This window comes from Vigna angularis, chromosome 10 (genome assembly GCF_016808095.1).
Source record: "Vigna angularis cultivar LongXiaoDou No.4 chromosome 10, ASM1680809v1, whole genome shotgun sequence".
Taxonomy (NCBI): domain Eukaryota; kingdom Viridiplantae; phylum Streptophyta; class Magnoliopsida; order Fabales; family Fabaceae; genus Vigna; species Vigna angularis.
The window spans coordinates 15437122-15581300 of NC_068979.1; the positions used below are offsets into that span (position 1 = coordinate 15437122).

The following is a 144179-nucleotide window of genomic DNA, read 5'->3' on the forward strand; positions in this document are numbered from 1 at the left end:
TGCTAGACGGCCCTAAGTGAAAGTGCAAGTGACATTTGGAGCCCTTTGACACACTTCCACACTAAGAGAACGAAAATTGGACTATTACAATGTTCAATTGTGAACTTGGAATTGCTTCCAGAGCATTTTTCCAAGTCACTTGGCTCCAAAACAGCAAAGAAAAAAAATACAATTTCAAACAGCAAATTCCGTGATATTTGGTGTAAATAAACTTGAAATGAGGCCTAGAAGTAATGTGAGCTTTGTCTTCTTGCTGCTGTAGAAAGCTACTCAAAATGAAAGTGTGAGTTTCTCTTCTTCCAGGTTTGAAATTCTGCTGTAACAGAGTTTTTTTCAGTTGCTGGACAGTGGTGTTTGGGCTGTTGTTGAGTCTTCCTTCTTGCTCCACTTTCAATGCTCAAACCACTTCCTAGAAGACTACCAAAGTAGGAGTAGGTCTCTGGTGCTGGATGCCCCAAACAGCTTGCACAAACACTCCAAAACTCATTAGAAATCACACCAAACAGATTAAAAATCTGCACCAAAATTCTGCACACTGCACCAGTATAAGTTGCTGTATTGAACACTTTTAGATGCCAAAAATTAGACACAAACAATTGGAACAACACACAAATAAAAGTAGGTACACAAGAGGAACTTATCAAAGGCACTAGAATGGATGAAGAAAGCAAGAAAAATACAAGCACAGTTTAGAAATTATTCCAAATGCAAACTGTTTGATAATTTTCAGAAGTGTTTGATAAAATGCCCCAATGAATTTCAGATTTTGTGTTTTTGATTTTTCAGGGCCTGTAATCTGGATTGGTTGGTTCTAACAGCTTTTTAACACTTGATACTTCTTCTTTTGATCATGTATTTTCATTTTTAAACATTGAACCAGCTTTTTCACAATCCAGCATGAATTTTACACTAAAATTACCAAAACAGTGGCTGGAAAAAAACAGAAACTGCACCAGAAAAATGAACTAAAATGGTGGTTTTGGAACCCAAAATGAGTAGCAGTGTTTCAGCAGCTTGGATGAATGTTCAAACAACTTTTATTCATGATATTAAACATGTTTAAACTCTTAAACAACTGAAATAATGCTTACTACTCAAATTCACTGGTCCACTTCCAATTTTAACTCAAAATTGATGGTTTCAAATGCAAATTTGCATATAAGTCATGTTTTGACCAAATGAACAGTACTAGCAACTTTGAACCATCAATTGAAACTTGCTCAAGCTACAAAACAGCAAGGACATAGCAGATTTTCGAAAATCCATACTGTTGTACCACTTATGCAGTAAATGGCACCAAAATAACCAACCACTTTTAATTTTTCATGGATTCAAAACTGGACAGCAAAGGAAATGACTCTAAGAAGTGTAAAAACACAGATCTAAGCTAGATTTAATGTGCTTAGCATGACCAAACTCAGATTAGACAATTCAAGGAGACTTAGCACGGTGAAAAGCTTAGATTAAAACTGCAACAGTGGAATGCTATTAATTGTGAGCAACCAAGCTATGCAAATTGCATTTCATTGCTTGTAATGATCTGCTACACTTTTAGCATCATTCAATATCATCAACCAAATTTGTATGAAGCACTGGAATTAAAAAAAATCAACTGGAAAACAGATTCATGATTTAAAAACAGAATTGAAATTCTGCAGCAGAGTTCAACACAGATTTGAAATCAAAATGGATTTCTAGTGCCTTAGCTTGTATCACCAAGGCTAGAACAAATTCTCATTGCCTTTATTGGTTGATATATAGTTTATCTAGCACTTGAACTCAAGCAAAACTAATTAAACCAGCAGAAAAGAATACCAAAGCAGTGACAGACTTAAAACTGCAATATTCACTTGCACATGACCAAGACAACACTGAAATTGAAAATTAAAGCTGGAAATGACTCAAACAAATAAAATTCACCGTTTAAAATGAAAGGACAACATCAACACACAAAGGAAACTCAATTTGAACTACTGGAAAAGTAATACACAGCAAAACAGAAATGAAAAACAGCACCTCTGGAAACAAAACAGAACACACTGATTTGGAAAAACTGAAACAGAAAAATGGAAGAGGAACTTAGCTCTGGTTTGCGTGGACAACCTAAGCTCATGATACCACTTGATGGAAGAATGATCCATGCTTGAATGACCAGACCTTACAGATAAAGCTTCAAAACCAGAGAACAGTATTGGTGCAGTGGATGGAAAACAGCAGTGTGGATGCAGCGGAAATTGAGTGAGATTAATTGATGGTTGGTGTATTTGAATGGAATGAGTATGTGTGGGAACCTCACAGCTCAGAAGGCCTTCCTACAATGGAAGGAAGCTAGAGGAAAGGGAAGAGAAAGTAGAGAGAATGAAATGACTCAAGAGCAATAGGGCTGGCAGTGAATTTCAGCAGCAATTTACTAAGCTCAAAAGTAACCCAATACAAAGAAAATGCCCTCTTATTTATAGGTGAAGAGGAGCCTAAATTCTGTTTTTAATTCCCTCCTAAATTCAAAAATATTCAGATTTGGATCAAGCAAAGTCCATGCCTCATTCCAGCTCAGCCAGCAAGGTGTATGCTTCCTTCCAAATCAGCCAAAATTCACGTGGAAAATGCTGGTGCATGCCGTAAGCACCTCCTTTTTGGCTCCTTTGCTTTTTGGCTCTATTGATTTAACTTCTTGGATGGCTCAATCATGGTTTCCAAGATTTATTAGTTCCTACAAAACAAAGTATAAGTATATTAAAGAAAATCCTACTAAGACTTAGAGAAGAAAAATCAAGAAAGAGTCTTTAACAATCCATCTTCACTTCCCTTTCTTAGCCTTAGCTTAAGTTGATACTCCTTTGAATGGAATGCCCTAAATGGGTTTCCATCAATACATATGCATGCACACATGACAACATGCACTTATGAATACATTCACACATGCACACATGCACACATGCATACATGCACACACGCACACATGCGTACATTCTTACATGTATACATGGATAGATGCACACATGCGTAGAAGCACACATGCATACACACATACGTACATATGCACATGCATGAACACATGCACTCATTGACACAAGCACCCATACACAAATGGAGACATCCACACACGGATAAATCTATAAATGCATACATTCACACATGTACACACGCACAAATGCACAAATGCATACATGCACACATGCATACCTTCACATGCATGCCTACAGATGCATACATGCACACACGCACACGCACACACTCATACATGCTCACCTTCACATATGCATAGATGCACACATGCACACACGCACACATGTGCACACGCATACATCCACATGAATACATGCACATGCATACATGCATACATACATATGCATATTCATACACATGCTTGCATACATGAATCCACACAAGCTTACATGCATAGATGCATGGATGCACACGTGCTTACATGCATAAATTGATAGATGCACACATGCATAAATGCATACATGAACCAACACATGCATAAAGGCATAGATGCAAGCATGCATAGATTCACACATGCATACCTGCATACATACATGTGCACATATGAATACATTCACACATGCCCATATGCACACATGCACACATAAATGAATACATGTACACATGCACATATGCACACATGCACACTTGCATAAATGCACATATGCATACATGCATACATGCATACGTGCATACATGCATACGTCAATACAGACATATGCACACATGCATACATACATTTTTATATTCATACCCATGGTTGCACACATGCATACATGAACCCACAAGTGCATACATGCATGGATGCACAGATGCTCATGCATACATGCATAAATGCAAATATGCATAGATTCACACATGCATACCAACATACGTACATATGCACATGCATACATATGCACGCACACATGCAAACATGCACTTATGAATACATTCACACGCACACATGCACAAATGCATACATGCATGATGGACAAATTTATGAGCACCAAAATATGATGTCACAAACTTGTTTTTCAATCGGCAAGTATGACCGAATCGTTCAAGTAATAAACTTGGTAAGACCAAGTATCGTTCTTCCCAAAGGACTCACGGCCTAGTTTAGTTATGTGATTTCTTGATTAGCTAAGACTTAAAGACGAAATATTTGGAGTTTAATATGCAAGAGACGAAAATAAACATGTATGCATGAAGTTTTGATCAATGGCTAAAACAAAAGACACACACTTTCAATGGAATATATTAATGAATATTTTGTTGGGGGTCAATTTCATCTTATCCACTCTCATATATTTTAGGAATTCAACATTCAAATCATCATTGTTAATGCCACTCTCTAAAGTACCTTTCTAGAAGGCTTCTCCCCAATCACGAGTTCATACAATTCCTAGCATTCCTAATGATCAGTTCATAAGTGCAGGAGCTTAACGACAACCAATATCATATTGGGAGAAATTCCCCGGATCTAGACTTCCCCGTACGTTCCCGTATCGACAAAACCAATAATCATGCATCGAATGAGTTAAACAATGCAAGCATTAAGCAAAGAGGAAAAACCCTAACTAATGATGAAAGAAAGCATAAATCTTAGATTAAGATGCAAGCATAAATTCCATATATGAGAGCTTCAAGAGATTACATTGATTCCCCAACAAACATACAAGGTTTAGTTCACCATAGTCATGGTGAACCTAGATGAATTACAATGAAAGTATGAAAGAATAAACCCAATAAAGGTGAAGAGGTAGCCTGAGCATCCAAGATCCTCCTTCAAAGGGGTGGAAGAGAAAGTGTTTGCCTCGTTTCTGCCAAAGATGCCTAACCCTAGGAAACCCTAAAGCTTATATATCATTCGTAAATTACAAAATTTTAGGTCCAAGCCCATTAAAGTGCCGCTCAGCGGTAAACTACCGCTCAGCGGTAAGTGCGTCAGCTCGGTTCTTCCCCTCAGCGGCCATTTTGCCCCTCAGCGGTCCTCCCGTGAGCTTCTGAGTGCCGCTCAGCGGTAAACTGCCGCTGAGCGGCAGTTGCGGCTTCTCTTTTTGCACTCTTTGATTCCTTTTCTGATTCCCTCTCTCTCATTCTTCACTTCTTTCACTAAATTCACCTTAAAATTTGCACAAAAACACTGAAATCAAGCATAAACCTGTCCAGCTCTCTTATTTCTGAAAATATGGATAAAAGTATGATTTCAAGCTAGTTTCTAAGTCTAAAGGTTGCTTTTAGTATCAATTTTAAGCATGAAAATAACAGTTTTTCAATTGTTATCAATGCACACATACATACATGTGTACATGCTTACATGTATACAAGGATAGATGCACACATGCATGCATGCACCCACACACACATGCACAGACGCATACATGCACACCCAAATACGCACATGCATACATGCACTTATGAATACATTCACACATGCACACATGCACAAATGTATACATGCACAAATGCATACATGCACATAAGCGTACATGCGTACATGATTACATGTATACAAGGATAGATGCACACATGCACACACACATGCACACATGCATACATGCACACACAAATACGCACATGCATACATGCACATATCCCTAAATTCATACAGGCATACACGCATATATGCATAGATGCATACATACACACATGCACAAATGAACACTTGCACACATGCTCACAAGAACAAATGCAAACATGGATACATGCATAGACGCACATATGCATAGATGTATACATGCACACATGCATACAATCATAAATACATATGCATATTCATACACATGCTTACACAGATGCATACATGAACCCACACTTGCTTACATGCATACATGCATAGATGTATAAATGCACATATGCATACCTCCGTACATACATTTGCACACTCACACACATGCTTGTACACATGCATACATGAACCAACACCTGCATAAATGCATAGATGTAAACATGCACAGATTCACACATGCATACCTGCATACCTATATTTTCACATGCGTACATATGCATGCAGACATGAAAAATGCACATATGAATACATTCACTCATGGACATGAACAAATGCATACATGCATACATGCACACACACCCATATGCACACATGCACATATACATACATGCATACATTCACGCATGCACATATCCACACATGCACACTTGCACACACGCACATATGCACACTCACACACACCCATGCACACATACATACTTGCACAATCATACATGCACGACCACACATGCATACGTGCAAACACCCACATATGCATACATGGAAACCTGCATAGACGCACACATGAATATAAGGAAACATGTACACATGCACAATTGAACACTTGCAAACAGTACACATGCTTGCACACATGCATACATGAACCAGCACATGCTTACATGCACACAAGCTTACATGCATAGATGTAGTCATGCATAAATGCACACATGCAAACCTACATACGTACATATGCACATGCCAACATATGCATGCGCATATGCATACATGCAAACATGCACATATGCATACATTCATACATGCAACAATGCACAGATGCACACATGAACACATGCACACACGCACCCATGCCCACATGCATACATGCACACACGCATAAATCCAAACATGCATACATGAACACATGCACACACACACAATGCCCACACGCTTACATGCACATGAAAACAGGCACATGCATACCTGCACACATGCATACAACCATACATGCACATATAAATACATGCATACATGCAAACATACATATATGCATATTAATACATATGCTTGCACACATGCATTTATGAACTCACACATGCTTAGATGCATACATGCATATATTCACACATGCTAACACACAGATATGAATACATTCATACATGCACCTATGCATACAAGGACTCATGCACAAATGCCCAAATGCAAAGATGTATACGTGCAGACATGTACACTTCCACACATGCACACATGGACACATGAACACATGAACACATGCACACACTCTCACATCTACACACACATACATGCACATGCATACGGTTATTCATGCACACATTCAAACATGCACACACATGCATACATAAACACATGAAAAACATGCACCAATGAACACTTGCAGTTGTGCAAACATGGCCATATGCACAAATGCCCACATGCAGACATTCACACACGTACACAGGCATTCTTGCATGCATGCACACATGCATAGATGCACACATGCATACATGGATAGATGCACACATGTACACATGCACACATGCACCCAAGCATACATGCACACATGCATACATGCAAACACATATGCATACTTGCGTACATGCAGACACACATGCATACATCTATACATGGATATATGAACACATGCATAGATGCATACATGCATACATGCACACATGCATACATGCATACGTACATATGCAAATGCATGCACAAATGCATACACATGCATGCATACATGCACGTATGCATACATGTGCATACATACACATGCACACATGCACACGTGCACACATTCAATCATCGACACACGCACAAATCTACATTGGCATAAATCCACACATGCCCACATGGACACATGCACCCATGCACACATGCATACATCCACACACGCATAAATCTGCACATGCATTCATCTACACATGCACACATACACACTAGCACACACGCACACATGCACACACGCTTACATGCAAATGCAAACGCAAACGTAGAGATGCAAACAAGCACACAAGCACACATCCACACATGCACACATGGACATAAGAACACATGCACACGCTCACAGGTACACACGCGTACGTGCACATGCATACGTTTCTTCATGCACACATTCAAACATCCATACATGCACACATGCATACATACACGCATGCACATTGGCATACATCTACACACGGACACATGCACACATGCATACAAGCAGACATGCACACATGCATACATGAACGCACGCACACAAGCATGCACGCACACAAGCATGCATGCACTCATGCATACATGCACACATGTCATAGGCACACATGCATACATGCACACATGTCACAGGCACACATGCACACACGCATAAATGAACACACACACAGGCATACATGCATACATGCACACTCTAGTGCAAAAACAACGTATAACATCACGCGTTTAACGTCGAACCACTAAATAGCCAATGTTAAAAATGACTGGTGGCATTTTTTTAAATAAATGCAATTATTAAACGTCATTTACAATTGTAATTCGACATAAAGGATATAAACGTCGAATGTCCTAACGTTAGACGTTAAAAGGTTAGTGAATTCAATAAAAATTTGAGCAAACCAGGAACTTGTTGCAATGTCTCAATCATAGGAACTTTAATCTCCAATTTCTTGAAGATTTCCCTTACGCACTTAAATTTCCTTTCCTTCCTATGATACTTCTTTGGATGACGAAAAGGTTTTTGATATGATTCTCTCTTTTTTCCTCTCGTCCTCTTTCTCTTTTCTCTCACTTTCTTTTTCCTCTTTTTCTTTTCTCTTATTTTTTTCTTCCCTTCTCTTTTTCTACTCAACTTCTTTATTTTCACACACATTCTCTTTTTTGCTTGTCTCTCAACCACTTCTTTTTCTTTCTCTTCATCTTTATCTTTCTCACTCAACCTTTCTGCTTCTTTTTTCTCTATCTTTTCCTCATCTCTCTCTATCTTTTCCTCATCAAAAATCTTGTCACTTTTAGTGACAATGGCTTGACCTTCCTTCCTAGGGTTAACTTAAGTATTAACCTCAACATCTTCCAATCTCTTCATTATGCGACTAATATACATCACTATCCTTTTAAATGATGCACAATGTTTCTCTGAGTAAAGATGGAATTTCGCAAAATCGTTGAAAGGTGTCATCCAAACTTTCTGATAAAGAGCTTTGTTGCTGCCATTGTTGTTGTGGTTGGTTCTCAAATTGTCTGGTAGCTTGCCAAAATTGGCTTTGATCCTTGCTTGAGTGAGGTTCCCACTAGTGGTTGAGATTACTTTGGTAGAATTGAGTGCCCATATAGTTAAATTCTTGTCCGAATTGCATCCTGCAAGCATTAGGCACAAAACCCTAGAAATAATTGTTAGCACAAAAAGATAGAAAAGAGAAGAAATAATCAAAGGATATAATTGAAAAGATAAGAAGATAGGAAATAAAAACAGAAAATGAAAACAGAAAAATAAAAACAGAAAAATAAAAACAGAAAATAAAAAAAGAAAATAAAAATAGAAAAATAAAAACAGAAAATACAAAATTCAAAAATCAAGTCAAAATTTATCAAAAATCACACAAATAGACTAGTTAAACCAGAGTCCTCGGCAGCGGCGCCAAAAACTTGTTTACCTCTCAGCAAGTGTAACCGAATCGTAGCAAGTAATAATCCTAGTAAGACCAAGTATCATTTCCCAAGAGACTCAAGGCCTAGACACGTATGTGATTAATTAATTAATTAAGACTTGAGAACAAAGTGTTATTAGTTTTAAATGCAAAAGACTGAAAAGTAAATATGTATGCATATGATGATCAATGGCAAGAAGAAACAAAAGCATGAATTGAATTATATGGATGAATATGTTGTTGGGGTTTATCAAGTTCATCTTTTCCACTCTCTTGTATTTAGGAATTCATCATTCTCTTCATGAATGTTAATGTCACTTTCTAAATTACTTTAAACCCGATCTCTCGGCGAAGAAACCCTAATCATAACCACTAGTTTACAATCTCTTGTCTCCCTAGCAATTAATCATGCATTATAGTGAACAGAAGCTTAAAGACAACCAACTATCATACTCCTATCTCTAGGTTGGTAATATACTGTTGGGAGAGATTCCCCAGATCTAGACTTCCCCGTACCGACAAAACCAATAATCATGACATCTAATGAGTTAAACTATGCATGCTTTGAGCAAAGAGGAAAAACCCTAACAATTAATGAAAGAAAGCATGTATCATATAAATGATCTTGAAGAACAAATTCCATACAAGAGAGGTTGTAAAGATTTACATTGATTCCCCAACAACAAAATAAGTTTAGTTCACCATATTCATGGTGAAACTAGATGAAATACAATGGAAAAATGAAAGATAGAACCCGAGAAAGTTGAGAAAGGAGCCTTAGCATCCAAAATCCTCCTCCAAGGGGTGAAAGAGAGTGATTGTGCTTCGTCCTAGCCAAAGATACAAACCCTAGAACGTCCTAAAGTTTATATACTATTCTAAAATTTACAGAAAAGTAGGCCCAAGCCCAAAATAATGCCGCTCAGCGGTAAAATACCACTCAACGGTACCAGCGCGTAGTCAATTCTTCCCCTCAGCTGCATTGTTACCCCTCAACGGTGCCAACGCGTGTTCAGAAGTTCGCTCTACGGTAAAATGGCGCTCAGCGGTACTTGTGGCTTCACTTCTTTTGCACTGTTTGTGTCCTTTTCTGATTCCATCTCTATCCCTTTTCACTTCTTTCATTAATTTCATCTAGAAAACCTGCAAAAATAAGAGAATCAAGCATAAAACCTATCCAACTCTATTATTTCCAATAATTCAACAAAATCAAGATTTCAAGCTAATTTCTAGGTCATAAAGGTTGTAATTGAAGTCAATTTTAAGTATAAAAATAACAGTTTTTCAACTATTATCCACATGCACCAATGCACACATGCATACATGCACACACGCATAAATCCACACATGCGTACATGAACACATGCACATACGCTTACATGCACATGCAAACGCACACATGCATACATGCACACATTCACACATGCATACAACCATGTATGCACATATAAATACATGCGTACATGCATACATACATATGCATATTGTAACATCCCAAAATATAGTAATTACCATAATCAGAATTAATTACATTAAACCAGTAAAACATTGCAGTCTTTACATTACTAAACGAGGGTCAACAAGCCGAACGGCTTAAATTACAGAAATAAATGAACGCAACATAAATAGGAGTTCAGGGACGAACGGTCTTACAAAACCTTGACCGAACGTCCATAATAAAACTAAAAGACTAATAAACGAAAAACACGCGAGCGCTCTAAGGCTCGGCTTTAACTTCCACTTCCACCAGATTCGCGTCTTCCAAATTTTCTTCTTCTAGCATCTCTTCAAGTGACGCATTTCCATCTGCTCACATCCACATGGATGATCATTGCAAAGACAGGACAAACGTACATAGACAATAGACAACACAAGGAAAACGAAAGGGTAAGCTTAAGTAATTTAATTCATACATCAACATATACACTAATATTTCAATTCATACAAACACATAACTCAACATATAACATCATCCGAAATATATATATATATATATTCTAGACCGACCGTCCGGACTGTATGAATCTGTGTAGTTACAAGCGTCCTTGCACCCGAGTGATGTAGTAACTGGGATACACCAAACAGCTGCCACTCGAGGTCAGTCCGTTCTTACGTCGCCCATGTTAACTTATGGACTAAGGACCTCCTGCCGTTCCCACACATGACATACTTCCTCTACATGAAGATAGTACTCACGGAACATCAGGATGGACAGCGAGTCTTAACTTATCCACAGTCATACTTTACCAAATTTAATATTCAATATATATAAGAGTCGTTCCTCCCTGGAACGCTCGTTCAAATTCCATAATCGTATAATCATTCAATATAGTGTTCGCACTTCAACATCTTATAATTTATCATCATCTCTATCTTTAGTTTTAAAAGTATAAAATAACGAACGTTCATACTTCTGAAGAACGAAGACGAACGCTAAAGAATAGATTTAGAAGGCTCGTTGTCAAACCGAAGAAGTCAATACGTACTTACATGACGAACGTGACTACTACTAGAATCAGTTGAATGAACCGACTCTTAGAGATATAACATCAATGTTCAGAATAATTTAGGTTCAAAGACTCCAGACCAAATTCAAATGGATAAAGATACAAAAAGACGATTAGTTACTTATAATGAGAACAATTTGTTTAAAAGGATCGACTGTCAGTCAATGACCGAAAGCGAATATTCATTTACTGATAATTTGAGACGAACGCTATTTACGTACGTTCCGAAATCAAAGGTATGGACGAGCGTTCGGTATAAGGCCGAACACTTCTTAGGACGAACGCTAGATATAAGACCAATAATTAATTAGAGCGAACGCTTGGTATAAGACCGAGAGCTCATTAGGACGAACGCTCAGTGTAAGACCGAGCGCTACAACTTTATAGGTATAAGGGATAATACATTATAACTTAATTTAAATTACAAGATTACCACTAGGCTGAGCCGAACGCTCAACATAGTATTTCACGGGACGCTCGTTCTCGATCGGAACTCTTTTCAAATAAAAGAATTCCTTTTTAAGCAATTGACTAGAAACCGAACGGTATAAGACCGTACGATGACGAATGCAGTTTATCATAGTAAGGATTATCATATTCATATTTTTCATCTATTCTAACTCAACATTTCTCATACGATTCATAATCTTATAATTTCAGATTCCTCCTTTAATTTACATACTTTATAGAATTCACATTAACAACTCATACTATACAATAATCATCCATTTTCCAATTCATACGTATCAACCAGCACATACCATATTCATTCATGCATAACAGCGATCGTTCAGGCATACTCAAACAGCATACATCTCATACATTCAATTCCTATCATGCTTGCACACAACATCCAAGTATAAATTAAATTATTAAGCTTCCCTTACCTGGATAGCAGTGTACTCCCAAATGCAAGGTTTTAGTTCGTCCTCTAACAGCGTTCTACCCTCAGGTTCACTCAACAACTTTCACTTAATCTAAAACACCAAAAATCAGAAACAACTCAAACCTATAACCCATGCATGCAACCAAAACTAGGGTTCGCATGAAACCAAATGGACGAACGGTTAGCGACGAGAACTTACCAGTTCCGATCCCAATTCTGTTCGGTCCAGAATGACGTTCACGTCTCCAGGAACGTTTCTACGGTTCTGAAACGTGATCGGAGAAGAAGGTGATGAGTTATAGTAGAGAGAAGGTGAAGGTTTCTAGAGAGAAGGTGGAGAAAATGAAGAGTTGAGTTCTGAGGAAGAAGAAGAGTGCGTGCAGGTGAGAGAGAGTTTTTCAAAAACTCAGTTTTGTTAATTTCCACGCCCAAACGAACGAGCGTCTCCTCTGCTGACACCTGCACTCCCACTTCTGATTTCAGAAGCTTCTAACGTGACACGTGGCGCTCGTGCATGCAGTGCAAAGTGCGTTTTTAATGGCTCTGAACAGTGACGTGGTGTGCAATAGTTGTGATTTGACATATACTTTGCAGTGCTGATTTCCTAGGGTCTTACACATATTAATACACATGCTGGCACACATGCATACATGAACCCACACATGCTTACATGCATTCATACATAGATGAACACATGCTGGTACGCATAGATGCATAGATGTACACATGCATAACTGCATACGTATATATGTACATGCATACACATGCATGCGAACATGCATACATGCACACATGTTGATATGCATACATTCATACATGCATCCATACATACATGAACACATGCCCAAATGGAAAAATACAAAGATGTATACGTGCACACATGTACACATCCACTCATGCACACATGAACACATGAACACATGCACACATGCACTCACGCTCACATGCACACACGCTCACATGCACACACGCTCACATGCTCACACGCTCACATGTACATACATGCATACATGCATAGATGCACATATGCATAAATGTATACATGCACACATGTACACATGCACACATGCACACAACCATAAATACATATGCATATTCATACACATTCTTACACACATACATACATGAACTCGCACAAGCTTACATGCATACATGCATTGATGTATAAATGCACACATGCATACCTCCAAACATACATATGCATACTCATACACATTCTTGTACACATGCATACATGAACCAACACATGCATAAATGCATAGATTTAAACATGCATAGATTGACACCTGCATACCTGCATACGTACATTTTAATATGCATACATATGACTGCAGACATGAAACATGCAAATATGAATACATTCACACATGCACATGCATAAATGCATATGTGCATACATGCACACATTCCCATATGCACACATACATACATGCATACATTCACGCATGCACATATCCACACATGTACACATGCACACACGTACATATACACACTCACATACACCCATGCACACACACATACTCGCACAATCATACATGCACGACCACACATGCATACGTGCATACATGCACATATGCATACATGCAAACCTGCATAGACGCACACATGCATACATGGAAACATGTACACATGCACAAATGAAAACTTGCAAACAATACACATGCTTGAACACATGCATACATGAACCAACATATGCTTACATGCACACAAGCTTACATGCATAGATGTAGTCATGCATAAATGCACACATGCATACCTACATACGTACATATGCACAAGTCAACATATGCATGCGCACATGCATACATGCAAACATGCACATATGCATACATTCATACATGCAAGAATGCACACATATACACGTGAACACATGCACACACGTACCCATGCACACATGCATAAATCCACACATGCATACATGAACACACATGCTTACATGCACATGCAGACGCCCACACACATACAAGCACACATGCATACAGCCATACTTGCACATATAAATACATGCATACATGCATACATACATATGCATATTAATACACATGCTTGCACACATGCATTTATAAACTCACACATGCATACATGCATATATGCACACATGCTAACACGCATAGATGCATGGATCTACACATGCAAAACTGCATACGTACATATGCACATGTATACATGCAGATATGAATACATGCACCCATGCATACATGGACACATGCACAAATGCAAAGATGTATACGTGCACACATGCCCACATGTACACATCCACACATGTACACATCCACACATGCACACATTGACACATGAACATTTGAACACATGCACACACTCTCACATGTACACACGCATACGTGCACATGCATACGCTTATTCATGTACACATTCAAATATGCGCACACATGCATACATAAACACATGAAAAACATGCACAAATGAACACTTGCACCCGTGCTCACATGCCCATATGCACAAATGCCCACATGCACACATTCAAAAACGTACACAGGCATTCATGCATGCACACATGCATACATGCATAGATGCACACATGTACACATGCACACATGCACCCAAGCATACATGCATACATGCAAACACACATGCATACATGCAAACACACATGCATACATCCATCCATGGATATATGAACACATGCATAAATGCATACATGCATGCATGCATACGTACATATGCAAATACATGGGCATATGCATACACATGCATGCATACATGCACGTATGCATACATGTGCATACATGCACATGCACACATTCACCCATGCACAAACGCATACATCCACACATGCATAAATCTACATTGGCATAAATCCACAGATGCCCACATGGACACATGCACCCATGCACACATGCATACATCCACACACCCATAAATCTACACATGCATACATCTACACGTTCGTACATACACACATGCACACACGCACACATGCACACACGCTTACATGAAAATGCAAACGCAAACGTAGAGATGCAAACAAGCACACATGCACACATGCATACATGCACATATGCTTATAGGCATACATGTATACATGCATACATCTATACGTGCATACAGACATATGCACACGCATGCACACATGCATACATACACATGCAAATTCATACACATGCTTGCACCATTGCATACATGAACCCACACATGCATACATGCATAGATGCTCACATGCTTACACACATAGATTCACAAATGCATAAGTACATACGTACATATGCACATGCATCCACATGCATGCACACATGCATACATTCAAACATGCACATATGCATACATTCATACATGCATTAATGCACACATGCTCAAATGCAGACATGTATATGTGCACACATGCACACATCCACACCTGCACACGTGGACATAAGAACGCATGCACGCGCTCACAGGTACACACGCATTCGTGCACATGCATACGTTTCTTCATGCATACATTCAAACATTCATACATGCACACACAGACAAATGTACACATGCATACAAGCATACATGAACGCACGCACTGATGAGTGCATATTTATGCCCGCATTTATGCTTTAAAGTTAAATTTTTGATGAAATTCATGAGCTTGAATAATTGATTTAAAGAGGATTTGTGATGATTGGAATTTTTGGGTTTGGGAATAACAAGAGACTTAAAAAGTGATTTTTAGTTGCATAAATTATTCTTGGATGTTCTAATATTTATTTGTGAAGCTGAAATTGAAACTTTATTGGTCCAAATTGCAAATTAAGGCCAAAATAAGATTTTATTTGAAATCCTAATTGGGGGAGAAAGAGGGTTTCCACGTGGCATGTTCTCATTGGTCGCGCCCTTCCTCAGTCAAAGCTGGTAAAAGTTGGTCAAACAGGGGTTTTGGTATTTTGGAGAATTTTGAAGGGGCTAAAGTGCAAATAGAGGAAATTTCAGGGTATTTGTGCAATTTTGAAAGTCAGAAAATCTAAAAGATAAAATTCAGTTGTTGAATTTAATTTGGGAATATCAACAGAAAATATCTTCCAAATAATTTTATCATTATCTAAATCTTTTAGTTATTTGGAAGATATAGGATATAAGATAATTCAGTTAATATCTATCAAATATTCTTTAAATCTGATTTAATCTAATGAATATTTTAGGGTTAAATATGTTTTTAGTCCCTAAACTATTGGCCGTTTTTGGTTTTTGTCCCTCTTTCAAAATAAGGTACAATTTGGTCCTCATTCTTTTCGAAACTTTGGTTTTAGTCCTCGAAAACTAACACCGTTAAAAATGTGCTGACGTGGCTAACGGGAGACTGACACAATTTTCTTTTTGACAGAGTTTATCATCTTTTCTCCAGTGTCACCTCTCTCTCTTCAACTTCTCTTTCTCTCTCATTCCTCCAAACCCATTCCAATTCTCACTCTCATGGGTTGGAATATTTTATATATCAGGTCCAGATGCAGATGGACCAAGTATCTCTGGTTTAAATGTTTGTATTCCAAATATACTCAATAATTGCCATTACCTTTTATGAAGAACTGTGGGTGATTCTTAGAATATGTTTGTTCATGTGATTTGTGGTCCTAACCAGTCCTAGAAGTTAACACTGAGTTATCAGTTCCAAGAGAGGTTATGTGCCAACGCTTCCAAACACAGATAATAGAAAAAGGTAATAGAAAAGTGAATTAAGCACAAGACACTTGAATAACTTGTATTATTTTACATGCGTAGATAGCCTGCTCTCAAATAAGTCGCAGGAACAAAGACACAGAGATCGTACGATCTTTAAATTCACATTTTGCAATAGATATCAGAAAAAGAGGGTATGGGATATAAGTTCAGTTTTAGGCACATTTAACCAAACTATCCCCAAACCGTAGCTCTCTCATTCCTACTTCACTTGTACTCCAGGATCATGTTGTTCTCGGGAGCTAATCCAACACAAGCCCTCATGATATTTTCCAGCATAGCTCTCTGCTTTGATAATGCGCCAATGGTGGTGATGAGGTAACAACCCATGAGAGTGAGAATTGGAATGGGTTTGGTGGAATGAGAGAGAAAGAGAAGTTGAAGAGAGAGAGGTGACACTGGAGAAAAGCTGATAAACTCTCAAAAAAAAAATTGTGTGAGTCTTCCGTTAGCCACGTCAGCACATTTTTAACGGTGTTAGTTTTCGAGGACTAAAACCAAAGTTTCGAAAAGAATGAGGACCAAATTGTACCTTATTTTGAAAGAGGGACGAAAACCAGAAATGACCAATAGTTTAGGGACTAAAAACATATTTAACCCAATATTTTAAAGATATAATATATCAACAGAAAATATCTTATCAACAAACTATTCAGAGTCCAAGCCCAATCAAGCTTATATAAAGAGACCCAAGGGAGGCAGAAAGGGGGACTTCACTGAATTCATTCATTCTCTCATACTTCTCTCTCTTATTTTCATCTTGTATTCAACTCCATTCATGGAGAGCTAAACATCTAGGGCTATTCTGCTGTAATTCCATTATGGATTTTGAGGTTAGATTGAGTTAATGCAATTGTTTATTTTGATTATTGATTTAAGTTGTTCTCTCTCTATGTCTTTCATCTCTCTATCAAATTAAAAGAAAAGATTTTTGCATCATAATGTATTTGAATCTACATGCATATTGATTATATGAGTTCTAGGGTTTCTAGGTTTAATTGAGAATTTACTTTGATTTAATTTACGAACTTTCATATGATTAAATGGTTTTTACTATCAATTGAGAATGTACTTTGGTTGGTAGTAATAATTTCAACTATAATCAATTGAGAATTTACTTTGATTGATTAACTTTTAACTTGGTTAGGAGATTTAAGAATAGACATAATTAAACACAATAGAATTTGATTGAGAATGTACTTTGGTTGAATTTATTGTGAATAATCTAGAAAGGTTTTGCATTTGATTGAGAATTTACTTTGGTTAAATGCATGATCGCCCTCAAATTAATTAAGAATGTACTTTAATTAATTTGAAACTTAAACAATAATTAATTGAACAATTATTCGTGAATAACTGATGATGAATCTATCTTGGAAAAGCAGTGGAATTAGCCTATTTAATCATAACTGTTTTTAAGTTTCTTATTTATTTTTAAACATTCTTCAACCATTACTTTTATTCATAAGCATTGCATAACATTCATAAGAGTCAGATATTCGAAAGCAATTCCGTGTTCGTAGGGAGACGACTCAGGGTTACTTTAGCCCTATCTACTTTCTTGGATACTACTTGGCAATACTGAAGTTGCCTTGAAAAGTAGTATTAATTTGATAGCTTCAACGACAGCCTATCACGCACACAAGCATTCATGCACCCATGCATACATGCACATATTTTACAGACACACATGCATACATGCATACATGTCACAGGTACACATGCACACACGCATAAATGAATACACGCACACATGCACAGACGCACACATGCATACATACACATGCGCACATATGCACACTCGCAAACACCCATGCACACACGCATACTTACCCAATCATACATGCATAACCACACATGCATACATGCACATATGTATACATACATACATGCAAACCTGCATAGACACAAACATGCATACATGGAAACATGCACACACGAACACTTGCATACAATACACATGCTTGCACAGATGCATACATGAACCCACACATGCTTTCATGCATACATGCACACAAGCATACATGCATAAATGCAGTCATGCACACATTCATACCTACACACGTACATATACACATGCAATCATATGCATGCGCACATGCATACATGCAAACATGCACATATGCATAGATTCAAACATGCATCAATGCACATATGCATATATGCACACATGCACCCATGCACACATGCATACATGCACACACGCATAAATCCACACATGCGTACATGAACAACACATCACACACGTACAATGCACACACGCTTACTTGCACATGCAAACGCACACATGCATACAAGCACACATTCACACATGCATACAACCATACATGCACATATAAATACATGCGTACATGCAGACATACATATGCATATTAATACACACGCTGGCACACATGCATACATGAACCCACACATGCTTACATGTATACATACATAGATGCACACATGCTAGTACACATAGATGCATAGATGTACACATGCATAACTGCATACGTACATATGCACATGCATACACATGCATGCGCACATGCATACTTGCAAACCTGCAGATATGCATACATATTCATACATGCACCCATACATACATGAACACATGCACAAATGAACAAATACAAAGATGTATATGAGCACACATGTACACATCCACACATGCACACATGGACACATGAACACATGCACACACGCTCACATGTACACACACATACGTGCACATGCATACGTTTATTCATGCACACATTCAAACATGCGCACACATTCATACATAAACACATGCAAACATGCACAAATGAACACTTGCACCCGTGCACACATGGCCATATCCACAAATGCCCACATGCACACATCCACACACGTACATAGACATACATGCATGCATACACACCTGCATAGATACACACATGCATACATGCATAGATGCACACATGTACACCTGCACACATGCACCCAAGCATACATGCACACATACATCCATGCAACCACACATGCATACATGCATACATGCAAACACACATGCATACATCCATACATGGATAGATGAACACATGCATAGATGCACACATGCATAGATGCACACATGCATACATGCATACACATGCATGGATACATACAAGTATGCATACATGGACATGCACACATCCACTCATGCATATGGACACGGGCACACGCTTACATGCATATGCAATCGCACACATGCATACAAGCACACATGCACACATGCATACATGCACACATGCACATATGCATAAATGCAAACGTGCATAGAAAGGCCCACATGCACACCTTCACACACGTACACAGGCATTCATGCATGCATGCATACATGCGTAAATGCACAAATGCATACATGCATAGATGCACACAAGCATACATGCACATATACATACACGCATACATGCACATATGCAAACACACATGCTTACATGCATAGATGGAGACACACTTGCATACATCCATACATGGATATATGAACACATGCATAGATGCATACATGCATAGATGCAGACATGCACACATGCATACATGCATACATACATATGCAAATGCATCGAAAAATGCATACACATGCATGCATACATGCACGTATGCATACATGCACCTGCACAAATGCATACATCCACACACGCATAAATGCACCTATGCGCAAATGCACCCATCCACACATGCCCACATGGACACATGCACCCATGCACACATGCATACATCTACACATACACAGTCGCACACACGCACATATGCACACACGCTTACATGCAAATGCAAACGCAGAGATGCAAACAAGCACACATGCACACATGCATACATGCACATATGCATATAGGCATACATGCATACATGTATACATCCATACGTGCATACAGACATATGCACACGCATGCACACATGTATACATAAATATGCATATTCATCCACATGCTTGCACAATTGCATACATGAACGCACGCATGCATACATGCATAGATGCTCACATGCTTACACGCATAGATGCACAAATGCATAAGTACATACATACATATGCACATGCATCCAAATGCATGCACACATGCATCCAAATGCATGCACACATGCATTAATTCAAACGTGCACATATGCATACATTCATACATGCCCTCATGCACACATGCAAAAATGCACAAATGCAAAAATGCATAAATGTATACGTGCACACATGCACACATCCACACATGGACATAAGAACGCATGCACACGCTCACAGGTACACACGCGTAAGTGCGCATGCATACGTTTCTTCATGCACACATTCAAAAATCCATACATGCACACATGCATACATACACGCCTGCACATTTGAATACATGGACACATTGACACATGCACACATGCACACAAGCATACATGCACACATGAACGCACACACACAAGCATACATGCACCCATGCATACTTGCACACATGCATACATGCACATATGTCACAGGCACACATGCACACACACATAAATGAACACACGCACACAGGCATACATGCACACATGCATAGACACACAGATGCACACATGCATACATGCACATGTGCACATATGCACACTCACACACACCCATGCACACACGTATACTTACACAATCATACATGCATAACCATACATGCATACATGCACATATGCCCACATGCATACATGCAAACCTGCATAGACGCACACATGCATACATGGAAATATGTACATAGGCACACATGAACACTTGCATACAATACACATGCTTGCACACATGCATACATGAACCCACACATGCGTACATGCATACATGCACACAAGCTTACATGCATATATGAAGTCATGCATAGATGCACACATGCATACCTACATACGTACATATGCACATGCAATCATATGCATGCGCACATTCATACATGCAACAATGCACACATCCACACATTCAAACATGCATACAACAATATAAGCACATATAAATACATGCGACATGCATACATACATATGCATATTAATACACATGCTGGCACACATGCATACATGAACCCACACATGCTTACATGCATACATACATAGATGAACACATGCTAGTATGCATAGAGGCATAGATGTACGCATGCATAACTGCATACGTACATATGCACATGCATACACATGCATGCGCACATGCAAACATGCAGATATGCATACATTCATACATGCACCCATACATACATGAACACATGCACAAATGCACAAACACAAAGATGTATACGTTAACACATGTACACATCCAGACATGCATACATGGACACATGAACACATGCACACATGCACACACGCTCACATGCACACACGCTCACATCCACACATGCTCACATGTACACACATGCATACATGCATAGATGCACACATGGACACATGCACACATGAACCCAAGCATACATGCACACATGCATAATGGAATCCATGCAAACACACATGCATAAATGCACATATGCATACATGCATACATCCATACATGGATAGATGAACACATGCATAGATGCATAAATGCATCCATACATACACATGCATGCATACATGCACGTATGTGATAATCATTCGTTGAAACTATCAAATTAGTACTACTTTTCAAGGCAACTTCAGTATTGCCAAGTAGTATAAGAAGGTAGATAGGGCTAAAGTAACCCTGAGTCGTCTCCCAACGAACACGGAATTGCTTTTGAATATCTGACTCTTATGTTATTCAATGCTTATGAATAAAAATGATGTTTGGAGAATGTTTAAAGAACAAATAATAAACTTAAAAACAGTTATGATTAAATAGGCTAATTCCACTGCTTTTCCAAGATAGATTCATCATCGGTTATTCACGGATAATTGTTCAATTGATTATTGTTTAAGTTTCAAATTAATTAAAGTACATTCTTAATTAATTTGAAGGCGATCATGCATTTAACCAAAGTAAATTCTCAATCAAATGCAAAACCTTTCTAGATTATTCACAATAAATTCAACCAAAGTACATTCTCAATCAAATTCTATTATGTTTAATCATGTCTATTCTTAAATCTCCTAACCAAATTAAAAGCTAATCAATCAAAGTAAATTCTCAATTGATTATAGTTGAAATTATTACTAATCAATCAAAGTACATTCTCAATTGATAGTAAAAACCATTTAATCATATGAAAGTTCCTAAATTAAATCAAAGTAGATTCTCAATTTAAACCTGGAAACCCTAAAACTCATATAATCAATATGCATGTAGATTGAAACATATTATGATGCAAAAATCTTTGCTTTTAACAAGATAGAGAGATGAAAGACATAGAGAGAGAACAACTTAAATAAATAATCAAAATAAACAATTGCATTAACTTAACGTAACCTCAGAATCCACCAGGGAATTACAGCAGAATAGCCCTAGATGCTTAGCTCTCCATGAATGGAGTTGAATACAAGATGAAAGAAAAGTGAGAGGAGTATGAGAGAATGAATTCCTTCAGTGAAGTCCCCTGGGTCTCTTAATATAGGGCTTGCTTGGGCTTGGACTCTGAATATTCAGTTGAAAGAATCTTTTATCTCATATCTTCCAAATAACTAAAAGATTTAGATAATTATAACATTATTTGGAAGATATTTTCTGTTGATATTCACAAATTAAATTATTTTAACAACTGAATTTTATTTTTTAGTTTTTCTGACTTTTCAAAATTGCGCAAATGCCCTGGAACTTCCTCTATCTGCACTTTTGCCCCTTCAGAATTCCTGAAATTGCAAGAAAACCCCTCAGTTGACCAGTTTTGACCAGAAAGAGCGTGGCCAATGAGGGATCGACACGTGTCAGGCTCCTCCCTACCCAAAATTAGGGTTCAGAATTGGGGAAAGGGCTTCCCCTACATTCCTGCTTTCGCCGCTGTGGAGAAGAACGTCGGCGCTGATGGAGGATTTCTCTGTGCGCGATTTGTGATTGTTGGGTTCTTCTTTGCAGGTCTGGTTTTTATGCAGGTTCGATTGTAGAGCGGGAAGGTGCGGTGGCGTGTGATGGCTTCCATGGAGGTTGGGCAACGGCGAGGAAGCTCGCGAGGTGAGGGAGGTTAGTGGTGGTCGCGACATGGTTGGTGAAGATCGCGAGGTGATGATCCGAGATGAAGGTGCGATTGGGTTCCGAGAATGGAGAAGATGAAGATGGTTGTGCCAAGCTTTCGTCAATGGAGGAGAGGCGCGATGAAGGTTGCGGTGGCTGGTGCGTGTTCGATGATTTGCGTGTGAGAAGAGTGGTGTCGCGGCGGCTAGCGTGGTTGATGGTGGTGGAGAAGAGGACGGTGACTTTGTGCGACGGCGGCGAGATGTTGGTGATGCGAAGACGAACTCGCAGATGGCGGTCGTGGTGGCTTCGAACCCTTGCGCGAAGGAGAAGGAAGGTGGCGGCGGTCTTGGTTGAGGCACCGTGGTGGTCCGTTGATGCGCCAGCGAGAAGGGAAGGAGATGATGTTCTGGCCGTGGCGGTGACTTGCGGCATTGGCGGGAGCGGCGGAAGCGGAACGGCAGTGGCGGCTAGGGTTAGGGTTTCAGTGGGTGGAAGATGATAGGGCTGACGTGGCAAGAGGCATGAGGTGGCATGTTCTGGTTGGTTAGATCTGTGTGGGGAGGATTTGGACATGTGGCATGATTTGGTGGAGTCTAGCTTAGGAGGGGTGTGTATAGGAAACTTAGGGAGGTGTAGTAGAAATGGCTCAGTGTTTGGGCTTGGTCTTTGGCCTGTTTCAGAAATAGGAGTGTATTTAGGGATTTTAGGGGGTGCAAGGGTAAAGTCTGCTTGTTTGGCCCATCTGTATATTATTTTCCAAATAAAATATGATTTTGGGCCTTGAATTGCCAATTGTACCAATAGAATTTATAATCTTAGCTGCACAAATAAACATTAGAACATCCAAGAATAATTTATGCGCTAAAACTCACTTTTTACGTCTCTTTAATTCCCAAACCCAACAATTCCAATCATCACAAATTCATTAAAAATCAACCATTTAAGCATAGTTATGTCATCAAAAATTTGAATTTAAAAGCATAAATGTGGGCATAAATATGCACTCATCAGTATGTATACATGTGCATACATGCACATGCACACGCACACATTCACTCATGCATCTGCACATGCATACACGCTTACATGCATATGCAAACGCACACATGCATACATGCAAACATGCACATAGGCATCAATGCATACGTGCATACAAATGCCCACATGCACACATTCACACACGTACACAGGCATTCATGCATGCATGCACACATGCATAGATGCACACATGTACATATGCATACATGCACACATGCATACATGCATACATGCAAACACACATGCATACATGCATACATGCATACATGCAGACACACATGCATACATGGATAGATGAACACATGCATAGATGCACACATGCATACATGTATACATACATATGCAAATTCATGCAGAAATTCATACACATGCATGCATAAATGCACGTATGCATACATGTGCATACATGCACATGCACACATCCACTCATACATTGCACATGCACACACGGTTACATGCATATGCAAACGCACACATGCATACAAGCACACATGCATACAATCACACACGTACACAAGCATTCATGCTTGCATGCACACATGTACACATGCACACACACCCAAGCATACATGCACACATGCATACATGCAAACAAACATGCATACATGCATACATGCAGACACACATGCATACATCCATACATGGATATATGAACACATGCTCACAAGGCCAAATGCACACATGCCCACATGCACACATGGACACACGCACAAATACACACGCATACTTGCACACATGCATACCTTCACATGCATGCTTGCACATGCATACATGCACACACGCACACGCACACACACATACATGCATACCTTCATATGCATAGATGCACACATGCACACACATGCATAGATTCACACATGCATATACATACGTACATATGCTCTTGCATACATATGCATGCACACATGACAACATGCACTTATATACATTCACACATGCACACATGCACACATGCACACATGCACACATGCATACATGCACACACGCACACATGGATAGATGCACACATGGATACACGCATACGTACATATGCACATGCATGCACACATGCACACATTGACACAAGCACCCATTGATAACAGTTGAAAAATTGTTACTTTTATGCTTAAAATTGATACTAAAAGCAACCTTTACCTCTTAGAAACTAGCTTGAAATCATGCTTTTGTTCATATTTTTAGAAATAAGAGAGTTGGGCAGGTTTATGCTTGATTTTAGTGTTTTATGAAGGTTTGAAGGTGAATTTGATGAAAGAAGTGAAGAAGGATAGAGATGGAATCAGAAAAGAACTCAAAAAGTGCAAAAGAAGAAAAACCGTAAGTATCGCTCAGCGCCAGTTTACCGCTGAGCGGCACTCAGGAACACACGTTGGCTCCGCTGAGGGGTGAAAGTGCAGTTGAGGGGAGATTTGACTTTGCGCTGGTACCGCTGAGCGGTGGTATTTTGGGCTTAGGCCCACTTTTCTGTAATATTGCAAATAGTATATAAGCTTAGTACTTTCTAGGGTTTGTATCTTTGGCTGGACACGAAACAAACACACACCTTTCCACCCCTTGGAGGAAGATCTTGGATGCTAAGGCTACCTACTCATCTTTCTAGGGTTCTATCTTCCATTCTTTCATTATTGTTCATCTAGTTTCACCATGAATATGGTGAACTGAACTCTTCTTGTTAATGGGGAATCAATGTAATTTTGTGAAACTCTCATATATGGAATTTGTGTTTAAACATCTTATTTGAGACACATGCTTTCTTTCATCATTAGTTAGGGTTTTTCCTCTTTGTTCAAAGCATGCATTGTTTAACTTATTTGATGTCATGATTATTGATTTTAGTGATATGGACACATACGGTAAAATCTAGATCCGAGGAATTTCTCCCAAATGTAATATCGCCTAGACATGGGGATATGAGATTGGTTGCCTTTAAGCTTCTGTGCTTCAGAATTAATTATTAGGGATGCTAGGAATTGTATGAACTCGTAATTAAGGATAGGCTTTCTTCGCAAGGTAATTTAGAGAGTGGCATTAACATTGATGAAAAGAATGATGAATTCCTAAAATATATGAGAGTGGATAAGATGAAATTGATTTCCCCAACAACATACTCATCCATTTAATTCATTTCGTGTTTGTTTTCCTCTTTTCCATTGATCAAACTCATAAATACATGTTTAATTATTGTCTTTTGCATTTGAAACCACAAGAATTTGTTCACAAGTCTTAAATAATACACATATCATATAACTAACTAGGTCGTGAGTCCTTTGGGAGAACGATACTTTGTCTTACCGAGTTTATTACTTGATACGATTCGGTCACACTTGCCGAGGGTTAAATAAGTTTTTGGCGCCATTTTTTGGTGTTCATAAATTTGTCATCACCCATCCACAAATGCAGACATCCACACACGGATAAATCTACAAATGGATACTTTCACACATGCACACACGCACAAATGCACACACGCATACATGCACACATGAATACCTTCACATGCATGCCTGCACATGCATACATGCACACACACACACACGCAAACACTCAAACATGCACACCTTCACATATGCATAGATGCACACATGCACACACACATACATCCACATGAATACATGCACATGCGCACATGCATACATGCATACATACATATGCATATTCATACACATGCTTGAATACATGAATGCACACAAGCTTACATGCATACATGCATAGATGCACACGTGCTTACATGCAGAGATTGATAGATGCACACATGCATAGATGCATACATGAACCAACACATGCATATAGGCATAGATGCAACCATGCATAGATTCACACATGCATACCTGCATATATACATGTGCACATATGAATACATTCACACATGCCCATATGCACACATGCACACATAAATGAATACATGCACATATGCACACATGCATACTTGCATAAATGCACATATGCATACATGCATACGTGCATACATGCATACGTCTATACGGACATATGCACACATGCATACATACATTTGCATATTCATACCCATGGTTGCACACATGCATACATGAACCCACAAGTGCATATATGCATAGATGCACAGATGCTCATGCATACATGCATAAATGCAAATATGCATAGATTCATACATGCATACCAACATACGTACATATGCACATGCATACATATGCATGCACACATGCAAAAATGCATTTATTGATACATTCACACATGCACAAATGCATAGATGCACACATGCACACTTGCGTACATGCGTACATGCTTACATGTATACAAGCTTAGATGCACACATGCATGCATGCACACACACACACATGCACACACGCATACATGCAGGCACAAATACGCACATGCATACATGCAGTTATGAATGCATTCACACATGCACACATGCACACATGCACAAATGCATACATGCACACATGCACACATGCGTACATGCGTACATGCTTACATGTATACAAGGATAGATGCACACATGCAATGCACAAACGCATACATGCACACACAAATGCGCACATGCATACATGCACACATCCATTAAATCATACAAGCATACATGCATACATGCATATATGCATAGATGCATACATACACACTTGCACAAATGAACACTTGCACACATGCTTACAAGAACAAATGCAAACATGCGCACATGTACACATGGATACATGCATAGATGCACATATGCATAGATGTATACATGCACACATGCATATAATCATAAATACATATGCATATTCATAAACATGCTTACACACATGCACACATGAACCAACTCATGCTTACATGCATACATGCATAGATGTATAAATGCACACATGCATACCTCCGTACATACATACATTTGCACACTCATACACATGCTTGTACACATGCATAAATCCATAGTTGTAAACATGCACAGATTCACACATGCATACCTGCATACGTACATTTTCACATGCAGACATGAAACATGCACATATGAATACATTCACACATGCACATTACCACTATGAAGTATGAGTTATTAATGTGGAATTCTATAAAGTATGTAAATTGATATTGATATGAAGTTATAAGATATGAATTGATAGGTTAAAATGTGAGTTGAAAAGTAGAGGAAAAATCTGATATATGATATTCTTACTATGAAAATGTATGCTCGTCATCGAACGGTCCTCTACCGTTCGGTTTCCTAGTAAATAGTTTAAACATGGAATTCTTCCATTTGGGAAGGACTCTGGTCGAGAACGAGCGTCCTTTTGGGAGGTGCTAGGTTGAGCGTTCGGTTCAGTCTAGTTAAATTTATATATCTGAAATAAAGCCATAATACATTTATACCCTTATACTTTACAAACTAGTAATGCTCGGTCTTATACCTAGCGTTCGTCATAATTAGCGCTCGGTCATATACCTAGCGTCCGTTCTAGTGAGCTCTCGATCTTACACCTAGCGTTCGTCTTAAGTAGTGTTCGGTCTTATGCCGAACGCTCGTCATTTCATTTGATTAACAAACGAGTGTAAATAGCGTTCGTCCAAATATTTTAGTAAACGGGTATTATCGCGTTCGGTCATTGACTGGCAGTCGATCTCTTTAAATGAATCCTTTCTTTTCTTCATTTTAGTCAATTACTCATCTTTTGTACCTTTATCCATTTGGATTCGGCATAGAGGTTTCGTACTTAACTTATTCTGAATATTGATTTTATCGTTTTAGATTCAGTTCATCTAACTGATTCGAGTAGCAATGACGTTCGTCAAATAATCATGGGTCATCTTATTCTGAGTGTCAATGAGTTTTTCTAAGTCTCGCCTTAACGTTCGTCCTCGTCCTTCAGAGGGCTGAACGTTCGTTATTTTAGGTATTGGAAACTAAAGTTGAAAATGAGAACGAAGTACTAGATTCTAAAGGATGAACATGATATGGAATTGTTATGTGATTATGAATTTTGAACGAGCGTTCCAAGGAGGAACGACTCATATATATGGAATATTGGATTTGGTAAAGTATGACTGTGGCTATGCTAATGCTGGCTGTCCATCCTGATGTTCCGTGAGTACTCATCCTCACGTAGAGGGGGTATGTCATGTGTGGGAACAGCAGGAGGTCCTTAGTCCATAAGTTAACATGGGCGACGTAAGAACGGACTAACCTCGAGTGGCAGCTGTTGAGTGTATCCCAGTTACTACATCACTCGGGTGCAAGGACGCCTGTAGCTACATAGATTCATACAGTCCGGACGGTCTGTCTAGTACTATACGTCGTATGTTGTTATATTTATTGAATTATGAGTTGATGTGTACTGTGAATGTTTATTTTTATACCTTGATGTATGACTTAAATTACTTAAGCTTACCCTTTCGTTTTCCTTGTGTTGTCTGTTGTCTCTGTACGTTCGTCCTGTCATTGCAATGATCCTCCGTGTGGATGTGAGCAGATGGAGGTGCCTCACTTGAAGAAATGTTGGAAGAAGAAAATTTGGAAGACGCTAATCTGGTTGAAGTAGAAGTTAAAGCCGAGCCCTAGAGCGCTCGTTAGGTTTTAGTTGTTAGTCGTTCAGTTTTGATTATGAACGTTCAGTTAAGGTTTTGTAAAACCGTTCTTCCCTGAAGTTTTCGTCACTGCTGTGTGTATACAACTCTGTACTTAAGCCGTTCGGTCTTTTTGGAAATTTTAATTATAGTGTAAGACTGCATTGTTTTACTGTTAAATGTAATTAATTCTAAATTATAGTTATTACTGTATTTTGGGATGTTACATACACTCATGATGAAAACAAATCTATTAGTCAATCTGGACGAAATTGGGTGTTGACAATAAGATAATTGAGGACCTTAACATTTAAAATTAACTGTAGTACATAATGTAAATAAACACAAGTGTACCTTAAAATGCTCAAAGAATGCATCTCTTTGTGTCTGAGGTATTTGTCCCCATGTCACCCATGGCTCATCAAACTGTTGCTTGATGGTGGCTGTGATTGCTTTGGATGTTGTTTTTGTTGGATAAAACCTATACCAAAATAAAAGTCAAATATTAGAATAATACAGTATATGCTTGGAACATTAAATTGATGTTTTCTTACCCTCCTCCAATAGGTGTAATGATTGGACGATTGTTGGAAACATCTTCAAAGTCATTGGCTGCTGAACTTGAATGTGGAGGATTATCCCCTATAGGAGGTGGTGATGGCATATTTGTGGGAGTTGTTGGGTTAGAACCAACATGGGGGGAGGGAGTTGTTGCGTTAGAACCAACATGGGGTGAGGGTGATCTCCATTGATCAACAGCAAATTGTTGTGGACTAGGTGTGACGGCAGGAACTTCCAACGAAGGTGGAATTGATGGTGGAGTAGGTGTCAAACCAGGAACTTGTAATGGTGGTGGAACAAATCTAGCAGTGGAGGTAGAGGTAGGTGTAGATGGCTGACTACTTGAAGCATTTACATTATTGAAACGATTTAACAACTTCACCATATAAGATTTCTTCTTCCCCTTCTCCTTATCTGATTTTGCTAAAGGTGGAATAGGAGGGTCACAACCATCTGATGCCATATTCTTGAACAAAAAACAAAATTGTTGGGTCAATATATTTTTACAATTGAATGGAAAGGAAAAGTTAGAAAAAAACATGATGATGATGTTCTTGTTTGCCAATACTACACATCGAAGCAAAAGATAAGAATGCAAAACTTTAATCTACACAAAACCATTGGAGCAAAAATTATAATTACCAATATAAGTACTCAAACACAAAGGGTATCGAAATAACATGCAAATTGAAATTACATAAATGATTTCATGACTTCTTCTTTCTCCCCTCTAAAAGTATGGGTTTATGATCACCCATGGGTACACCAACACATCGTAACTCTATTCACTGCGAAATGAATCTTCATCCTCATCTTCACTTTGTCCCTCTTCACTGCATTCTTCTTCCGATTCACTTGTTTCTTCATCCATATACCCTTCAACAGATGGTACATTGTTGGGGTCCACTTCTTCAAGACCGGCTTCTATATCTTGCAATCGAATAACTTCTTCAACTTGAATGATGTCATTAACATGTGACATTTCCTCCACTTGGTATGGCACTTCAGCATCTACCTCATTAGAATCTATACGACCTCTAGGTTTGGTCTTTATTGCAACACACCAACCCCGTTTGTCGATGCGCGATGCAGGATATGGTACATAATACACTTGTTCTACATTATGTGCAATTATAAAAGGATCAAACAAGACATATCTTTTATCCATTCGAATATCCACAATGCCATACTTTGAATCCACTCTTGTCCCTATTCTTGATGGATCAAACCAATCACAATAAAATAATACATCCTTCTTTTCAATGGTTGAGGTATTGTACTCGAGCTCATATATGTGCTTAATGACACCATAGAAATCATCTTCACCCCCTTTTGTAAGGCCTTTAACATGAACCCCACTATTTATAGTCCTCTTGCCCTGGCTCCATGCATGGGTATGAAATTTATACCCATTGACAAAGTACGTATGCCATTCCTTTACACATCTTAAAGGACCAAGTGATAAATCTCTAAGATGTTGGTTTCTGACACTTAAAGGATCGTTATGAACCTACAACCACAAAATATATGAACCTATTCAATATAATTAAAAATGAATAAATATGTGAATAACAAATTTATGTGGAAGAATTTGATCAGTTGTACTTGATCCCTGAACCACAATGGGAAATTTGCATGTATATGTGTCGAACTGTTTGACTCTGAAAGTTGATAGGTATGTAAGAATGAGCTGTCCATAGGTATGACAATATTCGGTCAATATCAATTTAATACATAAAAACAAAATCCATAGAGAAAAACAATTTATTTGGAGCCTTACTCAAGATAAGTTTGAACTTCATTGCAATTGATCAAGACATGAACATGAGCTGATCTCAATTCTTCGTCAGTTAGCCAATGAGTTGATTCCCTCCCGGAATGACGACCACCTTCGTTAAACACTGATAATGTTGTCCTTTCAATTTCAATGTCTACTTCATTTCTATTGCTTTGTGGTGTTAACATAAAGTTCTTGAAGTAGTGTGAACAAAAATGATTTGTTTCTTTGTGCAAATATGATGCGCAAATAGATCCTTCAACCCTACCTTTATTCTTAACTGAACGTTTAGCATATCCCATGAACCTATAATTTAAGAAAGTGGTATGTTAGTTTCAATATGTATGACATCTAAATTCAACAGTTGAATGAGATATTGTCACCTTTCAAATGGGTACATCCACCTATATTGGACCGATCCACCAAGTCTTGCCTCATATGAAAGATGTACAGGGAGATGTTCCATACAATCAAAGAATAAGGGGGGGGGGGAATATTCTCTCCATCTTGCAAAGAATGATTGGAATGTTTTCTTCCATCTTTCGAAGGTTGACCTCATTCAATGTTGTACAACATAAATCTCGAAAGAAATGACTTACTTCTATAATGGATTGAGAACATGAGTTGGTAAAGACCTAAACGCTATAGGAAGTAAGCATTCCATAAAGACATGGTAGTCATGGCTTTTCATCCCAATGACCTTTCCCCTATTCACATCAACACACCTTGACAAGTTAGAAGAATATCCGTCAGGCATCCTAAGATCTTTCAACCACTGACAGACCTGTTTTGATTGGTCTACTGAAAGTGTATAATTAGCTTTTGGCTTGTACATCTTTCCATTAGTATGAGTTTTGAGCTCCAAGTCTATTCGTTTACAATACAAGCCTAAATCCATTCGGGCCTTTTCATTGTCTTTTGACTTCCCACTGACATTCATCACGATATTAAAAATGTTGTCAAAGAAATTTTTCTCAATATGCATGAAATCAAGATTATGCCTTAACAAATTATCCTTCCAATATTGTAGATCCCAAAATATGTTTTTTTTCGTCCAATTATGCTACTCACCGTATCCATCTATTCTTGGTGCACCATTTTCAGTTACTTTAGGATAACCATTAACTCTATTCCAAACTTCTGTTCCCATCAAATATGGTGGCGCGTCTTCCATGTCCACTTCCCCCTTTTTGAAAGCATTCTTATTTCTCCTAAAGGCATGTTCATTTGGTAAAAACCTCCGATGGGAGTCAAACCATGAAATTTTTCGCCCATTATATAATCTAAACGCCTTTGAATGCTCCATGCAATGTGGACAAGCCAATTTACCATGGGTGCTCCATCCAGACAGCATACCATAAGCAGGAAAATCATTAATTGTCCACATTAGCATCGCCCTCATGATAATGTTTTGTCGCCTTGAAATATCGTATGTTATGACACCACTCCACAACTTTTTCAAGTCATCTATCAAGGGCTCTAGGTATATATCAATGCGTACTTTTGGATTGAATGGCCCCGGAATGAGACAAGTCAAAAACATGTAGGGTTTAGACATGCACATTTCTGGAGGAAGGTTGTACGGCGTGACAATTACTGGCCAACACGAATATGGTATATTTGACGCCTGCACATATGGATTAAAACCATCGGAGCATAAACCAAGTCGAACATTGCGTGGCTCAATGGAAAAATCACAATGTACTCTATCAAAGATCTTCCACGCCTCTCCATCACATGGATGACGCAAAACACCATTTGACGACCTGTTGTGATGGTGCCATGTCATTTCTGTTGCAGTTTCTTTTGAGGCATACATTCTTTGAAGTCTTGGAATTATTGGCAAATAGAACATGGATTTAACGGGAACTTTTTTTTTAGAACTTGCTCCTGTCTTGTGTTGTTGATACCTTGGCTTCCCACAAAATTTGCATTCAACTAACGCTCCATCATTCTTACCATATTCATTATCATAGAATAGCATGCAACCATCCACACAACAATCAATCCTCTACGACTGTAATCCCAGCTTCGACACTATCTTTTTTGCATCGTAGTAAGTTTTCGGTAAACCACATTTGTGTGGTGTTACATCCAAAAGCATTCTTGCAAAAAAATCTATGCATTGGTTTGGAATATTCCAATTGGACTTGCAAGCTAAAAGCCTCACACACATTGATAATTTGGAGTCTGATGCTCCTTCATACAAAGGCGTATTTGCCTCCAACAAAAGGTTATAAAACCTTTGAGTTTTGTAAAGCCTCGAAAAATTAAACCAGCCTCCACCTGTCAAATCACTTTTTAATACCCAAAACCCCTGTTCAGATTCTTCTTAAGAAACGCACCCAACCCCACACTCTGATCACTATTAAATGCACGCACGCCGCACGTTCAATGCCATTAAAACGCACTCACACCCACTCTGCATGCAACTGCCAAGTGTCATTTTTGGAACATTCGAAATCGTTAGTGGAATACAAGTGGCAGCAGGAGAATGGACGCTCGTCCTACGAGGGAAGGGAATATGATTTTCTGAAAAACTCTCTTCCCACTCTTCTGCATGCTTCTTCATCTTCACCAAATTTCTGATTTTCCTTCTTCTCCATCTTCTCTCTAGAAACCTTCTTCCTTCTCTCTACTGTAACTCATTCTACCTTTCTCCGATTCCATTTCAGAAACCATAGAAGTACTCCCAACGCTGTGAGCTTTAATTTGAACCGATTACATCTAAATTCTGAAACTGGTAAGTCTCTCCCTTTAGACGTTCGTTCTTCTGTTTCCTGCGAAGTCAAATTTTGGTTGCATGAAGGGTTAAGTTCTTAGTATTTCTTGGTTTTTATGGTTAGATTTGGTTGGAAGAATTAAGTGATTCTTTGAGGGTAGAAAACTGCTAGTGGACGAACCCAAAATCTTGAGTTTAGGACGTTCACTACTGATCCAGGTAAGGGAAGCTTATTAATTTAATTCGTATGCTGTTGTATGTATGTTGAAATTGATTGCATGTTACTAAATGAGTGTATGTATGTATCCAGTATATATATATATGAAGCATGATGTTTGATATGCCTGAAGTGTATGAACGTGAAAATGAGTATGTATTTGAAGTATAAATTCTTAATGTGATGACATAAAGTTCTGGAAATTTATATTTGATGTAAAGTATAAAGTATGATCTGGTATTTGGAAAGATTCAAGGTTGAAAATAGTGGAAAATGTGAATTTGAACTTCTTAATATGATTATATACGTTCGTTATCGAATGGTCCTTGACCGTTCGGTATTTTTGTAATTCCCTTGAAAAAACAGAATTCTTTCATTTGGGAAGAATACGTAATTAGGACGAACGCCCTCTTATATTTGTCTTACGTTTGAGCGTTCGGCCAAACGTAGGTGCTCTGAGTGTTATGTGAGAAATTACGAAGCTTGAAAAATATAAATTTCTATACTTAGTCATTTTTAAATACTTCTCTTCCATATTGTTATCTTATAAATTTCTATTTCTATTAATATTTCGCATCAACGATGGGTCTCGACCCAAAGCGTTCGTTATGAGTGGCGCTCGGTCTTATACCGAACGCTCGTCCATACACTTGCTTACCAAACGTACGTGAATAGCGTTCGTCCAAATATTTAATAAATATCTATTACCGCGTTCGGTCATTGACTGGCGGTTACTCTTTTTACTAAATCGTACTCGGTATCAGTATCTAAACGCCTTGCGGTGTCTTTATTCATTTGGATTCGATCTATGGTTATTGAACTTAAATTATTCTAATTATCATTTGAGTCGTTCTAGAATCAGTTCATTTAACTGACTCAAGTGGTCATAACGTCCGTCCTTGGAAAGACGTTCGTTTCCTTCCGTTCAGAAACGAGAACCTCTCTGTATCATGTTAACGTTTGTCCTCATTATGAAGGGGACTGAACGCTCGTCTTTTTATGAAACTAAAATGGAGTATGAAAATGATGTTAAGTTGGAAAGTTATTGATAATGAACAGTATATGAGGTGAATCTATGATTGTGGAATTTGAACGAGCGTTGCAGGGAGGAACGACTCATGTATGGATGAATTTGAATATGGAATTTGGTAAAGTATGACTGTGGGCATGCTAATGCTGGCGGTCCATCCTGATCTTCCGTGAGTACTCATCCTCACTTAGAGGGGGTAAGTCATGTGTGGGAACGGCAGGAGGTCCTTAGTCCATAAGTTAACATGGGCGACGTAAGAACGAACTAACCTCGAGTGGCAGCTGTGGAGTGTAATACAGTTACTACATCACTCGGGTGCAAGGATGCCTGTAGCTACACAGATTCATACAGTCCGGACAGTCCGTCTAGTAATAGTTTTTGGATGATTATTTATGTTGAATTAATCTGGTATGTGTGGATTGATGAAATTTTTATGTTAATGTATGAATTAAATTACATAAGCTTACCCTTCGTTTTTCCTTGTGTTGTCCCTCGTCCTTGTACGTTCGTCTTGTCTTCGCGATGATCATCCGTGTGGATGGGAGCAGATGGAAGTAAGCCACTGGAAGAGGCGCTGGAAGAGGAAAATTTGGAAGACACGGGCCTCGTAGATGTGGAAGTCAAGGCCGAGCCTTAGCGCGCTCATTGGTTTAGTTTATATTACTTTAATCTGAATAGTGGACGTTCGGTTATTTGGTTTTGTAAAACCGTTCGTCCCTGACTCTTCTTATTTCGGCTTGGTATTTTGGTTTCTGTATATTAAGCCGTTCGGCTTTTGAACCCTGTTTAGTATAAGACTGCATTGTTTAACTGTTAATTGTAATTAATTCTAAATTATAGTCATTACTGTATTTTGGGATGTTACATTAGTGGTATCAGAGCAGTTTTGTTCTATTAAAGGACATTGTAGGTTATGAGTACACTGTGTTTTTGCTGTGTGCTTAATGCGTGTTAAATGAGTTATTTTTCTCGTTGAACATGACTAACGTTCGTTTTTCTCTGTGTCCCAGAGAACAAATGGCGCCTCGACTCCCTCCTCCACCCCAGCCTAATGAACCTGATGCGTCCAACAACGCTAGGTTGTTGGAAACGGTGATTGATAGACTACAGCAACAGAATACCACTCTGATGGAAGAGAACGCTACTCTGATGCAGCAAAATCAGAATGCTTTGCAGAGTTTGGAGGCCGCTCGCGCCAACTCTGAAGCAACACAGAGGCAGCTAATGGATATCCTTGCCGCTACCAGAAACACACCGGGAGCGTCCTCTTCTAACGCTACCCAACATGCTGAATGGAGTTTGGAGAGCTTTCTTCAGCATCATCCCGCCAAGTTTAATGGAAAGTGCCTTCCTGATGAGGCAGATCAGTGGCTGCGGGACATGGAAAAGATTTATAATGCAAAGAGGTGCCCTGACGACAACAGATTGGCGTTTACTGAATACCTGCTGACTTGTGAGGCCAGCCACTGGTGGGCGAGCGTGAAGACTATACTGACAGACGCTCACGCTCCTATCACTTGGGAGGTTTTCAGGAATAAATTTTATGAAGAGTATTTCCCAGACAGCGTTCGCTACGCCAAGGAAGTGGAGTTCCTTCAATTGGTGCAAGGGGGAAAATCTGTATCGGAGTACACCAATACTTTCAAGCAGTTGTTGAGGTTCAACACTATGGCCACTAGTGAAGAGTGGCAGTGTAGGAAGTTCGAGAATGGACTAAGGAGCGACCTGAAGGTGTTGATATCAAGTTTATGCATTCGGTCATTTCCTGCCATGGTGGAGAGAGCCAAAGTACTGGAGAAGAATATGGCAGAGGTGGAACGACAAAAGAAGCAGCAACAGGTGGTTAGAGGACCGATCGTATCTAGGGGTAATGCTAATGTGAGAAGTACTCCTTACACTCGTCCAAGTCAATCATCAAATACCAGTGGATCTCGAGCGCTGGTCGCTGCTGGACAGTCTGGGCAGCAAGGAAACGTTACTTGTTTCCAGTGTGGAGGACCACACTATCGCTCGTCCTGCCCTCAGCTGACGGGAGGTAAATTCTGCACTCGTTGTAGAAGAAATGGGCACTTGGAGAGTGAGTCCAACATGGGTGGACGCGCTGTGATGAGGCCACCGAACGCTGGGAGAAATCAACCAAGAGGAGGTGGACGAGCCCAAGCTGTTGGGCGTGTTTATGCTTTGACTGGTGCGGAGGCAGCAAGCTCAGGTAATCTCATATTCGGTGATTGCTTGCTGTTTGGTAAAGATTGCTATGTGCTGTATGATTCGGGGGCGATCCAATCCTTCATCTCGAAGGCGTGTGTTGAAAAGTTGGGTTTAGAAGTGAGAGGATGCAGTTCGACTTGGTGGTGTCAACCCCAGCGGCTGGCAAGGTTAGGACGTCCACTATATGCGTCAGGTGTCCCCTAGAAGTGGAAGGGCGTAGGTTTAAAGTCAATCTCATCTGCTTACCTCTTCAAGGTTTAGAGGTGATTTTAGGAATGGATTGGCTGACTACCAATCGCATTCTCTTAGACTATGGAGATAAGAGATTGGTTTTTCCTGAAGAAGATGAAGTAGATCTGTCTGTGATGCTCGGTCAGTTAAAGGAAGACATAATGGAAGGTGCCAGCTGTTTCTTAATTTTGACGCATGAAGATCAGGAGTTCGGAGGTTTGATGCAAGAACGATCGTCCACTAGTAATAATGATGGACGATCGATTGTGGATGAGTTTCCGGACGTCTTTCCGGAGGACATACCGGGACTGCCTCCTGTTCGCGAGGTTGAGTTCACTATCGATTTGGTGACCACGGCAGCACCCATCTCCGTTCAACCATATCGTATGGCGCCTGCAGAGTTGGTTGAACTTAAGAATCAAATTGAAGAATTGATGGATAGGAAATTTATCAGGCCGAGCGTATCACCATGGGGAGCGCCTGTTCTCTTAGTAAAGAAGAAAGATGGCAGCTCCAGACTTTGCATTGACTACAGGCAGTTAAACAAGCTGACCATCAAGAACAAGTACCCCCTACCACGGATTGATGATTTACTGGATCAGTTGCATGGGGCGAGCGTGTTCTCTAAGATCGACTTGAGATCAGGCTATCATCAGATTCGGGTTAAAGAAGAAGATATTCAGAAGACGGCCTTTAGATCACGTTACGGACACTACGAGTATGTAGTGATGCCGTTTGGTGTGACGAACGCCCCAGCCATATTCATGGATTATATGAACCGCATTTTCAGGCCGTATTTGGACAAGTTCGTGGTAGTGTTCATTGACGACATCCTCATCTACTCCAAGAGATGTGAAGAACATGAAGAGCATTTAAGACTAGTACTTGGAGTTTTGAGAGAGAAAGAGTTGTACGCTAAGTTGTCCAAGTGCGAATTTTGGATGAAGGAGATACAATTCTTGGGACACGTAGTATCCCCTGGTGGAATTTCGGTAGATCCAGCTAAAGTACGAGCGGTACTGGATTGGGAAAGCCCGCGTTCGGTCACGGAAGTTAGGAGTTTTGTGGGGCTCGCGGGCTACTATAGGCGCTTTATTGAAGGATTTTCCAAGATAGTAGCACCTTTGACGCAACTTACGCGCAAAGATCAGCCGTTCGCTTGGACTGATAAGTGTGAAGCGAGCTTCCAAGAGTTGAAAGGAAAATTGACGAGCGCTCCAGTGTTGATCATTCCTGACACAGCCAAACCTTTCGAAGTGTATTGTGATGCGTCTCACCAAGGTCTAGGTTGTGTTCTGATGCAAGAGAGACGAGCAGTGGCGTACGCTTCTCGTCAATTGAAGATTCACGAGAGGAATTACCCAATGCACGACCTGGAGTTGGCAGCGGTCGTCTTTGCTCTGAAGATTTGGAGACACTATTTGTATGGATCAACTTTCCAAGTCTTCAGTGATCACAAGAGCCTCAAGTACCTCTTTGATCAGAAGGAGTTAAACATGAGACAAAGGAGGTGGCTTGAGTTCTTGAAGGACTACGACTTCGAATTACTTTATCATCCCGGCAAAGCGGACGTTGTAGCAGATGCGTTGAGCAGGAAGGTGGTGCATGTCTCGTCTATGATGGTACGCGAATTGAGCTTAGTAGAGAGCTTTAGAGATCTAAGGTTACAATTCGAGTTGGAGCCGAACAGTATCAAGTGTTTTAACCTTAGAATATCCAGCGACGTGTTCGAGCGGATCAGAAAGAAGCAACGAGAGGATGAAGAGTTAGTGAAGATATTGGACGCACTTGGTACGGATCAGGCCAAGGAGTTTAACACTGGAACGGACGACTTCTTACGTTATAAGGGCCGGACGTGCATCCCAAATGATGGAGACCTGAAGAGAATTATTCTGGAGGAAGGTCATCACAGCCGTCTTAGCATGCACCCTGGCATGACTAAGATGTATCAAGACCTCCGGAAATCCTTTTGGTGGCCTGGAATGAAGAGTGATGTAGCTCGTTTCGTGGCATCATGTCTAACCTGTCAACGAGCGAAGGCGGAGCATCAAAGACCTGGCGGCGTACTACAGCAACTGGAAATTCCTGAATGGAAGTGGGACAACATCTCCATGGATTTCGTGACTCACCTACCACGAACGGTCAGAAATCATGACTCCATTTGGGTGATCGTGGATAGGCTAACGAAGAGCGCCCACTTCCTGGCAGTCAACTTCAAGATGTCAATGACCAATCTGGCCAAACAATGCAGTCTTATACTAAACAGGGTTCAAAAGCCGAACGGCTTAATATACAGAAACCAAAATACCAAGCAGAAATAAGAAGAGTCAGGGACGAACGGTTTTACAAAACCAAATAACCGAACGTCCACTATTCAGATTAAAGTAATATAAACTAAACCAATGAGCGCGCTAAGGCTCGGCCTTGACTTCCACATCTACGAGGCCCGCGTCTTCCAAATTTTCCTCTTCCAGCGCCTCTTCCAGTGGCTCACTTCCATCTGCTCCCATCCACACGGATGATCATCGCGAAGACAAGACGGACGTACAAGGACGAGGGACAACACAAGGAAAAACGAAGGGTAAGCTTATGTAATTTAATTCATACATTAACATAAAAATTTCATCAATCCACACATACTAGAATAATTCAACATAAATAATCATCCAAAAACTATTACTAGACGGACCGTCCGGACTGTATGAATCTGTGTAGCTACAGGCGTCCTTGCACCCGAGTGATGTAGTAATTGTATTACACTCCACAGTTGCCACTCGAGGTTAGTTCGTTCTTACGTCGCCCATGTTAACTTATGGACTAAGGACCTCCTACCGTTCCCACACATGACTTACCCCCTCTAAGTGAGGATGAGTACTCACGGAAGATCAGGATGGACCGCCAGCATTAGCATGCCCACAGTCATACTTTACCAAATTCCATATTCAAATTCATCCATACATGAGTCGTTCCTCCCTGCAACGCTCGTTCAAATTCCACAATCATAGATTCACCTCATATACTGTTCATTATCAATAACTTTCCAACTTAACATCATTTTCATACTCCATTTTAGTTTCATAAAAAGACGAGCGTTCAGTCCCCTTCATAATGAGGACGAACGTTAACATGATACAGAGAGGTTCTCGTTTCTGAACGGAAGGAAACGAACGTCTTTCCAAGGACGACGTTATGACCACTTGAGTCAGTTAAATGAACTGATTCTAGAACGACTCAAATGATAATTAGAATAATTTAAGTTCAATAACCATAGATCGAATCCAAATGAATAAAGACACCGCAAGGCGTTTAGATACTGATACCGAGTACGATTTAGTAAAAAGAGTAACCGCCAGTCAATGACCGAACGCGGTAATAGATATTTATTAAATATTTGGACGAACGCTATTCACGTACGTTTGGTAATCAAGTGTATGGACGAGCGTTCGGTATAAGACCGAGCGCCACTCATAACGAACGCTTTGGGTCGAGACCCATCGCTGATGCGAAATATTAATAGAAATAGAAATTTATAAGATAACAATATGGAAGAGAAGTATTTAAGAATGACTAAGTATAGAAATTTATATTTTTCAAGCTTCTTAATTTCTCACATAACACTCAGAGCACCTACGTTTGGCCGAACGCTCAAACGTAAGACGAATACAAGAGGGCGTTCGTCCTAATTACGTATTCTTCCCAAATGAAAGAATTCTGTTTTTTCAAGGGAATTACAAAAATACCGAACGGTCAAGGACCATTCGATAACGAACGTATATAATCATATTAAGAAGTTCAAATTCACATTTTCCACTATTTTCAACCTTGAATCTTTCCAAATACCAGATCATACTTTATACTTTACATCAAATATAAATTTCCAGAACTTTATGTCATCACATTAAGAATTTATACTTCAAATACATACTCATTTTCACGTTCATACACTTCAGGCATATCAAACATCATGGTTCATATATATATATACTGGATACATACATACACTCATTCAGTAACGTGCAATCAATTTCAACATACATACAACAACATACGAATTAAATTAATAAGCTTCCCTTACCTGGATCAGTAGTGAACGTCCTAAACTCAAGATTTTGGGTTCGTCCGCTAGCAGTTTTCTACCCTCAAAGAATCACTTAATTCTTCCAACTAGATCTAACCATAAAATCCAAGAAATACTAAGAACTTAACCCTTCATGAAACCAAAATTTGACTTCGCAGGAAACAGAAGAACGAACGCCTAAAGGGAGAGACTTACCAGTTTCAGAATTCAGATGTAATCGGTTCAAATTAAAGCTCACAGCGTTGGGAGTACTTCTATGGTTTCTGAAATGGAATCGGAGAAAGGTAGAATGAGTTACAATAGAGAGAAGGAAGAAGGTTTCTAGAGAGAAGATGGAGAAGAAGGAAAATCAGAAATTTGGTGAAGATGAAGAAGCATGCAGAAGAGTGGGAAGAGAGTTTTTCAGAAAATCATATTCCCTTCCCTCGTAGGACGAGCGTCCATTCTCCTGCTGCCACTTGTATTTCACTAACGATTTCGAATGTTCCAAAAATGACACTTGGCAGTTGCATGCAGAGTGGGTGTGAGTGCGTTTTAATGGCACTGAACGTGCGGCGTGCGTGCATTTAATAGTGATTAGAGTGTGGGGTTGGGTGCGTTTCTTAAGAAGAATCTGAACAGGGTTTTTGGGTATTAAAAAGTGATTTGACAGGTGGAGGTGATGAACAAATTTATGAACACCAAAATATGATGTCACAAACTTGTTTTACAATCGGCAAGTATGACCGAATCGTTTCAAGTAATAAACTTGGTAAGACCAAGTATCGTTCTCCCAAAGGACTCACGGCCTAGTTTAGTTATGTGATTTGTTGATTAGCTAAGACTTAAGAACGAAATAATTGGATTTTATATGCAAAAGACGAAAATAAACATGTATGCATGAACGTGATCAATGGCTAAAGCAAAATACAAACACTTTCAATGGAATATATGGATGAGTATGTTGTTGGGGGTCAATTTCATCTTATCCACTCTCATATATTTTAGGAATTCTACATTCAAGTCATCATTGTTAATGCCACTCTCTAAATTACCTTTCAAAGAAGGCCTCTCCCTAATTACGAGTTCATACGATTCCTAGCATCCCTAATAATTAGTTTATTTAGCATAGGAGCTTAAGGCAATCAATATACCTATTGGGAGAAATTCCCCAGATCTAGACTTCCCCGTACGTTTCCGTATCGACAAAACCAATAATCATGCATTGAATGAGTTAAACAAAGCAAGCTTTGAGCAAAGAAGGAAAACCCTAACTAATGATGAAAGAAAGCATAAGTCTTATATTAAGATGCAAGCACAAATTCCATATATGAGAGCTTCAAAAGATTACAGTGATTCCCCAACAAACATACAAGGTTTAGTTCACCATATTCATGGTGAACCTAGATGAACAATAATGCAAGAATGAAAGATAAAACCCTAAAAAGGTGAAGAGGTAGCCTGAGCATCCAAGATCCTCCTTCAAAGGGGTGGAAGAGAGAGTTTTTGCTTCGTTCCAGCCAAAGATACTAACCCTAGGAAACCCTAAAGCTTATATATTATTCGTAAATTACATAAAATTAGGCCCAAGCCCAAAAATAGTGCCGCTCAGCGGTAAACTACCGCTCAGCGGTAAGTGCGTAAGCTCGGTTCTTCCCCTCAGCGGCCATTTTGCCCCTCAACGGTCCTCCCGTGAGCTCCTGAGTGCCGCTCAGCGGTAAACTGCCGCTGAGCGGTACTTGCGGCTTCTCCTTTTTGCACTTTTTGGTGTCTTTTCTGATTTCATCTCTCTCCTTCTTCACTTCTTTCACTAAATTCACCCTAAAACCTGCACAAAAACACTAAAATCAAGCATAAACCTGTCCAGCTCTCTTATTTCTGAAAATATGAGTAAAAACATGATTTCAAGCTAGTTTCTAAGTATAAAGGTTGCTTTTAGCATCAATTTTAAGCATGAAAATAACAGTTTTTCAACTGTTATCACAACCCCAAACTTAGAACTTTGCTTGTCCTCAAGCAAACAAGATGTAACTCAATCTTCCACCAATTCATATGATGGTTCACTCATTCAAAAATCTTCTTTTTTAGATAAGTAGCAACTTCAATCAAACTTATGACCAAGAGTTAAATCAAGATGTGCACATGCTTTAGTGTTCACAAAGTCATTTAAATTCCAACAAATGCTATTTTTCATTAATGATCAATCAATTAAGCATGGATGTTCATGTGCTTATGGAATATTTCCTCACTAGGTAAAGTATTTCACTCAACACAAAAGTGTATAGGAGGTAATCACTCATTCACTCTACTATCACAATGTCACATGAATCAACTTTGCCTTTCATTTTACCACAATCAAAAACATTCACAAGCATGCATCATCACAAGGACTTTTTAATGGCTTAAAATGTGGCTGGGCTAACAAGAAAATTGGTTTTTCCGGATCACAAAATCCTTGAGTTAAGAGAATCATAACAACACAATTATTCTTATTTTTCCTAACTTTTATTTGCATTGAGCTTTGCCTTTCTTTTCTTTTCTTTCTCTTTATCTTTTCACATTCTTATTTCTTAGCTTCTTAGCTCAATGCTTTTCCCTTTTTCTTTTTCATGCTTTCCCAACAACCCCAAACTTGAACATTTAACAATACCACACAAGATTTTCTACTTAACTCAAGGTAAAGCTTTTCAAGGGTTTTCAATTTATGTTCAAGGCTAAGGGTTCAAAGGATAGAACACAAAGCGTTCTCTTTTACTGGGCTACTTTATGAATTTGGCCAATAAAAAGGGTTCCAACAAACGGCCTTGATCATATGATGCAAAACAACAATTGATTCAATCATAGAAAACCTGGGCAAAGTCATTCATGCTTTCAAAGCAATAGCATTCAATCAATAACAACTCTGGAGCTCAAAACCTCACATATAAGCTCATTCACATTTGACATACACATCCTGCTTAATATCACAATCACAATCATAATACTTTGCATTTGTTCACAGAGCTTGTGAACCACCTGTTTAAGCATGTAATGTACACATCTATCTCACATCAATCAGTCAATAATCATCATCAAGCATTACTTATCACACAATCATAGTCAATAGCAAACCATCATAACAAACCAGGTTTCCAATAGAGTACATCAAACCCTATTTAAAAACAAAAATATGTACAGAACACTGGGTTGCCTCCCAGTAAGCGCTTGTTTAACGTCACGAGCCTGACCCAAACTTTCAAGGATCAACTAACAGCATCACTGTGGATAATTGTTGCACTTCTCCTCCTAGATAGGGCTTGAGACGTTGACCATTCACTACCCAACTTTTCTGTGGATCAGCAGCAGCTGGATCAGATATTTCAATTGCTCCATGCGGATGCACTTCTTTTATCACAAATGGTCTTGACCATTTTGACTTCAGCTTCCCAGGAAATATCTTCAATCTTGAATTGAACAATAGTACCTGTTGTCCTGGATTGAAAACTCTATTCACCAACTTCCTGTCATGATAAAATTTGATTTTGTCTTTGTAAGCCTTGGATGAATCATATGCATGTAATCGCATTTCTTCAAGTTCCAGAATATGTCTTCTGCGTGTGCATTGAGTTTCATAAGGATCAAAATTCAAGAATTTCAAAGCCCATAATGCTCTATGCTCCAATTCTATTGGCAAATGACATGCTTTCCCATAGACTAATTGAAACGGTGATAATCCCATAGACGTCTTCATTGCTGTCCTATAAGCCCAAAGAGCATCATCCAATTTGAGAGACCAATCCTTTCTTGATGAAGTCATTGTTTTCTCCAGGATCCTTTTTATCTCCCTGTTAGACACCTCAGCTTATCCATTTGTTTGTGGATGATAAGGTGCAGCTACCTTATGTTTTACTCCATAATGTTTGAATACTTTCTCTAGCTGATAATTGCAAAAATGAGATCCTCCATCACTGATCAGCACTCTTGGAGTGCCAAAACGTGAGAATATCTGCCTCTTCAGGAATTTAATTACCGTGCTAGCATCATTTTTAGGACAAGCTAATGCTTCCACCCATTTACTCACATAATACCAGAATATATTCATTGTTGAAAGATGGAGGGAAGGGTCCAACAAAGTCAATACCCCAACAATCAAAAACCTCAACCTCTAAAATACCTTGTAAAGGCATCTCATGACGTTTAGTGATTGTCCCTGCTCTTTGACATTTATCACAATTTCTAGCATGATTATGGGCATCTTTAAATAAAGTTGGCCAATAAAACCCTGATTGAAGGACTTTTGCTGCTGTTCTTTCTCCATTAAAATGTCCTCCATAAGGTGAATCATGACAATGCCAGAGAATTCCTTTTGCTTCTTCATTTGTAACACATCTCCTTAGAAGATTATCTGCTCCAATTTTGAACAAATAAGGATCATCCCAAACAAATTGCTTGGCCTCATGCAGAAATTTCTTTTTTTGTTGCCAAGTTAGATCTTCCGGCATGACCCTTGCAGCTTTGAAATTAGCCATATCAGCAAACCAGGGCCTCTATGCTATTGAAATATTGAGGTCCAACCACATTAGTGTAATCAGCAAGAGTCTGTCTGACATTATTATTCTCCATCTCCTTAGTGCTATGGTAAGAACCTTGTGGTGAAGGTTGTAAAAGGATTTCCGAAGGAGGAAAAAGTTCTCTAGATGTACAAATTCTTCTCCTCCGTGTACTCTTGTCTAAACCTTCAAGAAGAGGTTCCGAGGTTTTCTTGCTTCTAGTTCGAATTGCCTCCTGCATACACAAGAAAACAAGTCCCTAGAAAAATTTGTTAGCACAAAAAGATATAGAAGAAATAATATAAGAGATAAGATAGAATAAAAACAGAAAAGTAAAAACAGAAAAAAGAAAAATAAAAATAAAAACAGAAAAAAAAATAAAAAACAAAAAATAAAATAAAATAAAATAAAAACCGAAAAAACAGAAAATAAAATAAAATAATAACCGAAAAATAAAATAAAATAAAATCAAAACAATAAAATAAAAACAGAAAAATAAAAACAGAAATTCAAATTTCAAAATTCAAAATTTCAAAATTCAAAATTCAAAATTCAAGTCAAAGATAATCAATAATCACACAAATAAACTAGTTAAACCATGAGTCCCGGATCCGGCGCAAAAAACGTGATGACAAATTTATGAACACCGAAAAACGGTGCCAAAAACTTGTTTAATCCCCGGCAAGTGTGACCCAATCGTATCAAGTAATAAACTCGGAAAGACCAAGTATCGTTCTCCCAAAGGACTCACGGCCTAGTTAATTATATGATTTGTTGATTATTTAAGACTTGTGAACAAATTCTTGTGGTTTCAAATGCAAAACACAATAATTAAACATGTATGCATGAGTTTGATCAATGGAAAAAAGGTTCCGAGGTTTTCTTACTTCTAGTTCGAATTGCCTCCTGCATACACAAGAAAACAAGTCCTTAAAAAAATTTGTTAACACAAAAAGATAAAGAAGAAATAATATATGAGATAAGAAGATAGAATCAAAACAGAAAAATAAAAACAGAAAACACAAAAATAAAAACAAAAAAATAAAATAATAACCGAAAAATAAAAATAAAAAATAAAATAAAATAAAAAAAGAAAATAAAAACAGAAATTCAAATTTCAAAATTCAAAATTCAAGTTAAAGATAATCAATAATCACACAAATAAACTAGTTAAACCACGAGTCCTCAACAATGGCGCTAAAAACTTGATGACAAATTTATGAACACCGAAAACGGCGACAAAAACTTGTTTAACCCTCGGCAAGTGTTACCGAATTGTATCAAGTAATAAACTCGGTAAGACCAAGTATCATTCTCCCAAAGGACTCACGACCTAGTTAGTTATATGATTTCTTGATTATTCAAGACTTGTGTACAAATGGTTATAGGTTTCAAATGCAAAAGACAAAAAAATAAACATGGATGCATGTGATGATCAATGGGAAAGAAGAACACAAACACTGAATGAATTATATGGATGAGTATGTTATTGGGAAAATCAATTTCATCTTATCCACTCTCATATATTTTAGGAATTCATCATTCTTTTCATCAACGTTAATGCCGCTCTCTAAATTACCTTAAACCCGATGTCTCGCCGAAGAAAGCCTATCCTTAATTACGAGTTCATACAATTCCTAGCATCCCTAATAATTAATTCTGAAGCACAAAAGCTTAAAGGCAACCAACCTCATATCCCTATGTCTAGGCGATATTACTTTTGGGAGAATTTCCCCGGATCTAGATTTTACCGTATGTGTCCATATCACTAAAATAAATAATCATGACATCGAATGAGTTAAAAAATGCATGCTTTGAGCAAAGAGGAAAAACCCTAACTAATGATGAAAGAAAGCATGTATCAAAGATATGATGTTTAAACACAAAATTCCATATATGAGAGTTTCACAATATTACATTGATTCCCCAACAACAAGAAGAGTTTAGTTCACCATATTCATGGTGAAACTAGATGAAATACAATGAGATAGTGAAAGATAGAACCCTAGAAAGATGAGTAGGTAGCCTTAGCATCCAAGATCTTCCTCCAAGGGGTGGAAAGGTGTGTGTTTGCTTCGTCTCCATCCAAAGATACAAACCCTAGAAAATCCTAAAGCTTATATACTATTCGCAATATTACAAAAAGTGGGCCTAAGCCCAAAATACCACCGCTCAGCGGTACCAGCGCGTAGTCAATTCTCTCCTCAACTGCACTTTCACCTCTTAGTGGAGCCAACGAGTGTTCTTGAGTGCCGCTCAGCGCTAGTTTACCGCTGAGCGGTACTTGCGGCTTCTCTTCTTTTGCACTTTTTGAGTTCTTTTCTGATTCCATTTCTATCCTTCTTCACTACTTTCATCAAATTCATCTTAAAACCTGCATAAAACACTAAAATCAAGCATAAACCTGTCCAACTCTCTTATTTCTAAAAATATGAACAAAAGCATGATTCTAAGCTAGTTTCAATGTGTTAAAGCTTGCTTTTAATATCATTTTTAAGCATAAAAATAACAATTTTTCAACTGTTATCAATGTATGCATGTGTGCATGGGTGCCTGTGTGCATGTCTTCATTGTTGCATGTATGAATGTATGCATATGTCCATGTTTGAATGTATGCATGTGCGCATGCATATGATTGCATGTGTATATGTACGTATGTAGGTATACATGTGTGCATGACTGCATGTATGCATGTATACTTGTGTGCATGTATGCATGTATGCATGAAAGCATGTGTGGCTTCATGTATGCATGTATGCAAGCATGTGTATTGTATGCAAGTGTTCATGTGTGCATGAGTACATGTTTCCAAGTTTGCATGTGTGCGTCTATGCAGGTTTGCATGTATGCATGTATGCATATGTGCATTTATGAATGTGTGGTTGTGTATGTATGATTGTGTAAGTATGCGTGTGTGCATGGGTGTGTGTGAGTGTGCATATGTGCGCATGTGCATGTATGCATGTGTGCGTCTATGCATATGTGCGTGTATGCATGTGTGCGTGTGTGCATGTATGTATGTGTGGATTTATGCGTGTGTGCATGTATGCATATGTGTATGTGTGCATTGTTGCATGTATGAATCTATGCATATGTGCATGTTTGCATGTATGCATGTGCGCATGCATATGATTGCCTGTGTATATGTACGTATGTAGGTATGCATGTGTGCATGACTGCATCTATGCATGTATACTTGTGTGCATGTATGTATGTATGCATGAAAACATGTGTGGGTTCATGTATGCATGTGTGCAAGTATGTATTGTATGCAAGTGTTCATGTGTGCATGTGTACATGTTTCCATGTATGCATGTGTCCTTCTATGCAGGTTTGCATGTATGCATGTATGCATGTGTGGTTGTGCATGTTTGATTGTGTAAGTATGCTTGTGTGCATGGGTGTGTGTGAGTGTGCATATGTGCGCATGTGCAGGTATGCATGTGTGCGTCTATGCATGTGTGTGTCTATGCATCTGTGCGTCTATGCATGTGTGCATGTATGCATGCATGTCTGTGTGCGTTTGTTCATTTATGCGTGTGTGAGTGTGCATATGTTCATTTATGTATGTCTGTGTGCATGTATGCAAATGTGCATGCGTGTATGTATGCATGTGTGCATGTATGGATGTTTGAATGTGTGCATGAAGAAGCGTCTGCATGTGCACATACGTGTGTGTACCTGTGATCGTGTGCATGCGTTCTTATGTTCATGTGTGCATGTGTGGATGTGTGCGTGTCTGCACATGTGCACGTACACAGGTTTGCATTTGTGCATTTTTGCATGTGTGCATCCATGCATGTATGAATGTATGCATATGTGCATGTTTGAATGTATGCATGTGTGGATGCATGTGATGCATGTGCATATGTACGTATATACTGATGCATTTGTGCATCTGTGCGTGTAAGCATCTGAGCATCTATGCATGTATGCATGTGTGGGTTCATGTATGCAATGGTGTGAGCATGTGTATGAATATGCATATGTATGTATGCCTGTGTGCATGCGTGTGCATATGTCTGTACGCACGTATGGATGTATGGATGTATGCATGTATGCCTATAAGCATATGTGCATGTATGCATCTGTACATGTGTGCTTGTTTGCATCTCTGCGTTTGCATTTGCATTTGCATGTAAGCGTGTGTGCATGTGTATGTGTGCATGTGTAGATGTATGCATGTGTAGATTCAGGCGTGTATGGATGTATGCATGTGTGCATGGATGCATGTGTCTATGTAGGCATGTGTGGATTTATGCCAATGTAGATTTATGCATGTGTGGATGTATGCATGTGTATGGGTGCATGTGGGCATGTGCATGTATGCACATGTATGCATACGTGTGTGTATGCATTTGTGCATGCATTTGCCTATGTACGTTCGCATGTATGCATGTGTTCATATATCCATATATGGATGTATGCCTGTGTGTCTACATGTATGCATGTATGCATGTGTGTTTGCATGTATGCATGTATGCTTGGGTGCGTGTGTGCATGTGTACATGTATGCATGCATGCATGTATGCATGTGTGCATGCATTCATGAATGCTTGTGTGCGTGTGTGAATGTGTGCATGTGGGCCTTTGTATGCACTTATGCATTTATGCATATGTGCATGTTTTCATGTATGCATGTGTGCTTGTATGCATGTGTGCGTTTGCATATGCATGTAACCGTGTGTGCGTGTGGATATGCATGAGTGGATGTGTGCATGTTGATGTATGCATTCGTGCATGTATGCATGCATGTGTATGCATTTGTGCATGCATTTGCATATGTACTTATGCATGTATGCATGTGTACATCTATGCTTGTGTTCATCTATCCATGAATTGATGTATGCATGTGTGTCTGCATGTATGCATGTATGCATGTGTGGTTGCATGGATGCATGTATCCATGTGTGCATGTATGCTTGGGTGCATGTGTGCATGTATGCGTCTATGCAGGTTTGCATGTATGCATGTATGCATATGTGCATATGTATGCATGTGTGGTTGTGCATGTTTGATTGTGTAAGTATGCTTGTGTGCATGGGTATGTGTGAGTGTGCATATGTGCGCATGTGTAGGTATGCATGTGTGCGTCTATGCATGTGTGCATGTATGCATGTGTGCATGTATGGATGTATGTCTGTGTGCGTCTGTTCATTTATGTGTGTGTGCATGTGTACCTATGACATGTGTGCATGTATGCATGTGTGACTATGCCATGAGTGCATGTATGCATGCGTGCATGCATGCTTGTGTGCGTGCGTTCATGTATGTTTGTATGCATGTGTGCATGTGTCCGTGTGTACATGTATGCAAATGTGCATGCGTGTATGTATGCATGTGTGCATGAAGAAGCGTATGCATGTGCACATACGCGTGTGTACCTGTGAGCGTGTGCATGCGTTCTTATGTCCATGTGTGCATGTGTGGATGCATGCATGTATGAATATATGGATATGTGCATCTTTGAATGTATGCATGTGTGCATGCATGTGAAGCATGTGCATATGTACGTATATACTGATGCATTTGTGAATCTGTGTGTGTAACCATCTGAGCATCTATGCATGTATGCATGTGTAGGTTCATGTATGCAATGGTGCGAGCATGTGTATGAATATGCATATGTATGTATGGTTGTGTGCATGAGTATGCATATGTCTATATGCACGTATGGATGTATGCATGTATGCCTATTAGCATATGTGCATGTATGCATCTGTACATGTGTGCTTGTTTGCATCTCTGCGTTTGCATTTGCATTTGCATGTAAGCGTGTATGCATGTGTGCGTGTGTACGACTGTGTATGTGTGCATGTGTAGATGAATGCATGTGTAGATTTAGGCGTGTATGGATGTATGCATGTGTGCATGGATGCATGCATGTGTGCATGGATGCATGCATGTGTGCATGGATGCATGTGTCTATGTAGGCATGTGTGGATTTATGCCAATGTAGATTTATGCATGTCTGTATGGGTGCATGTGGGCATGTGCATGTATGCACATGTATGCATACGTGTGTGTATGCATGCATGTGTATGCATTTGTGCATGCATTTGCATATGTACGTTCGCATGTATGCATGTGTGCATCTATGCATGTGTTCATATATCCATGTATGGATGTACGCATGTGTGTCTACATGTATGCATGTATGCATGTGTGTTTGCATGTATGCACGTATGCTTGGGTGCGTGTGTGCATGTGTACATGTGTGCATATATGCATGTATGCATGTGCGCATGCATGCATGAATGCCTGTGTACGTGTGTGAATGTGTGCATGTGGGCCTTTGTATGCACGTATGCATTTATGCATATGTGCATGTTTTCATGTATGCATGTGTGCATGAGTGCTTGTATGCATGTGTGCATTTGCATATGCATGTAACCGTGTGTGCGTGGGGATATGCATGAGTGGATGTGTGCATGTTGATGTATGCATACGTGCATGTATGCATTTGTGCATGCATTTGCATATGTACTTATGCATGTGTGCATCTATGCATGTGTTCATCTATCCATGAATGGATGTATCCATGTGTGTTTGCATGTATGCATGTATGCATGTATGCATGTGTGGTTGCATGGATGCATGTATCCATGTGTGCATGGTATCTTGGGTGCATGTGTGCATGTGTAGATGTGTGCATCTATGCATGTATGCATGTGTGTTTCTATGAATGTGTCCATGCATGCATGCATGCCTGTGTACGTGTGTGGATATGTGCATGTGGGCATTTGTGCATATGGCCATGTGTGCACGGGTGGAAGTGTTTATTTGTGCATCTTTGCATGTGTTTATGTATGAAACTGTGCGCATGTTTGAATGTGTGCATGAATAAACATATGCATGTGCACGTATTCATGTGTACATGTGAGCGGGTCCGCATGTGTTCATGTGTCCATGTGTGCATGTGTGGATGTCTACATGTGTGCACATATACATCTTTGTATTTGTGTATTTGTGCATGTGTTCATGTATGTATGGTTGCATGTATGAATGTATGCATATCTACATGTTTGCATGTATGCATGTGCGCATGCATGTGTATGCATGTGCATATGTACGTATGCAGTTATGCATGTGCACATCTATGCATCTATGTGGACTAGCATGTGTGCATCTATGTATGTATACATCTAAGCATGTGTGGGTTCATGTATGCATGTGTGCCAGCGTGTGTATTAATATGCATATGTAGGTATGTGATAAGCTGTCGTTGAAGCTATCAAATTAATACTACTTTTCAAGGCAACTTCAGTATTGCCAAGTAGTATTCAAGAAAGTAGACAGGGTTGAAGTAACCCTGAGTCGTCTCCCAACGAACACGGAATTGCTTTTGAATATCTGTGATTCTTACGAATGCTATGCAATGCTTATGAATAAAAGTAATGGTTGAAGAGTGTTTAAAGAATAAATAAGAAACTTAAAAACAGTTACGATGAAATAGGCTAATTCCACTGCTTTTCCAAGATAGATTCATCATCGGTTATTCACGGATAATTGTTCAATTGATTATTGTTTAAGTTTCAAATTAATTAAAGTACATTCTTAATTAATTTGAGGGCGATCATGCATTTAACCAAAGTAAATTTTCAATCAAATGCAAAACCTTTCTAGATTATTCACAATAAATTCAACCAAAGTACATTCTGAATCAAATTCTATTGTGTTTAATCATGTCTATTCTTAAATCTCCTAACCAAATTAAAAGCTAATCAATCAAAGTAAATTCTCAATTGATTATAGTTGAAATTATTACTAATCAATCAAAGTACATTCTCAATTGATAGTAAAAACCATTTAATCATATGAAAGTTCCTAAATTAAATCAAAGTAGATTCTCAATTTAAACCTAGAAACCCTAAAACTCATATAATCAATATGCATGTAGATTCAAACACATTATAATGCAAAAATCTTTGCTTTTAACAAGATAGAGAGATGAAAGACATAGAGAGAGAACACTTAAATTAATAACCAAAGTAAACAATTGCATTAAATCACTCTAACCTCAGAATCCATAATGGAATTACAGCAGAATAGCCCTAGATACTTAGTTCTCCATGAATGGAGTTGAATACAAGATGAAAGAAAAGTGAGAGGAGTATGAGAGAATGAATGCCTTAAGTGAAGTCTCTAGGTCTCTTTATATAGGGCTTGATTGGGCTTGGACTCTGAGTATTCAGTTGATAGAATCTTTTATCTTATATCTTCCAAATAACTAAAAGATTTAGATAATTATAACATTATTTGGAAGATATTTTCGGTTGATATTCCCAAATTAAATTAATTCAACAACTGAATTTTATCTTTTAACTTTTCTGAATTTCCAAAATTGCACAAATGCCCTGAAATTTCCTCTATCTGCACTTTAGCCCCTTTTGAGTTTCTAAAATTGCAAGAAAGCCCCTCAGTTGACCAGACTTTGACCAGAGAAGGCTTGTTGACCAGCTTTGACCAGAGGAGGACGAACCAATGAGGTGCTGACACGTGTCAGCCCCTTTCCCACCCAAAATTAGGGTTTCAGATTGGGGAAGGCTCCTGTGCCGCCGCGAGAACGAGATCTTCTCTACGCTTTCGCCTTTGCGGTGGTGATGATGCATTTGTCTCTGGGTTTTCTGAATGCAGGTGCGTGTTGATGATGGGGAGCGGCGTCTAGGTGGCTGGTGCGAAGGTTGCGCGTGGTGCGCGAGAAAAATGGCGCATGATTGAGGCGCTGTAATGGCCGTTCTTGCGGCGGCTTTGGTGATGATTTCAGAGGAGCTTTGCATGATGAAGATGGTGGGGGAGTGGTGACCGGCGACGCGGCATCCATGGCAGAATCGCGATTGGGTTCCGAGAATGGAGAAGATGAAGATGGTTGTGCCAAGCTTTCGTCAATGGAGGAGAGGCGCGATGAAGAGTGGTGTTGCGGCGCGCCATGGAGATGCGAAGAAGATGACGGAGGTTGCGAATGATGATGCGCGACGGAGGCGGAGCGTCGGCGCGGTTGATGGTGGCGGCCTGACCTGTATCCGCGGCGACTAGCGGGAATGGTGGTCGTGGAGGTTGCGGCAGCGGCGGATGGTTTCACGGTGGCGGCACATGGTGGCGGCTAGGGTTCTGCTGGATTAGGGTTTCTCTGTTAGAGAAGACAGGGCTGACGTGGCAAGAGGCATGAGGTGGCATGTTCTGGTTGGCTAGATCTGTGTGGGGAGGATTTGGACACGTGGCATGATTTGGTGGAGTTTAGCTTAGGAGGGGTATGGGTAGGAAAATTTAGGAGGTGTATTTAGAATAGGGTTACTGTTTGGCTTAGTATTGGGCCTCTTTAAGAGAAAAGGGGTGTATGTAAGGAAATTGGGAGGTGCAAGGGTAAAAGTTGCCTGTTTGGCCCATCTGTACATTATTTTCCAAATAAAATCTGATTTGTGGGCCTTGAATTGCCATTTGGACCAATAAAACTTATATTCTCAGCTGCAAAAATAAACATTAGAACATCCAAGAATAATTTATGCGCTAAAACTTACTTTTTACGTCTCTTTATTTCCCAAACCCAATAATTCCAATCATCACAAATTCACTTAAAATAAACCATTTAAACACAATTATCCCATCAAAATTTTAATTTTCAAACATAAATGTGGGCATAAATATGCACTCATCAGTATGCATGTACGCATGTATTTATATGTGCATGTATGGTTGTATGCTTGTGTGAATGTGTGCTTGTATGCATGTGTGCGTTTGCATGTGCAAGTAAGCGTGTGTGCATTGTACGTGTATGCATGTGGTAATGTATGCATGTGTGGATTTATGCGTGTGTACAGGTATGCATTTGTGCATGGGTGCATGTGTGCACATGTGCATAGGTGCATTGTTGCATGTATGAATCTATGCATATGTGCATGTTTGCATGTATGCATGTGCGCGTGCATATGATTGCATGTGTATATGTACGTATGTATGTATGCATGTGTGCATGACTGCATCTATGCATGTATGGTTGTGTGCATGTATGCATGTATGCATGAAAGCATGTGTGGGTTCATGTATGCATCTCTGCAAGCATGGGTATTGTACGCAAGTGTTCATGTGTGCATATTTCCATGTATGGATGTGTGCGTCTATGCATGTTTGAATGAATGTACGTATGCATATGTGCATGTATGCATGTGTGGTTGTGCATGTATGATTGTGTAAGTATGCGTGTGTGCATGGGTGTGTGCGAGTGTGCATGTATGCATGTGTGCGTCTATGCTTGTGTGCATGTATGCATGTATGCCTATGTGCGTGTATTCATTTATGCGTGTGTGCATGTGTACCTGTGACATGTGTGCATGTATGCATGTGTGCCTGTAAAATGTGTGCATGTATGCATGGGTGCATGCATGCTTGTGTGCGTGCGTTCATGTATGCTTGTATGCATGTGTGCATGTGTCCGTGTGTGCATGTATGGATGTTTGAATGTATGCATGAAGAAATGTATGCATGTGCACGTACGCGTGTGTACCTGTGAGCGTGTGCATGTGTTCTTATGTCCATGTGTCCATGTGTGGATGTGTGCATGTGTGCACATATACATGTGTGCATTTATGCATTTTTGCATGTGTGCATCCATGCATGTATGAATGTATGCATATGTGCATGTTTGAATGTATGCATGTGTGCATGCATGTCGATGCATGTGCATATGTATGTATGTATGTACTTACGTATTTGTGCATCTATGCGGGTAAGCATGTGAGCATCTATGCATGTATGCATGTGTGGGTTCATGTATGCAATCGTGCAAGCATGTGTATGAGTATGCATATGTATGTATGCATGTGTGCATGCCTGTGCATATGTTTGTGTGCACATATGGATGTATGCATGTATGCATGTATGCCTATAAGCATATGTGCATGTATGTATGTGTGCATGTGTGCTTGTTTGCATCTCTGCGTTTGCGTTTGCATTTGCATGTAAGCGTGTGTGTATGTGTGTGTGTGTGTGTGCGAGTGTGTATCTGTGCATGTGTAGATGTATGCATGTGTAGATTTATGCGTGTGTGGATGTATGCATGTGTGCATGGGTGCATGTGTCCCTTTTGGGCATGTGTGGATTTATGCCAATGTAGATTTATGCATGTGTGGATGTATGCATGTGTGCCTGGGTGCATGTATGCACATGTATGCATACGTGCATGTATGCATGCATGTGTATGCATTTGCATATGTACGTATGCATGTATGCATGTGTGCATCTATTCATGTATGCATCTATGCATGTGTTCATATATCCATGTATGGATGTATGCATGTGTGTCTGCATGTATGCAAGTATGCATGTGTGTTTGCATGTATGCATGTGTGCATGTATGCTTGGGTGCATGTGTGCATGTGTACATGTGTGCATCTATCCATGTATGCATGTGTGCATCTATGCATGTGTGCATGCATGCAAGAATGCCTGTGTACGTGTGTGAATGTCTGCATGTGGGCATATGTGCATATGGCCATGTGTGCACAGGTGCAAGTTTTCATTGGTGCATGTTTTTCATGAGTTTATGTATGCATGTGTGTGCATGTTTGAATGTGTGCATGAATAAATGTGTGCATGTGCACGTATGCGTGTGTAAATGTGAGAGTGTGTGCATGTGTTCATGTGTTCATCTGTCCATGTGTGCATGTGTGGAAGTGTACATGTGTGCACGTATACATCTTTGCATTTTTGCATTTGTGCATGTGTCCATGTATTCATGGGTGCATGTATGAATGTATTCATATCTACATTATTGCATGTATGCATGTGCGCATGCATGTGTATGCATGAGCATATGTACGTATGCAGTTATGCATGTGTACATCTGATGACAAATTTATGAACACCGAAAACGGCGCCACAAACTTGTTTTAACAATCGGCAAGTGTGACCGAATCGTTCAAGTAATAAAACTCGGTAAGACCAAGTATCATTTTCCCAAAGGACTCACGACCTAGTTAGTTATCTAATTCGTTGATTATTTAAGACTTGTAAACGATTGATTGTAGTTTTAATGCAAAAGACAGTAATTAAACATGCATGCATGAATGTGATCAATGGCAAAAAGAGTAAAACAAACACGAAATGAATTATATGGATGAGTATGTTGTTGGGGTTATCAATTTCATCTTATCCACTCTCATATATTTTAGGAATTCAACAATCTTTTCATCAATGTTAATGCCACTCTCTAAATCACCTTATCAAGAAGGCCTATCCTTAATTACGAGTTCATACAATTCCTAGCATTCCTAGTAATTAGTTCTGAAGTGCAGGAGCTTAAAGGCAACCAATATACTATTGGGAGAAATTCCCCGGATCTAGACTTCCCCGTACGTTCCCATATCGACAAAATCAATGATCATGACATCGAATGAGTTAAACAATGCATGCTTTGAGCAAAGAGGAAAAACCCTAACTAATGATGAAAGAAAGCATATATCTCAATTAAGATGTTTAAACACAAATTCCATATATGAGAGTTTCACAAGATTACATTAATCCCCCAACAACAATACAAGGTTTAGTTCACCATATTCATGGTGAATCTAGATGAACAATGATGAAAGAATGAAAAATAAAACCCTAGAAAGGTAGAGAGGTAGCCTGAGCATCCAAGATCTTCCTTCAAAGGGGTGGAAAAGAGAGTGTTTGCTTCGTCCCAGCCAAAGATACAAACCCTAGGAAACCCTAAAGCTTATATACTATTCGTAAATTACAGAAAATTAGGCCCAAGCCCATAAAAGTGCCGCTCAGCGGTAAGTGCGCAAGCTCGATTCTTCCCCTCAGCGGCCATTTCACCCCTCAGCGGAGCCAACGCGAGTTACTGAGTGCCGCTCAGCGGTAAACTGCCGCTCAGTGGTGGTTGCGGTTTCTCCTTTTGCACTTTTTGATGTCTTTTCTGATTCCATTCCTGTTCTTCTTCACTTTTTTCACCAAATTCACCTTAAAACCTGCTTAAAACACTGAAATCACGCATAAACCTGTCCAGCTCTCTTATTTATGAAAATATAACCAAAAACATGATTTCAAGCTAATTTCTAAGTGTTAAAGGTTGCTTTTAGTATCAAATTTAAGCATGAAAATAACAGTTTTTCAACTGTTATCACAACCCCAAACTTAGAACTTTGCTTGTCCTCAAGCAAACAAAATGTTACTAAATCTTCTACCAATCAATATAATGGTTCACTCCTTCAAAAATCCTCTTTTCAAGATAAATAAAAACTTCAATCAAACTCATGACAAAGATTTCAATCAAGATGTGCACATGCTTTGGGTGTTCACAAAATCACTTAATATCCAACAAATGCTATTTTTCATGAATGATCAATCAACTAAGCATGGATGTTCATGTGCTCATGGAATATTTCCTCACTAGGTAAAGTGTTTCACTAAAAAACAAGTGTATAAGAGGTAATCACTCATTCACTCTACTACCACAATGTCACAAGAATTGACTTTGCCTTTCATTTAACTACAATCAAATACATTTACAAGCATGCATCATCACAAGGACTTTTCCAATGGCTTATAATGAGGCTGGGCTAACAAGAAAATTGGTTTTTCTAGATCACAAAACCCTTGAGTTAAGAGAATCATATAAACACAATCATTCTTGCTTTTCCCAACTTTCCTTTGCATTGAGCTTTGCTTTTCTTTTCCTTTCTTTCTCTTTTTCTTTTGCTTTTTCCTTTCACATTCTTATTTCTTAGCTCTTAGCTCAATGCTTTCAATTTCCCTTTCTATTTTCCAACAACCCCAAACTTGAATATTATCTACTTACCTCAAGGTAAAGATTTCAACAAGGGTTTTAAATTTATGTTCAAGGCTAAGGGTTCAAAGGATAGAACACAAAGTGTTCTCTTTTAGTGACTAATTTCATGAAATTTGGCTAATATAAGGGTTTCCAACAAATGGCCTTGATCATATAATGCAAACAAGCAATTGATTCAATCATATAAAACCTGGGCAAAGTTATTCATGCTTCCAAAGTAATAGCACTCAATCACAACAACTCTGGAGCTCAAAACCTTACATACAAGCTCATTCACATTTGACATACACATCCTGCTTAATATCACAATCACAACCATAATAACTTGCATTTGTTCACAAAGCTTGTGAACCACCTGTATAAGCATGTAATGTGCACAATCTCAACATCAATCCATATCAAAGCATCATTCAAGCATTGCTTATCAAACAATCACAATCATCAGCAAACCATCATAACAGATAAAGTATCCATTGAGTACATCAAACCCTAAACAAACATAAATAAATAAGACAAATCAAACAAAACATAAATCCTGCTTCAGTTACGATAGCATTCATCAGTAAATGCTATCTCAGCTCCTCCTCAATCTGAGCTGTCATCTGTATCTTCCTCTTCTTCCTCATCTTCAGCATAATCAAATGCCTCATCCTCATCATCATCAACATCATCTTCTTCCATCTCCATAACTGAAGCTTCAGCTGCTTCAGTTCTAGCTCCTTGTACCTGCTCTTCTGGCCAGGCTACCACATTATGAAATTCCTCCATAGTCCACCTGTGTGTTGGAGGTGTATCATACATTCCAACAATCATCTCAGCAGTGGAAAGGTTCTGGTTCATGTGTCTCAGCAGATGCTTGACTCTGTGTTTGCCCTCTTTCTCTGCGAGTACGGCGTGGTGGAACTGAAGCCGCCTCCTCACCTCCACAGTACTGTCTGTAATAGGCCTCATCAATTGCTTTCCTGGGCCTTTCAAATGGTGGAGCAGACGTGTCCACCCCAGCTATCTTGCAGAGATGCGTAATCAAAGAAGGATGGCCTAATGGTGCTTTGCTGTTTGTTGTGTTGGCACACATCCTTATCTCATCAACTATCACCTGTCCAATATTAACATTCAAGTTCCTGATTGCATAGTAAATGAGAAGTGCCCTGCTGAGAGTAATGTCTGACACATGAGAACATGGCTGAATATTGGCATGAGAGAATGCCATCCAATACTTTGCAAGAGGAGTTAAATCAGTTCTCCTAATATTCACCACAGAACCAGTTCTATTCCTTTGAAAGTGTCCTCCAAGCACACATAAAACTCTCTCCACATCATCAAAATCAGCGCCTTCTTCCATACAGAGAGCAAACTGGCACTGCTCACCAGCCCATACAGTATCCAGAAAGTTGTTGATAGAATCAGGGTCATACCTGATAGCATGGCCTCTGACATAGCCTAAGTAATTCTCAGCTAGGTAATCACCAATCTTTCTTGCATTCGTGTAGAATTCTTTCACCACAACTATATTGGCAGGTGTAGGGTATGTGGCTAGCTTCCCCCAATCATTCCCTAACAATTGCTCTCCAAATTGAGGAGCAAAATTAGGTATCATTCCAACCTTTCTCTCCATAAGTAATCTCCTATCTTGGACCACCTTGAAGTGCTTCTCATGTTTGCGAGATAGGAACCTACTAGAATAAGGCTGTTCTGGTTCCTTTTCTTTTCTTTTAGATGCCATGGTCTTCATCCTTTTGCCTGAAGAGGATGCAATTCCTACATCAAACACACATACAAAACCACAAACATGTTGTTAAACATTAGAAAACACATCCAACACCATTATTTCAAAGCTACACCACCGTTGAGGGTCAAAATCACCCCTCAGCGCCACCAGTGCAACAATCCAGAGCCCAAACTCAACAAGAACACGAATCTGCCAGAGTACCGCTCAGCGGTACTGATAACGGTTGAAAAACTGTTATTTTTATGCTTAAAATTGATACCAAAAGCAACCTTTAAGACTTAGAAAGTAGCTTGAACTCATATTTTTGCTTTAGTTTTGTGAATAAGAGAGTTGAAAGTGAATTTAATGATTTTGTGCAAGATTCCCTTGATTTTGTAGGCTAATTGAATGATTTGAAAGAAGAATGGAAGTACCGAATGATTGAAGTGCTGAAAAGTCAACCAGAAACCAGAAAAGTCAACCAGTCAACAAGAAAAGTCAACCAGTCAACCAGAAAAGTCAACCAGTCAACCAGAATGCTGAAAAATCAACCAGAACGCAGAAAAAGTGTGACCGAGTGGCGCTGAGCGGCACTTTTCAGGTGCCAAAATCACAGTTGAGGGGCAAAAACAGCATCTGGGGGAGAAATGGATCGTGCGCTATTACCGCTCAACGGTAAAATATCACTGAGCGCCATTCTAAGTGGGCTTGGATCGATTTTTTTATTACTTTTATGGGCTTGGGCCTAATTTTCTGTATTTTTAGAATAGTATATAAGCTTTAGGACGCCCTAGGGTTTGTATCTTTGGCTGTGACGAAGCAAATACTCTCTCTTCCACCCCTTTGAAGGAGGATCTTGGATGCTCAGGCTACCTCTTCACCTTTCTAGGGTTTTATCTTTCATTCTTTCATTATTATTCATCTAGTTTCACCATGAATATGGTGAACTAAACCTTGTATTGTTGTTGGGGAATCAATGTAGTCTTGTGAAACTCTCATATATGGAATTTGTTTTTATATCTTATATTTAAGACCTATGCTTTCTTTCATCATTAGTTAGGGTTTTTCCTCTTTGCTCAATGCTTGCTTTGTTTAACTCATTCAATGCATGATTATTGATTTTGTCGATACGGGAACGTACGGGGAAGTCTAGATCCGGGGAATTTCTCCCAATAGTATATTGGTTGCCGTTAAGCTCCTGCACTAAAAGAACTAATTATTAGGAATGCTAGGAATCGTATGAACTCGTAATTAGGGATTGGCCTTCTAGACAAGGTAATTTAGAGAGTGGCATTAACAATGATGAAAAGAATGTTGAATTCCTAAAGTATATGAGAGTGGATAAGATGAAATTGATAACCCCAACAACATACTCATCCATATATTCCATTGAAGTATTTGTATTTTGTTTTAGCCATTGATCAAATTCATGCATACATGTTTATTTTCTGTTTTGCATATTAAAATCCACTTATTTCGTTCTTAAGTCTTAAATAATCAACGAATCACATAACTAAACTAGGCCGTGAGTCCTTTGAGAGAACGATATTTGGTCTTACCGAGTTTATTACTTGAAACGATTCGGTCACACTTGCCGATTGTTAAACAAGTTTGTGGCGCCGTATTTCGGTGTTCATAAATTTGTCCATCAAGTTTTTGGCGCCGTTGCCGGGGACTCGTGGTTTAATTAGTTTATTTGTTTGATTATTGATTATCTTTGACTTGTTTTTGAATTTTTAATTTAAATTTCGAATTTTTATTTTTTGTTTATATTTTTCAGTTTTTATTTTATTTTATTTTATTTTTTGGTTATTATTATATTTTATTTTATTTTATTTTATTTTATTTTTCTGTTTTTATTTTTCTGTTTTCTGTTTTTATTTTATCTTCTTATCTCTGATCTTATATCTTCTTTTATATCTTTTTGTGCTAACAATTGTTTTTAGGGTTTTGTGCCTAATGTCTGCAGAATGCAATTTGGTCAAGAATTTAACTATATGGGCACTCAATTCTACCAAAGTAATCTCAACCACTGGTGGGAACCTCACTCAAGCATGGATCAAAGCCAATTTTGGCAAGCTGCCGGACAATTTGAGAACCAACCACAACAACAATGGCAGCAACAAAGCTTTAAAATCAACAAAGGGAAGCAAGAGATCTCTTCATTTAGACAAGGTATGGAGGAAACACTAGGTCACGCATGGGACAGGTACAAAAGCCTATTAAGAAAGACTCCCACGCATGGATTTGACGAAGGAGAAGTAGTCCTAATCTTCCTTGGAGGTCTTGGTTCACAAACCATGATGATGCTTAACGCCTTAGCTGGAGGCAATATCAAATAACTCAACAATAAGTGGAACAGTGAAAGAGGAGCTCCTATTCAACAAAAAGGAGTTCTACAGTTGCAATCCAATGATGCCTTGATAGCTCAGAACAAGTTAATAACTCAACAATTGAAGAATCTCACAAAGATACTTAAACAATTGCCAAAAGAGTTAAAGACTGTTGCACAGGTTCAACCACAGATGTGTGAATTGATGTGTGAATTATGTGGGGGTGACCATATCAATGGTCAATGCGCCTTTCCAGTGGAAGCTTTAGAGGATGTTAACTTCACGGCCAATCAATTTCCATACTGTCAGGGAAACTTCAATGAAGGGTGGAAACCACACCCAAGTATTGGTCAAGAACAAAGTGGGCAAGCTGGACAATCAGGGCAATTGAACAAGCAATAGCAACAACCCGTTCTATCAGGAAGTTTGGATAGTTTGGATGAAACCCTTCAGCGATTTTTGAAAAATTCTGACGCTACTCAGAAAAGCATTGAAGAATCATGTAAAAGAATGGAGATGCAACTTCGTTACATTAGTCAGAGATTGAATGATGAGGTTAATACTGAAGTTAACCCTAAGGAGGAAGGGCAAGCCATTGTCACTGAAAGTGACAAGACTCTTGATGAGAAAAAAATAGGGGGAGATGAGGAACAGATAGAGAGAAAAGAAAAAGAAGAGTTGAGTGAGAAAAATAAAGATGAAGAAAAAGAAAAAGAAGTGGTTGAGAGAAGAGAGAAAGAAAATTTGTGTGAAAATAAAGATGTTAAAAAGAAAAAGAAAAGGGAAGAAAAAAATAAAAGAAAAGAAAAAGAGAAATTTTAGGGAGAGAAAAAGGAAGAAAAAGAAGATGAGAGAAAAGAAGAAGAAATCATATGAAAAATCCCATCCTCATCTAAAGAATAATCATGGGAAGGAAAAGAAATTCAAGTGCTTTATGGAAATTGATAACAGTTGAAAAACTGTTATTTTCATGCTTAAAATTGACACAAAAAGCAACCTTTACACTTAGAAACTAGCTTGAAATCATGCTTTTATCCATATTTTCAGAAATAAGAGAGCTGGACAGGTTTATGCTTGATTTCAGTGTTTTTGTGCAGGTTTTAAAGTGAATTTAGTGAAAGAAGTGAAGAAGGAGAGAGATGGAATCAGAAAAGTCAACCAGAAACCAGAAAAGTCAACCAGTCAACCAAAAAGTCAACCAGAATACGAAAAAAGTCAACCAGACGAGTTTTGGGCCAGTTGTATGCGATTTTATGATCTGTTTGGGCCTGGACCCGTTTTCTATTATTTTTATGTCCTATTTAAAGACCTAGATGTCTTAGGGTTGGTATCTTTGGCAGAAACAAAGCAAACACTCTCTTCCACCCCTTTGAAGGAGGATCTTGGATGCTCAGGCTACCTCTTCACCTTTCTAGGGTTTTATCTTTCATTCTTTCATTATTGTTCATCTAGGTTCACCATGAATATGGTGAACTAAACCTTGTATGTTTGTTGGGGAATCAATGTAATCTTTTAAAGCTCTCATATATGGAATTTGTGCTTGCATCTTAATCTAAGATTTATGCTTTCTTTCATCATTAGTTAGGGTTTTTCCTCTTTGCTTAATGCTTGCTTTGTTTAACTCATTCAATGCATGATTATTGATTTTGTCGATACGGGAACGTACGGGGAAGTCTAGATCCGGGGAATTACTCCCAATATTATATTGGTTGTCGTTAAGCTCCTATGCTAAGAGAACTAATTATTAGGAATGCTAGGAAACGTATGAACTCGTAATTAGGGATAGGCCTTCTTGACAAGGTAATTTAGAGAATGGCATTAACAATGATGATTTGAATGTTGAATTCCTAAAATATATGAGAGTGGATAAGATGAAATTGACCCCCAACAACATATTCATATATATATTTCATTGAAAGTGCTTGTCTTTTGCTTTTGCCATTGATTAAAACCTCATGCATACATGTTTATTTTCTGTTTTGCATATTAAACCTCAATTATTTCGTTCTTAAGTCTTAGCTAATCAACAAACCACACAACTAAACTAGGCCGTGAGTCCTTTGGGAGAACGATACTTGGTCTTACCAAGTTTATTACTTGAACGATTCGGTCATACTTGCCGATTGTAAAACAAGTTTGTGACATCATATTTTGGTGATCATAAATTTGTCCATCAAGTTTTTGGCGCCGTTGCCGGGGACTCTGGTTTAACTGGTTAATTTGTGTGATTATTGATTATCTTTGACTTTAATTTTGAATTTCTGTTTTTATTTTTTCGGTTTTTATTTGATTTGGTTTTATTTTATTTGATTTGATTTGATTTGATTTTATTTGATTTGATTTTATTTGATTTTATTTTATTTTATTTTATTTTATCTTATTTGATTTTATTTTATTTGATTTTATTTGATTTTATTAGATTAGATTTTATTTGATTTGATTAGATTAGATTTTATTTTATTTGATTTGATTAGATTAGATTTTATTTTATTTTATTTTATTTTATATTATTTTATCTTATCCTCTGAATCTTTTATCTTCTGAATCTATATCTTCTCCTATATCTTTTTGTGCTAACAAATCTTTTCTAGGGTTTTGTTTTCTTGTGCATGCAGGAAGCAATTAGAACAAGGAGCAAGAAAACAACAGAACCTCTGCTTGAAGGTCTAGACGAGAGTAGACGGAGGAGAAGAATCCGAACATCTAGAGAACTTTTCCCTTCTCCAGAAACTCTCTTACAATCATCACCACAAGGTTCTGTTCATAGCACAGAAAATATGGAGAACAACAATGTTAGAAGAACTCTTGCTGACTACACCAATATAGCTGGACCTCAGCACTTTAACAGTATAGCTAGACCTAGAGTCAATGCAGCTAATATGGAGGTCAAACCAGCACTGATTCAACTGGTGAAAAGCAACCAATTTAATGGGTTATCTCATGAAAGCCCATATGAGCACCTCACTACCTTCAATGAGATTTGCAACACAGTCAAGATTAATGGGGTGCCAGACGAAGCTATCAAACTTAGCTTGTTTCCTTTCTCATTGGGAGGCAATGCTAAGCTTTGGTTGAATTCTTTCCCAGAAGAAAGTTTCACAGAGTGGGAAGCAGTGGTCACAAAATTTTTAAACAAGTACTTCCCACAATCTAAGGTGACAAAAGGCAAGCAAGAGATTTCTTCATTCAAGCAGGGCATGGAAGAATCACTGGGGCATGCATGGGACAGATACAAAAGCTTGTTACGTAAAACACCCACGCATGGCTTTGAAGATCAGGAAGTGGTCTTAACTTTCCTTGGAGGGCTTGGTTCACAAACCAAGATGATGCTGGACGCCTCAGCAGGAGGCAATATTAAATGGAAAACTCCAGAGGAAGCAACAGAGATTATAGAAAACATGGCTACTAGTGATAATGAGCTACACAGTGAGAGAGGAGCTCCTATGCAAAAAGGAGTCCTCCAATTACAGACACATGATGCCCTGCTAGCTCAAAACAAAATTCTAACTCAACAGCTAGAGACTCTGACTAAAACTCTTGCACAATTACCCAAAGAGTTGAAAACTGCTGCACAGGTACAAACCCAGTTGTGCGAATTGTGTGGAGGCGACCATATCAATGGTCAATTTGCCTTTCCAGTTGAAGCCGTGGAGGATGTAAACTACATGACCAATCAGTACCGTCAAGGAAGCTACAATCAGGGGTGGAAACCACACCCAAGTATTGGTCAAGGGCAAACTGGGCAAGCTGGTCAATATAATAAGCAACAGCAGCAACCCACCTTATGGCAACAGTTATCTATGCTTAATGAAAGGTCCATGAGGATGGAGGAAACTCTCAACAATTTCATACAGAAAACTAAGTCTACCCAAAAGAGCACTGAAGCTGCTATCAAAAATTTGGAGATTCAGATGGGGCAGATCACCAAACAGGTGGAAGAAAGGCCAAATAGAAATTTTGGGGCTAATACTGAGGTTAACCCCAGAGAAGAGTGCAAGGTGGTAGAGAGTGTTGATGATGAGAAAGTTGAGTTAGATACAGAAGAGAGAAGAGAAATAGAGAGCAAAAGCACTTTTCCTTTTCCAATCCATCAAGGGAAACAACTAGACTTCACAGAATTATTCAAAATGGTGGATAATGATGCACCTTGGGAATAGATTCTACAACAGATTACGGTTTACACTAAATCTAATGAAGAAATCTCTACAAAGAAAAGACGTAGAGATGATGAGGCAAATGAGTGTATAACTGTTAAAAAGGAGTCATTCCCTCCTAAAGCAACAGATCCAGGCAGTTTTTCTATCCCTTGTACAATAGGGAAGAAAAAGGTGAAGAAAGCTCTCCTTGATTTAGGTTCAAGTGTTAACTTGATACCTTATTCTTTACTGGAGCAAATCGGCAATGTTAAAGTGAAACCCGTAAAGGTTAATCTAGTAATGGCCGATGGATCTTCAAAGGAGCCATGTGGGATTGTAGAGGACATTATAGTTTGTGTTGGCAAACTTCAGTTCTTGGCAGACTTTGTGGTGATGAAGATGGAGACAGAGAAGATACCTATCATACTTGGAAGACCGTTTATGAAAACGGCCAGAGCTATCATTGATGTAAATGAAGGTATAGTAGTGCTCCAGGACAGGGAGGAGAGAGTGGTTATAGACGTCTTTAAAGATGAGACGCAAACACAGGAGGAAGAAGCTAGTTATAAAGCTGCATTTCAAGATGCACCCATGAGTAGCCGTAAAGATGAAAATCTCAAGGTTGCAGGTAACCATTTTTTGTTGTTTTAGGTACATAAGGAAGAAAAGATTGGAAGAGGAGGAGAAATTCCTGGTGACTGGGAGAAAAGAAGACTCCAACTTGGCACACCTGTAAGAATCAAGAACAAGTTGTGGGTTGTGAAGGGCTTTAAAGAGAAGGAGATGATAGAGATAGAGTCTCCACATTCTAGAAGGACCAAAACAGTTCACAGGAAACAGCGGAGGAGTTGGTGGGATGACAACATCAACTATAAAGAAGGAACTTGAGCTTTACTGGGTCAAGCTAATGACGTTAAAAGAGCGCTTGCTGGGAGGCAACCCAGTGATTTTAGAACTTTTAAATTTTACTTTGGTTTGTAATTTTTTAAACTGTTGAACATGATTTTGTGAATATTTTGCTGAACATAGCATTTACTGATGGATGCTAGGTGGTTAAGTATCTACTGAAGGATACTAAGTGTGTAACACCTACTGATGGGTGTTGATGAGAAAATTTTGCACCTACTGATGGGTGTTGGTAAGTTTTAAACACCTACTGATGGGTGTTGGTGGACTTTGGGTCAGGCTCGTGACGTTAAACAAGCGCTACCTGGGAGGCAACCCAGTTGATTGATTGTTTTTGTTTGTTTCATTTTAGTTGCATAATAGGGTTTGCATAAGTATTCTAAACATTGAATTGTAGGGAACCAGTGAGGGGCATGTTTAGGAGGCACTTAGGTTAAGAAAAGAAGGAGAAGAGCACTTCACGAAAGTGCCGCTGAGCGGTACTATCGCAGATTGGCTTTGGTTGCCCCTTAGCGGGACCCGAGCCCATTAGGGTATTTTTATACCCTAAGCTGCGTTTTGGTTTCTCTTTTCAGACTCTTCTCTGCACACACACTCCTACATACCTTTTCAATGGTTCTCTACAACTTTTCCCTCATCCCTTTTTAGAAAATCTCCCTTCCACTCACTTGCTCACTAGTTTTCCATCTAAGTTTGGGGTTGGGAGAGAGCATCATTGAAGGGGCTGATTTCTTCATTGTGGTTTACTAATACTTAACAATGTATCTTTTGGTTTTGTGAATTATGTTTGACGCAGGGATGGCCTCCTCATCGGGTGAAAAGAATCAAGACTATAAGATCCAAGAAGAGGAAGATACAGAGGATAGCTCAGATTGATGAGGAGCTGAGATAACATTTACGGATGAATGCTATCATATGCTTATGCTTTTGGGGTTTAAGTTTTCTAAACTTATTTATTTTTTGTTTTAGATTAGGGTTTGATGTACTCTATTGGAAACCTGGTTTGTTATGATGGTTTGCTATTAATTGTGATTGTGTGATAAGTAATGCTTGATGATGATTAGTGATTGATTGATGTTGAGATAAATGTGCACATTAAAATGCTTATACAGGTGATTCACAAGCTTTGTGAACAAATGCAGGATATCATGATTGTGATTGTGAAATTAAGCAGGATGTGTATGTCAAATGTGAATGAGCTTATATGTGAGGTTTTGAGCTCCAGAGTTTTTGGTGTGATTGAATGCTATTACTTTGAAAGCATGAATGACTTTGCCTAGGTTTTGATGGAAGCTTATCCATGCTTGAATGACCGGACCTTACAGATAAAGCTTCAAAACCAGAGAACAGTATTGGTGCAATGGATGGAAAACAGCAGTGTGGATGCAACAGAAATTGAGTGAGATTAATTGATGGTTGGTGTATTTGAATGGAATGAGTATGTGTGGGAACCTCACAGCTCAGAAGGCCTTCCTACAATGGAAGGAAGCTAGAGGAAAGGGAAGAGAAAGTAGAGAGAATTAGTGACTCAAGAGCAATAGGGCTGGCAGTGAATTTCAGCAGCAATTTACTAAGCTCAAAAGTAACCCAATACAAAGAAAAGACCCTCTTATTTATAGGTGAAGAGGAGCCTAAATTCTGTTTTTAATTCCCTCCTAAATTCAAATTATTCAGATTTATTTGATCAAGCAAAGTCCATGCCTCATTCCAGCTCATCCAGCAAGGTGTGTGCTTCATTCCAAATCAGCCAACATTCACGTGGAAAATGCTGGTGCATGCTGTAAGCACCTCCTTTGCTTTTTGGCTCCTTTTCTTGGTTCTTTCTTGGATGGCTCAATCATAAGATTTATTAATTCCTACAAAACAAAATATTAGTGCTTTAGTTAAGAGAAGAAGGATTTTTATAAGTAACCTTCCATAGAAGTAAAATGTTAGATGATCCTTCTTCTTCTTGAATCTTCCTAGCCATTGCTCTAGTAAGAGGTCCAATGTGATTTCTTGATGGTTTTCCATCAGACCCTCCCTCTTGAAAACGATCTGTCCTCAGATCTGCTTCATCCTGTTGATCATCTCCTGTGAAAGGAATTAAATCGCAGATGTTAAAAGTAGGACTGACACCATAACTTTCAGGAAGGTCCAATATGTATGCATTATCATTTATCTTTTTGACCACCTTGAATGGACCATCTCCTCTTAGACTAAGTTTGGATTTCCTTTGAGAGGGAAATCTTTCCTTTCTCAAATGAAGCCAAACTAGGTCTCCTTTTTCAAAAACTATTTTCTTTCTCCCTTTGTTGTTGTATTCTGCATATTTTTGAGTTTGTTTTTCAATTTGGATTTTAACTTTCTCATGTAACTTCTTGATAAACTCCACTTTAGAAGCACCTTCTTTATGAAGAAAAGAAGATGATTCTGGAAGAGGTAGTAAATCAAGAGGTGTGATAGGGTTAAAACCATAAACAACCTCAAAAGGAGAAAGATTAGTAGTCTTGTGGACTACTCTATTATAAGCAAATTCAATATGAGGTAGATGTTCATCCCAAGATTTGTTATTTCCTCTTAATATTACCCTTAATAATGTAGATAAAGATCTATTTACTACTTCAGTTTGCCCATCAGTTTGTGGGTGACATGTAGTAGAAAATAGAAGTTTAGTTCCAAGCTTTTCCCATAAAGTTTTCCAAAAATGGCTTAGAAACTTCACATCTCTATCAGACACTATAGTTTTGGGTAAGCCATGCAATCTCACTATTTCTTTAAAGAAGAGTTTAGAGATATAGCTAGCATCATCTACTTTGTGGCAGGGTATAAAATGAGCCATTTTACTAAAACGATCTACTATCACAAATATAGAATCATACCCCCTTTGAGTTCTTGGCAATCCTAAGACAAAGTCCATGCTTATGTCCTCCCAAGGGGTATTAGCTATAGGAAGAGGTGTATAGAGTCCATGAGGCATAATTTTGGACTTAGCTTGTAAACAAGCTATACATTTAGAACAATGCCTTTGAACATCTATTCTCATGTGTGGCCAATAAAATTTACTTTTCAAAATGTTTAGAGTTTTTTCAACTCCATGATGGCCCATGAGTCCTCCTCCATGACTCTCTTTGATAAGAAGTTTTCTAATGGATCCTTGGGGTATACAAAGTTTTCCTTTATTAAAAAGATACCCCTCAGAAAGATAGAATCCATCAAAAGGCTTCTTAAGACATGATGAATAAGTGGATGCAAATGTTTCATCATTTTCATATAACTCTTTTATGTCATCAAATCCTAATATTTGGGATCCTAGGGTTACTAATAATGCATGTCTTCTAGATAAAGCATCCGCAACAACATTAGTACTCCCCTTTTTGTGTTTGATGACATAGGGAAATTGCTCAAGATATTCCACCCACTTTGCATGTCTTTTGTTTAGCTTTGCTTGCCCTTTAATGTACTTGAGAGATTCATGGTCAGTGTGTATGATGAATTCTCTAGTTACCAAGTAATGCTCCCAAGTTTTCAAAGCTCTAATGAGGGCATACAACTCTTTGTCATAGGTAGGATAGTTTAAGGTAGGCCCCCTAAGTTTTTCACTAAAGTAAGCTACGGGATGTCCTCCTTGTATTAAAACAGCTCCTATTCCTACCCCAGATGCATCACATTCTAGTTCAAAGGCTTTGGAAAAATCAGGTAAAACTAGAATAGGTGCATGTGTTAACTTGTGTTTCAAAGTCTCAAAAGACAACTCTTGCTTATCACCCCAAATAAAAGGCATATCTTTCTTGACTAGCTCATTTAAAGGAGCAGCTATGGTGGAGAAATCTTTCACAAATCTCCTATAAAAACTTGCTAGCCCATGAAAACTTCTCACCTCTCCTACATTTTTAGGAGTTGGCCATTCTTGTATAGCCTTGATCTTCTCTGGATCAACATGTACACCTTCTTTTCCCACTTTGAATCCAAGGAAAATCACACTTTCTTGACAAAAAGTACATTTGTCAAAGTTGGCAAAGAGATGATGTTCTTTAAGAAGAAGCAAGACTTTTCTGACATGGTTAAGATGTTCTTGAAGGCCTTAACTATAGATTAAGATATCATCAAAGTAGACCACTACAAATCTGCCTATGCATTCCCTAAGTACATGATTCATTAATCTCATGAATGTACTTGGAGCATTGGTCAAGCCAAAGGGCATGACTAACCATTCATACAAACCAAACTTGGTCTTGAAAGCAGTTTTCCATTCATCTCCTTCATGAATTCTTATTTGATGGTATCCGCTTTTAAGATCAATTTTGGTGAAGAGATTTGCTCCATGTAATTCATCCAACATGTCATCTAGCCTAGGAATGGGATGCCTATACTTGACAGTTATGTTGTTGATGGCCCTACAATCTGTACACATTCTCCAAGACCCATCCTTTTTAGGGACCAACAACACAGGCATAGCACAGGGACTTAAACTCTTTTGGATCCACCCTTTGTTCAACAAGTCATTAACTTGTTTCTCTATTTCTTTTGTTTCCATAGGGTTGGTTCTATAGGCTGGCCTATTGGGTAGGCTTGCCCCAGGCACCAAATCTATTTGATGTTCTATTCCCCTCAAAGGTGGTAATCCACTTGGTACCTCTTTGGGAAATATATCATCAAATTCCTTTAAAAGTTTTTGCAACCCCTTTGGTAGAGAACCAAGTTCATGAGTGATTGAAACAAATGCCTCTTTGCAATAAAGAAGGAAATGAGGTTGTCCAAGAAAAAGATTTTTGGAGATATTCAAGGTTTGAGGTTGGACAACTTCATGGGCTGAGGCATGGGTTACCAAATTCTTTCTTTCTTTCTTATTTTCTTTTTTCTTTTCTCCATCCAACTTCTTCTTAAGAATTATTTGGTCCTCTCTTACTTGTGAAGGTGTAAGAGGACACAAAATAATTTTCTTTCCCTTGTGTTGAATGGTAATTTTGTTGGTGACTCCATCATGTAAAGCTTGTTTATCATATTGCCAAGGTCTTCCAAGTAATATGTGCCCAGCTTCCATTGGTACTATATCACAAACAATTTGATCTTCATATTTACCAATGGAAATAGGTACACTTACTTGTTCTTTAACTACTATTCCATCATCCTCTTTGATCCATTGAAGTTTGTAAGGTTTAGGATGAGGAGTAGTGGTTAAGCCAAGCTTCTCTACCATTCTAGAACTACAACAGTTGCAACAAGAGCCACTATCCACTATCATTGAACATGTCTTTTCTAAAACTTTGCATCTTGTGTGGAATAGGTTCTCTCTTTGTGACTGTTCTAATTCTACATGTTTACTTTCCAGGAGTCTCCTTACCATAAGTAAGTCACCATCACAAGGTAAAGCTTCTTCTTCTTCAGAAGTGGATGTTTCAGACTCACTATATGAAGAACCCTCACTTTCACTCTCATGTTCAAGGATGTAAGTTGACCTTCTATTGCGGCACTCAGATGCATAGTGCCCTTTTTCCCCACATCTAAAGCACTTAGTCTCCTTACTCTTATGATCTCTTGAAGGTTCTTTGACTTTTTCTTTTCCTCTCTCTCTCTCTGTCTTCATATCTTGGCTTGGTTTGACTACCCTCCCTCTTATACTCTTTCTTATGGTAAGAACTATGAGGATAATCTTTCTTGGTAGAGCTTTTCCTCTTTAGTTGTTGCTCAACCCTCACACAAAGTTGGACTAACTCATTGAGATCATTGTAGGGTATAAGTTCAACCCTATCTCTTATGTCATAGTTGAGTCCACTTTGAAACCTAGCTATTGTTATCCTAGGTTCTTCTCTTATCCCAGCTCTCAACATGAGTAACTCCATTTTTTGTCTATATTCCTCAACACTCATGTTCCTTTGTTGGAGTTTATGGAGTTTATCCATTATCTCCCTATCATAGTAGGCTGGTACATGCCTCCTCCTCAAGGCAGCTCTCATTTCATTCCAATACCTAATGGGAGGTAAGTGTCTTAGCCTATGGTCCTTGACTAAGGTTGTCCACCAAATTAAGGCATAACCTTGAAAGCTTAGAGAAGCCATGGTGACTCTCCTTTCATCATCTATTTGGTGGCACTCAAACAGTTGCTCAACTTTCATTTCCCACTCTAGGTATTCTTCTACATCATCTTTTCCATGGAAGGAAGGAAGATCAATTTTAGGCTCTCTTGGGTAATGCTCTCTAACTCTATGTTGTCTTCTAGGAGGCATTTGGTAGTGGTCATCATTGTGATGACTACTATTTTGCTCAATTTCACTTGGAGAAGATGATGATTCTTCTCTTCTCCTATGGTAAGATCTCTCTTTCTTTTTATCTTGATTAATCAAAAGTTGACTAATCATATCTTTGAGCTCACTAATCTCTTTATCCCTTTGTTCAAATCTTTGCTCAAATTCTTCCCTTAAAGAAATTTCACTATTGGGTTTCAAACTTCCTTGCACACTTGATTGACTCATTCTTGTCAAAGAAACAAAGGTTTTCACAAAGTTTTCAAAATATTTGACAAGTAATGAGTGAAAAGATTTTCACAAGCTTTCTTTGTTTTTGGTGAAAAATTTCTAAAGAGATTCTAGAGGCAAAAGATGTTTCTAAGTAGCTCCCAGGAAGAAGAGGTGAGTCACAAATGGACAAGCTTAGAAACCAAGTTCTTCCTTAGCCAGAGTTTCCTTAGAGTTATCCTTTACCTTAGTTTCTAAGTAGAAATTCTTCAAATTCTTTTCAAATGTTATGAAATGAACCTAAACCAAAGAAAGGTTGACTAAATGCTATGCAATCCTATATACCACGGAGACTTAAAAACAAACAAAAAGATTAAGCAAGAAATTAAAGAAAGCAATAAAGATGCAAGAATGTAAATGTTAGACGGCCCTAAGTGAAAGTGCAAGTGACACTTGGAGCCCCTTGACACACTTCCACACTAAGAAACGAAATTGGACTATTACAATGTTCAATTGTGAACTTGGAATTGCTTCAAGAGCATTTTTCCAATTCACTTGGCTCAAAAACAGCAAAGAAAAAAAAATACAATTTCAAACAGCAAATTCCGTGATATTTGGTGTAAATAAACTTGAAATGAGGCCTAGAAATAATGTGAGCTTTGTCTTCTTGCTGCTGCAGAAAGCTACTCAAAATGAAGGTGTGAGTTGCTCTTTTTCCAGGTTTGAAATGCTGCTGTAACAGAATTTTTCAGCTACTGGACAGTGGTGTTTGGGCTGCTATTGAGTCTTCCTTCTTGCTCCACTTTCAATGCTCAAACCACTTCCTAGGAGGCTACCAAAGTAGGAGAAGAATTCTGGTACTGGATGCCCCAAACAGCTTGCACATACACTCCAAAACTCAGCAAAATCACACCAAACAGATTAAAAATCTGCACCAAATTTCTGCACACTGCACCAGTATAGACTGCTGTATTGAACACTTTAGATGCCAAAAAATAGACACAAACAATTGGACAACACACAAATGAAAGTAGGTACACAAGATGAACTTATCAAAGGCACTAGAATGGATGAAGAAAGCAAGAAAAACACAAGCACATCTCAGAAATTATTCCAAATGCAAACTGTTTGATAATTTTCAGAAGTGTTTGATAAAATGCCCCAATGAATTTCAGATTTTGTTTTTGATTTTTCAGGGCCTGTAATCTGGATTGGTTGGTTCTAACAGCTTTTTAACACTCGATACTTCTTCTTTTGATCATGTATTTTCATTTTTTTAAACATTGAACCAGCTTTTTCACAATCCAGCAATGAATTTTACACTAAAATTACCAAAACAGTGGCTAGAAAACAGAGACTGCACTAGAAAAATGAACTAAAATGGTGGTTTTGGAACCCAAAATGAGTAGCAGTGTTTCAGCAGCTTGGATGAATGTTCAAACAACTTTTATTCATGATATTAAACATGTTTAAACTCTTAAACAGCTGAATTAATGCTTACTACTCAAATTCACTGGTCCACTTCCAATTTTAACTCAAAATTGATGGTTTAAGTGTCCAATCTGCATATAACTTCAATTTTGACCAAATGAACAGTATTAGCAACTTTTAATCATCCATTTAGACTTGTTCAAACTGTCCAAACACACAGAAATAGCAGGATTCGAAAATCACCCTTGCTATGGCCAAATTATGCAGCAAAAACCATCAAGGAACCAACCAAATTTAGCTTTTCATGGAATCAAAAACTGGACAGCAAAGGCAATGACTCTAAGAAGTGTATAAACACAGATCTAAGCTAGATTTAATATGCTTAGCATGACCAAACTCAGATTAGACCAAATCAAGTATATTAGCACGGTGAAAAGCTAGAAGTTCAAGCTGAAATGGTGAATGGTTAAGGATTTTGAGCAACTACACTATGCATATTGCATTTTAGTGCTTGTTTTGGTTTGCTGTACCTTAAGACACATTCAACAACATTACACAATGTTGTACCAAGCTCCAGAATTAAAAGAAAACCACTGAAACAGTTTTAGAATTTTAGCACCAGATTTAAATTCTGTATCAGAATTCACAATGGAAAACAAAACAGAATTGCATTTTGATGCTTCAGCTTGTATAACCCAGGCTAGATCAAGTCCTCATTGCCTTATTTGGTATATATACAGCTTGTTTAGCACTTGCAAATCAATTAAAACGAAATAATTCAGCAGAAAAGAAAACTGAACAGAGACAAAAAAATACTGCAACAGTAAATTGCACAAGACTTAAAACAATACAGAATTGAAATGTAAAGCTGGAAATGACCCAAACAAGAAGGTTTCACCGATTAAAATGAAAGGACAATATAAGCACACAAAGGAAACTAAAATTGAATGACTGGAAAAGCAATACAGAATTGAAAACAACAGCAAAACAGAAACAGAACTGAAAACAGAACCAGAAATAGCACAGACTGGACTGAAATTAAACAGCAGAATGGAAAGGCACTTAGCTATGGTTTGCGTGGACAACCAAGGCTCTAGATACCACTTGATGGAAGCTTATCCATGCTTGAATGACCGGACCTTACAGATAAAGCTTCAAAACCAGAGAACAGTATTGGTGCAGTGGATGGAAAACAGCAGTGTGGATGCAGCAGAAATTGAGTGAGATTAATTGATGGTTGGTGTATTTGAATGGAATGAGTATGTGTGGGAACCTCACAGCTCAGAAGGCCTTCCTACAATGGAAGGAAGCTAGAGGAAAGGGAAGAGAAAGTAGAGAGAATTAGTGACTCAAGAGCAATAGGGCTGGCAGTGAATTTCAGCAGCAATTTACTAAGCTCAAAAGTAACCCAATACAAAGAAAAGGCCCTCTTATTTATAGGTGAAGAGGAGCCTAAATTCTGTTTTTAATTCCCTCCTAAATTCAAATTATTCAGATTTATTTGATCAAGCAAAGTCCATGCCTCATTCCAGCTCATCCAGCAAGGTGTGTGCTTCATTCCAAATCAGCCAACATTCACGTGGAAAATGCTGGTGCATGCCGTAAGCACCTCCTTTGCTTTTTGGCTCCTTTGCTTGGTTCTTTCTTGGATGGCTCAATCATAAGATTTATTAATTCCTACAAAAAAAAATATAAGTGCTTTAGTTAAGAGAAGAAGGATTTTTATAAGTAACCTTCCATAGAAGTAAAATGTTAGATGATCCTTCTTCTTCTTGAATCTTCCTAGCCATTGCTCTAGTAAGAGGTCCAATGTGATTTCTTGATGGTTTTCCATCAGGTTTTCTATGATTGAATCAATTGCTTGTTTTGCATCATGTGATCAAGGCCGTTTGTTGGAACCCTTTTTATTGGCCAAATTCATAAAGTTAGCCCACTAAAAGAGAACACTTTGTGTTCTATCCTTTGAACCCTTAGCCTTGAACATACACTGAAAACCCTTGATTGAAAATCTTTACCTTTAGTTAAGTAGAAGATCTTGTGTGGTATTGTTAAATGTTCAAGTTTGGGGTTGTTGGGAAAACATGAAAAAGGAAAAGCATTGAGCTAAGAGCTAAAAAAGTAAGAATATGCAAAGAAAAAGAAAAAAGAAAAGAAAAAAAAAAAAGAAGCAAAGCTCAATGCAAATGCAAAGGCAAGTTGGAAAGAATAAGAATAATTGTGTTGTTATGACTCTCTTAACTCAAGGATTTTGTGATCCAGAAAAACCAATTTTCTTGTTAGCCAAGCCACATTATAAGCCATTGAAAAGTCCTTGTGATGATGCATGCTTGTGAATGTTTTTGATTGTGGTAAAATGAAAGGCAAAGTTGATTCATGTAACATTGTGATAGTGGAGTGAATGAGTGAAACACTTTACCTCTTATACACTTGTGTGTTGAGTGAAACACTTTACCTAGTGAGGAAATATTCCATAAGCACATGAACATCCATGCTTAATTGATTGATCATTCATGAAAAATAATTTGTTGGAATTTAAATGACTTTGTGAACACTAAAGCATGTGCACATCTTGATTGAACTCTTGGTCATAAGTTTGAGTGAAGTTGTTACTTATCTTGAAAAAGAGGATTTTTGAATGAGTGAACCATCATATGAATTGGTTGAAGATTGAGTTACATCTTGTTTGCTTGAGGACAAGCAAAGTTCTAAGTTTGGGGTTGTGATAATAGTTGAAAAACTGTTATTTTCATGCTTAAAATTGACACAAAAAGCAACCTTTACACTTAGAAACTAGCTTGAAATCATGCTTTTATCCATATTTTCAGAAATAAGAGAGCTGGACAGGTTTATGCTTGATTTCAGTGTTTTTGTACAGGTTTTAAGGTGAATTTAGTGAAAGAAGTGAAGAAGGAGAGAGATGGAATCAGAAAAGTCAACCAGAAACCAGAAAAGTCAACCAATCAACCAGAAAAGTCAACCAGTCAACCAGTCAACCAGTCAACCAGAATACGAAAAAAGTCAACCAGACGAGTTTTGGGCCAGTTTTATGCGATTTTATGATCTATTTGGGCCTGGACCCATTTTCTATTATTTTTATGTCCTATTTAAAGACCTAGATGTCTTAGGGTTGGTATCTTTGGCAGAAACAAAGCAAACACTCTCTCTTCCACCCCTTTGAAGGAGGATCTTGGATGCTCAGGCTACCTCTTCACCTTTCTAGGGTTTCATCTTTCATTCTTTCATTATTGTTCATCTAGGTTCACCATGAATATGGTGAACTAAACCTTGTATGTTTGTTGGGGAATCAATGTAATCTTTTGAAGCTCTCATATATGGAATTTGTGCTTGCATCTTAATCTAAGATTTATGCTTTCCTTCATCATTAGTTAGGGTTTTTCCTCTTTGCCTAATGCTTGCTTTGTTTAACTCATTCAATGCATGATTATTGATTTTGTCGATACGGGAACGTGCGGGGAAGTCTAGATCCGGGGAATTTCTCCCAATATTATATTGGTTGTCGTTAAGCTCCTGCAGTTGATGAACTAATTATTAGGAATGCTAGGAATTGTATGAACTTGTAATTAGGGAGAAGCCTTCTTTGAAAGGTACTTTAGAGAGTGGCATTAACAATGATGATTTGAATGTTGAATTCCTAAAATATATGAGAGTGGATAAGATGAAATTGAACCCCAACAACATATTCATATATATATTTCATTGAAAGTGCTTGTCTTTTGCTTTTGCCATTGATCAACCTCATGCATACATGTTTATTTTCGTCTTTTGCATAGTAAAATCCAATTATTTTGTTCTTAAGTCTTAGCTAATCAACGAATCACATAACTAAACTAGGCCGTGAGTCCTTTGGGAGAACGATACTTGGTCTTACCGAGTTTTATTACTTGAAACGATTCGGTCATACTTGCCGATTGTAAAACAAGTTTGTGACATCATATTTTGGTGATCATAAATTTGTCCATCAAGTTTTTGGCGCCGTTGTCGGGGACTCTGGTTTAACTGGTTAATTTGTGTGATTATTGATTATCTTTGACTTTAATTTTGAATTTCTGTTTTTATTTTTTCGGATTTTATTTGATTTGGTTTTATTTTATTTGATTTTTTTGATTTTATTTTATTTGATTTTACTTTATTTGATTTGATTTTATTTTATTTTATTTTATCTTATTTGATTTGATTTGATTTTATTTTATTTTATTTGATTAGGTTAGACTTTATTTGATTTGATTAGATTAGATTTTATTTTATTTGATTTGATTTGATTAGATTAGATTTTATTTTATTTTATATTATTTTATCTTATCCTCTGAATCTTTTATCTTCTGAATCTTTTATCTTTTCTAGAGTTTTGTGCCTAATGCATGCAGGATGCAATTCGATCAAGAATTTAAAATAAAAGATTCAGAAGATAAAAGATTCATAGATAAGATAAAATAATATAAAATAAAATAAAATCTAATCTAATCAAATCAAATCAAATAAAATAAAATCTAATCTAATCAAATCAAATAAAATCTAATCTAATAAAATAAAATAAAATCAAATCAAATAAAATCAAATAAGATAAAATAAAATAAAATAAAATCAAATCAAATAAAGTAAAATCAAATAAAATAAAATCAAAAAAATCAAATAAAATAAAACCAAATCAAATAAAATCCGAAAAAATAAAAACAGAAAATAAAAACAGAAATTCAAAATTAAAGTCAAAGATAATCAATAATCACACAAATTAACCAGTTAAACCAGAGTCCCCGGCAACGGGGCCAAAAACTTGATGGACCAATTTATGATCACCAAAATATGATGTCACAAACTTGTTTTACAATCGGCAAGTATGACCGAATCATTTCAAGTAATAAACTCGGTAAGACCAAGTATCGTTCTTCCAAAGGACTCACGGCCTAGTTTAGTTATGTGATTCGTTGATTAGCTAAGACTTAAGAACAAAATAATTGGATTTTACTATGCAAAAGACGAAAATAAACATGTATGCATGAGGTTGATCAATGGCAAAAGCAAAAGACAAGCACTTTCAATGAAATATATATATGAATATGTTGTTGGGGTTCAATTTCATCTTATCCACTCTCATATATTTTAGGAATTCAACATTCAAATCATCATTGTTAATGCCACTCTCTAAAGTACCTTTCAAAGAAGGCTTCTCCCTAATTACAAGTTCATACAATTCCTAGCATTCCTAATAATTAGTTCATCAACTGCAGGAGCTTAACGACAACCAATATAATATTGGGAGAAATTCCCCGGATCTAGACTTCCCCGTACGTTCCCGTATCGACAAAATCAATAATCATGCATTGAATGAGTTAAACAAAGCAAGCATTAGGCAAAGAGGAAAAACCCTAACTAATGATGAAGGAAAGCATAAATCTTAGATTAAGATGCAAGCACAAATTCCATATATGAGAGCTTCAAAAGATTACATTGATTCCCCAACAAACATACAAGGTTTAGTTCACCATATTCATGGTGAACCTAGATGAACAATAATGAAAGAATGAAAGATAAAACCCTAGAAAGGTGAAGAGGTAGCCTGAGCATCCAAGATCCTCCTTCAAAAGGGTGGAAGAGAGAGTGTTTGCTTTGTTTCTGCCAAAGATACCAACCCTAAGACATCTAGGTCTTTAAATAGGACATAAAAATAATAGAAAACGGGTCCAGGCCCAAACAGATCATAAAATCGCATAAAATTGGCCCAAAACTCGTCTGGTTGACTTTTTTTCGTATTTTGGTTGACTGTTGACTTTTTGGTTGACTAGTTGATTTTTCTGGTTGACTGGTTGACTTTTCTTGTTTCTGGTTGACTTTTCTGATTCCATCTCTCTCCTTCTTCACTTCTTTCACTAAATTCACCTTAAAAACTGCACAAAAACACTGAAATCAAGCATAAACCTGTCCAACTCTCTTATTTCTGAAAATATGGATAAAAGCATGATTTCAAGCTAGTTTCTAAGTGTAAAGGTTGCTTTTTGTGTCAATTTTAAGCATGAAAATAATAGTTTTTCAACTGTTATCAGAAATCTTCAAGAAATTGGAGATTAAAGTTCCTATGATTGAGACATTGCAACAGGTTCCTGGTTTGATCAAATTTCTGAAGAAGTTCAGTAGAAAGAAGAAAAAAAGGAAGAAAGAACATGAGCTTGGGTCAAGCTAGTGATGTTAAAAGAGCGCTTGCTGGGAGGCAACCCAGTGATTTAAGAACTTTTAATTTTTGTTTTGGTGATGTAATTTTGAACTTTTGGGTATTTTTGTTTTTGTTATAAGTTTGTTACAGGATTTACATCTACTGATGGATGTTAGGCGGAAGAGTATCTACTGAAGGATACTATGTTTGTATACACCTACTGATGGGTGTTGGTAAGGAAAATTTGCACCTACTGAAGGGTGCTGGAGGATTTTGGGTCATGCTCGTGAAGTTAAACAAGCGCTACCTGGGAGGCAACCCAGTTGATTGATTTTTCTGTATTTTTTGTTTTGATCCTGCTTTAGTTGCATAATAGGGTTGTGCATGAGTGATATGAGAATTTTATTGTAGGGAGCCAGTGAGGGGTATGTTTAGGACGCATCTAGGTCAAGTTAAGAAGAAGAACACTTCCCGTAAGTGCCGCTGAGCGGTAGTGTCGCAGAAGGGGCTTGGGTTATCCCTCAGCGGAACCTGAGCCCATTAGGGGTATTTTTATTCCCTAAGCTGCGCCTTGGCCTCTCTTTTTAGATTCTTCTCTGCACACACTCTTACATACTCTTCCAAGGTTTTCTACAACTTTTTCCTCACCCCTCTTGAGAAAATCTTCCTTTCACTCACTTGCTCACTAGTTTTCCGTCTAAGTTTGGGGTTGGGAGAGAGCATCATTTGTGGGGTTGAGTTTTTCAAAGCACTAGAGCAGGATTTGTTTTATTATTCACTTATTTGTTTTTGTTGAGGGTTAGATGTACTCAATTAGAAACTTTATCTGTTATGATGGTTTGCTAATGATTGTGATTGTTTGATAAGTAATGCTTGAATGATGCTTTGATATAGATTGATGGTGAGATGTGCACATTACATGCTTATACAGGTGGTTCACAAGCTTCGTGAACAAATGCAAGTTATTGTGATTGTGATTGTGATATTGAGCAGGATGTGTATGTCAAATGTGAATTTATATGTGAGGTTTTGAGCTCCAGAGTTTTTGTGATTGAGTGCTATTACTTTGAAAGCATGAATGACTTTGCCCAGGTTTGCTATGATTGAATTACTTGCTTATTTGCATTATATGATCAAGGTCGTTTGTTGGTAACCCTTATATTAGCCAAATTGCATGAAATAAGCCACAAAAGAGAACACTATGTGTTCTATCATTTGAACCCTTAGCCTTGAAAATAAATTTAAAACCCTTGTTGAAAGCTTTACCTTGAGTTAAGTAGAAAATATTTTGTGGTATTAATAAATGTTCAAGTTTGGGGTTGTTGGAAAATAGAAAGGGAAATTGAAAGCATTGAGCTAAGAGCTAAGAAATAAGAATGTGAAAAGAAAAAGAAAAAGAGAAAGAAAAGAAAAGAAAAGAAAAAGCAAAGCTCAATGCAAAGGAAAGTTGGGAAAAGTAAGAATGATTGTGTTTATATGATTCTCTTATCTCAAGGGTTTTGTGATCTAGAAAAACCAATTTTCTTGTTAGCCCAGCCACATTATAAGCCATTGAAAGTCCTTGTGATAATGCATGTGTGTGAATTTATTTGATTATGGTTAAATGAAAGGCAAAGTCAATTCATGTGACACTGTGATAGTAGAGTGAATGAGTGATTACCTTTTATACACTTGTGTTTGAGTGAAACACTTTACCTAGTGAGGAAAGATTCCATGAGCACATGAACCACTTTGCTTAGTTGATTGATCATTCATGAAAAATAGCATTTTTGGATATTAAGTGATTTTGTGAACATCGAAGGATGTGCACATCTTGATTGAAATCTTTGTCATGAGTTTGATTGAAGTTTTTACTTATCTTGAAAAGAGGATTTTGAATGGAGTAAACCATTGTATTGATTGGAAGAAGATTGAGTTACATCTTGTTTGCTTGAGGACAAGGAAAGTTTTAAGTTTGAGGTTGTGATAACGGTTGAAAAACCGTTATTTTTATGCTTAAAATTGATACCAAAAGCAACCTTTAAGACTTAGAAACTAGCTTGAACTCATATTTTTGCTTTAGTTTTGTGAATAAGAGAGTTGAAAGTGAATTTAATGATTTTGTGCAAGATTCCCTTGATTTTGTAGGCTAATTGAATGATTTGAAAGAAGAATGGAAGTACCGAATGATTGGAGTGCTGAAAAGTCAACCAGAAACTAGAAAAGTCAACTAGTCAACCAGTCAACCAGAAAAGTCAACCAGTCAACCAGAATGCTGAAAAATCAACCAGAACGCAGAAAAAGTGTGACCGAGTGGCGCTGACTAGTAAAATACCGCTGAGCGGCACTTTTCAGGTGCCAAAATCACCGCTGAGGCGCAAAAACAGCATCTGGGGGAAAAATGGATCGTGCGCTATTACCGGTTTTTTTGTTACTTTTATGGGCTTGGGCCTAATTTTCTGTATTTTTAGAATATTATATAAGCTTTAGGACGCCCTAGGGTTTGTATCTTTGGCTGTGACGAAGCAAATACTCTCTCTTCCACCCCTTTGAAGGAGGATCTTGGATGCTTAGGCTACCTCTTCACCTTTCTAGGGTTTTATCTTTCATTCTTTCATTATTATTCATCTAGTTTCACCATGAATATGGTGAACTAAACCTTGTATTGTTGTTGGGGAATCAATGTAGTCTTGTGAAACTCTCATATATGGAATTTGTTTTTATATCTTATATTTAAGACCTATGCTTTCTTTCATCATTAGTTAGGGTTTTTCCTCTTTGCTCAATGCTTGCTTTGTTTAACTCATTCAATGCATGATTATTGATTTTGTCGATACGGGAACGTACGGGGAAGTCTAGATCCGGGGAATTTCTCCCAATAGTATATTGGTTGCCGTTAAGCTCCTGCACTAAAAGAACTAATTATTAGGAATGCTAGGAATCGTATGAACTCGTAATTAGGGATTGGCCTTCTAGACAAGGTAATTTAGAGAGTGGCATTAACAATGATGAAAAGAATGTTGAATTCCTAAAGTATATGAGAGTGGATAAGATGAAATTGATAACCCCAACAACATACTCATCCATATATTCCATTGAAGTATTTGTATTTTGTTTTAGCCATTGATCAAATTCATGCATACATGTTTATTTTCTGTTTTGCATATTAAAATCCACTTATTTCGTTCTTAAGTCTTAAATAATCAACGAATCACATAACTAAACTAGGCCGTGAGTCCTTTGGGAGAACGATACTTGGTCTTACCGAGTTTATTACTTGAAACGATTCGGTCACACTTGCCGATTGTTAAACAAGTTTGTGGCGCCGTATTTCGGTGTTCATAAATTTGTCCATCAGGTACCTCTGTAGAATTTTGAAAAACTCGTTTTTAACCTATCCTAACTCCACCCACATGCAATTCTCAGTTTTCCAGATCAAAATCATTCAATTCAATCGGTTCAAACTTCAATTAAATGATCAAATCATGCATAGAACTTAAAACCCCTAAAGATTCATGCTTCAATAATCCAATTCAAACTCAAGAACCCTAGAATGAAAAATACTTGACTTACTTGGGTGGAGATGCTAGATGAATGGAGAATGCTTTCAAGATATGATGCTCTCTTCCAACCCCAAACTTAAATGGAAAGCTAGTGAGAAAGTGAGTGAAAGAGAGATTTTCTCAAGAGGGATGAGAGAAAAATTGTAGAGATCCTATAAAAGAGTAAGTAAGAGTGTGTGTGCAGAACAAAGTGTGCAAAGAAAAGCCAAGACGCAGCTTAGGGTATAAAAATACCCTAATGGGCTCGGGTTCCGCTGAGGGGCAACCCAAGCCCGTTCTGCGATTCTACTGCTCAGCGGCGCTTTCGTGAAGTGTAATTCTTCTTCCTGGCTTGACCTAGATGCGTCCTATACCTACCCCTCAATGGCCCCCTGTAATAAAATTTTCAAATCACTCATGCACAACCCTATTATGCAACTAAAACAGAATTAACATAAAAATACAGAAAATTTAATCAACTGGGTTGCCTCCCAGGTAGCGCTTGTTTAACGTCACGAGCCTAACCCAAAATCCACCAACACCCATTAGTAGGTGCAAATCTTTCTTACCAACACCCATCAGTAGGTGTACACAAACATGGTATCCTTCAGTAGATACTTTTCCGCCTAACATCCATCAGTAGATGTAAACCCTGTACAAACTTATAACCAAAACACAAAATGTCCCAAAGTTCAAAATTACATCACCAAAACAAAAATTAAAAAGTTCTTAAATCACTGGGTTGCCTCCCAGCAAGCGCTCTTTTAACGTAATTAGCTTGACCCAATAAAGTTCAAGTTCCTTTTTCAAGATTAGTATCCGGATCCAACCAACTCCTTAACTGCTTTCGATGTACTATTTTGACTCTTCTAGAATATGGAGACTCTATCTCTATCATCTCCTTTTCTTTATAGCTTTTCACAACCCACAACCTGTTTTTGAATCTCACATGTGTACCAAGGGTGAGTCGTTCTTTCATCCCATCATCATGAGCTTTTCTTCCTCTGCCAATCTTCTCTTTTTCATGTACCTGAAACAACAAACAATGTTTACCTTTAACCCTGAGCTTTTCATCTTTGGGGCTAGTCATGAGTACATCTTGAAATGCAGCTTTATGACTAGCTTCTTCCTCCTGCATCTGTCTCTCCTCTTTGAAAACATCTACAATAAATCTTTCTTCTCGGTCTTGGAATGCTACTATACCTTCGTTCACATCAATGATAGCTTTGGCCGTTTTCATAAACGGTCTTCCGAGAATAATGGGTATCTTTTCGGTCTCCATCTCCATCACCACAAAATCTGCCAAGAACTGTAGTTTGCCTACACAAACTATAATGTCCTCTACTATTCCATAAGGTTTCTTCGAAGATCCATCTGCCATTACTAGGTTAACCTTTATAGGTTTCATATCCACATCACCAATCTATTCCAGTAAAGAATAAGGTATCAAGTTGACACTTGATCCTAAATCAAGTAAAGCTTTTCTGACTCTTTTCTTCCCTATTGTGCATGGAATGGAAAATCCTCGTAGATCCTCGGCTTTTGGAGGGAATGACTCCTTTTTGACAGTTTTATACTTCTTTGTATCATCATCTCTACGTCTTTTCTTTGTAAATATTTCTTCCTCAGGTTTGGTATAAACTGCAATTTGTTGTAGTATCTCCTTCCAAGGTGCGTCATTGTCCACCATATTGAATAATTCAGTAAAATCAAATTGATTCTCCTGATTCATTGGAAAAGGAAGCATATCATGATTCTTTATCTCTTTTTTCTCTTTCTTCTTTTCGTCTAACTCAACAATTTCATCATTTGTGCTCTCCACCACTCTACATTCTTCTCTAGGGTTAACCTCAGTATTAGCCCCAAAATTTCTGTTAGGCTTTTCTTCCACTTGCTTTGTAATCTGACCCATTTGAATCTCCAAATTCTTAATGGCAGCATCAGTACTCTTTTGGGAAGATTCAGTTTTTTGTATAAATTGATTCACAGTTTCTTCCATCTTTGTGAACCTTTCATTAAATGCAACAAACTGTTGCCATAAAGTTGGTTGTTGCTATTGCTTGTTGAATTGCCCATTTTGTCCAGCCTGCCCATTCTGCCCATGACCAATGCTTGGGTGTGGTTTCCACCCTTGATTGAAGTTCCCTTGACGGTACGGAAATTGGTTGGCCATGAAGTTCACATCTTCCAAAGCTTCTGCTGGAAAGGCACACTGACCATTTATATGGTCACCTCCACACAATTCACACAACTGTGATTGCACCTGTGCAACATTCTTTAACTCTTTCGGCTATTGTGCGAGTGTTTTTGTAAGAGCTTCCAGTTGTTGAGTTAGAATCTTATTTTGTGCTAGCAAGGCGTCATGAGTTTGCAGCTGTAGAACTCCTTTTTGTTGACTAAGAGCTCCTCTTTCACTATTTAAATCATTATCACTAGTGGCCATATTATCAATGATTTTTGTAGCTTCTTCTGGAGTTTTCCATTTGATGTTCCCTCCAGCTGTGGCGTCAAGCATCATCTTGGTTTGAGACCCAAGACCTGTAAGAAAAGCTAAGACTACCTCCCCCTCGTCAAAACCATGTGTGGGAGTTTTTCTCAGTAAGCTTTTAAATCTATCCCATGCATGACCTAGTGATTCCTCCATACCTTGCCTGAAAGTTGTAATCTCTTGCTTTCCTTTATTTACCTTTGATTGTGGAAAGTACTTGTTTAGGAATTTTGTCACCACCTCTTCCCACTCTGTAAAACTTCCTTCTTGATAGACGGGGACCAAGCCCAATTAGTTTAGTGTAGTATTTCTTTTACTTTTATTAAAGCATGTGTAAAAGGTGTTAAGCATGTGCTAGATAGGAGGGACTTTTAGTCCTATATATAGCCATGTCACCACCTCTTGTAAGATACTTTTGAGAATAATGAATTAAACTTTCTGTAGAGAGAACTCCAGAAATTAATTCCCTTGAAAGTCAAAGCTAGAGAATCCCAAAGGATCTCCTCTAGCCACCTTCCATTCACACTTCATCTTTCATTTTCCATTTACACTCCAGAACTCTCTTACCTCTACGTAACCATTGGTTTCTCCACTCTGCACCCGCCGCGTGGATTGACTACTCCATCGCTGCCACACGAGCTTATTCCTCGCGAGTTTCCCTCAGCACATCATTACATCTTCATTTCGCGAATCGTCATCTACTTCACTCTCGAGAGCAAGAGCTCTTCCACCACGAACCACACTGTCATCGTAGAACCTCACTTTTCTCGCCGATTAAAATCACCTCTCCACCATTCAAATCTGCTTCCGTTTCAAACCCTAGGTTTTCAACCGAACAAACCTCGAATCTATGGTTTTGTTCCTCGCTGTTCATCTTCGACTCCAAATCCCAGGGTTCTTGAACAAATCTGTTTCTTCCGCTGCTTCCCGGATCTTCATCTTGATCGAATCCAGATTTCACGTCGTCTTCCGATTTAGCTCAAGCCGTCAGCTATCACTTCTGGAAAAGAATTTAACCAAATCTTAGCATTGCCTCCTAGTGAGAATGGAAACAAGCTAAGTTTGATTGCATCGTCCGGCACCCCATTTATCTTGACTGTGTTGCAAATCTCGTTAAATGTAGTGAGGTGCTCATATGGGCTTTCGTGAGACAACCCATTAAACTGGTTACTCTTAACCAATTGGATTAGTGCTGGTTTCACCTCCATATTTGCTGCATTGACTCTTGGTCTTGCTATGCTGTTGAAGTGTTGAGGTCCAGCTACATTTGTATAATCAGCAAGAGTTCGTCTATTGTTCTCCATATTTTCAGTGCTATGGTCAGAGTTCTGTGGTGATGGTTGTAACAGAGTTTCCGGAGAAGGAAAGAGTTCTCTAGATGTTCTGATTCTCCTCCTCCGTCTACTTTCTTCCAAACCTTCAAGAAGAGGATCTGCAGTTTTCTTGCTCCTTGTTCGGATTGCTTCCTGCATACACAAGAAAACAAATCCCTAACAGAATTGGCTAGCACAAAAAGATATAAAAGAAGATAAAATAAAAACAGAAAAATAAAAACAGAAAACAAAAAAATAAAAACGGAAAAATAAAATAAAATAAAATAAAATAAAATAAAATAAAAATAAAAACAGACAAAAAATATAAACAGAAAATAACAAGTCAAAGATAATCAATAATCAAACAAATAAACTAGTTAAACCACGAGTCCTTGGCAACGGCGCCAAAAACTTGATGACAAATTTATGAACACCGAAAATGGCGCCACAAACTTGTTTTAACAATCGGCAAGTGTGACCGAATCGTTCAAGTAATAAAACTCGGTAAGACCAAGTATCGTTTTCCCAAAGGACTCACGACCTAGTTAGTTATCTAATTCGTTGATTATTTAAGACTTGTGAACGATTGATTGTAGTTTTAATGCAAAAGACAGTAATTAAACATGCATGCATGAATGTGATCAATGGCAAAAAGAGTAAAACAAACACGGAATGAATTATATGGATGAGTATGTTGTTGGGGTTATCAATTTCATCTTATCCACTCTCATATATTTTAGGAATTCAACAATCTTTTCATCAATATTAATGCCACTCTCTAAATCACCTTGTCAAGAAGGCCTATCCTTAATTACGAGTTCATACAATTCCTAGCATTCCTAGTAATTAGTTCTGAAGTGCAGGAGCTTAAAGGCAACCAATATACTATTGGGAGAAATTCCCCGGATCTAGACTTCCCCGTACGTTCCCATATCGACAAAATCAATGATCATGACATCGAATGAGTTAAACAATGCATGCTTTGAGCAAAGAGGAAAAACCCTAACTAATGATGAAAGAAAGCATATATCTCAATTAAGATGTTTAAACACAAATTCCATATATGAGAGTTTCACAAGATTACATTGATCCCCCAACAACAATACAAGGTTTAGTTCACCATATTCATGGTGAATCTAGATGAACCAATGAAAAATAAAACCCTAGAAAGGTAGAGAGGTAGCCTGAGCATCCAAGATCTTCCTTCAAAGGGGTGGAAAAGAGAGTGTTTGCTTCGTCCCAGCCAAAGATACAAACCCTAGGAAACCCTAAAGCTTATATACTATTCGTAAATTACAGAAAATTAGGCTCAAGCCCATAAAAGTGCCGCTCAGCGGTAAGTGCGCGAGCTCGATTCTTCCCCTCAGCGGAGCCAACGCGAGTTACTGAGTGCCGCTCAGCGATAAACTGCCGCTCAGCGGTGGTTGCGGTTTCTCCTTTTGCACTTTTTGATGGCTTTTCTGATTCCATTCCTATTCTTCTTCACTTCTTTCACCAAATTCACCTTAAAACCTGCTTAAAACACTGAAATCACGCATAAACCTGTCCAGCTCTCTTATTTATGAAAATATAACCAAAAACATGATTTCAAGCTAATTTCTAAGTGTTAAAGGTTGCTTTTAGTATCAAATTTAAGCATGAAAATAACATTTTTTTCAACTGTTATCACAACCCCAAACTTAGAACTTTGCTTGTCCTCAAGCAAACAAAATGTAACTCAATCTTCTACCAATCAATATAATGGTTCACTCCTTCAAAAATCCTATTTTCAAGCATGTGTGAGTTCATATATGCATGTATGCATCTAAGCATGTGTGAGTTCATAAATGCATGTGTGCAAGCATGTGTATTAATATGCATATGTATGTTTGCATGTATGCATGTATTCATATGTGCATGTATAGTTGTATGCATATGTGCATGTGTGCTTGTATGCATGTGCGCGTTTGCATGTGAACATAAGCGTGTGTGCATTGTGCGTGTGTGCATGTGTTCATTTATGCATGTTTGGATTTATGCGTGTAAGCATGTATGCATGTGTGCATGGGTGCGTGTGTGGATGTGTTCATATGTGTATGGGTGCTTGTTTGATGTGTGCGTTTGCATGTGCAAGTAAGCGTGTGTGCATGTGTTCATGTATGCATGTGTGGATTTACGCGTGTGTGCATGTATGCATGTGTGCATGGGTGCATGTGTGCATATGTGCATATGTGCATTGTTGCATGTATGAATGTATGCATATGTGCATGTTTGCATGTATGCGTGTGCGCATGCATATGTAGGCATGTGCATATGTACGTATGTAGGTATGGATGTGTGCATCTATGCATGTGTGCATTAATGCATGACTACTTCTATGCATGTAAGCTTGTGTGCATGTAAGCATGTGTTTGTTCATGTATGCATGTGTGCAAGCATGTGTATTGTTTGCAAGTGTTCATTTGTGCATGTGTACATGTTTCCATGTATGCATGTGTGTGTCTATGCAGGTTTCCATGTATGCATATGTTGATGTTTGCACGTATGCATGTGTGGTCGTGCATGTATGATTGTGCAAGTATGTGTGTGTGCATGGGTGTGTGTGAGTGTGCATATGTGCATGTGTGCAAGTGTGCATGTGTGGATATGTGCATGCGTGAATGTATGCATGTATGTATGTGTGCATGTGTGCATATGGGTGTGTGTGCATGTATGCATGTATGCATTTGTGCATACTCATATTCTCATTCATACATCTCAAACATCATCATACAAGTCAATCAGAATGCATCATATTCATTTAATCAACTCAGACGAACGTTCATACAAAGCATAGCATATGAATTAAATCAAATAAGCTTCCCTTACCTCTTAAAGTGAACGCTCGCTCTCAGATATAAGCTAGGGTTATTCTTCTAACAGAGGTCTCAACGAACAACAACACCTTCTACAATCTATAGCCAACATAGACCAGACAACTACTCAGAATGCTAGATCCAACTCATGAAACCGAAATCTGGGTTTGCATGTTACAGAGAAAGCACGAGTGGAGAGAGGATGGACTTACTAGTTGAGAATCTTAAACTGATCGGTTCAAACGATCGTCCTTTACGCCGGAATTGTAGAATTGGTGCCTGAATGATGATCGGAGAAGAAGAATGGTGAGTTTTCTTAGAGAGAAGGTAGGATTTTCTAGAGAGAAGGAGGAGAAGAAGAAAGGTCAGTGCTTTGTGAGGAAGAAGGTGCATGCAGAGAGTGGGAAGAAGTGCTTTCAGAAAATCATTTTTTCTTCCCAACGTCAAACGGACGTGCACTCTCATACGGACACCTGTTTTCCACTACTGATTCAGAAGGTTCCAAATTGACACTTGGCAGACGTGCGTCAGAGCTTGTGAGTGCGTTTTAAATGATACTGAGCGTGTGGCGTGATGCATTTATGAGATTTGACAGGTGGTGTGCAGTGTTAATTTCCAAGGTCTTACAGTGTAAAATTAAAAAAATATAAATAATAATAAAAAATGTAATAAAAAAAAAGAGAAAAAAAAAGAACGTTCGTCCTCTACATGACCGAACGTTCGTCCTTTACCCTGCAGCGGTTTCTTTGTTGACCAAAAATAAAAACGTTCGTCCGCTGCCTGCGCGACCGTTCTTCTTTTCTTCTCTACCGTACGTCCTCTACCTGTGTCACCGGTCGCCCTCTATTCTGCGCAACAGTTCTGACCAATATCGAGACCGGTCGTGCTCTGCCGTGCGCTGCTCTTTTCTATATCTTTATGACGTTCGGCTCTTCCCCTGCATGCAACCGTTCGCTCTTCATGACTAATACATCATACGTTCGGCTTTATGCAATCTATCGCTCGGCCATACGTGACTCCAAGCATTCGGCCGTTCGGTCTTTTTCTTCCTGATCAGCTTTCAGCCATTCAAGCTCAATAACATTCGGACGCTCGTTCTCAACTGTTCGGTCATTCGACCTCAGTGACGTTCGGACGCTACTGCTCAACCGTTCGGTCATCTTCGACCCGTTCACTTTTTCGACCGTTCGGCTATTTGTTCATTTAGGACGTTCGTCCTCAGCCTTATCGTTCGGTCATAGTGTTTTGATGAACGTTCGGTCTCTGTGATATTTCTCTTCAGCGTTCGTCCAACGTTTGGTTTTGAGTGTTCGGCCTTTTATGGTTTGATCAGAAAATAATGTTCGGTCTTAAGTGTTTGAACGTTCGGCTCGTAATAGGCGTTTTGGTGTTTTTGAGACGTTCGTCCAAACAGTAAGGCGTTCGCTTTTGTTGTTTCATTTAATTTATTTTAATAATAAAAATAACAAAAAAAATAATAAAAATAATAGAAAATAAATAAAAACAAAAAAATCTGAAATCAGGAGACGTGTCTCTGAATTCCTGGAAAATTTTTCTAAAAAAAAACAAAAAAGAAAGAGGACAAACAAAAAAAAACAAAACAAAATCCCAGATTAAGGAAGATGTCTTAGGGAATGTGTCGGAGCTCCTGGAAAGCAGTGTGGCAAATTTGGTGTTCTTTAAATATGTTTCATCACATACTAAGAAGAGGGGGGGGGGGGACTTTTACGAAAAAAGAAGAGGAAAGTAGAGAGGAGGATCCATTCTTTTTCTGTGCACCACGGGGAAGGATCATCCATCTTTCTGGAAAACAAACTTGACAGAGGAAGAGAGGTACAAGGAATTACAAGGGAAAACGTAAAAGGTAAGTCCTTATTAATCTTCACTTCTCACCAGCGTAAATGTTTACAATATTGGATCATAATATTGTTATTGGCTTGTGTAAGGTCTCGAAAACGTAACCAGCCTCCACTTGTCAAATCACGTTATTAATGCCCAAAACCCTGCTCAGGCGCCATTAAAACGCACCCAAATCCCCTCTGCGCGGACGCCAGGTGTCGTTAAACGAGAATCTGGAATTCAGTAGTGGAATACAAGCGGCAGCAGGAGAATGGACGCTCGTCCTACGTGGGAAGGGAAAATGAATTTTCTGAAAAACCCTCTTCCCACTCTTCTGCATGCTTCTTCTTCTTCCCCAAAACTCTGACCTTCCAATTCTCTGCCTTCTCTCTAGAAAACCTCCATCTTCTCTCTACCGTAACTCACTTTCTTCTTCTCCGATCCAATTTCACAGACCGTAGAAGAGATCCCGACGTCCTGAGCTTTCCATTAAACCGAACAAGTTCGAGTTTTGAATCTGGTAAGTTTCTTCCATCAATCGTTCGTTCTTAGGTTCATGCAAAACCAAACCTGGTTACCTGCATTCGCTTTGTCTGAATCAAATTTTGATTCTGTAAATTGTTTTAGTTCACAAGAGTTGAGTGATCTGAGGATAGAAGTGGTAGTTGGGCGAATCCAGATTTACACGTTAGGACGTTCGTTCACGAATCCAGGTAAGGGAAGCTTATTAAGTTTAATTCTTGTGTATGTGTTGTGATGTATGATATTATATGAGTTTATGAAGCATGAAATCTGTGTTATTTGATCTTTGGTATATGATTTGGATGATGAGATGATATATGGAATTTATGAAATGTGCTATGATATGGGTAGTTAAATGTATGAAAGTTTACACTGAAACATGAGTTTACTGTAAGTGAAAATTTGAAGATGAAATTCTATGATAATGAACGTTCGTTATCGAACGGTCCTTGACCGTTCGGTATTTTAGTAATTCCCTTGAAAAACAGAATTCTTTCATTTGGAAATAATACTTATTTAGGACGAACGCTGTAAGGTCTCGAAAACTTAACCAACCTCCACCTGTCAAATCATGTTATTAATGTCCGCAAACCCTGTTCAGACTTTGTATTAAGAAACGCACCCAAACCCCACATTCTGATCACCATTAAATGCACCGCGCCACACGTGCAGTGCCATTAAAACGCACTCACACCCACTCTGCATGCAACTGCCAAGTGTCACTTTGGAACATTCGAAATCGTTAGTGGAATCCAAGTGGCAGCAGGAGAATGGACGTTCGTCCTGCATGGGAAGGGAAAATGATTTTCTGAAAAACTCTCTTCCCACTCTTCTGCATGCTTTGTCTTCTTCCCCAAACTTCTGATTTCCGATTCTCTACCTTCTCTCTAGAACCTCCATCTTCTCTCTACCATAACTCACTTTCTTCTTCTCCGATCCAATTTCAGAGACCGTAGAAGAGATCCAGACGTCCTAAGCTTTCCATCAAACCGAACAAGTTCAAGTTTTGAACCTGGTAAGTTCGTCCCTTAGTAGTTCATTATTAGGTTTCATGCAAAACCAAACCTGGTTACCTGCATTCTCCTTGTCTGAATCAAATTTTGATTCTGTATATGGTTTTTAGTTCGCAAGAGTTGAGTAATCTGAGGATAAAAGTGATAGTTGGGCGAATTCAGAATTTGCACGTTAGGACGTTCGTTCACTACTGATCCAGGTAAGGGAAGCTTATTAAGTTTAATTCATGTGTATGTGTTGTGTTGTATGATATTATATGAGTTATGAAGCATGAGATCTGTGTTAATTAATCTTTGGTATATGATCTGGATGATGAAATGATATATGGAATTTATGAAATGTGCTATGATATGAGTAGTTAAATGTATGAAAGTTTGTACTGAAAAATGAGTTTACTGTAAGTGAGATTTTGAATATGAAATGCTATGATAATGAACGTTCGTTATCGAACGGTCCTTGACCGTTCGGTATTCTAGTAGTTTCCTTGAAAAAACAGAATTCTTTCATTTGAGAAGAATACTGATTTAGGACGAACGCCCTCTTATATTAGTCTTACGTTTGAGCGTTCGGCCAAACGTAGGTGTTCTGAGTGTTATGTGAAAAATTGAGAAGCTTGAAAAATACAAATTTCTATACTTAGTCATTCCTAAATAATTCATTTCCCCATTATTATCTTATAAATTTCTATTCTATTAATATTTCGTATCAGCGATGGGTCTCGACTGTAACACCCTAAAAAAATTTTGCCCTTTTTTAAAAATCAAAACTTGAAATAATACAATAATACAATTACGGTAACACCCCGAACCTCAAGCTCAAATCTATACAAAAGTTTACAGCTCAGACAGAACAGTAAAGATAATATTGAATCCTTCTATTACACTCTTCCATCTCTTCCTGCACTTACGCCAGATCACGCGACATCTCTTGATCTGCTCCCGTATAACAAAAACGTTATACGATCATCGCAAAAATATGATTTTTCCAATACATGCACAAATAAGTAAGGGTGAGCTAACATGCAATATAACATTTATAAAAATATGCATAATTGTTTTGATAAAAACATCATGTAATATTTAGGTTAGACATCCCCATATACCATTATACCAAAATTTCTACTAGACACTCATACGGATGATACATTGATGAGCTACTGGACAAAGCTATTCCCCAAACATTCTAACCGGATACTATTTGGACGGACGCTATCTGCCGAACACCATCTACCGAGCGCTATCTAATGAATACTATTAGGTTGAATTCCATTTAAACGAACGCTAGGTGATCATGCACAATTGAGCCGAACGCTAAACTCAGAAAACCATAATGACCGAACACACTCATAATGAACACTGAGATCAAACACTAGGCCGAACGCTAGAAACCGAACGCCAGATCGAATACTGATTGCACTAACAATAAGGTTGATCACTTAGGCTCGACACTAAACACCAAACGCTATTAGACCGGATACTATTAGGTCGCACATCAAGAGACCGAATGCTAAGTAAGATCAAACACTAGACTTCACGCTGAGACAGCGCACTCTACTAGGACAATTACCATTATTTCGAACACTATTCAAACGATCGCTCAAAGATCAAGCCTCGCGCACCACAGATTAAGTACCATTCGGACGAACACTTAATTGATCACTTTACTGGATTTAACACTATCTGAGGGTAACCTCATCGAGATCGGATGTTCCCTACGTACGACCACTAACCGTTAACAATCCTTATCTGAGACAAGCGTCATCCAAACCGAGCACTACCTATGAATGATCACTGCCTGAATCATGCATCATCACGACTAATCACTATTTATTAATCGATTGCTACCTCAACGAATATCAAGGCCGGTCACTTCCCATAAATGATTGCAACCTCAGAGCAACATCACCAATAAAGATCATTCTCTAAAAACCATCGCTACGAGACAGAACACTAGAATAAAGAATGCTTGAGTCAGGGTTAAACGCCTAGAGTACTCTACTGAACACCTCAGTACTGACCGAACGTAATCAAACTAAACCACAGGGTGCCAAAATACGATCGGACACTAACTACCTGAGAACAACTAACATCAAGATCGACCGTTACCTAATAACGCATGCTACCCGAAAGTAAATAATACCAAGACCGAACGTCACTAATAATAACGCACGCTACTACCTAAAGACCCAACAAGTTTTACTTCCCGTCTTTCTCGAAGAATTATTCCAAATCCAGTTTTATCTGCACTGCCATCTCTCCCGTACCAATACGATCATCACGGTTGGAAACCACAGCCACAACATGCAAGATGAATAACCAGAAGTATCACATCATAACCCATTACATCACCTATAACAATTCCCATTATAAGCCGACCCACATGACGCTGCAAACTAGTCTTTCATAAACTAATGTCGTTTACTTGTAATTCGTTGTCATAACCTGCTCTCAATAACAGGCGACCCGAGCCGTCTTCCATCGCGACTTCAGACCTATCTCCCCGACTCCTCAAGGACTAACGAGTAAAAACATCGATACTACGCGTAACGATGCACTATACTCAACACGAGCCGAAGTCATTGGGCGAGACATTCACCTCCTCGCGCAGAAGAAGGTGACACTCGAATCTCAATCTCACGCGTGAGACTAGCAAAAATGCTCAAAAGACAGACGAAGTTACAAGTAAATAACATAGTATATGTACCACCTCCAACAGAATAAACGTGCTCAATCACGAATTCATACATATTCTCAATAATATGTATAAATAAACCAATATTGGATCAAGGAAATAACCAACAATTCTCAATAATTGTTTCAAAATGCTCCCATGGATTCATGCATTATTGCCGAACGCTATTTCCAACTCTGATGCTGTCTGAACGAACGTTCTGGAATCAATCATCATCAAAGGCCGAACGCTGCCGATGAACACCAAACCTTATTAACCGAGCTCCAAGGACGAACGCTCGAGATCACGTCTAGTCGTACGTTACCTCAGACGAGTACTTCCTGAGGATTAACATCATCGAGAACGAACGCTCACAAACACAATTAAACCAAGGTCGAACGTCCAAGATCCAAATCGAACACTTAAAGCCAAACGATCAAGATTTCTACCCAAGAGTTCCATGTTAAGAACGAACGCTTATACCCACTAATATCTCAATACTGAACACTCAAATCAAACACCATTAATCCGGACATGATAAGGACGAACGTTTTGATACTTAGTCAAACCCCTAAGTCACTTTGCCGAACGTCATTAAAAGAGGCCTGACCGAACGACATAAATCAGCAGCTAACCGAACGGTGCTTAAATCAAAACTTAACCGAACGCTCAATAGTCACTAATACCCCATAGCCGATCGCTCAAGATTCAACACTTAAGAATAAGCAACTTAAAAACCGAACGCTCACTTATACCCAAGAACCGAACGCTCACTTATACCCAAAAACCGAACGTTCACTTATACTCAAAAACCGAACGCTCAATTATACTTAAAAACCGAACGCTCAGGATTCAAACCTAAAATTCTATTTTTAAGAACGAACGACTGCAATCATTAATACTCAATACCGAACGCCCAAGATTACTTCTTGTGGATGCCAATTTAGGGACGGACGCTCAAGTTGAACCTGGATTACCAATTGCTAACGAACGCTCACAATCATTTGTACGAACGTCTAGAATCCTGGCCGAGCGATTAAACCGAACAGTGTTAAATTCACACCTAACCGTACACTATTAATTTTAGGTTTCAACCGAACGGTATTAAAATAAGCCCTGACCGAACGCTAATATCACTATTGCAAACCAAGGACGAACGCTAATGTTCGCTAGCTTTAAATGACCGAACGTTCCCAAAACTGGCTGACCTTGGTCGAGCACTATAAGGACGAACGTTCCAAGTTGGCTGATTCGGGCGGACGCTCAGAACAAATACCGAACGTTCAGAAATTGGCCGACCACTATTTGGTCCAGCACTATTGGAACGAACGTCCAATTTTGATTCACCAAAATTGGACGTACGCGCGTTCTGCAGAAATTTTGCAGAAACGTACCAGAGTCCAGAAACCCAAAAAACCTCCATTTTCATCCCCTTCTTCCCAGAATTGCATCAATTACAGATTATTTCAACAATTAATGAAATAAATCAAACTCCCATTACCTCTTGAAGACTTCCTTGTAAATTTTGGGATCTATCTCCTCCCAGACATGCAGCTCCAGATCTCCTAGCAAATTCAGCAGCTCTCCACTTTCTCTCCAGATCTTGCTGCAAGAACTCCCCTCTCACCAGATTTCCAACCCAGATCCTCCTCTCAGCCCTTCTGAAGTTGGTACAGCTTCCCATGGGTGCTCTTTGGACGGCTGGAAACGGGTGAAAGGGTTCCCTCCCTCTGGCTGCTCTCTCTCTCTCTCTCTTTCTCATGCCAAAAATGAATACCCTCTCCTTGCTAAGCTTCCCCGTAAATGCACCTCCAATAATTGCTTCCAATAATGAAAAAGGTGGGTAACCACCATGTCCCCACCACTCCTAAAAATACGGGTCTTACATCGACCCAAAGCGTTCGTTATGAGTGGCGTTCGGTCTTATACCGACGCTCGTCCTTACACTTGATTACCAAACGTATGTAAATAGCGTTCGTCCAAATATTTAATAAATATCTATTACCGCGTTCGGTCATTGACTGACGGTTAGTCTCTTTTATTAATTCGTACTCGGCATCAGCATCTAAACGCCTTGCGGTGTATTTATTCTTTTGGACTCGATCTATAGTTAGTATACTTAAATTATTCCAAGTATAATTTGAATCGTTCTAGAATCAGTTCATTTAACTGATTCAAGTGGTCATAACGTCCGTCCTTGGAAAGGCGTTCGTTTCCTTTCGTTCAGAAACGAGAACTTCTCTGTGTCATGATAACGTTCGTCCTCAGTATGAAGGGGGCTGTACGCTCGTCTTTTTATGAAACTAAAATGGAATATGAAAATGATCTTAAGTTGGAAAGTTGTTAAGAATGAACAGTATATGAGGTGAAACTATGGTTGTGGAATTTGGACGAGCGTTCCGTGGAGGAACGACTCTTGTATTGAATATTGGGAATTGTATAGTATGACTATGGTAAAGCTACTGATGGCAGTTCATCCTGATGTTCCGTGAGTGCTCGTCCTCACATAGAGGAGGGCAGGTCATGTGTGGGAACGACAGGAGGTCCTAGTCCTTTTGAGTACTTTGGACTGATAGGGCTAACCTCGGGTGGCAGCTGATGGACGTTTCCAGTTACTACATCACTTGGGTGCAAGAACGCCTGTAGATACATAGAATCATACAGTCCGGACGGTCTGTTTTATGAGAGTTTGTAATGATTGTTTGAATTGTGATATTATTATTATGAACGTTGATATGTTGATTTGTATGAATGACTTGTGAATTAAATTCAATAAGCTTACCCTGTGTTCTTTCCTTGTGTTGTCGTTCGTACCTGTACGTCCCTCTTGTCTATGCAATGATCATCCGTGTGGATGTGAGCAGACGGAGAGGCGTTGCTTGAAGAAACGCTGGAAGAAGAAAATTTGGAAGACGCCAATCTGGTCGAAGTAGAGGTTAAAGCCGAGCCCTAGAGCGCTCGTTAAGTTTTTGTCCTTAGTATTTTCTGTTTAGCTTTTTGGACGTTCGGTTAATGTTTGTAAAACCGTTCATCTCTGAACTTTAGAATACTGCTGTATGGTATTTATCTCTGTACTTAAGCCGTTCAGCTTTGGAGGTTTATTATTAGTGTAAAGACTGCACTATTTTACTGTTAAATGTAATTAAATTCTAATTATGGTTATTACTGTATTTTGGGATGTTACAAACGCCCTCTTATATTAGTCTTACGTTTGAGCGTTCGACCAAACGTAGGTGCTCTGAGTGTTATGTGAGAAATTGAGAAGCTTGAAAAATAAAAATTTCTATACTTAGTCATTCTTAAATACCTTTTTCCCTATTGTTATCTTATAAATTTCTATTTTTATAAATATTACGCATCAGCGATGGGTCTCGACCCAAAGCGTTCGTTATGAGTGGCGCTCGGTCTTATATCGAACGCTCGTCCGTGTATTAATTATCAAACGAGTGTAAATAGGGTTCGTCCATAAATTTAAATAAATATCTATTACCGTGTTCGGTCATTGACTGGCGGTTAGTCTCTTTTATTAAATCGTACTCGGTATCAGTATCTAAACGCCTTGCGGTGTCCTTATCCATTTGGATTCGATCCATAGTTATTGTACTTAAATTATTCCAAGTATAATTTGAATCGTTCTAGAATCAATTCCTTTAACTGATTCAAGTGGTCATAACGTCCGTCCTTGGAAAGACGTTCGTTTCCTTCCGTTCAGAAACGAGAACTTCTCTGTATTATATTAACGTTCGTCCTTATTATGAAGGGGGCTGAACGTTCGTCTTTTTATGAAACTAAAATGGAATATGAAAGTGATGTTAAGTTGGAAAGTTATTAAGAATGAATAATATATGAGGTGAAACTATGGTTGTGGAATTTGAACGAGCGTTCCGTGGAGGAACGACTCATGTATTGAATATTGGGAATTGTATAGTATGACTATGGTAAAGCTACTGATGGTTGTTCATCCTGATGTTCTGTGAGTGCTCGTCCTCACATAGAGGGGGGTAGGTCATGTGTGGGAACGACAGGAGGTCCTAGTCCTTAGGAGTACTTTGGACCGATAGGGCTAACCTCGGGTGGCAGCTGATGAATGGTTCCAGTTACTACATCACCCGGGTGCAAGAACGCCTGTAGATACATAGATTCATACAGTCCGGATGGTCGGTCTTATGTGAATTACGAATGATTGTATGTGTTGAGATGTATTTATTATGAATGTTGATATGTTGATTTGTATGAATGACTCATGAATTAAATTCAATAAGCTTACCCTTTTGTTTTACTTGCGTTGTCGATTGTGCTTGTACGTTCGTCCTGTCTATGCAATGATCATCCTTGTGGATGTGAGCAGAGGGTGAAGCGTTGCTTGAGGAAACGCTGGAAGAAGAAAATTTGGAGGATGCAAACCTCGTGGATGTTGAAGTGAAGGCCGAGCCTTAGCGCGCTCGTTTGTTTAGTTTTGTTTTATTTAGTGTGAATAGTGGACGTTCGGCTATTTGGTTTTGTAAAGCCGTTCGTCCCTGACTCTTCTTACTTTTGCTGTTTTGTATTTTAGTATTGTAAGCCGTTCGGTTACTTTACCTCTGAACGAACGTCGTTTACTGTATTTATCTTCTTGTAAGGCCGTTCGGCCAGAACCTCTGTTTTAGCAATTAAGACTGCATTGGTTAACTGTTAATTGTAATTAATTCTAAATTATAGTTATTACTGTATTTTGGGATGTTACATTAGTGGTATCAGAGCAGTTTTGTTCTCTTAAAGGACACTGTAGGTTATGAGTACACTGTGTTTTTGCTGTGTGCTTAATATGTGTTTAATGAGTTATTTTTCAACTCTTTGAACATGACTAACGCTCTTTTTTCTCTGTTTCCAGAGAACAAATGGCTCCTATGCTTGATTTCAGTGTTTTATGCAGGTTTTAAGGTGAATTTGGTGAAAGAAGTGAAGAAGGATAGGAATGGAATCAGAAAAGACATTAAAAAGTGCAAAAGGAGAAGCCGCAACCACCGCTCAACGGCAGTTTACCGCTGAGCGGCACTCAGAAACCTATGTTGGCTCCGCTGAGGGGTGCAAAGGCCGATGAGGGGAGGAAACCAACTCGCACACTTACCGCTGAGCGGTAGTTTACCGCTGAGCGGTACTATTTTGGGCTTGGGCCTAATTTTCTGTAATTTTACGAATAGTATATAAGCTTTAAGGTTTCCTAGGGTTTGTATCTTTGGCTGGGACGAAGCAAACACTCTCTTTTCCACCCCTTTGAAGGAAGATCTTGGATGCTCAGGCTACCTCTCTACCTTTCTAGGGTTTTATCTTTCATTCTTTCATTATTGTTCATCTAGATTCACCATGAATATGGTGAACTAAACCTTGTATTGTTGTTGGGGAATCAATGTAATCTTGTGAAACTCTCATATATGGAATTTGTGTTTAAACATCTTATTTGAGATACATGCTTTCTTTCATCAGTAGTTAGGGTTTTTCCTCTTTGCTTAATGCTTGCATTGTTTAACTCATTCATTGTCATGATCATTGATTTTGTCGATATGGGAACGTACGGGGAAGTCTAGATCCGGGGAATTTCTCCCAATAGCATATTGGTTGCCTTTAAGCTCCTGCACTTCAGAACTAATTACTAGGAATGCTAGGAATTGTATGAACTCGTAATTAAGGATATGCCTTCTTGACAAGGTAATTTAGAGAGTGGCATTAACATTGATGAAAAGATTGATGAATTCCTAAAGTATATGAGAGTGGATAAGATGAAATTGATAACCCCAACAACATACTCATCCATATAATTCATTCCGTGTTTGTTTTACTCTTTTTACCATTGATCACATTCATGCATACATGTTTAATTACTGTCTTTTGCATTAAAAACCTACAATCAATCGTTCACAAGTCTTATATAATCAACAAATCAGATAACTAACTAGGTCGTGAGTCTTTTGGGAAAACGATACTTGGTCTTACCTAGTTTTATTACTTGATACGATTCGGTCACACTTGCCGATTGTTAAACAAGTTTGTGGCGCCGTTTTCGGTGTTCATAAATTTGTCATCAAACATCTACCTCATATTGAATTTTCTTGTAATAGAGTAGTCCACAAGACTACTAATCTTTCTCCTTTTGAGGTTGTTTATGGTTTTAACCCTATCACACCTCTTGATTTACTACCTCTTCTAGAATCATCTTCTTTTCTTCATAAAGAAGGTGCTTCTAAAGCGGAGTTCATCAAGAAGTTACATGAGAAAATCAAAATCCAAATTGAAAACCAAACTCAAAAATATGCAGAATACAACAACAAAGGGAGAAAGAAAATAGTTTTTGAAAAAGGAGACCTAGTTTGGCTTCATTTGAGAAAGGAAAGATTTCCCTCTCAAAGGAAGTCCAAACTTAGTCCAAGAGGAGATGGTCCATTCAAGGTGGTCAAAAAGATAAATGATAATGCATACATCTTAGATCTCCCTGAAAGTTATGGTGTCAGTCATACTTTTAACATCTGCGACTTAATTCCTTTCACAGGGAATGATCAACAGGTTGAAGCATATTTGAGGACAAATCCTTTTCAAGAGGGAGGGTCTGATGGAAGACCATCTAAGACACACATTGGACCTCTTACTAGAGCCATGGCAAAGAGGATTCAAGAGGAAGAAGGATCACCTACAATTTTGCTTCTATGGAAGGTAATTTACATTAATCCTTCTTCCCATAATTAAAAGCACATTTTTCTTTGCTTTGTAGGATTAATAAAATTGGAGGGAGCAGCTGCCAGCATAGCATTTGAGCACTTGAAAAGAGAGACTTGGAGGGAGAAGCTTGCTGCCAAAGCTATCAAAAAGCTCAGCCAATAACCTAGCTAGCCCAGCGTTTCAGAATTGGTGCTGGTTCACGTGTGCTGGTGAGTTGGAATGTGGCATGTTTGAAGCTGAAGAAAATTGGCGCCTTTTTCTTTAATTTCATTTGCTTTTGGATTGAATTTCATTTCAGATTTGAGGCTCTTATCTTCCTATAAATAGGAGACCTCTTCCCCCTTTTGTAGACACGTTTTCCAGCTTACCTTTGCTCTTGAGTCAACCCAATTCTTCACTTTCTTTCTCCTTACCTCTAGCTTCCTTCCAAAATAGGAAGGCCCTCTGAGCTGAGAGGTTCTAACCCACTCCATTCTTCACTGAAACCATACCATTCTCTGCATCTATTTCAGAATTTCGCTGCCTCCATTCTGCTCACTGGAACGTTTGTTGTTTGGCTTCCTGGTTCAATGAGTCTCACCAATAGCAAGCTTCCATCATGAACCCACACATGCATACATGCATAGATGCTCACATGCTTACACGCATAGATGCACAAATGCATCGGTACATACGTACATATGCACATTGATTAGTGCATATTTATGCCCACATTTATGCTTTAAAATTAAATTTTTGATGAAATTCATGTGCTTGAATGATTGATTTAAAAAGGATTTGTGATGATTGGAATTTTTGGGTTTGGGAATAAAAAGAGACTTAAAAAGTGATTTTTAGTTGCATAAATTATTCTTGGATGTTCTAATATTTATTTGTGCAGCTGAAATTGAAACTTTATTGGTCCAAATTGCAAATTAAGGACAAAATAAGATTTTATTTGAAATCCTAATTGGGTGAGAAAGAGGGTTGCCACGTGGCAAGTTCTCATTGGTCACGTCCTTCCTCAGTCACACATGCATCCACATGCATGCACACATGCATACATTCAAACATGCACATATGCATACATTCATACATGCATTGATGCACACATGCAAAAATGCACAAATGCACAAATGTAGACATGTATACGTGCACACGTGCACACATGCGCACATCCACAAATGCACACAAGGACATAAGAACGCATACACACGCTCACAGGTACACACGCGTATGTGCACATGCATACGCTTCTTCATGCACACATTCAAACATCCATACATGCACACATGCATACACACACGCATGCACATTTGCATACATGTACACATGCACACATGCATACCAGCATACATGAACGTACACACACAAGCAAGCATGCACCCATGCCTACATGCACACATGTCACAGGCACACATGCAAACATGCATACATGTTGCAGGTACACATGCACACACGCATAAATGAACACACGCACACAGACATAAATGCATACATGCATAGACGCACACTTGCATACATGCACATGCACACATATGCACACTCTCACACACCCATGCACACACGCATACTTACACAATCATACATGCACAACCACACATGCATACATGCACATATGCATACATGCACATATGCATACATGCATACATGCAAACCTGCATAGACGCACACATGCATACATGGAAACATGTACACATGCGCACATGAACACTTGCATACAATACACATGCTTGCACACATGCATACATGAACCCACACATGTTTCATGCATACATGCACACAAGCATACATGCATAGATGCAGTCATGCACACATGCATACCTACATATGTACAAATACACATCCAATCATATGCATGCGCACATGCATACATGCAAATATACACATATGCATACATTCATACATGCAATAATGCACACATGCACTCATGCATACATGCACACACGCATAAATCCACACATGCATACATGAACACATGCACACACGTACAATGCACACACGTACAATGCAGACACGCTTAGATGCACATGCAAACGCACACATGCATACAACCACACATTAACACATGCATAAAACAATACATGCACAAATAAATACATGCGTACATGCATAGATACATCTGCATATTAATACAGACGCTGGCACACATGCATACATGAACCCATACATGCTTACATGTATACATACATAGATGCACACATGCTAGTACACATAGATGCATAGATGTACACATGCATAACTACATACGTACATATGCACATGCATACATGCAAACATGCAGATATGCATACATTCATACATTCACCCATACATACATGAACACATGCACAAATGCACAAATACAAAGATGTATACGCGCACACATGTACACATCCACACATGTTCACATCCATCATTGCACACATAGACACATGAACACATGCACACACGCTCACATGTACACACGGATACGTGCACATGCATATGTTTATTCATGCAAACATTCAAACATGCGCACACATGCATACATAAACACATGCAAACATGCACAAATGAACACTTGCACTCGTGCACACATGGCTATATGCACAAATGCCCACATGCACACATCCACACATGTACACAGGCATACATGCATGCATGCACACATGCATAGATACATACATGCATACAAGCATAGATGCACACATGTACACATGCAAACATGCACCCAAGCATACATGCACACATGGATACATGCATCCATGCAACCACACATGCATACATCCATACATGGATAGATGAACACATGCATAGATGCATACATGCATAGATGCACACATGCATAGATACACACATGAATAGATGCACACATGCATAGATGCACACATGCATAGATGCACACATGCATACATGCATACACATGCATACGTTTATTCATGCACACATTCAAATATGCGAACACATGCATACATAAACACATGAAAAACATGCACAAATGAACGCTTGCACCCGTGCACACATGCCCATATGCACAAATGCCCACATGCACACATTCACACACGTACACAAGCATTCATAAATCCATGCACACATGCATACATGCATAGATGCACACATGCACCCAAGCATACATGCATACATGCAAACACACATGCATACATGCATAGATGCAGACACACATGCACACATCCATCCATGGATATATGAACACATGCATAGATGCATACATGCATAGATGGATACATGCATACATGCATACGTACATATGCAAATGCATGCGCAAACGCATACATATGCATGCATACATGCACGTATGCATACATGTGCATACATGCACATGCACCCATTCACACATGCATACATCCACACATGCATAAATCTACATTGGCATAAATCCACACATGCCCACATGGACACATGCACCCATGCACACATGCATACATCCACACACGCATAAATCTACACATGCATACATCTACACATGAACACATACACACTCGCACACATGCACACACGCTTACATGCAAATGCAAACGCAAACGCAGAGATGCAAACAAGCACACATGCACACATGCCTAAATGCACATATGCTTAGAGGCATACATGCATACATGCATACATCCATACGCGCAAACAGACATATGCACACACATGCACACATGCATACATACATATGCATATTCATACACATGCTTGCACCATTGCATACATGAACCCACACATGCATACATGCATAGATCCTCACATGCTTACACGCATAGATGCACAAAAGCATACATACGTACATATGCACATGCATCCACATGCATGCACACATGCATACATTCAAACATGCACATATGCATACATTCATACATGCATTAATGCACACATACAAAAATGCACAAATGCACAAATGCAGACATGTATATGTGCACACATCCACACATGCAGACATGGACATAAGAATGCATGCACACGCTCACAGGTACACACGCGTTTGTGCACATGCATATGTTTCTTCATGCATACATTTAAACATCCATACATGCACACACGGATACATGCACACATGCATACAAGCATACATGAACGCACGCACACAAGCATGCATGCACCCATGCATACATGCACACATTTTACAGGCACACATGCATGCATGCACACATTTCACAGGTACACATGCACACACGCAGAGATGAATACACGCACACAGGCATACATGCATACATGCATAGATGGACATAAGAACGCATGCACACGCTCACAGGTACACACGCATACGTGCACATGCATACGTTTCTTCATGCACACATTCAAGAATCCGTACATGCACACATGCATACATACGCATGCACACATGCATACAAGCATCCAAGCACACATACATACATGCACACATGAACGCACGCACACAAGCATACATGAACCCATGCATACATGCACACATGTCACAGGCACACATGCATACACGCATAAAATGAACACACGCACACAGACATAAATGCATACATGCATACATGCATAGACGCACACATGCATACATTCACATGCGCATATATGCACACTCGCACACACCCATGAACACATGCATACTTACACAATCATACATGCACAACCACAAATGCATACATGCACATATGCCTACATGCATACATGCAAACCTACATAGTCACACACACGCATACGTGGAAATATGTACGCATGCACACATGAACACTTGCATACAATACACATGCTTGCACACATGCATACATGAACCAACACATGCATACATGCACACATGCACACAAGCTTACATGCATAGATGTAGTCATGCATAGATGCACACATGCATACCTACATATGTACATATGCACATGCAATCATATGCATGCGCACATGCATACATGCGAACATGCACATATGCATACATTCATACATGCAACAATGCACACATGCATACATGCACATACGCATAAATCCACACATGCACAGACGTACAATGCACACACGCTTACATGCACATGCAAACGCACTCATGCATACAAGCAGACATTAACATATGCATACAACAATACATGCACATATAAATACATGCGTACATGCATACATGCATCTGCATATTAATACAGACGCTGGCACACATGCATACATGAACCCATACATGCTTACATGTATACATACATAGATCCACACATGCTAGTACACATAGATGCATAGATGTACACATGCATAACTGCATAGGTACATATGCATATGCATACACATGCATGCGCACATGCATACATGCAAACATGCAGATATGCATACATTCATACATGCACCCATACATACATGAACACATGGACAAATGCACAAATACAAAGTTGTATACGTGCATACATGTACACATCCACACATGCATGTATGCACATGCGCACATATGCACACTCACACACATCCATGCACACACGCATACTTACATAATCATACATGCACAACCACAAATGCATACATGCACATATGCCTACATGCATACATGCAAACCTGGATAGTCGCACACACGTATACATGGAAATATGTAAGCATGCACACACTTATGCACACATGAACACATAGTCGCACACACATGCTTGCACACATGCATACATGAACTCACACATGCATCCATGCATACATGCACACAAGCTTACATGCATAGATGTAGTCATGCATAGATGCACACATGCATACCTACATATGTACATATGCACATGCAATGATATGCATGCGCACATGCATACATGCGAACATGCACATATGCATACATTCATTCATACATGCAACAATGCACACATGCATGCACACATGCACCAATGCACACATGCATACATGCACACACGCATAAATCGACACATGCATACATGAGCACATGCACACACGCTTACATGCAGATGCAAACGCACACATGCATACAAGAAGACATTCACACATGCATACAACCATATATGCACATATAAATACATGCGTACATGCATACATACATATCCATATTCATACACATGCTAGCACACATGCATACATGAACCCACAGATGCTTACATGCATACATACATAGATGAACACACGCTAGTACGAATAGATGCTTAGATGTGCACATGCATAACTGCATACGTACATATGCACATGCATACACATGCATGCGCACATGCATACATGCAAACATGCAAATATGCATATATTCATACATGCACCCATACATACATGAACACATGCACAAATGCACAAATACAAAGATGTATATGCGCACACATGTACACATCCAGATATGCACACATGGACACATGGACACATGAACATTGGAACACATGCACACGCTCTCACATGTACCCACACATACGTGCACATGCATACGTTTATTCATGCGGACATTCAAATATGCGCACACATGCATACATAAACAGATGAAAAACATCCACAAATGAACACTTGCACCCGTACACACATGCCCATATGCACAAATGCCCACATGCACACATTCACACATGTACACAGCCATTTATGCATGCATGCACACATGCAGACATGCATAGATGCACAAATGCACCCAAGCATACATGAACACATGCATACATGCAGACACACATGCATACATCTATCCATGGATATATGAACACATGCATAGATGAATACATGCATAGATGCACACATGCATACATGCATACGTACATATGCAAATGCATACACATGCATGCATACATGCACGTATGCATACATGTGCATACATGCACATGCACACATACACCCATGCACACATGCATACATCCACACATGCATAAATCTACATTGGCAAAAATCCACACATGCCCACATGGACACATGCACCCATGCATACATGCATACATCGACACACGCATAAATCTACACATGCATACATACACACTCGCACACACGCAAACATGAACACATGCTTACATGCAAATGCAAACGCAAACGCAGAGATGCAAACAAGCACACATGCACACATGCATACATGCACATATTCTTATAGGCATACATGCCTACATGCATACATCCATACGTGCATACAGACATATGCACACGCATGCACACATGCATACATACATATGCATATTCATACACATGCTTGCACCATTGCATACATGAACCCACACATGCATACATGCATAGATGCTCACATGCTTACACGCAGAGATGCACAATTGCATAAGTACATACGTACATATGCACACGCATCCACATGCATTCACACATGCATACATTCAAACATGCACATATGCATACATTCATACATGCATTAATGCACAAATGCAAAAATGCACAAATGCACAAATGCACAAATACAGACATGTATTCGTGCACATATGCACACATCCACACATGCACACATGGACTTAAGAACGCATGCACACGCTCACAAGTACACATGCGTACGTGCACATGCATACGTTTCTTCATGGATACATTCAAACATCCATACATGCACACACGGACACATGTACACATGCATACAAGCATACATGAACGCACGCACACAAGCATGCATGCACCCATGCATAAATGCACAAATTGTATAGGCACACATGCATACATGAACACATATCACAGGTACACATGCACACACACATAAATGAACACATGCACACAACATACATGCATACATGCACACATGCATAGATGCACACATGCATACATGCACATGCGCACATATGCACACTCACACACACCCATGCACACACGCATACTTACACAATCATACACTACAAAAAAGAAGGGCATTACCGAAGGCCAAAAGTCCTCGGAAACAGCCCAAAACCGTTGGTAGAAGACATTTACAGACGGCTTATCGACGGCCAAAAAGCCCTCGGTAATTCTCTTGTCGCTAAAATTTACCGAGTGCTTTCGCCCTTCGGTAATTTCCGAAGGGCAGAAGCCTTCGCTAATTACCGAAGGGCAAAAGCCTTCGGTAATTGCCGAAGGGCAAAAGCCCTCGGTAATTTCCGAAGGGCAATAGCCCTCGGTAAATTACCGAAGGGCGAAAGCCTTCGGTAATCAGCGAACGTGGGTATTTACCGAAGGGCAAAAGCCTTCGGTAAACAACAAGCGTTGGTATTTACCGAAGGGCGAAAGCCTTCGGTAAGATCGAGGGAGATGTCAAAGACATTTGTATTTATTATGAAACCAACAACAAACCTGCATAGCAATTTTCATACACAAACAGACCTGCATAACAATTTTCAAGCACATACAGACCTACATAATGTGCATCTCAAAGATGAAATCATTGATCAATAATATCCATAGAACATCCATTAATGCACTGAACATGTATTTATATTAATAACATATAAGAATGTAACATAATGATTGAAGTAACATCCAAATCCTCCAACTGATCTAAAATCCAAATGATGTAAACTCCAAAATGTGATAATATCCAATTGTTTCTATAACTTGATTATAACAAAATGAATTCAATACTGTACATAGTTATCATCAGAATGATCTTCATCATCCTGCTCCGGTATAGATGGTTGGACTGCTGTGGGTTGGACTGATGAGGGTTGGACTGATGAGGGCTGCTGAGGGACAACGGGTGACGAGGAGGGTTGTGGCTGGGTCGGAGGGATAACTAATTCATCCTGTGAAGTACCAGGCAACACTTTCATGACCAGGGCCTTGAAGTTTGTAAACTCTGCTCTCAAATCAGTGATTTCCTGGTCACGTTGCTGCAGTGCCTTCGTGAGGCGGAGAACGACCTCGTCAGGAGTAGTGGTGGAAGAACAAGGTTGGTGCTTCAGAGTACCTCCTCTCGATGCTGTATAGTTTGCAACAAGTTGTCCTGCACCGTACACTCGTCCCTTTTTCTTCCCACCAACGATGTCGATCCAGCACTGTGTCCTACGGATGTCATCTTCTGCATTATTGGCATCATCCGGTGTAGGAGCTGACTCATGTTCAGATCTAAGCTGTGAAAGTCTTGTAGAAAATTCTTCCTGTTGAAACATTAAAAGCAATGTTAGGGAATGATAGAATAGCTTAAATGAAAAATTAGTAATAGTAATAGTGTTATTTGCTTACATGAGTCTTCCGTGATCTTTCATCAACGAATTGATTAGTGCCCTTCCTTACATGAGTCTGTGCAAAGACCTCATCAACATGGACCGCCCGTCCCAGAGCTTGTGCTTGTAACATAATTTAGAATTAGAAGTGTACGTATGAAATAAATACATAACTTATATATGGAAGAAAAAGTTATGTAATGAAATTATACCATACGAATGGCATGCTCATGAATGGTGATCGACCCACCAGTATGCAGGGTGCCACCCCTTTCAGACGCCCTGTTCCTCTGGGCTTTGGCACATTTATTGCGAAACTCTACTGTATTCCAATGAGCCAGTAAAGAGATCCAAATTATTTCACCCAGCCAGTAAGGGCGCTGTCCTGCATTGCGGGCATCCCTAAACATCTCTAACAGTCGATGAGATGCTTTCATGTGGAAATTTCTGTGTATCTGACTTTCATGTTCAGGTTTCCACTGCACCTTCATCTGTAACATTAAAGAGAACAAACATTGATTACATAACATACTAAAATAAGAGGGACAATTAGTTAAATAGATTGTTCACCTGAAAGCGTTCCCAGAATGGCTTTTTGTCGTCATCAGGAATTGCTCCCCAAGTAGGCCATGGACTTAGAAACTGTTGCTTAATTGAACGTGTGATGGCCTGGGAAGCAACCCTAGATGGAATAAACCTGCAGGATAAAAGTCATTTGAATTACAGTAGGGTTTAAACATCAAATTATATCAACAGATTAAAAACTTACCCTTTACCATACGGCTCAATCCATGGTCGATCATGGAGGGGCAGGTCAAGACCTTCACCATCACCACTTGAATCTTGATCAGCAGATGGTGTGACAATGTCAGAAGGCGGTATAACAGATGAGGAAGGTATAGAAGTAGGGTCAGGGACAGGAGTGAGGCTTATAACCACAGGGGGAGGAGTGGGGGTTATAATTACAGGAGGAGGAAGAGGGTCTGTTGCAGGGGTAGTAGAAGGGTGTACTACAGGGGTAGGAGTAGGGTCTACTGCAGGTGTAGGAGGCTGTACTGTAGGGGTAGGAGGAGGCCCCACAGATGATGTACTGCCGGCAGCAGTGGTAGGTAGTCTAGCAGGCACCCTAAGTACATACTTTGGTGCCTGCCGTTGCCTCTTTCTAGGCCTTGCTACCCCCTTTCCTTTATCAGGACGTTCTGAACCTTGTCCTGTCATTACTGCATTGAAATGGTTACAAATAAAGCGAAAAAATAGAAATGATTAACGAAGGATCAATGGTTTTTAAAGTAAATGTATAAATAATTGCATACAACTTTTAAGATGGTATTTTAGATAACTCTATTGAAATGACAGTTCAATTTGCTACAATGGATGTCCAACATTCAATCGTCGTCATCATGATCTTCATCTTCATCTTCTTCTTCATCATCGTCTTTATCATCATCATCTTCGTCTTCTTCTTCGTCATCGTCATCATCATCATCATCTTCTTGTTCGTCTTCTTCTTCTTCTTCTTCTTCCTCTTCTTCTTGTTCTTCATCACCTTGTATTGTTGCTTCTAATTCATCTCCATCACCATCAGGGTCGACCAATGCGGTTATACGTTCAACTTCAATAACTTGTTGTGGTTGTGACATTTGGTCAAGTTGGTAGGCAACATCTTCCTCAACCTCATTTGAGTCAATGCGACCTCTAGGCTTGGTTTGTATTGCTACGGCCCAACCACGCTTGTCAATATTGCGGAATGGTGGATATGGCACATAATAAACCTGTCTGACATTAGTTGGTAGAATGAAAGGATCAAACGGTCCATATCTTAATCTCTGGTTGAGTTCGACAATATTAAAGCGTGGATTGACTCTAGTACCAGCTCTAGAAGGATCAAACCATTCACAATAAAAAAGTACTACTCTGTTTGGAGAAGTAGTGCTGTTGTACTCTAACTTATATATTTTATGAATGATGCCGTAGAAATCATCATATGAACCCTCTGTTAGGCCCTTCACATACACACCACAATTTGATGTTTTCTTTCCTTTAGACCATTCATGTGTATGGAATTTGTAACCATTGGTGAAGTAAGTGTGCCATTCTTTGACACATCTCATTGGCCAATTCGAAAGATGTCTTAACTCTTGAACCGTGGGAGTTAATGCCTGATTAAAAACCTACAAAGGTACTAACAAAATTATAAAAGCAAGAGTCAAATTAACCTTGCTCTAAATGTAGGAAAAAGTACGGACCTGATTTCTAAACCAATGGGGAAACTCTGAGTGTATTCTAGCAGAAGTATTTCCTTCTGCGACTTGCTCAGCCACAACAAATGAGCTGGTACAAATGAAATTCATTAGTGTATAACAATTAAACCGTTTGAAAGATAAGAGATGGATGTTGACATACTCAAGGTACGACTTTACTTCACTGCAATTGATCAAGACATGGACATGAGCAGAGTTGAATTCAGCATCAGTTAACCAATGAGTGAATTCTTTCCCTGCGTGACGGCCTGATTGTCGGAAAACTGATAATGCACCTTCACGTGGTTCAACTTGCCATTGCATTTCATTTCTGACATGAGTGGGGGACAACATGAAGTTTTTGAAATAATGTGAACAAAAATACGTTGTCTCTCTATGCAAGCAAGCTGCACAAATTGAGCCTTCTACTCTAGCTTTATTTTTAACTGAACGTTTGGATTCTCCCATAAACCTTTCAAATGGATACATCCACCTGTATTGCACAGGTCCCCCAAGCCAAGCTTCATCTGCAAGATGAATTGGAATATGCTCCATTGAATCAAAGAATGCAGGAGGGAATATTCTTTCTAATTTGCAGAGAATAATTGGGATATTTTCATCCATCTTTTTAAGGGAATTCTCCTTTAGTGTCGTGCAACACAAATCTTTAAAGAAGTTACTGATTTCTATAAGTGGATTTAACACGTGCATTGGCAAACAATTGAACGCAAGAGGGATGAAAGTCTCCATGAATACTATTGTTATAATCGCTGCAACGGAATTATTATCGTGGAACAAACAAAGAGGGGGGGTGAATTGGTTATATACTTTTATTGTGCCTTTTATTATTTTTCTCTTAATTTTTCTTACTGAGCAGATAATTAAATATAAATGACAGAGTAAGGGAAAGAGAAAAATTGCACAGGTGATTTTATCCTAGTTCAGATCACTCGGATCCTACGTCCAGTCGCTTATCTCAAACAAGATAAACCTTTTTCACTAACACAAAACAGTTACAAATATTAATCACAAAGAAAAACAATTTGTAAGAGTTTAGAATTACCACCTCTCTTGAAACCACAAGAGACGAACTTACACTTCCTTTGAATCTTCACAAAGGATGACCACCTCCTTCGAATGCTTCACGAAGGATGATTCTCTTCCAAGCACTTCCTCGGATACACCAAGGATGAACAAGCTATTCCTCTGTCACCGCAATAGCACTTCAGGACTTTGCAGACAAGAGTTTCGTTAGCTTCAACAATCTCACAGAGTTCTCAAAGAGTTCAGATGTTTTTAGCACAAGGGAAGAGTTATTTTTCAGATGAAGAGTGAGCCATTTTATAGACTCAGCCTAATACCCTTCCATTCTTCGAAAACGGGCCATCTAACGCATTTAATCGATTAAAACAAGTATTAATCGATTACAATGAGTACAACGACTAGTTTTTCAAATCTGAAACCCCCAACGGCTAGTGTTAATCGATTATTCTCAGGAATAATCGATTAACTAATCGATTATTATTAGCTTTAATCGATTATTACAGGGGCAGTTGGGTTTTCAGTGCCAGCCTCGTTTTAATCGATTAAAACTGGGTTTAATCGATTAAAACGGCTTGTGGATGATTATCAACAGTAAATAAATCAAATATAAATTACAAGAATCAACCCTAATACATATTTGAGCACTATTACATCCACTTTGATTATTATAAAAGCTTTATAAAATACTGAAGAGCTTCAATTTGTCTTTATGGATCTTGACTTGTGCAAATCTGTTCATCATCAAAACTTCATCTTTGATTTTTGCTAACATTCTCCCCCTTTTTGATGATGATCAAAAATTCTTCTGAGTTTAAAGCTTTTTAATAATCTGAAACAACCACAACTCACGAAAGGAGAGATTAAAAAAAATAAAGAGTTTAAACTATCTTCTCCCCCTTTTTGATCATAAGAAAAAAATATGTGCTCCCCCTTAATAAAAAGAAATTATGCATAGAAGAAAAAGAAATGAACAACAACTTTGCATAGTAAGATATAATAGAGAGCCAATCATACCTCTGTATTTGGTCTGACTTACCTCTTTACCTGTCTCATCTTTGTCTAAGTAGCAGGATGTTCCCATGGGAGTTGATGCTTCTTTAGCGTTGTCCATCTCAAACTTTTTAAGGATTTCCCTGCAATACTTGGTTTGAGATATAAAGGTTCCTTTCTCCATTTGTTTGATTTGAAGTCCGAGGAAGAAAGTAAGTTCTCCCATCATTGACATCTCAAATTCTCCCTGGCAACTAGAGCGTATGTCTCATCATAATCTATACCTTCTTCTTGACTATATCCTTTTGCCACAAGCCTAGCTTTATTCTTGGTGATGTTTCCTTCTTCATCCAGTTTGTTTCTGAACACCCACTTTGTTTTGATGAGTGTCTTTTCTGGGAATTAATTCCCACACTTGATTTCTTTCAAACTGGTTGAGTTCTTCTTGCATTGCGATACACCATTTTTCATCTTGAAGGGCTTCTTTAATATTCTTTGGTTCAATCTGTGACACAAAAGCAACATTCATACAATAATTTACAATATTACTTCTTGTGTTTACCCCTTGTGTGATATCGCCAATTATGTTGTCCAAAGATAATCCTCTAGGTTGTCGCCATATTTTATTTAAATCTTCATCTTGAGGATTGTCATGATTCTTCTCTTCATTTGTCTCCTTTGATGAATCTTCACTTGTTCCTGCATCAGATTCTTCTGACTCAAGAGGTTTTGCCTCAAGGTCCACAATTTCATCAAAAGTAACATGTATGGATTCCTCTATTATGAACGTTTTCCTATTAAAAATTCTATATGCTTTGCTTGTTAAAGAATAACCAAGAAAAATTCCTTCATCAGCTTTTGAATCAAATTTTCCCAAATTTAGTTTTCCATTGTTTAAAACATAGCATTTGCATCCAAAAATTTTTAAATGGGAAACATTTGGTTTTCTATTTTTGAAAAGCTCGTAAGGAGTACGTTTTAAAATAGGTCGAATTATCATTCTATTTAAAACATAGCAAGCAGTACTCAGAGCATCAGCCCAAAATTGTTTAGGAACATTATTTTCGTTTAACATAGTACGAGCAAGTTCCTCTAAGGTTCTATTCTTTCTTTCTACAACTCCATCTTGTTGGGGAGTTCTAGGTGAGGAAAATTTATGAGAAATACCATGTTCTTCACAAAAACTTTCAAATAATTCATTTTGAAATTCACCACCATGGTCACTTCAAATAGCTTTTATTCTTAGATCCTTTTCATTTTGAACTAAAACAGCAAACTTTTTAAATTCTTTAAAAGCTTCACTTTTAAGAGTGAGAAAGAAAGTCCAAGTGTATTGATAACAGTTGAAAAACTGTTATTTTCATGCTTAAAATTGATACTAAAAGCAACCTTTAACACTTAGAAACTAGCTTGAAATCATGCTTTTGTTCATATTTTCAGAAGTAAGAGAGCTGGACAGGTTTATGCTTGATTTCAGTGTTTTTGTGCAGGTTTTAAGGTGAATTTGGTGAAAGAAGTGAAGAAGGAGAGAGATGGAATCAGAAAAGACATCAAAAAGTGCAAAAGGAGAAGCCGCAACTGCCACTCAACGGCAGTTTACCGCTGAGCGGCACTCAAGAGCTCACGGGGGATCCGCTGAGGGGCGAAATGGCCGCTGAGGGGAAGAAACCAACTCACGCACTTACCGCTGAGCGGTACTTTACCGCTGAGCGGCACACTTATGGGCTTGGGCCTAAATTTTCTGTAATTTTAGAATAGTATATAAGCTTTAGGACGCCCTAGGGTTTGTATCTTTGGCTCGCACGAAGCAAACACTCTCTCTTCCACCCCTTTGAAGGAGGATCTTGGATGCTCAGTGATACAAGAAGGTCTAACACCATAGGACCCATCACAAGAGGAATGGCCAAAAAGCTCCAAGATGAATATTCTCCTCAAGGTCAAGTACTATTTGCTATCTTTGGATGGAAAATTGGAGAACAAGAAGATATGCTAAATCTGCCAAAACATGGAGAAGGGTAAAAAGGACATTTCTATACAAGAAGGGGTGTACTTATCCTTCTATGGGGGCTGCATTAGTAATTGTTTTTCTTCACATAAAACTCAATTTTCACGTGTTTTAGAAGCTAAACATGTAGCACATGGGTCCAGATCTGCAACGTGAAAATTGCTTGCTTAAAGCCTTGAGATTAATCTATAAAATCTCATAGGAAAAGCTTGTAAATCACTTTTGGATTGTAGTAAAGAATTTCTGCTGAAATGTCTAGCAAATTCCTTCTCCAAGAGTCACTTCTTAGCTTGATCTCCATTGCAACTTCTTCCACTCTAGGAAGCCTTCTGAGTTGTTAATCATCTCTCCAAGCTAGCCTCCATCTCCATTCACCATAAGCACCAACAATCCGCTGCCACACCTCCAAAGATCCCATCCAGAAATTTCAAGTCTGCACAACAATCTGCAGTTGCTACCGCCACTGCTACCTTGGTTTCAGCTGTCTTCCAAGTCTCCCTGCATCTCCAATCTCACGGCTCTGCTTCTCTACATCTCCTAGGATGTATCAAGTGGTATTCAGAGCTTAGGTTCTAACTTGAACCGTGAGATAAGTGGTTTCATCTTTCATTTTCCAAACTGTTATTCAATTCCTACTATGTCTTGTGGTTATTCTGAAGTCTGTTTCTGTTTCAGCATCTATGATGTGTTTAGGCTTCTATGTTTTGAGTTTTATTGATACCAGCTCTATTTGCTTGAGTCTATCATCATTTTATTCGGTTATTTCTTGCTGTTTTGAGTCATTTTAATCATTTGAGCATCAATTCCGTTTTGTCTTAGTCATGTTTGGTTAATTTGCTGTTTTGTCATCAAATCTGGTTTTTAACCAAGTTTTTACGGTTCTGAAAGTGTTGGATGTGGCTACACCAATTAAGAGCAATGAACAATCAAGAGATGAGCTCAGGTGTTTAAATTTGCCAATCAAAATCAGATCTGCATGTTTTTTTTTAGTTTCTGTTCTGTTATTCCAGAAAGTGTTACTGCTGTAACAAAAACTCCACTGTTCATTTAGCATTGTGCACTGTTCTATTGAACAACAATTGAATGAGTTAATGTCTGAATCATTTGGAACATGAAATGATTTGATTCCAAGTGTTTTGTAATGTTGTAAGCATAAAAAAAATGCAGTAGCCGATCTGCAAGTGTTTTGAGTTAAAAATTCTGCATAATTTGAGTTGTATTGGTACTAGATCATTGCCAATCATTTTTAAGTTGATTCTGCTGTGTTGAGCAACTTTCAAATACCATTTTCAGACTCCTTTTGATGTTTTTAATCCAGAATCAAAGCCAATCTACATTTTGAACTTTGTGGTTGTGAATTTGAGCTGAAAATGACCACTGCAGTATTCCAATTCTGTTACACAGTGATTTAGCTCATTATAGATGTTTCTGCAAGTCCTCACTCATCATTGAAACATATTAAAGTCATTGGAATGAGCATATAAAATGTACTGTGCATTTGGTCATTTTTCTGGGTAGATTTGTGCTGGCTGCCAAGAGCTATGCAGTAAAATTTTTGGTCCAGAGATTCAAAGTTTGGCTGTTTGATTCAATAAGAGTGGATGTAGTAAAAGCCATTGGTCCATAACATATCAAAAGTTCAAGTTAAAAAGAGTGATTAAAACATTAAAAGGCAGAATAGGACCAATACATCCTGTTTTCGAAATTCTGGTTGCACCTTTGAACATTGCTGTCAAAAATTAATGCAAGTTCATTGAGACATTTCAACAAACAGTTTGGTCCACTTTCATTGCATAGCTATTTCGTGTTTGATTCTGGTTTCTGGTCTTTTATTGCGTTTTAAATCTGTTCTAGAGCCATTCCTAAGATCATTTTGATGTGCCACCGTGATTGATAGCCATTTAATTGCTTGTTTTTATGAATCTTGAACACTCTGCACACCATCTGTTTGACAAAAGTCCTAGTGTTGCTGTCACTTGGATGTGATTTTGCTGGCAATTGTGGTGGTAGTTTCTGTGACTAATTGGTTTGTTGGATAGGTGAACTATAACTCAAATGGCTCACTGCAAGTGGAAGCATCAAAGGAAGTTCAATTGGTGAAGAAAAGTGAATGAAGTTGAGCCTTGAAGAAGGAAAGGCCGTGACTTGCAGCAGAATTCTATACTGCAGAAAATTAATTTCTTGGTTTAGGCACTTTGCAGCTGAGAGAATTGTTTAGAATCCAGTAGATTCAAGTTCTTTGAGAGCAACCAAAGCTGCACACATGGTTCCTTAGCCTATTCTAACTTTCCTTTTCCAAGTTACCAAATTTTCTTTGTAATTTCCATTGTTTTCTTTGGTTGTAAGTTCCAAATCCAAGCAAGTGAGGTGCTAGAGTTCACAAGTGCTCTTCCCTCATTTGTAACTAGACTCAAAGAAGTCTCACAACCTAAAATTGAGTAGACGGTGAGTGTGTCTTAGATCCAAAGTCTAAACCTCACCTAGGAGACCTCACTTTAATGGTTTTTCCAATCTTCGACTAGATAGCATATATCTTGTGCGAATAGGAAGCTCTCTTAGGGGTCCGAATTTAGAGTTAGGTTGTGTTCTTTCTTTGCTTTGTGTTTTTCTTTGTTGTCTTTAAGACTTAAGTGGATTTAAGAGTGATTTTGATCTAAGGACTCTAGTAAGTAGCAAGAAGCATATTTGGCAAGGATAAGGCTTGGTACTTAAGCATTCCTAGTGAATCACCTCCCTTACCTGGAATATTGCTTCAAGTGAAAATCTCTAGTCTTTACTTCAAGAATAACATTTAAGTCCATCATAATGTCTAGAAGGCATTCTCCTAGGATTAGTGATAGTGAAAAAGAACATTTTTCTCTTCAAACTTTAGTTAATGAATTCAAGGAAATAAGAAGAGAAATGAATGAAGAGAAAGTCAATAGAGAGCTTCAAAATGCTGTTATTCAAGATGAGTTGAGAATGATAAGGAAAAGTAAGTCTAGGGGAAGTCAGAGTGACAACTCTCAAGAGGGAGGGATGACCATGAGTCTGGGTGATTATTACCCTCATCAGCCTTCTACTTCTAGAAGGCATAGGAGAAATTCTCATGCACCCCCACCCCCTAAAGAAGTCAATGTTGTGTTGCCTCACTTCCATGGGAAGGACAATGTAGAGGCTTATCTTGATTGGGAGATGAAGGTGGAACAATTATTTGAATGCCACCAAGTGAGTGAAGAGAGGAAGGTCTCTCTAGCTACCCTAAGTTTTCAAGGGTATGCAATGTACTGGTGGACTTCTTTGGTCAAAGAGAGGCTTAGACATCAAGCCCCTCCCATCCACTATTGGAATGATCTCAAGTCTGCCCTTAGGAGGAGACACATTCCCTCCTACTACAATAGAGAACTCATGGATAAACTCCAAAGGTTACAACAAAGGTCTATGACAGTTGAGGAATATAGACAAAAGATGGAGTTGTATATGATGAGGGCAGGTATAGTGGAGGGTCCAGAAATTACTTTAGCTAGATTTTTAAGTGGGCTCAATTTTGACATAAGAGATAGGGTTGAACTTCTACCTTATAGAGATTTGAATGATCTTGTTCAAATGTGTATAAAGGTAGAACAACAAAACTTGAGAAAATCTTCTTCTAAAAGAATTCAAGTTCAACCTACTTTTGAAAAGAAAATTTTTAAAGAAAAAGAGCCATTTAAACCTCTAGCCAAAATAGAAGAGAGACCCAAGAAAGAAACACCCTCACACACCAAAACTAGTGAAATCAAATGCTTCAAATGTCTAGGAAGGGGTCATGTAGCTACTCAATGTCCTACAAAAAGAAACATTATTTTGAAAGGCAAGGACATTTATAGTAGTGAAAGTGACACCCCAACTAGTACAAGTGAGAGTGAGGAAGAAGAGAGGGAAGAGGAAATATATGCTGATGATGGGCAACTGCTCATGGTGAGAAGGATACTTAGCAACCAACCAAGTCTTGAACACATATCACAAAGAGAGAACATCTTTCACACAAGATGTAAAATTCAAGAAAATCATTGTTCTCTCATTGTTGATAGTGGATCTTGTTGCAATTGTTGTAGCACAAGGTTGGTTGAGAAGTTGAAGCTTGATATTATACCCCATCCAAAACCTTATAAACTTCATTGGCTAAATGAAGATGGGGATATAATAGTCAAGAATCAAGTGAAGTTGGCATTTTCCATTGGGAACTTCAAAGATGAAGTTTTGTGTGATATAGTTCCCATGGAAGCATGTCATGTGTTATTGGGGAGACCATGGCAATTTGATCATCAAACTATCCATCATGGTCTAACCAATACCATCACTATCCATCAAAAGGACAAGAAGTTTGTGCTTCATCCTTTGACTCCTACCCAAGTGGCTAAGGATCAAGCACAAATGAAGTCTTTAAGAAAGCAAGAACATGATCAAAAGAAAAAGTCAAAAAGAAAGGAGGGTATAGCAACAAGTGTGCCACCTAAGGTCACTCAACATGAAGTCCTTTTAAACAAAAAGACTTTAATCAATACACTTCAAGTTGAGCAACCTTCATATCTTCTTCTTTGTCAAGGGACACTTACATGCACATCTAGTGATTCAAAGACTTCAACTCCTTCTCCTTCCATTCAAAAACTTTTGAAAGAATTTGATGATCTATTCCCACAAGAAATTCCAAAAGGGCTTCCACCCATAAGAGGAATTGAACATCAAATTGATTTCATTCCAGGGGCAATTCTTCCTAATAGGCCAGCCTATAGGACAAACCCCCAAGAAACTAAGGAGATTGAGACACAAGTCCAAGAGTTGCTCGATAAAGGCTTAGTTCAAAAGAGTCTAAGTCCATGTGCTGTACCAGTGTTGCTTGTACCAAAAAAAGATGGGAAGTGGCGCATGTGTTGTGATTGTAGAGCTATCAACAACATCACAATCAAGTATAAACATCCCATTCCTAGGCTTGATGATATGTTGGATGAATTGCATGGAGCACAAATATTTTCAAAGGTAGATTTAAAAAGTGGCTATCACCAAATAAGAATTAAAGAAGGTGATGAATGGAAAACTGCCTTTAAGACCAAGTTTGGATTATATGAATGGCTAGTTATGCCTTTTGGTCTTACAAATGCTCCAAGCACATTCATGAGACTTATGAATCATGTCCTTATGGATTGCATTGGGAAGTTTGTAGTTGTCTACTTTGATGACATCTTGGTATATAGTCAAAATTTGCAAACTCATGAAAATCATTTGAGAGTTGTTTTAACAATTCTTAGAAAACACAAATTGTTTGCAAACTTTGACAAGTGTACCTTTTGTGTTGATAGTGTCATATTTCTTGGATTTGTGGTCACCAAAAATGGGGTTCATGTGGACCCAGAAAAAATAAAGGCCATCCAAGATTGGCCTCCTCCAAAGAATGTAGGAGAAGTAAGGAGCTTCCATGGGTTGGCAAGTTTTTATAGAAGATTTGTTCCTAACTTCTCTAGTCTTGCTTCACCCCTCAATGAGTTGGTGAAAAAAAGATGTTACATTCCATTGGGGGGATAAACAACAAAAGGCTTTTGAGCTACTAAAAGAGAAGCTCACACAAGCACCCATTCTAGCTTTGCCAAATTTTTCCAAAACTTTTGAGCTAGAATGTGATGCTTCAGGATTTGGCATAGGTGCAGTATTATTACAAGAAGGACACCCAATTGCATACTTTAGTGAAAAACTTCATGGTGCCTCTTGTAATTACCCCACCTATGACAAAGAACTATATGCACTTGTGAGGGCTCTTCAAACTTGGGAACATTACCTTGTTGCCAAGGAGTTTATCATTCATAGTGATCATGAATCACTTAAGTATTTGAAGAGCCAACACAAGTTACAAAAGAGGCATGCTAAGTGGTTGGAATTCATTGAACAATTCACTTATGTTATTAAATACAAGAAAGGAAAATCCAATGTGGTGGCTGATGCTTTGTCAAGAAAAATTAATCTATTAGCCACATTGAGAGCTCAAATTCTTGGATTTAATAACATTCTTGAATTATATTCACAAGATCTTGATTTTGCTCATATCTATGAGGAATGTCTCAATAAGCCTCAAGGAGGATTCTATGTGAAAGAGGGGTATCTTTTTAAAGAAGGAAAAATTTGCATTCCCCAAGGTTCACATAGAAAACTCCTTGTTAAAGAGACACATGAGGGAGGATTAATGGGGCATTTTGGGGTAGAAAAGACCCTTGGCATGTTGAAAGAAAAATTCTTTTGGCCTCACATGAGAAGGGATGTTCAAAGGCATTACTTTAAGTGTATAACTTGTTTAGAAGCTAAATCTAAATCAATGCCTCATGGACTGTATACTCCTTTGAATGTTGCTTCCACCCCTTGGGAAGAGATAAGTATGGATTTTGTGTTAGGTCTTCCTAAAACTTCTAGGGGTTTTGATTCTATCTTTGTGGTGGTAGATAGATTTAGCAAAATGGCTCATTTTATACCTTGCCACAAAGTAGATGATGCAAGCAACATTGCAAAGTTATTCTTTAGAGATGTGGTTAAACTTCATGGGTTACCTAAAGTAATAGTTTCGGATAGAGATACAAAATTTCTTAGTCACTTTTGGCGGACCTTATGGTCTAGATTAGGGACTAAGTTATCTTTTTCTACTACTTGCCATCCTCAAACAGATGGTCAAACTGAAGTAGTCAATAGATCTCTTTCCACTTTACTAAGGGTAGTTCTTAAAGGAAATCACAAATCTTGGGATGAGTACCTACCTCATGTTGAGTTTGCCTACAATAGAGTAGTTCATGGAACTACTAAATTGTCTCCTTTTGAAGTTGTTTATGGTTTTAATCCTTTGACACCCATGGATTTAATACCCCTTCCAAATTCTATTGATTTTGTTCATCAAGATGGGGTATCTAAAGCTAAATTTATCAAAGATTTACATCAAAGGGTTAAAATTCAAATTCAACAACAAAATGAGAAATATGCCAAGAAACATAATAAGGGCAAGAAAGAGTTAATCTTCAATGAAGGAGATTTAGTTTGGATTCATCTTAGAAAGGAAAGATTTCCTCAACTAAGAAAATCCAAACTCAATCCTAGAGGAGATGGACCCTTTAGAGTGATCAGGAGGATTAATAACAATGCATATCAACTTGATCTTCCTCCTGAATATGGTGTTCATGCTACCTTCAATATATCTGATCTTAAACCTTTTGCAGGATTTGATAGTGAAGATGAAGATCTTTTGGATTTGAGGGCAAATCCTTCTCAAGAGGGAGGGGATGATACAAGAAGGTCTAACACCATAGGACCCATCACAAGAGGAATGGCCAAAAAGCTCCAAGATGAATATTCTCCTCAAGGTCAAGTACTATTTGCTATCTTTGGATGGAAAATTGGAGAACTAGAAGATATTCCAAATCTGCCAAAACATGGAGAAGGGTAAAAAGGACATTTCTATACAAGAAGGGGTGTACTTATCCTTCTATGGGGGCTACATTAGTAATTGTTTTTCTTCACATAAAACTCAATTTTCACGTGTTTTAGAAGCTAAACATGTAGCACATGGGTCCAGATCTGCAACGTGAAAATTGCTTGCTTAAAGCCTTGAGATTAATCTATAAAATCTCATAGGAAAAGCTTGTAAATCACTTTTGGATTGTAGTAAAGAATTTCTGCTGAAATGTCTAGCAAATTCCTTCTCCAAGAGTCACTTCTTAGCTTGATCTCCATTGCAACTTCTTCCACTCTAGGAAGCCTTCTGAGTTGTTAATCATCTCTCCAAGCTAGCCTCCATCTCCATTCACCATAAGCACCAACAATCCGCTGCCACACCTCCAAAGATCCCATCCAGAAATTTCAAGTCTGCACAACAATCTGCAGCTGCTACCGCCACTGCTACCTTGGTTTCAGCTGTCTTCCAAGTCTCCCTGCATCTCCAATCTCACGGCTCTGCTTCTCTACATCTCCTATGATGTATCACTCAGGCTACCTCTTCACCTTTCTAGGGTTTTATCTTTCATTCTTTCATTATTATTCATCTAGTTTCACCATGAATATGGTGAACTAAACCTTGTATTGTTGTTGGGGAATCAATGTAGTCTTGTGAAACTCTCATATATGGAATTTGTTTTTACATCTTATATTTAAGACCTATGCTTTCTTTCATCATTAGTTAGGGTTTTTCTTCTTTGCTCAATGCTTGCTTTGTTTAACTCATTCAATGCATGATTATTGATTTTGTCGATACGGGAACGTACGGGGAAGTCTAGATCCGGGGAATTTCTCCCAATAGTATATTGGTTGCCGTTAAGCTCCTGCACTAAAAGAACTAATTATTAGGAATGCTAGGAATCGTATGAACTCGTAATTAGGGATAGGCCTTCTTGCAAGGTAATTTAGAGAGTGACATTAACAATGATGAAAAGAATGTTGAATTCCTAAAGTATATGAGTGGATAAGATGAAATTGATAACCCCAACAACATACTCATCCATATATTCCATTGAAGTGTTTGTATTTTGTTTTAGCCATTGATCAAATTCATGCATACATGTTTATTTTCTGTTTTGCATATTAAACTCCACTTATTTCGTTTTTAAGTCTTAAATAATCAACGAATCACATAACTAAACTAGGCCGTGAGTCCTTTGGGAGAACGATACTTGGTCTTACCGAGTTTATTACTTGAAACGATTCGGTCACACTTGCCGATTGTTAAACAAGTTTGTGGCGCTGTATTTCGGTGTTCATAAATTTGTCATCATGTATCTTGAAAAATCATCAACAATAACCAAAGCATAATAGTTTCCACCAAAACTTTTTATCCTTGAAGGACCAAATAAATCCATATGTAAAAGTTCCAAAGGTTTTAAAGTAGAAACAATATTTTTTGAGTGAAAGGAATTTTTAACTTGTTTACCCTTTTGACATGCATCACACAATTTATCTTTTACAAACTTTAATTTAGGTAAACCAATTACTAGATCTCTAGATATAAGTTTGTTTAATTGTTGCATATATATATGAGCAGCACGCCTATGACATAACCATGGGTTTTCCTCTTTAACAACTAAACATGAAATATTTTTATTTGATGCATTTTCTAAATCAATTAAATAAATATTATTATGTCTAACCCCTTTTAATGCAATTTCAGAAGAATCATTCTTAAAAATAGTGCAAGAATTCTTCTAAAGGTTACCTTGAATCCTTTGTCGCACAGTTCACTTATGCTAATTAAGTTATGCCTTAGTCCGTCTACATATAGCACGTCTTTGATCATCAAGGTGTCTTTGCTTCCTATATCTCCTTTTCCAAGAATTCTTCCTTTGTTGTTGTCACCATAGGTAACAAAGCCTTGTTCCTTTTCTTTAAAATTTGTGAACTTCGTCTTGTCTCCTGTCATGTGTTTTGAGCAACCACTATCGAGACACCACATGACTTTTCTTGATTTCTGTAATACTTGCAAAAAAGGAACAAACAAGCTATTTTAGGTACCCAACTTCTTTGTATGAGTGCTTTTGGGTTAGATTCAAATTACTTAGCAACCCAAACATACCTTCCACTAGAAACACCAAAACGTTTAATTTTGCATTTGTTTGAGGTATGGCCTTTTCTCATGCAGTAAAAACAGGATACAACATTTGTGTTTCTGTTAATCGTTCCTTTTTCTACCCATGCTCTCCTGGTTCTATATTTATTTTTAGGAACTGATGAGTGCATATTTATGCCCACATTTATGCTTTAAAATTTAAATTTTTGATGAGATAACTGTGCTTAAACGGTTGATTTTAAATGAATTTGTGATGATTAGAATTGTTGGGTTTGGAAATTGAAGAGACGTAAAAAGTGAGTTTTAGCGCATAAATTATTCTTGGATGTTCTAATGTTTATTTGTGCAGCTGAGAATATAAGTTATATTGGTACAATTGGCAATTCAAGGCCCAAAATCAGATTTTATTTGGAAAATAATATACAGATGGGCCAACAGGCAGACTTTACCCTTGCACCCCCTAAAATCCCTAAATACACTCCTATTTCTGAAACAGGCTAAAGACCAAGCCCAAACACTAAGCTATTTCTACTACACCTCCCTAAGTTTCCTATACACACCCCTCCTAAGCTAGACTCCACCAGATCATGCCACGTGTCCAAATCCTCCCCACATAGATCTAGCCAACCAGAACACGCCACCTCATGCCTCTTGCCACGTCAGCCCTGTCTTCTCTAACAGAGAAACCCTAATCCAGTAGAACCCTAGCCGCCACCATGTGCCGCCACCGTGAAACTGTCCACCGATGTCGCAACCTCCACGGCCACCATTCCCGCTAGTCGCCGCGGATAAAGGTCAGGCCGCCACCATCAACCGCTCCGCCTCCGTCGTGCATCATCATTCGCAACCACCGTTCATCTTCCTCGCGAGATCCGTCGCCGCCCTCATCATCAACAGCTGCAACCACGACCACCATCGCTGGAGTCCCGTTCGTCTCCTTCGAAATCGCGCAACCTTTCTTCTCCGCAAGTTCTTCACGCCTTGCCGCCACCCTCACCGCCGGCCAACTTCTTTTTCTTCCTCGCCGCGTGATAACGGTTGAAAAACCGTTATTTTTATGCTTAAAATTGATACCAAAAGCAACCTTTAAGACTTAGAAACTAGCTTGAACTCATATTTTTGCTTTAGTTTTGTGAATAAGAGAGTTGAAAGTGAATTTCATGGTTTTGTGCAAGATTCACTTGATTTTGTAGCCTAATTGAATGATTTGAAAGAAGAATTGAAGTACCGAATGATTGGAGTGCTGAAAAGTCAACCAAAAACCAGAAAAGTCAACCAGTCAACCGGAAAAGTCAACCAGTCAACTAGAATGCTGAAAAATCAACCAGAACGCAGAAAAAGTGTGACCGAGTGGCGCTGAGCGGTAAAATACCGCTGAGCGGCACTTTTCAGGTGCCAAAATCACCGCTGAGGGGCAAAAACAACAGTTGGGGGCAAAATGGATCATGCGGTATTACCGCTCAACGGTAAAATACCGCTGAGCGCCATTCTAAGTGGGCTTGGACCGGTTTTCTTTTGTTTTTATGGGCTTGGACTTGTCTTATGTTATTTTTATGCCCTATTTAAGGACTTGCACGTCCTAGGATTTGTATCTTTGGCTGTGACGAATCAAATACTCTCTCTTCCACCCCTTTGAAGGAGGATCTTGGATGCTCAGGCTACCTCTTCACCTTTTTAGGGTTTTATCTTTCCTTATTTCATTATTGTTCATCTAGTTTCACCATGAATATGGTGAACTAAACCTTGTATGTTTGTCGGGGAATCAATGTAATCTTTTGAAGCTCTCATATATGGAATTTGTGCTTGCATCTTAATCTAAGACTTATGCTTTCTTTCATCATTAGTTAGGGTTTTTCCTCTTTGCTCAAGGCTTGCTTTGTTTAACTCATTCAATGCATGATTATTGATTTTGTCGATACGGAAACGTACGGGGAGGTCTAGATCTGGGGAATTTCTCCCAATAGTATATTGGTTGCCTTAAGCTCCTACGCTGAATAAACTAATTATCAGGGATGCTAGGAATCGTATGAACTCGTAATTAGGGAGAAGCCTTCTTGAAAGGTAATTTAGAGAGTGGCATTAACAATGATGAATTGAATGTTGAATTCCTAAAATATATGAGAGTGGATAAGATGAAATTGATAAACCCCAACAACATACTCATCCATATATTCCATTGAAAGTATTTGTATTTTGTTATAGCCATTGATCACCCTCATGCATACATGTTTATTTTCGTCTTTTGCATATTAAAATCCAATTATTTCGTTCTTAAGTCTTAGCTAATCAACAAATCACATAACTAAACTAGGTCGTGAGTCCTTTGGGAGAACGATACTTGGTCTTACCAAGTTTATTACTTGAAACGATTCGGTCATACTTGACGATTGTAAAACAAGTTTGTGACATCATATTTTGGTGTTCATAAATTTGTCCATCACCGCGCAATCGCTCCACCAAATCGTTCTCCACCATCAACACTCAAACGCGAGTTCTTCCCGCTGCCACACCGCAAGGCCGTCACAATCTTCATGTTCTCCATTCTCGGAACCAAATCGAGCCACCGCAAACAACCACCACGGTCTCGCCGCCACCACCTGCACTCAGAAAAACCACACAGCAAAACCCAGAACAGAAATCGCCATTGCAACCATCGAGGCATCTCCACAATCTAGAGCTTCTCCTCTTTTCCTCACGGCACGCAGGCGGCAAAAGGGGAAGAGCCTTTCCCCAATTCTGAACCCTAATTTTGGGAAGGAAGGACCCTGACACGTGTCGAGCTCCCATTGGGCGCATCCTCCTCTGGTCAAAGTTGGTCAATAAGTCTTCTCTGGTCAAAGTCTGGTCAACTGAGGAGCTTTCTTGCAATTTCAGAAATTCAGAAGGGGCTAAAGTGCAGATAGAGGAAATTTCAGGGTATTTATGCAATTTTGGAAAGTCAGAAAAGATAAAAAATAATATTCAGTTGTTGAATTAATTTAATTTGGGAATATCAACAGAAAATATCTTCCAAATAATGTTATAATTATTTAAATCTTTTAGTTATTTGAAAGATATAAGATAAAAGATTCTATCAACTGAATATTCAGAGTCCAAGCCCAATCAAGCCTATTTAAAGAGACCCAGGGGACTTCACTTAATTCATTCTCTGATACTCCTCTCACTTTTCTTTCATCTTGTATTCAACTCCATTCATGGAGAGCTAAGCATCTAGGGCTATTATGCTGTAATTCCCTGATGGATTCTGAGGTTACGTTAAGTTAATGCAATTGTTTATTTTGATTATTTATTTAAGTTGTTCTCTCTCTATGTCTTTCATCTCTCTATCTTGTTAAAAGCAAAGATTTTTGCATCATAATATGTTTCAATCTACATGCATATTGATTATATGAGTTTTAGGGTTTCTAGGTTTAAATTGAGAATCTATTTTGATTTAATTTAGGAACTTTCATATGATTAAATGGTTTTTACTATCAATTGAGAATGTACTTTGATTGATTAGTAATAATTTCAACTATAATCAATTGAGAATTTACTTTGATTGATTAGCTTTTAATTTGGTTAGGAGATTTAAGAATAGACATGATTAAACACAATAGAATTTGATTGAGAATGTACTTTGGTTGAATTTATTGTGAATAATCTAGAAAGGTTTTGCATTTGATTGAGAATTTACTTTGGTTAAATGCATGATCGCCCTCAAATTAATTAAGAATGTACTTTAATTAATTTGAAACTTAAACAATAATCAATTGAACAATTATTCGTGAATAACCGATGATGAATCTATCTTGGAAAAGCAGTGGAATAAGCCTAATTCATCGTAACTGTTTTTAAGTTTCTTATTTATTCTTTAAACACTCTTCAACCATTACTTTTATTCATAAGCATTGCATAGCATTCGTAAGAGTCACAGATATTCAAAAGCAATTCCGTGTTCGTTGGGAGACGATTCAAGGTTACTTCAACCTTGTCTACTTTCTTGAATACTACTTGGCAATACTAAAGTTGCCTTGAAAAGTAATATTAATTTGATAGCTTCAACGACAGCTTATCAGGAACAAATTTCTTAGCAGCTTTATTTTCAGAGATTTTACTACATTCTCCAGTGGTTGTATTTTCAGAAAAATATTTGAATTTTATGCAAGATTCACATTCATTATTAGCAATATATTTTTCTTTACTTTTCAAATTTCTGATTTCTTCTGCTTGATATAAAAATTTATTTTTCAAACTTCTGTTTTCTTCAGACAAATTTGTAAATTCAGTTTTCAAAGCATCATTTATTTTAGACAGATTTTCAGAAGTAAACTTCAAATTTTCATTTTCTTCAAGAAGATTGTCAAATTCAGATTTTAAATTTTTAAAATCCTTTTTCAGCTTTTTATGAGAAATATTTAATTTTTCAGATTCAATTAATAATGCAGCATATGTTTCATGCAATTCATCTTCATCAATGTGACTATCATTATCAGAATAGTGTGAATTACTTACTTGGCTGACATTATCATCATCTGCCATCAAACAGATGTTTGCTTCTTCATCTGAGACGCTTGAATCTGAAATAGTCTCATTGTCGTCTTCCCATGCAATGTAGGCCTTCTTTTTCTTGAAGAATCTTTTCTCCTTTTTGTCTTCACCCTTCTTTTGATTTGGGTAGTTTGCTTTTAGATGCCCCTTTTCTCCACAGCCGTAGCATCGGTAATTTGAGGAAGATACTTGATTATCTTTCTTTTTGTATCTAAATCTTCCTTTACCTTTAGACTTCATGAACCTATTTAATCTTTTGATCACAAGACTTCAATTTTCCTCTTCGTCTGAGTCTTCATCTTCCGATTTACCTTTACTTCTTTCAACCTCCGACTTTAATGCCAAACTCTTCTTGTTGTTTTTGGCTTTTGCTTCTTCTTCATCAAGTCTTCCAAGATCTAGTTCATGTTCCCTCAACTTTCCAAAGAGTGCCGCCATAGTCATGGTGTTGAGGTTTTGTGACTCCGAGATTGCAGTCACCTTTGGTTGCCACGACCTGTCTAAAGACTTCAAGATTTTAATGTTAAGTTCATCGGTATCAAATGACTTACCCAGTCCAATGAGATGATTGAAAATGTTGGTGAAGTGTTTTTGAACATCTGAAATTGTTTCTCCTTGCTTCATCCGGAACATTTCATACTCTTGGATTAAGGAGTTCTTCCTTGCCCTCTTTACATCATTTGTTCCTTCATGCGTCACTCTGAGTACGTCCCACATTTCTTGAGCAGTTTTGCAGACAGAGACCCTGTAGAACTCATCAACAGTCAACGCTGATGCAATGATATTCCGGGCTTTTACGTCATTCTGAAATCTTTTCTTTTCTTCAATGGTCCATTGACCACGGGGCTTTGGTTCCTGTGTATTGTTAGTAGGAACAGAAGAGCCAGACGCAATAACATCCCAAATTTCACAATCAATAGATTCAATAAATATTTGCATTCTTACCTTCCAGAATGCATAGTCTCACCTGTGAATAGTAGGGGTCTATTGATTGATGCACCCTCTGCAAAGGTTTGATGTGATCCTGCCATTTGAATGACTATCAAAGCAAGCTCTGATACCAATTGTTATAATCGCTGCAACGGAATTATTAGCGTGGAACAAACCAAGAGGGGGGTGGATTGGTTATATACTTTTATTGTGCCTTTTATTATTTTTCTCTTAATTTTTCGTACTGAGCAGATAATTAAATATAAATGACAGAGTAAGGGAAAGAGAAAAATTGCACAGGTGATTTTATCCTGGTTCAGATCACTCGGATCCTACGTCCAGTCGCTTATCTCAAACAAGATAAACCTTTTTCACTAACACAAAACAGTTACAAATATTAATCACAAAGAAAAACAATTTGTAAGAGTTTAGAATTACCACCTCTCTTGAAACCACAAGAGACGAACTTACACTTCCTTTGAATCTTCACAAAGGATGACCACCTCCTTCGAATGCTTCACGAAGGATGATTCTCTTCAAGGCACTTCCTCGGATACACTAAGGATGAACAAGTTATTCCTCTGTCACCGCAATAGCACTTCAGGACTTTGCAGACAAGAGTTCAGATGTTTTTAGCACAAGGGAAGAGTTATTTTTGAGATGAAGAGTGAGCCATTTTATAGACTCAGCCTAATACCCTTCCATTTCTTCGAAAACGGGCCATCTAACGCATTTAATCGATTAACACAAGTATTAATCGATTACAATGAGTACAACAGCTAGTTTTTCAAATCTGAAACCCCCAACGGCTAGTGTTAATCGATTATTCTCAGGAATAATCGATTAACTAATCGATTATTATTATCTTTAATCGATTATTACAGGGGCAGTTGGGTTTTCAGTGCCAGCCTCGTTTTAATCGATTAAAATTGGGTTTAATCGATTAAAACGGCTTGTGGATGATTCTCAACAGTAAATAAATCAAATATAAATTACAAGAATCAACCCTAATACATATTTGAGCACTATTACATCAACTTTGATTATTATAAAAGCTTTATAAAATACAGAGATCTTCAATTTGTCTTTATGGATCTTGACTTGTGCAAATCTATTCATCATCAAAACTTCATCTTTGATTTTTGCTAACAATGACAATCATGACTCTTCAACCCTTGAATAGTACCGTTCTGAACATTGGCACATCTGGACAAGTTAGAAGCATATCCATCTGGCATTCTAAGCTCCTTGATCCATCCACACATTATTCTTGCCTCATCTTTTGACATGGTGTAATTTGCTTTTGGTTTAAATAATCGGCCGTTACCTTGCGCCTTCAACTCTAAGTCTTTTCGTCCACAATACAAAGGTAAATCTTTTCTTGCTTTCTCATTATCTTTTGTCTTACCTATAACATTCATAACTGTGTTGAAGACATTGTCAAAGAAATTTTTTTCGGTGTGCATGACATCGAGGTTGTGTCTTAGCAAGTTGTCTTTCCAATAGGGAAGTTCCAAGAATATGCTTCTTTTAGTCCAATTATGCCATTCTCCAAACCCTTCTATCCTATTCTGACCAGATTCAGTGACTTTTGGATAGTCTTTCACTCTTCTCCAAACGTGTGATCTAGTCAACTTCGGCGGGGGCATATCCGTTTCAACTTGCCCTTTGCGAAATGTTTTTTTGTTTCTTCTAAAGGGGTGATCAATGGGCAAGAACCGTCGATGGCAGTCAAACCAACTACTTTTCCGACCATAACTCAATTGGAATGACTTTGTATGTTCCATGCAATGTGGACAAGCTAATAGACCATGCGTGCTCCAACCAAATAACATGTCGTACGTTGTGAAGTCATTAATAATCCACATCAAGGCTACCCTCATAAGGAAATTTTGCTTCCTTGAAACGTCATACGTCCAAACACCATTCCATAACTTCTTCAAATCATCAATCAAAGGCTCCAAATAAACATCAATCAATGATTGGGGATTAGATGGACCTGGTATTATACACGATAAAAACATGTAAGGCTTTGTCATACACATCTCAGGTGGTAGATTGTATGGGGTAACTATCACGGGCCAGCATGAATATGGTGATGCAGACGCCTGAATGTACGGGGTAAACCCATCAGAACATAGACCAAGTCTGACGTTACGTGGTTCACTAGCAAAGGATGGATGTTTACGATTGAAGTGCTTCCAAGCTTCACCATCAGAAGGATGACGCAAAAATCCCGGAGTTTTGTTACCATCATGCCATGTCATGTGTTCTGATGTTTGCATTGAAGTAAACAATCTTTGTAATCTTGGAATTATAGGCAAGTAGAACATGGACTTTAAGGGAATTGGTTTTTTTTGCCTCCGTCCAGCATGCATTATATGATATCGAGGTGAGCCACAAAACTTGCATTCAACCAACAATGCATCATTTTTGCCACTGTCATTGTCATAGAATAACATACATCCATTAACACAACAATCAATCTTCTTGACATCCAATCCCAACTTTGAAACACATTTTTTGGCTTGGTAATAATTCTTCGGCATGAAATTGTTTGGTGGTGTCAAATCTACCATCAATTTTGTATAGAAGTCCACTGCTTGAAAGGGAACGTTCCAATTAGATTTCCCAGCCATGAGTCTAATGCACACTGATAATTTTGACTCAGATGAACCTTCAAATACAGGTAGATTTGCCTCTGTCAGTAAATTGTAAAACCTCTACGTCGTTTCATTTGGAGGCTCTTCATCATGACTATCGTCTGCTTCTTCAGCATGGTGACGAAGAGCATTGTCGACCATCTCTTGCATATAGGCAAATTGATCTATCTCAGATGTATGTACAATAGTATTCGAACCTGATGCAAGCCATTTTTCAGCTGCAGTGGAGGTCGAAGGAATTTCTTCACCATGAAATGTCCAAACCGTGTAATTAGGCATGAACCCTTTTTGGTAAAGGTGAACTTTGACGACTTCATCTTTCAAAATCCTTATACATTCGCACTTGATGCATGGACATCGAATCCCTCCATCAAGGGCATAATATTGATATCGTCGGGCCGTCTCCACGAACTCTTCAACTCCGATGACAAAAGATTCCTTCAAACCTCTCCTTCCACTATAACAACGGTCGTACATCCATCCACGATGGTTGGGAAAATGGACCATGTTCTGTGACAAGCCAAACAAATAAAAACTTAGCCAAAACAGCAACACTCCATGTGACATAAGTAATAAACCTATTACTACTCAAGTCGAACATGGAAGGCAATTTGAACACTATGGTCATAGGCATTCAATAAGGGCATGCAAAGAGAAGTCCTCAGTATTGAAATGCCTTAGACATACTAAGGGGGGGTTGTGTATTAAAGTTGGAGGAGACAACTTATTACTACTGAAGTTCTCTTCTCTAGAGTACTTCAGAATGTTTTGTAGGTTCTAAGTGTTTAGTGTATTTTTACCCTTCTCATTGCTTTGAGAATGTGTGTAGTACCATAGGTATTTAAATGACTACTTCACTTAATCAAGTTATAGCCTAATAAATGAAATACAAGGTAAATGAACATACCATATAGACATCAACATAATTTAGGCAATCAAATATCTATAAAAGCATGGATATATACTACATTCTAACCATGGATATATTTAGGCAGTTTGCAAATTCTAACCATTCTAGTGCATTTTTAGTAGTCATTTTGAAGAAGAAAAAGTTGTATTGGGTGTCTATTTTCGTGCATCAGGGATTTTGTGCTATTTGGCAGTTTAAACAAGTCGTAATTGTTGTATTAAACTTGTTACAACATTCAAAATGAAGCCAGATTCATGTATGTGCAATTTGCATATTCAAACCTCATCTTTTAGTGAAATTGGGAACTAAAAGGGTGAATCTGCTATACAGTTTCGTTTTGAACCCAATTACAGTTCAAACAAGTTTAAATTCATGAATTCAAGTTGTTGAAAGTATTATCAAAGAGTCAGAATCACTTATGCACGAATTCACTTTTAGAACCACCAATGTTGGATCAATTTTTTGGTGTAGAGTTGACAAAATTTAAGTGCTGTTATGATGAAGTTGGTATGAAATTCCATTTTGGTTGGAGCAAAACATGTTTAAGTTTTTCTTGCTTTCTTCATCTGTTGAAGAACCTTTCTTAGAATCCATTTGAGTGCCTACTTATATTGTACACCTATTTCTAATAGTTTTAAGCTTGTAGGCATTTTAAAAGTGACCAATTCAAGTCAGAATTTGGTGCTGTCATTGTACATTTCTGGTCCACTTTTTGATCTACTTTGGTGCTAATTAATGTGTGAAATAGTGGTGTTCTAAAGACTTTGAGGTGCAGTCCAGTTTTAGAAACATTTTCCAACTAAGGTGGCATCTTAGAAAGTGGAGAAGGAGCACAATTTATCAATTCATAGGGGCTGTCCAGCAAGGAAAAATGATGAAATTGGCAACTCCGATAGCCAAATATTGAGTTCTAAATTGTTTTTGTAGTTAGGTTTGTTCATTAAATTTCATTCCATTATTTTAATAATCTAGAATTGAATTTGGGAAAACAAAATAATAGCTGGAAAGGGATTCAAAGGCCTTTGTTCACATGTTTGGGGTGAACGATAAATCCAACATAGTGCTAGTTGAAGACCCTATTAGTCAAGACAAGAGGTTGTTAGAGAGAAGGAACAATGCTAAGATGGAGAAAGCTGCAAAATCAGTCTTAGAAATCAGCTTGGAAGTAGAGAGGCTTGCAGGGAAAAAATAGTGTTGTGGTTGCTAATGATCAGTGATTGGATTTGGTTAGGTATCAACATTTGAGTGAATTATCAACAAAGGTGGAAGATTTGCACAAACAGATGTGCTTAATCTGATTGAGTTATTGCTAAATCAATTGCTTAAAGTAGATGGTATAATGGTTGAAGGGGATGTGAAATTAAAGAGGAAAATTCAGGTCATGCCAAATACTGAGATGCATTTTACTGAATTATGTTTATCACTGTATCTCAAATTACATTTGTTTAAGCAATTGTAGTTCTAATGTTAGTGAAAAATTAATTTTGAAGTTAAGAAGAGTTCAAAAGTATGTTGAAACTCTGGATTAGTTGAAGATTAAGAATTCATTGCTTGGTAGCAATGGACATGATGCACCATTGAGAATGTGTGTAGTACCATAAATAGTTCAGGGGACTTTTATCCTTCTACATCAAGTAGTAAGATTAACGGTAAATCAATCCTAAGTTCAGTAATGTGAGACTTCAATCACACTCATACACTATAATTTGTTCTTACAAGGGATTTCCAACACTATAATTTGTGTCTTGTACATCATCATTTTGTCCAAAATTGTATCAATTATTTGTATTAAAAGAATTAGATTATTGAGGTAGTATTATTATTAAATAGAGAAATAGCCATGACATGAATGAAATATGCAGCAAAAAGAGAAGGAGCAAAATTGCATTTCTGTGTTTCACTTTCCATCATACAAAAAACTAACACTTCTAAATATCATACAAACATTACCCAGAAGCAAATTTCAGCAATCACGACTTTGTGAAAGAAAGTCTCTCAAGAAAGTGGCTAAAATTTTCATCAGTATCCAACATGCTAATTCTTACGTATTTTGGACTGACCCCAAAGTGTTTTCCACTTCTAGTTAAGATGTTGTGTGGTCGAAGGAAGCTTTCGCAGTCTTCCACGTTTCCCTCACACTTTAACCACACAAAAGCTGTCAAATCATCAAATATGCATAAAACATAAACAATGTATTGATGTAAATTGAAGTTAATTAGGGATACACTTTTCTTAAAAGCTAAGCACAAAAAAAATCACTAAACAAGTAACTGAAAACCATACTGAGAAAGACGAAATGAATGCATGAAAGATGAATTGAGCAAGTAAGTACC

General features: G+C 38.4%; 2 protein-coding genes and 1 pseudogene across 2 annotated transcripts; 2 read left to right on the forward strand and 1 right to left on the reverse strand.

The window, feature by feature from the left end:
* The first annotated feature begins 38243 nt into the window (after nucleotides 1–38243).
* Nucleotides 38244–57217, forward strand: LOC108320034 (uncharacterized). The gene is made up of 5 exons (XM_052869998.1): nucleotides 38244–39435; nucleotides 39744–41107; nucleotides 41150–41567; nucleotides 56780–56888; nucleotides 57019–57217. Exons 1-5 carry the CDS (start codon nucleotides 38244–38246, stop codon nucleotides 57215–57217), a joined length of 3282 nt encoding a protein of 1093 aa, XP_052725958.1.
* Nucleotides 57218–73260: 16043 nt separating this feature from the next.
* LOC128194409 (uncharacterized) lies at nucleotides 73261–103039 on the reverse strand (the record flags this gene model as incomplete). Its single annotated transcript, XM_052869999.1, has 8 exons — nucleotides 102857–103039; nucleotides 90006–90098; nucleotides 89625–89705; nucleotides 76096–76404; nucleotides 75513–75765; nucleotides 74425–75062; nucleotides 73538–74298; nucleotides 73261–73381 (listed from the first exon to the last, which is right to left on the reverse strand). Coding segments are annotated over exons 1-8 (2439 nt in total), but the record flags the coding sequence as incomplete, so codon positions are not given.
* Nucleotides 103040–141913: 38874 nt separating this feature from the next.
* LOC108320701 (BAG family molecular chaperone regulator 3-like) lies at nucleotides 141914–143447 on the forward strand (annotated as a pseudogene).
* Nucleotides 143448–144179: the final 732 nt, after the last annotated feature.

Excerpts from the sequence above, each read along its gene's own strand:
- LOC108320034 (XM_052869998.1), top strand. The coding sequence starts at position 38,244 with ATGGCGCCTCGACTCCCTCCTCCACCCCAGCCTAATGAACCTGATGCG. Across the intron at positions 41,568-56,779 it reads GAGAATTATTCTGGAGGAAG|GGTTTCAGATTGGGGAAGGC; the intron begins GTCATCACAGCC and ends ACCCAAAATTAG. Across the intron at positions 56,889-57,018 it reads TCTGGGTTTTCTGAATGCAG|AGGAGCTTTGCATGATGAAG; the intron begins GTGCGTGTTGAT and ends TGATGATTTCAG.